This window comes from Oryzias latipes, chromosome 24, assembly GCF_002234675.1.
Source record: "Oryzias latipes chromosome 24, ASM223467v1".
NCBI classification, from domain to species: domain Eukaryota; kingdom Metazoa; phylum Chordata; class Actinopteri; order Beloniformes; family Adrianichthyidae; genus Oryzias; species Oryzias latipes.
In genome coordinates this window covers 5393590-5537768 of record NC_019882.2, presented here as the reverse complement: position 1 = coordinate 5537768, position 144179 = coordinate 5393590, and the positions used below count along the sequence as shown (strand labels likewise).

The following is a 144179-nucleotide window of genomic DNA, read 5'->3' as shown; positions in this document are numbered from 1 at the left end:
AGGATAAGATGGTTCTGCTGTGTAATAGAGGCCGACATTTTTCCAGTAATCCTACAGGTCACAGGATTCCCTGTGAAATTCCCATGGGATACGGCTGTGGTGCAGCGGTAGGGCAGTCGACCCCTGATCGTAAGATTGCAGGTTTAATTCCCGCCTTGCACGCCCATGTGTCGAAGTGGGCAAGACATCGAACCCCACCTGGAAGGTTGGGGCCAGTGGTCGGCAGCGGAGCCGCCACCAGTGTGTGAATGTGCATGGGTGAATGGGACTGTGACTGTAAAGCACTTTAGGCCTTCAAAAGAGGGTAGAAAAATCTATACAAGTCTACAACATTTACACCATGTGAGCTATCCACTGTCGAGAGCAGACGGAAGCAGGAATCAACCTATAGAAAAATCAACATAAAGAGTAAAGACGGAGCCATTTTGTAGTTTTTTGATAATACGCCAATAAAGTAACACAATAAAAAAGAGCTCGATTACCCAGAAGACCCCAGTGCTTCAATGAATGTTTTCGCTCATCAGAAGTGTAGCGATGCAGGAAGCTGCCATCCACGGCCAGATGGATGCAGGGAAAATCTACAACCAGGAAGAAGACACGTCTGTTCTAAGAGTTTGTGGGAAAGTAGGTGGTATTAAAGAAGTTCATGAGAGTTTAGTGGGACGGTGATGCCACATCATGTCCAGCTTGTAAAACCTGTCTTATCATAGTGAAGAGCCACACTTGCAGGACAAAACCGGGAAAGTCAACGATTTGGTCATCAAGGAGAACTGTCAGATGGATTTAAGATCTCGTCGGGGCGACAAACAATTTTCTTTGTTCCTACACAGCGACACGTAAACTTATTATGGACTCATTTAGCTTCAAACACAATGGGTGTTTATACAAACATCTATCTTGTATGTCCAAAACTCCAAAACTCCCTAGAGTCTCCCTAAAATCTGTCCATCACAACAGGGCCTCTGCTCTGTTTGTTGAGTTGCTTCTACTAACATTTATGACTGTGCCAAAACACAATTAACATGAATTTCCATGTTTTTATCAAGTAGTATTTCGTTTATCCCTATTCTGTATCCAAAAAAATATTTTAGAATTTTTTTACTGTTGCTGCAATTAGGAAGCTATGTTGCTTTTAGAAAGGCTGTGCTTTTGATGGAAAAAAAGACAAAACAATATCAAATGTGAGGTAAAATTTACAATAAATGAAGGATTAAACTTCCTAAGGAGGCAAATTGCAACATGGGACTTTCCAAGTGAAGCTGGAGGAAAGGTGAGATTGTGTAGAACATTGTACTTTTACACAAACAAAACCCCTGACATTTCTCATGTCCACTCAGAAGCACACTCCCACACATGCAGCTTTTTTTCTGGAGACAATGATGAGAGAAAATATAAATATGTGTTCATCTCAGGTCTGGATAATTCATTGAACAGTTTCACTTAGGTGCCGGCCTTCCCCAAAGCATCAGAAATGCAGGAGCGAGAGCTCATAAATATAAGAGACGGTTTCTTCATTTTCTCGGCCGGTACCCTCTCCAGTCAAATAGGCCCATGGTTATCAAATTTAAAAAAGTCAGTGGTGTGTAAATGTCAACCTGACTTCAGACCTGCATCGGGGATGAAACCATACATCTTTGCTGCCTGCCACTCAGTGTGCGGCCCTGACATCTTTAGTGCTTCTAACCACAACAGAAAATATGAAATCATGACAAATGTTCCACATTAAGGTGCTGGTTACTAGAGTTTTACTGGGAACCTTTCATCCTTTAGTTAACACTAATGGCTTCATTGATCTGTTGAAGTAATGTCATTCAGTCATTTAGATATTGATCCCTTTTATGCTATTATTCCTCACAGCTCCATTCAGTCGTGGATCAAACATTAAATATAAAACACAAAAACGTTTTTCAAACAGAGTGACAGCTTTAAAAACTAAAGGTTCACAGCATGTTCTCATAAATAATCTGACAATTTTATAATTAATCTGCATGAGATTTTTAAATTAGGAATTCTGGTTGTTCTACAGGGTCATACTGTTAGAAATACTACGCATAAGAAATTTAAGTGTTGGGTTGTCTTTGGTTGTCAGAAAAGCTGGCATGCTCTTTTTAAACAAGAACTGACCCTCAGGGATTTTTAGCAATTCTTTATTGTCTGCATATTAATATCAACCTTCATTTGGAGCAGCGTTTTCATTCCAACCCCAAACTACAGACATTTAAAGGATCCAATAAAGGTACAAATGAAAAAGTACGTGTTTAGCCTTAATGTCAAACAGTTATAACATACAGAAGACCTGTTATAATGTATTAATTAAGATATAGTGATTCAAGATAGATAGGTTTGAATGAGCTGTTTTGACGAAAAAGAAAAAGAATAACAGCAATTTAGAAAAGGCAGAAAAAAAGACACTTTGAAACCAATAAATAAATAGAAGAAGATGAAAATATTTAAATATTTTCTTTACTTAAAAGCCTTTAGTTTAATTTGAAATGTAAATAGACTAAATTTGAGATCCTCAATCTTTTTTAGGCAATGGATCGGTTTAATGTCTGACAAAAAATAAATAAAAAATACCAACTCGCCTGTAAGAGGTTGAAGATGCCATCCAACTGTTTTGTAGCTTCTGCTTTACCTTAATGTTTGAAGGAAAGGTTAAGGGAGAATCTATTTTTTTTTACATTAGAAAGGTCCTAAATGAATTTAGTTATAGCTTGAAAATGTCTGTAGACATTTTTTAGAGGATGAGTATTCAATAAAATGAAGTTTTTCATTTGTAAAATGTTTATGCATCAACAAAATAGATTTGTATGTAAAGAAAAAAGAATATTTTAGATTTGCAGATATTGAAAGGGTTTGAATGAGTTCTTGGTTCAGTGCTAAAGAAATGTTCACTTAAAAAAATGAAGGTCAGCTCCCTCCCTATGTCCCAAACTAATTGTAGGACAGCTGAGAAAAAGGATTCCTGCATGGGTTCTGTTTAAGAGAACATCCCGATCTCCTTGATTTGGAAGAGCTGGAAACTTGACTTTTGACTCAACATAACCGCAGATCCTACATCTGTGAACAAACACCCTGCCATTTCCATTGTTCCATCTTTTTTTGCCCTCTAAAGAAAAAATAATACAAAAAAAGTTGTGCAGCTCTGGGACTTAAAGGAGAGTTGGCAGCTGTGTCTGTTACGTTTCCAGTTTTTTTTTTTTTTTTGCAGTATTGCTACTGAAATTGGGATGTTTTGTGTTATTTTTGCCTTCCAACCATTCAAGCTTTTTTTGTCTCTGGAGGATTTTTGGAAGTAGGATCTTCAGTCCCAGTGCTGCAGCAGGTCACATCTGCATCCAGCCTCTGGAGTTACATCCGTCCTGTTTCCCTGCCATAGTACAAGCACACATAAGAACTGGGATTTTTAGCAACAATGTGCTGTTTTAAATTAAATACACTTCATAAAAATCTTCATAAAATAAAATAAGTAAATTTGTTTGTTACTTGCAAGAATAAGTCAATTTCTTATTTGAAAAATGGAAATTTGTGATTCTCCATTTTATAGCACCATTGTCTTTGATGCATTAACCAGAAATTTTAAGGCTTTAACTAAACAAACCAAAGGAAATCTTTTTTTTTCTTTTTTGCCACTAAAACGGTAGACTCAGATTTATTTTTGATTAAAAAAAAGTAGATCTTGCATAATTATCCAAGCCTGTTTAAGAGACTTTGGAGAAAGTGGACTCATTTGTTGAGTATTCTCAAACCACGCTTGTTTGATTTGATCTTGTAAACATTTTAAGCCCTAAAACTTTCATTTGGTTTGATATAATGGTAGTGTACATGACTCAATGCAAATGGGAGGAGCTTGGAGTAGCCAAATGCTGTCATCCAGAGGTTAACCTTTAACACCAGAGCAGTTGCCACTCACACCTTAATAATACACGCTCTTTTACACACTGTTCGACCTGACAGAGTTGAACCATTTTAATAACATGAAATGCAAGTGAACTATTTAATAATCTTTTTATTGCAATGACATACTTCTCCTTTCTTTATATATTCACACTGTTCACTCCCAGTTAGTGTGTCATAGTTATTGTGTCTTGTCTGAAAAACCATTTTCTGCCTAATAGGTCACAAACTCATGGTATATTAGGCAGACAAAGTGTTTTTCTAAATTTCACTGATCAACATTTGCCAATTTCAACTGGTCCTGGCACCGATAGCCTTCAATGTTAACTTAACACTTTGACAGTTTAGAAATGATGTCAAAGGAAGTGCTGCCACAAATTTACAAACGCAGAATAGCCAACCACAGTCAAGAAATCATACATACAATTTTTAGAAAATGCTGTAGGGTTGGATAATATCGATTTTATGAAAGGAGTCTGCAGGCTGGTGAAAAATCTAACGCAGGCTGCATTTCGCCCATGGGCTGGACTTTGGACATGCCTAGTTTACACAATCAACGTGAATCAGCTGATTCTAACCCAGAGAAAAGCCGCTCCTTATATCAGCTTTACTAACGTAAAGTGTTGTTTGTCAGGGCAAGCTGCTTCTCTATGCTTCGGGATCCGCTGGAAGTTTGCTGCGTTGCATAAATGTTAAAGATTTACAGCAGTCGAAAGAATGTAAACACCGGAGCTAAAACCTCGTTGTTAGGGTTAAGGAGATTTTGACGTCTTGCTAAAGTTTTACATTAATGTCTTCTGTAAAAACGATGTGTCCAACCAGGAAGTGGCCCCACAGCATAGCAGTAATAATCACTACTTTACAAATGTTCTCCTCTGGGATTAATATGGTATTTTGAAATAAATTGAAAGGCCCTGTGTGCAGCTACAAAAGTAGGAAGTGTTGAACGGGGAGGAAGATACCTGCTGAGACTGCAACCCCAGTGACTCAAAGCCAGCAGACAATCGTTGAATGATTTCACATTCCACTTCTGAGTCAAAGAATGGACAAAAGACTGGTGAGGACCACCTCATTTGCAAATAATGCCAGGATCCAACCCTTTAGCTGTGCTTCGACAGGCAGCCCTCATTTTCTCTCTACCTTTCAACTTGGAAGAAGAACTGCTGCTGCAGTCCACGTCAGTAAATCAAACTGGGATATTAGACGTGGTAGACAGAACACGGTGAAAGCCAAAGCAATGTTGAAGTCATCACCGCCATGCTTACACGCCATCTTTAACCTCTGGGTGCTGAATCTCCGGCTGACTCATCTATCAGCCGTCCCTTTTTCATTCTTTTGACCCCCTCCCAGAGGGATGATTTCACAAATATCAATAGCCACACATCAAATCAACTTCACATCCTTTTGCCATTGGATATATCTATGTCCTGTTTCGGTGTCACCATGGAATAAACAACCCCCCCCCCCATCCCCAAAAAGGCAGAGAACTTTTTATAAATATTCATCAAAGATGTGGCCAACAGCCAGAGGGCATAGTGTTTCTGTGGATGACAGGAATTTGCCCATTCATCTTCAAGAACTAAATGTATTTTTATTTAAGGCTATAGCTGATTACTTCTTCTCCTTACCTGACCCTGATGCTCATGATGAAGCATCACTTAGTTATTTTTTTTTTTTTTCATGTTTACTGTCAGGCAGAGCGTTTGTTTGTTGTGAATTTAGTATGTGCATTAATTTTTCATATTTTTTCCCCAAGGCCGTGGTGCTGAATTCCTGATCTGCATTCTTTCCTGCATTCCTTAGATGAACAAACACGAGCGCACTCAAATATGTATGGAAACTGAGTGAGCACAGCGCTACTTCAAACACTTCTTTATAGTGTGGCCACTCTTTTTTAAACATATACTACTTTTATCTACACAGAAACAGTTGCTTTTAGAAATGTAACCTCAAGTGAGAACAAAAGGGCAACATTTGTTGAAGTGAAGGTCACCAAGGAGTAGGGATGGGTACCGAACCCCGGTATTGAATGAGCCCCGGGGCGACATTCTTCAGGGCCGCAGTATCGGTAAGATCTGACCTCAACGGTTCTGCTATCGGTTCTGGAGAAGTCGCTTTTTTTGTGTCCCACAAGATAAAAAACGTTATCTGCAATATTTAACCAAGTCGGTCAATTTTCCATTAATTATTCTTTCTCTTTCGGCTTTTCCCATCAGGGGTCGCCACAGCGAATCATCCTTTTCCACCTCACTCTATCGTGAACATCTTCTACCCTAACATTAGCCAACTTCATGTCCTCTGTCAAGACATCCATGTATCTCCTCTTTGGCCGTCCTCTTGCCCTCCTGCCAGGCAGCTCCATCTCCAACATCCTTCTACCAATATATCCACTATCCCTCCTCTGAACATGTCCAAACCATCTCAGTCTGGCTTCTCTGACTTTGTCGCTAACACAGGCAACATGAGCCGTCCCTCTGATGTACTCGTTCCTTATCCTGTCTAACCTGGTCACTCCTAAGGAGAACCTCAACATCTTCATCTCCGCTACCTCCATCTCAGCCTCTTGTCTCTGTCTCACTGCTACCGTCTCTAACCCATAGAGCAGAGCTGGTCTCACCACTGTCTTGTACACCTTTCCTTTGAGTCTTGCTGACACTCTTCTGTCACACAACACTCCTGACACTTTCCTCCACCCGCTCCAACCTGCCTGCACTCGCCTCTTCACCTCTTTTCCACACTCCCCATCACACTGAACTGTTGACCCCAAGTACTTAAACTCCTGCACCTTCTTCACCTCAGCCCCCTGTAACCTAACGCTTCTACCTTGATCCCTCTCGTTCAGACACATGTATTCTGTCTTACTACGACTGACCTTCATGCCTCTTCTTTCCAGAGCAAACCTCCACCTCTCTAGCTGTTCCTCCACCTGCTCTCTACTCTCACTGCAAATTACGATGTCATCCGCAAACATCATTGTCCAGGGAGATTCCTGTCTTACCTCGTCTGTCAGCCTGTCCATCAGCATAGCAAACAAAAAAGGACTCAAAGCTGATCCTTGGTGTAGTCCCACCTCCACCTTGAACTCATCTGTCTGACCTACAGCACATCTCACCACCGTCATACTTCTCTCATACATGTCCTGAACTACTCTGACATACTTCTCTGCCACTCCAGACGACCTCATACAGTACCACAGCTCCTCCCTCGGCACCCTGTCATACGCCTTCTCTAAATCTACGAACACACAATGCAGCTCCTTCTGACCTTCTCTGTACTTTTCCATCAACATTCTCAAAGCAAAAATGGCATCAGTGGTGCTCTTACGGGGCATGAAACCATACTGCTGCTCACAAATCTCCACCTCTTTCCTAAGCCTGGCTTCCACTACTCTTTCCCACAGCTTCATTGTGTGGCTCATCAACTTTATTCCTCTATAGTTGCTGCAGTTCTGCGTGTCACCCTTGTTCTTAAAGATCGGAACCAGAACGCTTCTCCTCCATTCCTCAGGCATCTTCTCACTCTCTAGAATCCTATTGAAAAAACTCGTTAGAAATTCCACTGCTGTCTCTCCTAAGCACTTCCATACCTCCACAGGTACGTCATCAGGACCAACGGCCTTTCCGCTCTTCATCCTTTTCAGAGCCTTCCTAACCTCATCCTTTCCAATCTCTGCTACTTCCTGCTCCACAACAACCACATCTTCCTCCCTTCTTTCCCTGTCATTTTCCTCGTTCATCAGCTCCTCAAAATACTCCTTCCATCTTTTCTGTACACTCTCCTGGGTTGTTAGCACCTTTCCGTCTCTGTCCTTAATCACCCTTATCTGTTGCACGTCCTTCCCATCTCTGTCTCTCTGTCTGGCTAGCCTGTACAAGTCCTTCTCTCCTTCCTTTGTGTCTAACCTGTCATATAGCTCATCGTAAGCTTTCTGTTTGGCCTTTGCCACCTCTCTCTTCACTCTACGCTGCGCTTCCTTGTACTCCTGTCTACCTTCCTCAGTCCTTTCTACATCCCACTTCCTTTTAGCCAACCTCTTCCTCTGGACGCATTCCTGTACTTCCTCATTCCACCACCAAGTCTCTTTACCGTCTTTCCTCTTTCCAGATGACACACCTAGCACCTTCCTACCTGTTTCCCTGATAATCTCTGCTGTAGTTTCCCAGTCCTCTGGAAGCTCATCCTGACCACCCAGGACCTGCCTCAACTTCTGCCTAAATTCCTCACAAGTTTCTTCATTCTGTAGCTTCCACCACTTGGTCTTCTTTTCTGTTTTCCCTCTCTTCTTCTTCCTGACCTCCAGAGTCATCTTACACACCACCATGCGGTGCTGTTTGGCTACACTCTCTCCTACCACCACTTTGCAGTCATTAACCTCTCTCAAATGACCTCGTCTACATAGGATGTAGTCCACCTGAGTACTCCTACCTCCACTTCTGTATGTCACTCTATGTTCCTCTCTCTTCTGGAAGTAAGTGTTGACTACAGCCATTTCCATCCTCTTCGCAAAGTCCACCACCATCTGTCCCTCCAGATTCCTTTCCTTCACACCAAACCTGCCCATCACCTCCTCATCACCTCTGTTGCCCTCACCAACATGCCCATTAAAGTCTGCTCCAATAACAACTCTCTCTCCTCTGGGGATACCCTCTATGACCTCATCCAACTCACTCCAGAATCTCTCCTTCACTTCTAACTCACAGCCAACCTGTGGCGCATACCCACTGACTACATTCACCATCACCCCTTCAATTTCTAACTTTAGACTCATCATCCTGTCTGAGACTCTTTTCACCTCTAGAACACTGTTTACAAACTCCCCCTTCAGAATCACACCTACCCCGTTTCTCTTCCTATCAACACCATGATAGAACAGTTTGTATCCTCCTCCAATACTACGTGCCTTGCTGCCCTTCCACCTTGTCTCCTGCACACACAGTACATCTACCTTCCTTCTCTCCATCATGTCTGCCAGCTCTCTGCCTTTCCCTGTCATTGTGCCAACGTTAAGAGTCCCTATTCTCAAACCTATGTTCCTGCCTTTTCCCTTCTCTCTCTGGCCACGGACCCTTCTGCCTCCCCTCTTTCTTCGACCAACAGTAGTCAAATTTCCACCGACACCCTGTAGGTTAACAGCATCGGTGGCGGTCGTTGTTAACCCGGGCCTCGACCGATCCGGTATGTCAAAAGTGTTGTGGATGATTCGCATGGTTATTTTGGCAATTTTTACGCCGGATGCCCTTCCTGACGCAACCCTCTCTATTTATCCGGGCTTGGGACCGGCACAGAGGCAACTGGCTTGCAACCCCTGTGGCTAGATTTTTCCATTAATTATTAATGATATTAATTTCGCCATTCTCGCTGTAGAGGAGAGGTCTGTCTGGCTATTTGTGTGCATGGGGGGCGGGGCTGTTGTTCAGACAGTACGTGGCGCGCACACACAAGACAAGGAAGCGCACACATGAACGCCACCAAAGATATACGATGGCAGAAAGAGCTAAACGGACCAAAAGTGTTTTTGTAAAATAACTATCATGTTCTAAGATTGTTGTGTTGCCTTTAACACCGTCAGGTAAAGCGAGCAGGCAGGAGGAAGAGAGCAGCGTGAGCATGCGGAGGAGGCGTGTCTACAGCTGTGAACGCCTTATTATCCTGTCACCTTGCTGCTACGATGACCGTATGTTGGGCTGTCTGTGTAGAACACGCTGGAGGGGGGGGGGGGGGGGGGGTTGCACGCGGGGGAAAACAACGAACAGGTAGAGCGGGGGGCGGGGCTTAGACTCACCACTTATGATTCCAGACAAACTAACAGCTGCATACTAATAAAAAATAGTTGTCACCCATAAAATTATTACAATTTATTGGGTTTACTGGATTTGAAGAAAAAGAAAAAACAGAAAGGAGTCTGCATCAAGGTGAATTGGTTTCCATCATCTCATTCATCTTATCTCTGGGTGTTTGACAGACAGAAAAGTCTATTCAAGGCTGTGGAAAATAGACAAAAGATCAATGGAAACATCACGCTCATAAAGAATAAAAATAATTAGATTAAACAATTAAATAAAAATATCGTGACCGCATTTTGAATCAACACAAGTATTGCCAAATGAACTTTCGCGATATATTGGTAAAAACATTTTTTCTGACACTCCTAGTGTTGCGGCTCCCTGTGCTTTCCTCTGAGGGGGAAACTGATCCAAATGGCTCTTTGAGAGGTTCAGGTTGCAGACCCCTGGTCTAACACATCCACGTGCATTCCAGGTTTGTATTGGAACATTATAATGTATAAAGTAAAGTATTTTGTTAAAAAAACAATGTTGTTTCATAATGAGGAAATAAAACACTTTATGTTCTTAATTTGTTATTTATTTATTTTCCGTCCTCAAAAAGTATGGATAAGAGTATCGTTAAAATACCGGATCAATAAGCAGTATCAATAATAGTAGTAGTACCGTTAAATCTTAACGATAGCCAGCCGTACCAAGGAGGCAACCCAGCTTGACCTCCACTCTTCTCCTCGTTACTAAAACTGGACATAACACAACAACATGTTTAAAGTATCAAACAGGAAGCTAAATCAGAATCAACACATCAATTTACCGTACTTTTGTAATTTTCAAATAAAAATGTAAACAATAAATTTAGGACTGAAGGAAGAAGAGCCCTCCTTTGGGGGAAAAGAAGCTTCTTGTCAGCGCTTGTCGTGTTCATGAAAAGTCCAGAATGAAGCTCTATCAGGCAGTTATTTGTACAGCACATTACATGTACAAAATCAATTCAGAGTGCCTTACATAAACATTTAAAAGAAACATTTAAGAACAGGTGGGTCTTTAACCTGGATTTAAATAAACATTGCTGCTCTAAGACTTTCTGGACTTTGGAATCAACTGTTTTGGCGCAGTGGCCCCAGTGGTCTTTTAATAATCATTTCAGCCAATAAACCTGTGTTTCAGCTCATCCACACTTCCCATCATCTATGTGTTTACACTCTCTCTTGGTGGGCAACATTGGAGCAAACCAGTCCCACAGTGTTGAGTCGGATGCCAGGTCGGATGAGGAAAACAAAGACGTACGTGGATCTGTTTGTCTACAAGTGGAGGCAGATCAGGGAGCTTGTGGCCAACATCCTAACTATAAACTTTTTCAAACATTATTTTTCCCATCTGCTCCTGATTAACAACAATTTGAATGAAGAAATCGAAATTGAATTTTAACACCATTAAAAACCGTTAAAAACACCAAAAACATGATTTTCTCTCAGAATGAGTCTGTAAAGTCTATCCTCTTGCAGACAGTGTAAAGACCTCAGAACTGGACTGACGTGGTCCATTTTTTGGTCCTTGTCAAAATCCAAGCTGCAGAGTTCTAAATAAGCTGCATTTTCCTGATTGTTTTTTTTTTTTTTTTTAGTCATACTGTAAGAAAAACCGTTGATAGTAACAGTAGTCAAGCCAACTAAATATGACTGCATGAATTTGATTGTCCAGGTTCTACTTAGACATCAGACCTTTTTATCCTTGAAATATGTTTAAGATAATTGGCTGATTTTATGACTGCCTTTATGAGTTTATTAAAATTAAGTCTGGGTGCATCAGTACACCCAAGATTCACGTCTGGTTAGGTCATTGTTAGATGTAGAGATTGAAGCTCTGTCGTGACCAAACCAAGGCTAGAAACCAAAAAAGGAAACAAAACATTTTAGTATAAAAAATGTACAATAGCTGATGGCTCCAATTTAGGAGCATACAGCTACTTGACTCTCAGATGCGTGTCTTTGTTTAGCAGTACTGGACTCTTCATCTGTTTCTAAGGATGTACTCTGGATCAGTCAACACTTTGCCAAAATCTTCATCACATACACTAGCAGAGAGATTTGGGTGTATTTAAATATTTAAAGATGTGTTGCGATGCTGAAATCATGCCAGAAAGACATTACTGCCTGATCGCCACGGCATGCCCAACACTCAAAGCGCGCCACAGGACCTCTTATACATTGAAACTGGATGACCCAATCGGGTTGGGTATGAACACAGCAATGAAGTCTGTTAAACGAAAGATAATTTTTCTCAGCAAGACAACATATGCTTTTATTTTGTAGTTCTACTTCGATACGGTGGCATCAGTTCAAAGACAGAAAAAGATAAGGCTGTGAAGCTCCTCGGCTCAGGGAAATACTGATGACAACGTACCAATTACACCGCTCAGAGAATCTATGCTAACAATGGCAGTTCCTGTGCAATCCTTCCACCAAGAATCGTTACCTCAGTGCCGTTAATCCAGTCACAACCCTGATATTAATGAGCGGAGCACTAATTGTGGGCCCATCATGGGATTCTCTTGAGTGTGGAATGAAACCAATAATCATTCCCTATGCTATACAAATCTCCACTTTTGTGATATAATATTCACTGTTTCAGCAGCCCTGTTCTTGTTGTTGTAATGCTTAGCAACCACATCTTTTTAGCTTGGTTCTCCCTCCCCTGTTCTTGCCCCTTTTATTCTCTGTTTCTTGCTTCCTCCCCACAACTCTTGTCTTTCTTCCGCATTCCCCATCTCACCGAAAACTGGATGAAAGGCAATTAAGTGAGTTGTCGGTGGGCTCGCTGACAGCAATTACAAGGTGTGTAGGAATTCATGTGGAGACAAGCATGCTTCACTTTTTTCAGCTCAAGACATGCCTCTCATTTTCTTTTATCCTGCGTTCAGAATAACTTCAAAAGGGGGAGGGAAGGAAAGACAGGGAAAAGATTCAGGAAAGACTAAAGAAGACAAAAGAGGAAAACACCAGAGAAGAAAAAAAAGGAGTTGAACGTAGAGACAGAAAGATCAAGAGAGAAGCTGGAGAGAACTCCATGAACGTAAACAGAGAATGGCAGCAGAGGAGCGTGATCAAACCCTGATCAGGGTAGGACTTCAGGCCAGACTGAAGAGATATCCTCTTAAGGATGCTTAATTTTTATAGACAATGCAAGCATGAAGTGACTTTTAAATATCTGTTTTTAGTTTAAAGATAAAAGAAAGAAACTTCAAAACCATTTTCACTCATTAAAAGATTATACATCATCCTATATAAATACAATATAGCAAAATTTGATTTTTTAATGCCATATTAAAACAAAAAAAATAACTCAACATCAATGGAAAGTTTCATCTTATCTTAAATCCATGACTGGAAATGAAATCTTACACATGGATTTAAAAAAAGAGCTAAAAATCTGAAAAAATAATGTTTTATAAGCTATAGTGATAATAACAATGCAAAGATAGACGCAATTGAAATTAGTAAAACATTCCTAAAATTTGAAAGATTTTCTTTACATAAACCAAAAAACTTTCTTATCAAGATTTATTTTTTAATAGTTGAAATGTTTTCTGATGTTTATTTTGCCATTAAGACACTTTGAAAGGAACTAGATGTCATGGTTTGGGTTTCTTTTGTCTTGGTTTTTGATTTATTTCTTGTTCTGTCATGTTTGGTTCTGTTTCCTGTTTTATTTTGAAAGGTGTTCTGTTTGGTCATGTTCCTGAGTTTTACTTCCTGGTCCCTATCTGTCCTGATCTTGTTCACCTGTGTCTTGTCTGCCCTGCCTGTATTTAAGTCTCGTCTCTCCCTTCCTCTTGTGCTGGTCCATTAACGTCTGTAACGTCTCTTAACGTCTTCATGCCTCGTCGTCCCTTCATGCCTTGTTCCATGTTTCATGCCACGCCACAGTGAGTTTTGTTTTGTGATCCTGCTCTGCAGCGCCTTTTGTTACGTTAATAAATCCCTTGCCCTGGAACCGTTTGCCTCCTGCCTCTGCGTCTGGGTCCTACCTGCTCTCGAGCCCCCTCACACGACACTAGAACTTTTTTTGTGACTTTTCACTTTCCTAAGATTCATTTTTGCAGCATAAATCTCACAAAAACAGTTTTGAAATTACAGTATAAGATCAAACCTTCTCATGGAATGTGATAATTAACCTGGATTCTTGTGTTATGCGGGTTGACAGCACGATGCATCAATTAATGATTAAAGATGCAGCAAACTGAATATTTTTTTGTAGGTTTATATATCTTAAATGACATTATCAAGTATTTATGTGTTGGATGAAGTTTTTCAGTCTTCTTAGAGAAAACAGCAGCTTTATCAGGCTCTCAACGATCAATGACACATACATTTTTCAAAACTTTTTCTTGTTTGTTTTATTCATTTTATTATTAAATCATTTTCATGCGGATCAAATTTGCTAAAATTTTAAAGTTGCACTGAGCCCAAAACCATTTGATTCATCAACAAAACCTTTTGGCTTTTATTTCTTCTACAGAAAAATGTATCTTTACTTTAAACATATTTTTCTTTGTTTTAACATTTTTATAGTTTGCAAATTAAAGCAGACATTTGATAATTGTTTATATTTATCTGGAGCTGCCTTCAACCTCTAACCCACAATTTGCATCGTATAAACAATTTGGTAACAGACGATGCTCTCATTATATACCAGAACAAACTTAATTGTTAAAAATAAACATTTTTTTTACATGCTATTAACTTTCTAGTTTTTGTAAATTTGGTCAAATCTGTAGCAGCTCATTAAAACAGTGTGAGCAAATTATTTATGAAAATTAAGAGCATTATGTAGTTTACAGATTTTTGATAAAACAAATGCGTGTGAAGCTAGCAGTAGAGGAATGCCTTATAAAAGCAAGGCTGGCAGAGAAATTTAAAGATAGAGATGGATAGATAAATAAAATCTGGTATAAGATTAGAAAAATGAGAGGGAAGAAGGTATAGAGGATAATTGGTTTGGCAAAGATAGAGTTTGCCCTTGAAGGAAAAAAAAATGAGAGCTGAAAGAGCTGGATGGATGTCTGCAGGAAGGAGTTTCTGGCACGTATGCTTGCATGAGTTCAGGGACGACTGTAGGAAGAGGGTGAGCAAGAGGGTGGCAGGCAGTGTGTGGCCGCTGTCTGTCGCTACAGGGTGTAGTTCCGGGCGGCGGTCCAGCTGCAGGGAGGAAAAACCAATCCAATCATCTGTATTGGAGTCATAGGCCATTGTTCATTCCTAAAAAATAGCAGTGGCCACATGCCTGAGCCAGAGGCACTAAGATAGAAAGCGCACACACAAACACACACAGATATTATTCACAATATGTTCTGATAACGAGGGTGCACACACCAGTGTTTTTGTGCGTCGCTCTAAAGCATAAAGACAGAAATGTGCTCCAAACTGGCCCACTGGTGCACACACTTGAATTGTTGATATGTGCAGACTAAAAGAAACAAAAATTCAATTTGCAATTCCATTTTTCTAAGCACATTGTGGTTTAGGGCAAAAGACAAAGTTCCCTTCCTTCCTTTCCTTCATTCTGACTCTGAAGTCATCATGGTCTGCACTGTGTTTGTTTTGTTGGAGCTTTTTTTCTTTTCTTTGCAGTATTGAGAATGTATTTACTGCCTTCCGCTTTTATTTTGAAGGGCTGCACAACTTCTTTTTTTCTTCTGATTTTTTAAATTATTTTTTATCAGACACGGTTTGTTTTTGTCAAGGCGTACCTTACATGTTTCGGCGGAAAACCATCCGCCTTCATCAGAGTCGTCATCAGGTGTTGGTGTGTGACGTCTTAAAAAACAGATGGTTGTGACTGAGGCGGAGTCACCTGTCAGACCTTGATGTCCGTTTTTTTCTGGAGGATGTTGCTCCAGGTATGAGAGAGCAGGAAGGCCCCCTCATACCTGGTTCATGGAAGTGTGGGCTCGCTTTTGTATCTCCACCGCCTCACTGACCTTTCTGCGGTGTCTGTTGTCTTCAGTGCGAAGGACTTTTCTTCCTTTTTTCTTCATTAAGCCTATCTGCAGTCTGTGCTCACCTGGCTCTTTGCCAAACATGTTTTTAATTGACAAACACTTTGTTCACTTTGGCTTAAACTGATGTCTGCAGCTCTTATTCTTCCCTCCTTGTGTTTGATCCTCATCCTGTTTCCATCTTAGTTCAGTTAGTTTGTCTAGCATGTCCTTGCTAATCCAATTTTTTTTTCATGATTTTTTTTTCTGTAGTGCAAGTTATTTAAGTTATATACTGACCAATCAGATGCCTCAATAAAAGTAGGCAGTCTCATGTTTGAAAGATTTTGTGTGGCCTATGTACTTCCAACAAGGTCACTCCTGGTTGGCGAGAGTGGTTGTCATAGAAACGCTGACTCAATCGTTGAGCAATCACTGCTTACTGTTGTTGTCTAGTTCCAACGTGGCAAAGTCCATATTACAAAAAACTGAATAGACTTCATAGGAGCCAGAAATACTGTAGCACTGTGAGTACAAGTCACAGTTTTTTTTGCATAGTTTGACCAGTCATTTAAAATAAAATGGGTTGTCATTTGTACATGTAGGAAACGGGTTTCCCTGTACAAACGAGACTCTTACTTTGCTGTTTGCTCTGAATCCCATAAGGTTAAAGCTAAAAAAAAAGGTTTGAGGTTAAACAAAAAGATAGGGCAGAATATTTACATCAAAACTGAAACATTCCTACAAAATAAACCTATGCACCAGTAAATGACTAAACCTACATTCAAATCAGCTGTTGTGCAAATTCAGCTGAGAATAACTGTGCAAACAGGGCTACAGAAACACGGGAGTACCGCCGGAAGTGCCGTCATTTGGACACTGGCTCCTGCAGTAAAAGGTAAAAAGATCACCAGAAAAAAAAAATATCTCATGACCCTAGACATGGAAACTTGCTCACCAATTCCTTAGTAGAGCTCATCAAAATATATAAACTTCATCTTTCCTCTTCTTTGTAAATGAGATATACAGTCAATATTTCCGAGGATACGATGAGGCTAAAAACTTCACAGTAGCTCCTCTGACAACTGCTATGAACATTTAAACGTTTGTGAACACCTGTTTGGACAAGCACTGTGCAGCGAATTTGACATGCGTCAAAAGAAGCAGTGGATGCGAATTTCACGCATGACTCACATTTGGTGTGAAACCAGAATTATGCTGAGCTTGGGGGATTTGTTTAGAAGGCATGCATTAGTCTCCTAAAAGTGCAACTTATACTCTGGAGTGGTGACTTATATATGTGGTTTTCCTCTTTATTCTAAACCTTGTGGCTCCTTCCACTTATACTGCGGTGCAACTCAAACTCCAAAAGATATGGGTGACATCACTCTCACTTAGTCCAGTTATGATGTCAGTTGATTACTCCTATGATCTCTGTACTTTACTATAATTAAAGTAGAGATTTTTTTTTTCAAAACTGTTCTTAACGGTAAATCATCCATGAATTAATTTTGGCCCTTTTTTTAGTTTTTGAACTTTTTGCAAGGCTAAAGACAATACTGAATAAAATGGTAACTGCACTTGTAACATTTTAAATGACATCTTTAGGATGAGTCTGAACAAGCAATAGCAGTGGGAAAAAATGCACCTCCTTCACTCTTTTTATACAGACTTGATGCATATCGGTCACAGAAAATGGCAGCATCAAGACTCGGGAGAAGTAATTTGGACAACCTGTAACTGACTTTCTACTAATTCACCTTCTATTCACAGATTGCAGTGCAGGATTCCATCATATTAATGCTTCTACACCCAACAGGGTGAAGACTGACTGCAGTGACGCTCTTTCATAGAAATGACTTAAGCCCTGTTTCTTGTTATCTTTTCAATAACGTAGTATTGAAAAAAAAACAGTGGAGATGCATAAATACCTGATTAACCAACCAGTTTATGCACACATTAAATGTGGCTGTAGCAATCATTTCAAACCTAAATCTGTGGTTCTGAATGCACCATAGGAGCAATCAAAAATATAAAGCAGATCATTTCTCGTTAGGGAAAAGTCTTTATCTTTATCATTAATAATAATCAATGATCAAACACTTTGCAATTTAATTGGCCCAAACCTGAGAGAACACCTGAAAAAGTGTTAAAATACATAAATAATGAATTGATCAAAGTTTCTGTGCCACCCTCAAGCCAAGTTTGACTAATAACTGTGTATTTTTTATTAAAATTAGTTGCTCTCCTAAAGGCTGTCTTCAAGTTTTAATTATTTACTTTGGGTTTCTTTGAATGCAGCTTTGATGCACTTTTAATTGAATCAATATCATATGTTAAGGGCAATGCATACTTAAAAAATGATATGTAGTGTTGAAGTGTTTGGTTTTTTAACTAGGTAGAAGTAGTCTTTTCTGCTACAAACGCTGACATTTTTTTTAACTGTCAAATCATACTGCACTTCAAAATAAAAGCTTTGGAGACAAAAAGCTCACCAGACAGAACACTATGGTTGAATACACACAGAAAATGGGAACAAATAGTTTATTTTTAAATGTGTTTAAAAGGAAAGTTTGTGATTTTAAAAAATACACTAAATAAAAATATTCAAATGTGTCTAATTGGAAGCTGTTTTTCACGCTTTTGTTTTGATTAAATCTGTTTAAATCTTTTCTATTATTTTGGTTTACAGTCACACAGTTGTTTTGAAATTAAAGATTTGCTATAGTGATGCTAGCAAAAGTTACAAAAAGTATATATTTTTTTTAGTTTCTGTAACATTTTGGCCATTTAAATCTTTTTTTGGGGTTTTACAAAAAAAACTTATTGGTGGTTAGTGCTGAAAGAAAAAAAAAACCTGTTCCTTTCTTTGTAAGAAGAATTAACAAGCCGCTCTAGCCTCCTTCAAGTTCAAAGTCTTGACATGTGTGATTCATTTGGAGTATTTTTTCAAACCCATGGTGCTAAAACCATCAATAACTGTGCTTTTATTATAATATTCCATTGTAATTTTTACAACTGTGAGGAGTTTCATTCTAGGCATGAACAAAGTGTTTTTTTATTTTAAAATGAAATATGTTAAATATGTCTACATCACATTCCTATGACTATAAGTAAGTGGAGAAATCATATGTGTTGCATGGAGAGGCTTTTCGGAATGAGATGCGTTATGACTGCTATTCCTTCCTTCAAGCAGAACTGAACAGCCAGTTCATTCTGCACAGATCGTTTCCGGCTGAGCTGCAGCCTCCGGTTCATTTCCGAATGATCACAGAGCAGCACCTCAGCCTGGAGGCATCAGGAGGGCCGCGGCAGCGCTGCTCTCATCCACTTTACCTCTCAGGCTCCAAGTGACGCGTGTTATCTCTGCTAATTATCTGGGAAGACCTTACCCTTTTTGCTACTGCTCAGTTTTCAGGTCTAAAATTCAGTCGTTATTACTTTTAAACAAGCTTTTAAGGAGAGGAGCAACAAGGACGTTTTTAAATTTAAATTAAACGGGAGAAAAGAGCTTTTGTTTTCTCTAAAGAGGCTTCTGCTGTGATTTTGACATATCCATTAAAGGGCAAAGATGGCCAAACTCTAATGTCGCCATACAAGGAATAAATCTCACCTTCAACTCTTAAATTAAAGAAAAAAGAAAAAAAAATGAAATCTGGTTAGCAGTCCAACTTTAACCCCTTTTCACCGACTGGAGGAGCAGCTCAGTTCAGCTCAGTGTACTTAAGTGAAAGAGGCAGCCAGAAGCCCAGTGAGATGCACTCGGGATAAAAATCAATACCGCACTATTACAGCCAAGGAGCTGGAGTGAGGCGAGCAGAATAGAAAGGTGTGAGGGACATAGTCAAATCAACACAACAGGCAATGAGGTGGACAAAAATCACAAAGAGAAAGCGGGGACATCAGGGTACATGATGAGCAAATCTCTGATGCTGGAATGTCCTGAATCTGCTCCAAAACAGAGCTATGGAGGATAATTTAGGGCATCTGAGGGAGGATAGCTTCGTTATGAGGCAAAGCCCATCAACGATAATATTGATTTTACAAGCTCCCTACCTTTAATATGAACTATAGGAGTATCTGAGTGACTATATAAGAGGTAACCCAAAGACATGAGCTGCCTCTGAAATACAGAGAAAGGAAGCATTCAGGTGCTTTGAGATCATCAATAAATGTTCGCGGCAGGGTGTGAATTATTAACCGCAGTGTTATGTTCATGGGTCATGTGCATCATTGTCTGTTTTTTGTTTTACCATTTTTTCAGTTCTTTAGGACTGTTCCAGGTTTGGGCGTATACAGGTGCAGCGCATGTCCTAATTGTCACCAAGTCAAGGGGGATTGGACCAGCAACCTAGTTAAACACCTGCTCCCTCCTGTTCCACCTTTCCCTTCCCTCCCCCAACATCAGTCCAGAGGTTGTTTCCTTGTGGGTTTTACACAAAAAAATGGGTTCTTTTTTTTTGCGATGAAAAAGCAATAGAAGTAAGAGTGAGTAGTCTGTTGTGAAATCCTGGGTTTTTGAGTGTAGGTTCAGGATTGTAGACTTTATCTTTCTTCTTTTTTTGGTAGGTGAGGTCAGAGGACCTCAGAGGTTAATGTTTGTTGTTTTGACCTTTCTCACACAGAAACACTAAATTGTATTTTTCTGTTGCTGTTTTCTGGACTTGCTTGGGCTTGGATAAGAAGGAAAAATCTGGCATGAGACATCCAGGGTTCCCCTTACCTGGACATAACAAGAAATGCACCCCGCTCTGAAGCCAGATTCTTCATGAAAGAATTGTTTATTGTTCAAGCCATTTCACAAGGAAACATACATTTGCCCTCCTTCAGGCTTGAATAATTGGAACATAACGAAGAAAATTATAATATAATCTGTACCATTTACATAAGCACAAAGGATACATTAACATTATTCAAACATTTGTGCATTTGTGCACGTCCTAGTTACTGCAACTGTGTTTGTAGCATTTTTTTTCTTGAATAAAATAAAAAGTAAGGGACCTAGAACAGATCCTTGTGAAACTCTGGTAGTTTCCCTTTTGGTAGTTTGACCCCCCCCCATTTATTTTTTGATAGTGCCGTCAACAGTTAGTTTTTTGGCAATTTTCGCATCAAGTCCATCACTATCAGTAGATGTTTTACTGTCACTTTTCTGTACCATAGCTAATATTTTCCTCTCAATAACATCTTCAAGATCATAGATTGTAGGATTTTGGCCACATTGCCCTTCTCATGATTACTGGGTTTATCCATTGAATTAGCTGTTGTCACCCCAATATTAACAAAAAATGTATTAATTTGATTTGCAATTTGCATTAAGAGATTGTTATCTACAAAATAATCTTTGGTTGTTTGAATGAATTGCGTTATTTATAAAATTCCATGTTGCTTTTCTGCTACTACAGTTATTTTTTTAATAACATATTTTGGCGTTTCGTAAAATAGTTGTACGTTTGTTTTTATAAGCCATTTATTTCATTTCATTGTTGACTGTCTGGTTTCTCATCAAATCTTTATACAATTTATTTTTCTTTCTGCATGCATTAGTTAGTCCTCTTGTCATCCAGTGAGTTTGGAAGTTTCCTTGGATAACCTTAACGGGCAGCATGTTTTGTAAAGAGAAGTACGAATGCTCAAAAAACGTTCATATGCAACATTCACATCGGTCACATGAACTCTTAACCAATCCTGCTGTAATCTGCTCCATTCTGATGCATCCACTTGTAGTATATTAGATTATTATTGATGGGCTGTTAGAGAGCGGGAAAATGTGCAAACAGAAAAATCTCAACCGGCAGGCGTAGGGGGCGGAGTTTCTCCATAACAGTAGTCCCACCTACAACTCATGAGGTAATCCCTAATGCCCTCCTGCTGCTCTGCATAAAATGTGTCCCAGAAAACTACTCCTTTTTAAATTTTAGCTAAAAGCGGCATAATCATAATTAAATGACCACTGGGAACGCTTTTAAAATAAATCAAAATACGATTGGAGTCGGACTTAAATGCAAACAATCTTTTGCAGAGCTAAATCTTTTTGAGCATTGGCTGTCCTAGAAAGTTTCTAATACTTGTAAACACAACCAAAGAATGGTACGTCCACCCAGGAGTCTCCAGAAAGATCACAAAAAGAAAAAAGAAAAGTGCTTAAGAAAAAACTTCAAATCCAGAAGATCCAAAAGAAAAAGAAAGAAAAAAGATACATCCGTGTCGCCACAAGATGTAACAATAGCTCAGGGAATGGGCAGAGATTGGTGGTCAAACTACGACTGGATCAGAATGTAAAACACGCTAAGAGCATAAAAGAAAACCTGCATGAGTCTTACATGAAGAACAGACCCTCTTGCAAAGAACTGCTGGCAGAACTTGTTATTTAAGGGAAGTAGCAGAGGTGGAGAGCACGGAGCAGATCACCTGACAGGTGCCGCAGGCTGCAAGAGGGGTGGGATTTTGACAGCAATGACCTTTGTCAAAGCCGATGTTTTGGTAGTTTAGCAAAATACTGGAGTTGGACGTTGTCAGCAGTGATCGTTATGGAGATGTTGAATCAGTCTGGAAAAGTTTAAAATGTACTATAAATGTTTTCCTGGATTTTTAGCTTAATTTATTCTGTTTCTTTTTACATGTTTTACTTGACAATTTATTTTTCTGCAAGGACCTTTGCTGCAAAATGAACGTGGAACAGTGGAAAGCCTCTTCTCCCCCAAAACAACCACACAGACACCATTGTGTACTTTAGAAGAACATCCCAGGATGTTTCTGCTCTCACTGCGAGTTTGCTTAAGAATTTATAAATTAGCAATACTTTTGACTTGGAGTAGCAATTGAAAGAAGTGGCACAAATGTCAAATGTTCTTGGAGTGATTTGGTTTCCTGGTGTTTATACACATACGCACGCACACACACAAACATACACACATACACACAAGAACAGATCTCCACTTTCCAACAGTCAACAAGAGATCATTTTAATCTGTTGCCAATGTCCTGATTAACATTTAGTGCACACAATTCACATGAAGGATGACTTCAGACAAGAGTAATAAGCCGCCATCGACTCTGTGGTTAAAGAGCCTTCCTTGGTAAAACTTTAAGAATTAGATTGGGAGGTCCTGCCAATTTTTGATCCATTCGCGCATCTCTGAGTATTTTTGTGGGCGAAACGCAGACACAATACTGAGGCGAGGTCTAGGTTGACGTCATGATATGGGCGGCACTGTCTTACTTCAAGGGTAGGAAAACTTGCAAAAATAACTAACATTTCATTTAAAAATTGTTCTTTAGTGTGCCTAAGGTAATATATGATCATGTATATGTATATAGTTTAGTCTGTAAGGCTTAAGAAAAAGCATGATACAAGCCCTTTGATTCAAATGAAACATTTCTGATCTCACAAATTAGTCTAAAAAGTTCATTATGCTGAGTCTGCCCTTTAAACATGGGGCAATAATTTGCATTGTTAAGCAGCAGGAACTAAAAAAAAAATAAAACACATTCTTATTGAATTTTATTTGGGCTGATTGTATTTTTAAGTCATTTGATTTTTATGTGCCTTTTTTCTTTAGGTGATCAACAGTTTTACGCCTTCCCATGGCTGCAATAAATAAGTAGGACTTTCTGAATTTGCTTTGAGAATACCATTGGTATTTTTACTTTTTGGTGTAGTAAATTTGTTTTTTGTGGTGTGGCATTGCTTCCAGAGACTGTCAGAACTACAAAAAAAAAAAAAGGTTTCTGAAAGTGTTTAATCTAAAACTGCTGTGTTTTTGGCACTTTGAAAGAATGGAATGAAAAAGCTGTGAGTATTTTGTTTTAAACTAGGCCGAGATTTTGTCAACTTTGTGATTGCTATTTTTCTGAAATTGCTCGATTTAGAGTGCTCACAAAGTCTCTCTCTTTGTACCGCAGCCTGTGTGAGTGTGTCGTGTGTGTGTGTGTCTGCAGTCAGTGTGTGCTTTGAGCAGGTTAACAAGGCACTGTGATGGTTTCAGAGAGGGAGCCTTCCCTGGAGCAGATGATTCACAAAACACAGATGTGACAAAAAGGTCAGCTCCTTCAGGAGGGCCGCCTGCTCCCGCTGCTGTCTGCAGCATCTCAGCCACAGCTGGGTCTCAGTTAACGCAGCCCCACAGGTCACACCAAGGCTTAGATATGAATCTGTGCATAGCCACACGTGTCTCTTCTGTATTTGTGGCACCCTTGAGGCCAAATCACCTGCGTGAAGTGTCTAAATGTTTACAATAGAGCCTCTGGGGGAGAGCTTTTGCTTGTGCTGCAACTCTGATGTTGGGCTATTTTCATTGAATCCATTAGCATTCTGTCCTCCCCCCCTGTACATTCTGGCCACGGCTATATGCAGCTGACATTTCTGGCAACCACACATCTGAATACGAAGTCCACCCCATCGCTTCTCCAAAGGGGTGAAAGTCACACAATATTGTTTTTCATTTGACACAGCAGAGGCGGTTGTAGGGCAACAATATCTGGGCATAACCTCAGCTATGTCTGGCAATAACATTCACACATTCTAAATAAAGTGTTGTTATGACAACATAAATTATGTACAGTGACATTTAGAGAAACACGGATGTGGTTTTGGTGTTTTTAACATGTTTTTGTGGCATTTTTCTGAAGATGGAGGACATATTTAAAATTAAACTAAAATTTCAATTTTTTAATTTGTCTCTATTTAAATCATTTTGAATCAGGAACAGAGAAAGAAAATGTCATTTGCGCGGTCCACGAGCTCCCTGCTCCGCTCCATTCCGATGCACGCAACTAGATCCATGTGTGTCTTTGTTTTCCTCGTCTGAGCCGCAATCTGGTTTATAACTGTACAGCTCTGCCCTTTTGTTGCACTAGTGATGTGTTAGGGGTTATAAGCTAGCTGGAAAACGTGTAAATGGAGATCTGCCAATAATGGGGAGAGGAAGTGGGGGGGGTGGGTTTGCTCCAAGGGCCCCGCCCACAACTCAGAGGCAAATCTCTAATAGACACCTGCCGTTCTACAGAAACTATGTCCTACAACACCACACCAGGTGATTTTTTTATTTTGGCTAAATCCAAATTAAAAGACTTCCGGGAACGCTCGTGGGTCCTTAAAGCCGTTCCACTTTCACTAGCCTCTTCATTCTCATTGAGAAGTGTTGGTAGACCAGCAGCTTGGCTTTTGTACCGTTGCCCAGACCATCGACACTCTATTTTCCATCAGTAATGATCAGCCGCACGAAGCTCATCAGGAAAACGGGGGGGAGGTGTGCTCATTATTTCGCTCAGCATTGTTTCATTTTGGTCTTCATCCTCATTTGTCTCAAATTTTCGATGCTCCCTCTGGGTGTCTAAAACTAAACAGACAGGCTGATTGCTTTTTAAGCAAGATGATATAGGGGGAGTAAAGTATTTAACCAGTTCATTCGTCATGACTCCACCTCATCTCCTTTTATGTCTTCTAACAGCCAGACAAAGATGTGATTGAGAATTGTTTGTGTTAACCTCAGCTGGAGAAAGGTTAACAAAACATGGTAAGTGTGTTTTTATATTTCACTGCACCCGTTTTTTCTTTCACTTTTCCCATCTCTTGATTCCTGTCTTCTGCTCCATCACCAAGCTATTAAAATCATCTCCCTTAATTTCTGTTCATGGGAGCTCCCCTTTCACTGCAGGTGTGGAGAGCTGAATGGGAAAGTTAGTGGGAGCCAGGCGAAATGGAACCGTCTCTTCAGATTAAGATGCATGCTGTTATGGAATGTGCAGCGAATGGGAAGATGTTTTAAAGGTAAATTGTCCGGGGCAGTTGGGCTGCGAGCGAGGGCGCGCCTGCTGATGGATTAAAGGCGACGCGGGGAAAACGTCACGCTCGTTGGTGCGTTTGAGCCTGAGCCCCGTCTGTTTACCTTGACGTTCAGAAGGGCAAAATGTCGCAAAGTAGAAGTGAAAAGCACATCACTTTAAATGACATTTTAAAGTGGAATATTGGGGGGGAAAATGTGGTCGCAGCGCTATAAAGGAGCAAAAACATTAAAAAAAGACAGATAAATGCTTGAAGATAAAGAGCTGAGGTCACAGACAGGTCAGTTAGCAACCATAGAACCAAAAACGAACTTGTTCTCTAGTTTTTTTTTAACAAATTTAACATATTTTCTCATCTGAATTTTACAAAACGTGGCTGCCGTCTTTTATATTGTTCCTCCTCAGAGTCCATGCTGTTTACTCTTGTAAGAAAGGCTTTACAGCCCATGTGCTCAGGTTTCTCCCTTTAGTGTCATGAGAGGGAAACCACAACGTCCCATGAAAAAGCTAAATTGAAAGTGCCACTTGCTTAATGAGTGAAAACAAGATGTATGATTCATGGCAGCTGGATATAGGCTATCAGTCTTTCCATTTCTGCGGTGCTTTGGGGCTCCAGAGCGGACGGACTGATGGATTTGGTGGCACCTTGTAGCAAAATAACAAAATTCTGCAGTAAATTGTTTGCTAATGAATATGGACAATGTGCCATGGGAATTTATGATATCTGCGCCCTCATTTGTTAGCACTGGGTGATATTGTAGATGACATTAAATATGTGCTGCAGCAGACATTAATCATACTCTGCCATGCCAAATGATAAAAAAAGAGGCTTGTTTTATCATTCTCCTTTTTAATCTTAGGTCAGTCAAGATCCTAAAAGCAGAAAAAGGTGCTCATCTGGATGATTTTGCTCTTTATGTACTAATTTCCTCTTGTTTTACTCTGATGAGCGTCAGGTTGTTGTGACACAAACAGCTCGGCGGGTTGAAGCCTCGACAGAGAAGCAGGGAAGGTGATGATCCCGAGCAGCACTTTGCCACAGCTCATTGGCAGGGTGACTTTATCGCTGCACAGTAAATTTCACAGCTGTTTTTCAGGTGTCATAAACATAATCCTTAAATGCCAAATAGGAGATGACAAACAGGGGCACTAATAAACTTCTAACTATCTGAAAGACCTTTGGTGGCAGGCAAGGACATTTGAGAAAAAAGTGACTCCTGCACCGGGCAGTTTGTATTGATTTTCCATTTTAAGACGCTTTTAATGTTTTTTTCTATCGTTGAGGTAGAACTGTGAGGTAATTGCAAAAATCTTTAGAAATACAATCTTAATCACCAAGATTGAGGAATTAAACTGCATTCAGAGTACTTTCCAAACTCAGTTTTATGTTCTTTATATTCTGTCTGACTCGCCAAACAGGCTTAAATGTGTAAAGGAAAATTTGTCATATTAAATAATACCAAGTAAAGGAGTGTCTCTTCAATTAATAGAGATCCTGAATACGTAACTATGCGAACAATCATTGCTTTTAAGTGAGCGACCTTTGGAGAAATTTTTGGCAGGCAACTCAGGCAGGTGTTTACTTTCGTTACTCCCCTAGGGGGGTTCAGTTAATCAACTCACCTGTTCAGCGTCCTATTTAAGTCCAGGTGTGAAGCGCTGCGTTGAACGCCCCAACCCTCCTCCCCGGCTTCCACCTGTGAGCTCCGTTAGGGGGTAATTATTACCCAAAAGTTTATGGACATTTGTCTCATGGAACTGCACGGAGTCTTATGCCAAACTAAAAGAATGTGAAATGCCAAATAGAGGAATGTGAAATGCAAAGTTAAAGGAATCTGAATGCAAACAAAGAATCTGAAAGCAAAACAAAGATGTGAAAATAAATAATATTATTACTGCATGAGTTGTCTGACTGAAATTTCTCTCAGATATTTTATACAAACAAAAATGCATCAATTGGTATCCTTCGTCTGCAATTTTATAAAAAGATTCAAACAAAAAATAAAAGAAGAAAAAGAAACAGTTGAAAGTAGTCTCAACACAAATAAAAGATATCCTTCACCTGAACCCAAGCTCTGCTTTTCAGGTGTCAATGCTTTGAAGGCAACTTAAAAAAAAAAATAGAATCCTTTTTTCATTATTATTGCACTTCTAAATAATTTTACAGAGAAAGAAAGGCACACATTAAAAATGAGATTTAACCTGTCTCCCCTACACTTACCTGAATCTATAAACAACCAACTAAAAGCACACATTGTTGAAGTACATGATGAGTGCAGTTATCCGACTACACACAAAGCCTGAGAATGTCACACTTTGGCTTCTGTCACCTGCTGTGTAGCAGAAGCAAAAATGCTGGTCATGGAATCAGCAGGAACCACTTGATATAAATATGTTTCTCTTGTTTTTCACAAATTCAGTCATTCAAACATCAAAAATGACAAAGCGTCAAGCTGCCGTGGCACCCTTCTCGCATGTCACCAGGTTGACTCAGCTGCAGCTCTGACAGACTTGTGGCATAATTAAAAACAGCATGTTTGTCAAATGGGGCTGTGAAGTTGTGACTTTTTTTTCCCCCCAGAAGTCTGTGTGCCAGCAAAAAGCAGCAGCCCACCCTCTCCCCTCGCCTTCCCCTGCTGTTCCCAGAGTGATATACGTTCATGCATATCAGGTCTTTGAGCCATTCAAAGAAAACGAAGAGTTTGGAAAACTTCTTCTTTTTGAGGCCTCAGGTGACGTTACTGCGCGATCCGGAGCCTCTCCTGTTCTGTTGTATTTTCCTTTACTTATTAATCCATCTGTGCCTCCCTGTGACTGTGATGCTGCTGATGGTGGAGCTGTCCTGATTCTGTCACTGAAGATGTTCTAAAGGTGGGGTACCGCTTTTCTGATAGGGGGAGTGCTGTCTCACATCGCGTGCGGAATTAGAGGTCATTAAAGATCTACATGGAAAACTTGCTCACAATTTGTCACGTAATGTGGTTTATTTGTTTGTTTGTTTGTCATCCATCATCCTCAGTTAGAAAGCTACAACTCTCTGTCAGTTTTCCTTCTTGGTAAATTATGCTTTTTTTTTATTGGAATTTATGAGAAAAAAACTAAAAATGGAGGAATGCCAATATAGAAGAAACTTTGAAGAGCCACAGAAATACAATAAGAACGGGTGATATTTTGTTCAGTTCAAGTCACTGTCAAAGGTATTGTCTCCAAATAACTTAGATAAGTCTCCAATAAACACAGTGTTCCTGCACAAAGACAAAGTGATCTAAAACTTTACTCCTCAATGACTATATTTTTTTGGAACTGTTGCTAATAGCGTTCTAAAAAAAAAGCCCTCATCATCAGTGGTCTCCTCAAATCGTCTGAAGATCCATGTGATCTTTTAGTCTGTAACAACTAATTTTTTCTTCCCTAGTTAAGCTGCAAATGCAACACTTTGCAAAATGAACAATTTTTATCAAGTAGAGCCAAACTTGATCAATTTATGTAATAGTTACTGTCATGCTCGTTTTCCGGGTAAGCTTGCCCCACCCACCCTCTGTTGACCACCTCACAATCTGATAATGTAATAATTAATCCCTCTCAATAGTAAATATGACACTCCATTTGCCTTTGTAACACAAAGTCTGCTGTAATTGGGAGTGCAAACATTTGGGATGTGGGAGAGGCCAACTCACCCTCTACAGAATACACCGCTTGTTGAATTGAAATCAAAACAGTAACTGCTTCACATGAGAGTCTCCATTATTCTCCAATAACACAAGGTAAATGTTTACAAATATATTTATGAGAGAATAGAAGTTACTGTATTTTCCACACTAAAGGGCGCAACAGATTCTAAGGTGCATGACAATGATAATTATATATATAAGGCGTGCTGAACTATAAAGGTACTCTAAGAGACAAAGACTCACAAATATATCTGTCCATCAGTCAGACTTTATTAACCCCATTCACAGTAATTCTTGAACTTCTTTGTAACACGCTACAAGTTATCCATGTTAGTGTACTCTCCCAACCATGTTTGCAACTCGTAAAAAGACCAGATGCAGCTAAAACGAGCGTTACTGTTCTACGCTAGCTTCCAACCTTATTAGAATAGAAAGGCTGGTTGATCACCCAAACTTCTTTGCAACTCATCCAATAACAGACTCTATTTGACAGAGCGCTGTGCACCGACATCGCTTTAACATCAGTACGCACAACCATAATTAATCCACAATTTGCTTTTTTTCTCCGCGTCAGAATCAGCCGATTCACATTGATCGCATAATTGGTCAGAGAGTTTTAGTATGTCGAAAAGCGTGTTATTTAGGTGTCGCCAACGACATATCTTGTGTTAAAGGGCTAGCCTGTATGAACTTGAAAGAAAAAGAAGGAAGATGAACTGGGGAACAGCAACTTGATACAACTTTACAGATTAGTTTGGCATCAGAGGGGGAGATGAAGGAGAGGGACTCAGCTAGAATGTAAAATAACTTCTAAGATCACAAGTATTTTGATAAACCTAACACTACGTTTATGCAACATACTCCAGCTTTTAACTTTTCAACTTTTTAAAAATATTTTAATCACATAATTACTCTTCATGTATGAATTCCTCTGACTATTTACAAATACATTACATAATGAATCTGATGTTCCATTCTTCATGAGGCCTAACAGGCATCAAAAATGACTCATTCTGACATTGTAAACAAAGAGTTTTACACTCTGGACGAATGAATCTGATGAGTGATTCATGTTTGTCTTTATTTATCATGACAGCTGTAAAGGAATACAACAGACCAGGTGATTTGGAAAGTATGAAGAAGTTCTGCAGTGGATTTTTCCGAAATTCTTGAGGTGAATGTGACAGCAGCAGGATGGCGGCTTTGTCCTCAGATCTTTTTTCCCCCCTGAGATGCCGTCTGTAATTCATCCAAGTTCCGCTATCACCATCAAAGCCATGTCTCCTGCAGCCGCCATCAAGGCATTTCTGTTAACAGCTTTAGCTTCGTACCTGTTCTTACTGATCCCATGACACCGCTGCTCCTCTGTCCCTGCCTGAACAGCCGGGGGGATGACTGCACAGCTGCCCATTTCTGACACCGCTTCTCTCTTTGCCATTACACCACGGGTCATGACACCATTCATGACACCCAAGTGCCCTCCTCTGCCTGTAATCTCTGTCTGCTGCCGGCCACATGGCAGACTCTGGCTCCAATTCATCTGGATGCTTTGATGCCAGCTGCAGTGACGCAGCCAAAAGCACAGAATCAGACAGCATCAATCCAACCAGTCAGTCACTCAGACAGTCAGTCAGCATCCTCGTTGTTTTCCTGGACGGAGAAGCCAGGCAGGCAGAAGATGTGACAAACTAGATTTGAAATCCAACAGCAGAGACATTTCTAGTTGAAAATGTTCCAGCTCCTTTTTTGGCAAACACAAGCCATATGTTTGATTTATAGTTTACCTGGTGCTCATTAAGACACATTTTAGTATCAAAGATATTTATCTTACTTATCTTTTTTTAGTTTTGATGTTGTAGACCACTAGTGGCAGAAGATGTTTGACCAAGAATTCAAAAATAGAATTGTAGCTCTTTATCTGCGGCCAGACTATAAAAATGTGTTTCAGTGGGCAGTCCACATTTGTGATTTTGTCATGTGATGACCAGAATGTTACATCCACATCATTATTTCCACAACATGCTGGGCTTGCTGCTTCTCAGAGGTGGGGACAGCAGAAGTGACACCAGATTCAGAGCCACGTCACATGCAGCAGGTGAGTTAGTCAAAGTGGAGAAAATATCTGATCTCTGACACGTTTGAACCAAAGCGTCTTTTAAAAAAGACGAAGAAAAAAAGACGACGACTTTGCCAATTTAAAATACAAAAAGAATTTTAAATGAAAAGTATTTGGTGTCAGAGTTTGTATTACATTACTAAACAAAAATGTGTTAATAACTAGGTAATGTTTTGCTCATTAGCAAAAGGAAAACATCACTTTTGTGTTGAAAATTCATTTGTTATTTGCTTCTCTATTTATTTAACATTAGCAATCACGTCCCTCTGGTTTTTCATGCTACATTTTTTTGTAAACTTGTTTTTGTAAATTGATTTTGAAAGTACAGACATTTTTTTCCCTCATGATCTTCAATGAAAAAAAAAAATCAATTCAAATGTTATGCAGAAATTTTTTTTTTCTTAACTTCCATTCGTCTTAATTTTTTTTAAAATACTTGCTTCAATTTCCCTTACATACATTTGTTTTCAAAGATTTTTGGTAAATTATTGTCGTGTCCATAGTCTGAAATTCTATAAATGTTTGGCATGTTAAGGGCTAGGATTAAATAAAATGTAATAATTAAAATTGAAGTTTTTCAAAGCTTTTTTGTTTGTGAGTTAATAGTGGTTGAATTATTTTCTTTTATATAGCTCTCAATGCAGTTATTTGCAAACAAATACAACATTTGGTTTCTTTCAATTTTTGAATCTTAATAGTCTTTCTTCAGACATTATTCATTATTTTTAGCACAAAGACTTGCTTTATGACTATTAGTTAAATAACAGAGTTGATTAAAATATATGAAGATGAATCAGAGCAGAACAATACAATCCATGAATGAAAAATAAAGATCAATGGGGGTATTTTTTATAATCCTGCAGGCTTTAAAATCCATCCATCAAAACATAGAAGCACAACATATGAGCTTTTCTAAGTCATTCTGTTATCAGAAATGAAATCATACCGACAATACTATGGCAACACTACTGCCATAACTTATATGTTCCAAAACCTTTTCTCACCATTGCATTTGTACATGTAAAGCAAGAAAATGCGTTAATATTCTAACGCCTTCTCCATCTGAGATTCCCAAATGTCTATTCCCTCAAAGGTCAGCTCTCCCATGATTGCTTCATCCTGCGGAGCAGCACAAATTTGCAGTTTAACGGTGAGAAAATCTACTGGTCACAGCAGCTCCTCTCCCACTGTTGCTCTCCCAACTGCTATACTGTTGATGTTCAGATCAGGAGGCATTCAGGGAACTTTAAGTCTCTTACTTGTTCTTAAAATCTGTTTTACAATTGAAGCCAAAAATAAAGATCTTTTTAGTTTTCTTGTCAAGAAAATTCCTTTGTTGTCTACAAATGGAATTTCTCTCTCTGTGGTACTTGTGGTATTTTTTGTTCTTTTTCTGCTGCTTCGGATTTCAGTAAAACTGACAAGAAGATGTTAAATCAGTCATTCTTCGTTCCCACAGAGAAGTATTGAAGCGCATCCCTCTGTCAGCTCCAGACTCACATTTAAAAAACATTTAGTTCAGGAGTTGTGAAAGTAACTTTGGCAGAAAGCCGATTCAGAATATCAGACGCTTGATGATGCTGGAAAATCTTTATCCGTGACACCAAACCACAACTGGGAATAAGATTCTGACAGTTAAGTGAAGAATGGAAATCAGTCATGAACTATGAAGCATAATGTTGAGTAGGCTTTTATGTCTGTCAGCATGAGCATCGCAGGTGTGGACAGTTTCTGTCTTTAATCAAACCGCAAAAGACAAAAAAATACAATTTAGTGGCATTTCTTCCTGTTTATGTTGACTCACTTGTTTTGATAGTGAAATTGGGTTTGCACAAAAAGTTTAGCTTGTGTAGTAACTTTTGGTTTGCAGCTTTTTTATTCTTTGAAGGAAGCAAATTCTACCAGAATATACAAAAATGAATAGTTAAAAATCTTTTTTAACCCTTTTAACCTACTAATAGGTTAGATCCAATCAGACAAACCAACACAAACAATATATCTACTCAGCGACTAATATTCCAGCGCTGCTCTTGCTGGAGGAAATTGCTCTGATGAATGTGAACAAGTCAACACTTTCACCGGGAATTAAACAACATTTAATTAAGCCTCATCTTTCCATGAGTCTTAAAATCTTATCAGATCTCAAGAAATGTTTCTAAAACTAAACTTTTACCATCAGTTACTGTTTTACAGAATTTTTGCTAACTGAACATATTTATGTTGTTTAGTTTAGTTTCTATGTCCCAAACAATTTTCCCCTGAACTTTCCAGCTATGGACAAACGTGGCATGTAACCCATGTTCTAGTGTTCTAAATGCGCATTTAGCCAATGAAGTTCACACTGGACAAGCAAGGAGGGGCTTCTTTTTCTTTTTCTGCTGTTCACTAGTGAACGTCCACCATTTGAAAGAGGCTTGGTGAGAAATGTCGAAGTGGTGCAAATCTTGCTTTAGACCTTTCTCTTTCACAGGTCTACTCCGATATGAAACAGTTGGTGTCATAATTCCAGCCGTCACAGACCACAATTTTTAATTTCTCCCTCATGATCTATTTTTTTATTTCGGTTGGCACCTCCGTGAATGAAAAGGGACGCCATCCTATAATTACTAACAAATCCAAGTCTCTATTGGTCAAAGTTCATCCTTGTTAAACTTTCAGTGACCACGCGTTTTGTTTGTAAAGTCGTGGAAACTTGGATAATGGTTGCAAGAGTTTTGAATGTAAGAAGCTGAAACATGCATTTACTGTAGATAGACTTTTCATTGAAAGTGGGTGCTTGAAAACAAAAAGTGTTTTAAGTGTAGCTTTTGACTTTGAAGTCCGATTTATTGTATGTTTGCAGCCCCAGTTGAGTTTTTTTTTATACGTTATGGTTATTTTTATTGTTACAGTCTTGCAGCACTTGTGCATCATTTGAGTTTGCAGTGTGTGTAGCTGGTTGCAGCTCTGTTGTCCTGTAAAGTTGAAGGTTTCTGTGTGTTTTTACTGTTTGCAAAACACTTGCGTTCTCTGTCTTTGCTTTAAGTTAACCTTAAATTTGAAAAAGGATTATGGTCCCGAATGGAATGAACAAAGACAACAAGCTCACACTTTGGTTGGATTTGGTTTGAATTCATTTTAATTTGCGCTTCTCGTGGTCTGCGTTTCTGAGTCTCCACAGTTTTAGAGGTAAAATAAATCTGCCAGAGGTTACAAAATAGCAGCAGGTTACTCATTGGGTCATATGTGTCAGGGATCTCAGTGTGAGAGATCACATGGTGTTCCTCGTTAACATATTGATACCTCATGATGCCATGCGTGGGCGAACCTCCTCACTCAGGGGTTGGCATTAAACAACTGGAGCATGTAAACAATGGAAAATCTTTGCTGCATTGTTTGGTATTTTCTAATCAAAGTGTGATAACTAATAAGATGCAATAGGTTAACTTGAAGAGGGATTTCAAAGGTTTTTGAAGTCTAACAGTACGGATGCACATGACTGAGGGCCATGTCACACAACCACTATGTGCATTTCGCGCATTTTCCATGTGTGATATTTTTGTCTTTTGAGATGTACGTAACTCATAAGTGTTTCTTGTGTTAGTCGATGTGCCCAGATGTCTGTCGAGGGTTTCGACCAATGGTTCTTTACATTAATTTGGTTTTGAGCTGTTCAACATTTTTGATCGGTTGGGAATTAGGCAGTTTACACTTGATTTACATAGTTTATGCGCAACTAGTAAGTAAATCCTACGCAATTGATTTTTGCGAGGTGGATACGCATATTTGTGGCTTTCCATGACCATTCCACGTTTGTCCATGAATTTCCAGATTCCAGTTGGCTCATCTGTGCTCCTCTCTTTGGCTGTGGACATCGGCTCTGGCTCGTCCCGCGCCCCCAGCCGTCCTCCAGTTCCATCCGGATGAAGCCCATCAGCTACACTATTCAACTTTCTTGAGGTTTGTATTTTTTTCTTCTTCTTGGAATTGCACATTTTTTTTAGGAGTTTTTCCTTACCAAGGAGGGTCTAAGAGCAGGAATACCCAGTTTAGCTTAGTCTGATAAGTTTAGTTTAGCAACCAGCTATTGTATTCAATAACTGATTTTATGTTTTGTACAAGTAGTGAAGCCTGTTGAGACAACTGTGTTGTAATACTGGACAATGTAATGCATGAATTGAATTGAATGTTGAACAAACTTTTCACGCATGTATCACTGATATACAATTTCGAGATTGCCTATGTGGAGCACATATCACGTCGTATTATGAATTTGAGGCACAACTCATTCACTTTCTATGTTGATTTACGTGTTCTTTGCGTGGTTAATTCGAACTTCTGTGGTTTTAACATAGTTCATTTGTGATTTATCGGTGAAAATTTCACAGTATGATCACAACTTTTCTCACTTTTTCCACATCTATTCACTTATGACCAATTTCATCCGTGTAATGTGCGCAAAATGTACGAAGTGGCTGTGTGATATGGCCTTAAGGCTTAAGCTGAAGTTTATTGATCCTCAACAAACGCCACATTCTGCATCACATCCGGCTGAAGTCAAAAGACGAAAAGAAGCACAAAATGATGCAGATGATTAACCAAGAAGCAAATATGAGAAGATTTCAAATGTAAAATTAAGAACAGCACATCATCAAACAGCAATGAGCATGTTTAGTTCACCAGTGGACAGACTGCCTTAGGGTGTGATTAAAGTTTTTAACAATCAGAGCTTTCTAACTTGAGCTCTTTTGTCAAGAATCTAATCTCCTGTTCAAACATTTCAATCCCTCATTACATTTTATACAGTATGCAGTGATTCCAGCTATTTTTAAATCTAAACCCAGTCGGTATGGAGACTTAGTGAGTCACTGTGGTTTTAAATACCACAGAAGATAAAGACAGCATAGAAGCAGATGGGGATAAAATCCATACTTGAAGACGCACAGATTTATGGTATTTATATTCATTTATATATTATTTATGAAATACAGAAGTGCAAACTAAGTATCATCAACACTTTTTAAATGTTTTTAGGATAAAGATCCTCAATGTCCCAAATTCACTGAAGACATGTTTCTTCTATCAGCTTCTAGTGTCTAATAAGTTGTATATTTATCAGACTAGAGTAATGAAGAAAACACTTCTGAAGAAGTACAAGAACCTCTTAATAAAAGAGGAACTCTCAAACTCCCCAAACAAACCACATGGTTCGTGCCTGAGGAGGAAAAAGAACCAGTAGCAGCAGCAGCAGCAGGATAATGAACAGGATGTTCCCCATTTAACCATCCCAAATGTGATGCAGGCGCTGAAAAGAAAAATCCTGGATATAGATCTTCAGGAAGATGCACCTGGAAACATTAATGAGTGACTGGAACAGTTTCCAGAAAGAGTGCTTGAAGGTGAGAAACCCTAGAGTACGAAGTGTGAAAGAAATTCATGGTGATAACAGTCCTGAGTTTTGGGGAGTCCAAAAGGGACGGATGAATATCCAGGTATTGCTTTATACATGAATCGTGAAAAGCATATTGCAGTTGGGTTGTAAATTGGTCTTTTTATTGATCTCTAAGCCACAGTTGGATCTTTGATCCAACATCTTCTCGAAACAAGTTTAAGAGTTTTAAAGTCAAAGTCCAATTGCAAAGCGTTTCCAGAGGTCTTTTAATTGTGATTAAACAGACAATCATAAAACCTCGTTTTCTAGGATATAGTTCCTGCAGAACAGCGCCAAGTAAGTCCGCCCCAATTCTCACTGAGCTATCTGTTAACATGCCTTCATGCAAAAAACGTTGAGCAAAAAAAGACGTGAATGGTCTAATTGTCTTTAAGTGGATGCATCAGAGAGGAGGCATATTTGCTTGACAATTGTAGTTTTTACCTAATAAATGCAACTTTTTTCAAAATCAAAATTTTTGTCTGCTCCTGATTTAAAATGATTTGAATGAAGAAATACTCAGAGATGCAATTGTATTTCTCTTTATGCCCCCACCATGAGGAAAAAGCTTGAAACTGTGTTAAAAACACAGTTTTCATTAGGGTGGATCTTAAGTGTTTAAAAAAAATGTAAGATGTAAGGTGTATTTCCCTCCTATCATTATTCAAGCAGGTTATTTGCCTTTAATTTAACTTGAAATCACATTTAAACAGAGATGCATATGAGTGCCAATGGACTTTTCGTGTTTCACCATCCAATGTTAAAGCATAATAAGGTTAGACAATTAAAAACATGTAGGAAACTGACAAAATAAATGAAGACTTGTACATTTAACAAACAAATCCATGTTATGATTCTACGAAAGAAAAAAGTTGGTGGGCGGGAAACTAATTCTGGGGAAAGATGTTGTGAATTTCAGCCAGCACACATCATTTTAGAGGAGCAGAGTTGCCAATGAAGTCTGCAGTCTTTTTCCTTCTCATCTTCACGTTTCCTGCTTGTTCACCAGGCTGCATCTGCCCGTCTCCCTGCAGTTTGTAGCCGTCAATCAGAAGCCTCTTTATGCATCGTCTGTCTCTTCCTGTAAACATCTGTCTTCCCAGTGAGGCAATCGCTGGTTTGAAACCTTACAAAAAATGGTGCCAACACATCCATGATCCACATTTGACACGCTTAGGCAATTATCCTTTTGTGACGATGGGTGCCATTTTTTTCAAGTGCTCTTTCCTGACCCATAACAGACTTATCAAATGAAATTTATTTTGAAAAATAAATAAGTTAAATAAGGAAAAATAGCTTTCTTCGGGTCTGAACCAGGTGATGGTAATCAGATAATAACCAAAGACTGGGGGCCAAAAACAATTGTGTTGGATGCACAGCAGCTCTTTGAAACGGGTACAGTGAAGTAGAGATGCGGTCCTTGACCCGGTTAATTAAAACACTGGTGGAAGCGTAACACAATAAGCTCTTTGAAGTTAAACAACACTCCTATTCATGTTCCTAAATTAGCATTCCTTTCTCATCATGTTTCTTTGAATTTACCAAGGACTCTGGGATAACACTGCCTCTCCAGCATGCTGGCACCACACCAAATGAAGCGTCTGAAGGGACGAGCCAGAACAAGTACACATGTAATTAATGCCACAGTACTGCTTCATGGAAAAAGGGAAATAGGCTATTTTAATAATAGAACTCACGATAGAGTCTGGCTGAATGTGAAGTACGTAAAGATTTAGACAAAAAATATCAAACATGAGGGATTGAAACTGAAAACAACCCAGATCATGTCAAATGTTTTTACATCAAACAAAAGAATCCAATTAATTGCCTTGTCTCTTTGCTCTATAGCATATTTGCACATCCTGAAAGGATAGTCCACCTCACTGAAATCAGACAGACAACCCTGCTCGTTCAGTGCTTGTTAAGACTCACTTTTCTATTTGGCATGTTTGACTGCTAAATGGACACAGGCCACCCTTCATGATGGTATTTAGACGGTTTGAAATGTAAAATTTCTATTGTTTTCTGTCATAATGAGTCCAAGAGGGCAACTTCCTTTTTGTTCAATTAAACAAACGTTATTTTTTTTCTGTAAATAAGATGAATGGCCTTCTTTAATAACAACCATGGAACCTGGGGTGTCCCAAAGCTTAAGAAAATACAAACTATTTACATTAAGCTCAAAAATTAACAGGTTTTCTTTTTTTAGTGGTTTATTGGAACTAAAGACTATCCAGTTTTACTGGAGCAGAACTGCTGATGCAGCGGTCTGCCTAGCAACAACTGGATACCCTCATTTTCAGGTCCTCTAACTGATTTACAGAGACCTTACTGAAGTTTTTGGCAGGGCCGTTTACAGCTATAGGAGAACTAGGGGGAATGCCTAGGGCCCCTTGAACCAAAGAGGGGGCAGCGTCTTCAGCCTCTTTTAAGAAGTATAAAATATCAATTTTTACTATAGCTATCTCGTGTTTATTAAATCCCTTTTTTAATTACAAATAAATGTTTGCAATAAATAAAATAAACTGCAACAATAAGCTGTGGCTGATTTTTATTTTATTTAATTTTTTGCATTATCAGGTCTTTTAAAAAAAAAATCAGTTTAAACGTGCCTAACTTGTTTAATTTAAGATTAGGCTGTTTTGTGCAATATATTGGTACATCTTAGACCAATGGGGTTAGAAATCTCTCCATTAAGTTGTACAAAATGAGGGCCCCCAAACAGCATCTTGCCTATGGCCACTACAAAAGCTAGAAACGGCCTTGGAGCTAGGACTTGTTTCCTCTTATATGTACTTCTAATTTCTGACTATTACTTTTTTTTTTTTTTTTTTTTTTGAAATGGTTTATTTCAAGCAATCAAATAGAAATAATACACAAAAGCAATACAATCATCAGTTATACATTCATACAGTAACTAATCAAACTTAGGATAAATAGGCATATTAATAAATATTACTTCAAATTAAGCATAGTAGTAATGTCAGCAAGAATGTGAGTGGTTTTCTTCTTAAAGACCTCAGTGAGAGCCTCTAGCCCAGGGGTCGGGAACCTATGGCTCGCGAGCCATATATGGCTCTTTTGATGGTCACATGTGGCTCGCAGACAAATCCTTAATTATACTTTTTTTTTTTTCATTAGACCAGTCCTTCTCGGGCGCGATGCGATGCCAGAGGCGCGCAGTAGTAGCGGTGCTTGGAGAAAAAACTATCAGTTTACTGTTATCTATTTTTTCACAGAGTTTTTACCACCCGGAAACCTTTGAATTGCCTCCCTGAGGAAGAGCGCGCAGTTTTGGGGACGGGATGTGTGAGGAAGAAAGCAGAGGGGGTGGGGGGGGGGGGGGGGACAGGCAGCAGGTGAATCGCGCAGAGATGGTAAAAACGTAAACCTGCTGCCCGTCACTCCTGCTGCCCGTCACTCCTGCAGCGTGGGTGTGTGTGTTTGGTTCCATGTCTGTCTCACATATAAAGAACATTCAGACCTAAGATCCCGTTTAAAGTCTAAACGCCTGCATGAAGCAGAAACTCACCACGTATCAACCAGACTAGACAATCAGCAAAACTACCACCAGAAATACTCATCATTTATTAGCAACAGTATAACAATGTTATTAAAAAGAATCCACAGACTTATTGTACTTTAAAAATGTTGAAATTACATCAAATGCACACATTCATTTGTATATTTAGTTTTAAACATATTGTCGCGGACTGAGTTTAACTTGGCTGTTGGGCCGCGTTAAAAGTTCTGGAGTTCATGGAACGCATCGTTCAAGCAGAGATCTGATTGGCCCTCAGTTCTGTCGCTCAGCCTGTTGTTAGGGAGTTTGGACCAATGGGGTTCAGCCATGGGCCGAATAAGGAAATGGGAGGGCTGGAGCAGGACGGGGGAATATAAAGCTGGGAGAAGCGCTCTCGTCTCGGCGGGAGAGATTCAGGAGTTGCTGAATTGATTGTACGGCGTTTGTTGCGGTCTACAGTAACCAGAATAAAGAACCCTAAAAGAGGTTAAGTCTCCGTGCCTTAGTGTGGGAAAGGGACACTACATTATTGTATGGCTCTTTCGAAATTACATTTAAAAATATGTGGCGTTTATGGCTCTCTTGGCCAAAAAGGTTCCCGACCCCTGCTCTAGCCAAAATGACTTAAAGTCAGCTAAACTGAAAAGAAATAAAATAAATTATAAGATTATATTCAATGAGCTGACATCAAAAAGGTATAAACTTTATTATTTCAGATAAGCTCAAATAATGGGTAGAAATTTGTTTTACAAATCTCAATCATTGAAAAATCGAATTTTGCAGTAATTAGTAATTAATTGCACTGAAAAATTGAAACATTTGTTGATTAACCCTCAAGCGACCAAGCTATTTTACTGACTGTAATAACAAGTGGGGTCATTTATGACCCCATTGTGCTCTGTACAGGAAGCTTTATTATGAATGGCTGGTTGGGGGGTTTATCATACCGAAACTACTCCCTGTGTTTAATACAGGTTTTTCTTATAATAATTTGATGTAATATGTGTTTGCTAAAAATACTTTAATTGCAAGAAATAACCAAAACACAGACTTTAAGAACAACATTACATTTACTTAGACAGTCCTTGTTCCAATTTGCAAAAGTGTAATTTTTTTTGTCAACCTAAATGAAAGTATACATTATAAAAAAAGAGGAGTTTGAGTAGAAATATTTTAACTTATGTTGAGCTAGCATACTGCTAACATCAACAACAATAATTAGCTGACTTGCTGACTAGGGAATACGCTAAAATTGGTAAGAAAGTCATCTTGCTCAGAACACATTTGTTTAACCTATGTTACTACCATGCCTGTGTTTAAAACAAAAACCACACAAACATCTTGTTTGTAAATGTGTAATATGATATCAAAAAATAACTGAAAATTGTAACTGTTAAAAGCAGATCCCCAAAGCTATTAAAATAAAATTCAGCGATGTACTACATTTCAAGCACAATCTTCACAAACCACTTGTGACCTTTTCTCTACATGTGGCTTCACTAGTTCATACCCAAGCTCTCTGAGAAGGGTTACCCTGACCCTTCTCATCATTCATTTGAACTTGAAGTATTAGTCTCAATGCTTCAGCAGCTGTAAATCTTGCTAGCCTAGGTCTGTTGGCCATGGTTCACCGCAATACAATATAAAGTACTGATTAGAAATGGAAAATTTAATAAAATTGAAAAACCAATGTTTAAAAACCAGTGCTTCTCTTCGGGGTCATAAATGACCCGACAAGAGTTTGTGATGTCTACGCCATACAAATTGCCTGATCCCCGCAAAAAACTATGAAACTGTGCAGGATTAGTAGACTGACAAACTCATGATAGGAAAAAAAATTTGGATAAAAAATAAAGATCTGGCACATTAAATAATATGACTGGGGTCATAAATGACCCCACTCGGTCGCTTGAGGGTTAAACCCTAAAGTGAACAAGATTTTTTTTGATAACCCAATGGTGCCATCATTACAACTCTTCATTGCTGATTTATTTTAATTATAATTAAAAATATTAACTGATTTCTCTGAAAGTTTTATGTTTGTGATCCTTTTCTTACAGTACAGTACATTATTGTGAAAAACACAACTTACATTTTAAGTTACAAACCCAGCCGGTCTCGATCCGCAAATGTCAGCACTCCTTACATGTTTACCTCATCTGCATTTATATAAAAGAGTAGTAATTTACACTTTAACTAATGTTACTGTGTGTGGTTGTTTGTCTCAGTGTGGCTATGCGATAGACTAACCTGTTCTGTCAGTGCTTGGTATAGGCTCCAGCAACCCCCTGACGCTGACCGGGACTATAACGGGTTTATCAAATGGAAGGATGGATAATTTTTTACAACTCAAAGGAAGGCTGATCTTGTTCCACATGGAACACCAACAATCACCTACAACCATTATCTGAAATAAAACCTTCCTGCAAATCTTTTGTCCTTTGTCTTTGTTTGCTCCCCTTCATCCCCATCAGGATTTAAAAGAAAGGAGATGTGTGTTCCACTGTCCTCAATAGATTTCTGAATGGATTTAACTACCAACAGTTTAGCTTCACCAAGTTGCCTTTTAATGTCCACTAAAAAGTCACGTTAGTTTTAGCATCCTGTCTCAGTGTTGCTTGTTTGACTTTTCTTTCCTGAAGTCAAAGCCGTTGAGCCTAAAAAGCTCTATGGAACTGACAACATAATAAGTCTCAGTCAGAAACTCTCCACTGAAGCTGACAGGAACCGTTCCAGTTTTCAAACAACTAAAATTGCTAAGGGAGAACGAGAAAAGCAAAATGTCCACTGCTGTGTCCAAAACATCATATTTATCTCCTGAAAAGTGGAAGTGAGCTCCGCTGCCGTCATCATTTTCTAATGTATTAGAAAAATCATCATGATCAGTTTGGTAATTGTTGCACCGTGTCAGGGGTGGGGTGGAATAAAAAGCCACTCTCCAAAGTGCGAGAAAAATAACCTGGGTGAACATTGAAGCCAGATAACAAGGCTGACTTTTATTTGAGATGGATTTTCTTCTTACATACAGACGCCGGCCTCCACCTCTCTCTTCACAGATAAATAATAGGACTCAACAACAAGAAAAGACAGCCAGAGGGGATTGAGGATGCTCAAAGAGCGATGCCGTTTATCAGTGACACCACAGACAACTCACATTATTGAGACGCACAGCAAAACACACACAGTGTGCACGCAAATATGATGACTTTGGCCAACAGGAAAGGACATACACAGTTATTGATTTGGGCTTTAAGCGATTTTCAACTGAAAAAAACCCCACAAAGACCAAAATGTTTTAAACTGATTTCCAGTTTTTCTGTCTTTTCTCAACTCATCCATGACTGGCACCGAGCGGAGCTCGGAAAATCCTCTGGCAATAGTTAGAAGAAAAGAAAATTCAAAAGAGCAGCTGAGGTTGCAAAGTGAAACAACTTTTACTTTGAAAGTTGGACTTTATAGGTGTTTATTCTATGTACAACATAGGGAATTGATTACATTAAATACTAGTATATAAATTTTCCATAAATCAAGCCCATACCAAAGTGGACATAGACTCCTACCTACCAAATCTGTCATAGTTGTCATTAAATATGGTGGAAAGTTTGATCTCTAGGGATTTTAGCACGGAGCAGTGTGATTAGAATCAATACCAATTAGGTGTCGAAAAAGATCATTTCCCAAACTGGTACAAAAAACTACAAAAAGACAAAAAAATTATAATAATTTAGCTTTAATTTTTTGCCATTTCACATTAGTTTTGATTTGTGATGCTTTTAAAACTTGCTGTGTTTAAGTGTAGTTTAAGTTTATTAAACAAATATACATATATAAAACTTTTTATGGACTCAGTGTTACAAGTCTGAATTAAACCAAAATGCTCACAGATGTGCAAAGCTTTACACTTACATTCAATGAAATTATTGGTTAAATGCCATAAACTTTTCAACCCATTGTTTTCCTGTTTCTCTATATTTTTATCTTTTGCCATTTATGGTGCTAAATTCCTACAATTTTTCAGCTATTTTAGCTATTCAACTATTAAAATGTTCAGCTCTTTCAGCTTTTTCCAGCTATGACCTTTGGTCCTTCAAATCCTTGAAATTTTTAAGATATTCCAGGAATTTTGCCTCCATTGAAATATGTGGGGAATCCTTGAAAAACTTTGCTTCTTTCTGTGGTGCAGAAGCACTGTTGTTGTCACAAAACATGTTTTTGTTAGTATTCTGTTTTCCCTTTATTTATGATCAACTTTGATCATTTCTTTCTTTCTTTCTTTTTTGTGCCAATTATTACCCTTTAAGTTTCATTTTCATTTGGCAACATAGCATTGACCCTGTTTTTTCTTTTGGAAATGCAGCACCCTTTAGTTTTTATAGAATTACTTTAAAGACATCATTAATTCTGCCCATGTAAAAAAGACAAAGACAAATAAAGCTTGGAAAAAAAAGGAAATTTACTGAGATGGAGAGCAGAAATGATGATGTGAAAATCTGGCATTGAACCGCTGAAAGTCTAAGTTCAAGACCCAGTAAATGACAGGTGTGAGCAGTTAACACTGTGAATCACTAGACACAAGAGGAAATTGAAAATCCACCCTGAGTAACTCAGCTGAACTATCACAAAAACACTGATGTAATAAGTCAGCCTGCAAACAAAAACAAATCCTGATGCAATCATTGGTTCTGGCTTATGAGCTCTGAAACTTTAAACATGCTCAAACACAAATGATCCATCATCACACAGCGGGTTACTTTTCCTTTCACCACAGTCAAGCATTCAGGAAACTAGCTCATCTCCTAAAGGATTATGGATGTTAACTTAATTGTTTAGTATTTGTATTTTGGGATAATATCGGGGCTGCATTCTCACCTTACAGTGAGAAAGTCCTGATTTAAACCCCAGCTAGGACTTTAATGCATTTTCCCTCATGCATGCATGTGTTTTCTCCCAAGTTCAAAAACATACTTTATAGGTTAATTGGAGTCTAAATTGTCCCACGAGTATGAACGTGAGTGTATGGCCCAGCCTTGTTCAGGGGTGCACCCTGCTTTTGCCCAACAGTAGCTGGGTTGGATGGATGGATGGATGGATGGATGGATGGATGGATGGATGGATGGATGAATGGATGGATGGATGGATGGATGGATGAATGGATGGATGAATGGATGGATGGATGATTGTCCTTCAGCAGTAAGAAAACAATCTAGAATTTTGGCACAGCAGGTGCTTCTTTTCATATTCTGATTTTGCAGATCTAAATATTTAAACTAATGCATCTGAATTCATTAAACATAAATGGAATAGTACAGCTCATGTCTCTTTTTTCTGGGTCTTTCTTTTTGGCTTATGTTGTGGGTTATACATAAATAAATTGTAATGGGTTATTTTATGTATCATTAAACAAAATCAAACAGACAGGAGGATCTTAAAAAAAAATAAAAACCCCTGCATAGTTGTGTAGAGAGATGTGTTTGGACCACAATATTCATTCATAGGGATTAAAAGAGAAAACCTTTTTTTTGTCTCACTGGTTGTGCGACCTTTTGTTAATGATGGACATCTCACCCCAGTCGATACCTCCATTCCTGTAGCAGCACAGTTTTATCTTCGTATCTTTACAGCTACTTCACAATCCTAAACACAAGTTGTTGACTGTTACTGAAAAGCCAAAAAATCAAAAATCAAAGACGGCCTCTATCAAAGTAGAGCAGCCATCACTTTTTCTTTTTTTCCTGACACCCAAAGTATAGGTAGGAGGATGAAGCTCCACCTGGCTTAACATCTTTATAGTTCTTCTTTCAAAAGAATAAAAAATGAAGAAATTTGATTTCCAAGGCTTACTGATACTTGAGACTGTACAGAAGTTATAGTTTTAGTTCAGCTCAGAGCTAAAAGACGGGTAGACTTGCAAAAATGTAACCATCTTTGTTTTGAGCTGAAATCTCCAAAACCCAGCAAGGAAAAATCTAATGTGTAAAGTTAGCTTAAATAATAAAAAAATGCCCTCTTTGTATATCTTTATTCTGGGAATAATTAGGCAAAAGTTGAAAAAGAGCAGTTTCCTGAATATACATTTAATTTGAGGGAATATCTCTGGATAGTTTGGATTAATCCACTAAGAATATTTATGGCACTTATAAAAAGAAAATAAGTTAGTACAAAGGTTTTGTGTACATTCACTGAAATGAAAAGACGTGTGTGCTGGAGGTCAGCCTGGTTGTTGTTTCTGCACCGCTCTGGAGTGAAAATAACTTGGGTGAATCAAAGAGGAACAAGGTTCCCCCGCCAGCAGTACCAGCATGGAGTGACTTTGATTGACCAACAAGGTAGAATAGAGGCTCAGTGACATGCCTGTGAGAAACTACGGCGGTCCAGACGAGCGTTGTATCCATTCCAAACACTAAATGGGTTTGCTGGGGGGTTGATTGCTGCTTAGCAGGAGGCAGAGTGGTTTAGACATACTGCTGGAAGGACAGTGGAGTGTCACAGTCACTCACAATCTGATTTTGGGCTCCCAGTTCAGGTATAGATTCAATTGGGAATCACTTATGAGGTGTCTAGTTGGAACTGGAGATGGTGGGGTTTTGTCTGATGCTCACAGATTCAAGCTGGAGGTGCCAGACCACATGAACCAAAGGATTTGTGCCAAGAGGAAAGTCCCTGACAGATTGCCTAAGATCAAATAGTCACTTAAACAATGCACAGATGCAAAAACCAGGAATAACAATAATCTTTTTGTTTTTATATTGTATAACCAGGAGATGTTGCCGGGGACACCTAAATAACACGCCCTTTTTGACAAAATAATTCTGAATTTTTGCCAAAATATCTGAGCAACAAGTGCTGGAAATTGTCCCTAACCAGACTGCAGCTGAGGAGAAGCTCTAAGACATGATTTTCCTCACATCCGTCACACACTTGTCGTTCTACTCACATGCATCAGTTCTTCACAGCTGTCAGGAAAGCTGCGTTTGATCGACGCCTGCCTTCTTGGCTGACCTGAATTTGCTACTTGCGGTCTTCATGATGGGCAAGACAAAAAGAAAGCATGGTATGTGACCGAAATGCTGATTCTTGACTGAGGTGAGAGATGTAAAAGAGGGAAAGACGTGTGCGTGTTAGAAAATCCCTGCATCACAGCTTAAAGTCCTTCGGAGCAAAAGAAAATTTCAGAAATCAACGCGAAGGAGACAGACGGGCAGAGGACAGTCACAGATAAGAAAATGTGTGCACTGCATGAACTTGAAAACTAAAAGAAAAACTCAAACTTGCTTTTCTAGAGTTGTTTAGTCAGCTTTTGCTTAGATGGGAAGGAAAACTGCCTCGGAAGAAGAGCTCTGAAGAATGAACGGGTTCTTCTTCACAGACTGAACTCTGCATGTTTTCTTCTGCCAGAACTTCACATGCAAGTTCACACCATCTCTGAAACAAACAAATGAACTGGAAGACTTGTAGTCTTGTTAAACCTCGCAAAGCGCCTCTAACGCTCGCCTCAGTGTCACCGGAGATGAGATTTTCCCGTCAGACTGACGTACAGCGCAGCACTTCTGAAGTGACTGTCCGTTGTCCCATTTGGGAACACTTAGGACTCTCCCTCGACTAATTACGTTGCTCTAATTAGCTTGCAGGTGAAATCCAGTAAAAGCCTAATTGTCTATTGACATTCGGGAATGAGCTGCAACATAGCCCTCCATCTCTGCTGCTGTTTCGCCTCAACAGCAAAACTATAGGCTGCTGAAAACGCCAGCACCCTATGGTGTTTTATGTGCGCACACAAACCGGGAGTAGAATGAGAATCCACACTTCTTTCACTATACTCTGACTTTTCAAAATCACAAAAGATGTGAGGGACTGAAGTCTGTCAGGAATAGTGCCTCAGTCTTTTTTTCTTCTGCGATCCTCGTTTTTGATCATCATACATCTATTTGAAACTAGAAAGAAAAAAAAACCCGAACATTTACGAAAGCTCACCATTCCATCCCTCTGCAGCGGGCCTTTCTGTAGAGATAAACCCCAGGGTTTTTAAAGGGTGTTGTAGGGCAACAATTTGAAAATGTATCTACACTTTTGTGGCCTCTGAATGCTTTAAAAAGCATTTTATGCATTCAATAAATGGAACACCACCTCCCAATGGATGTTATTTACGCTTTCATCCAGACCTGCTGCTGCAGGTGAAACATTTGAGGCTTGTCTTGTCAAAGTGAAAACAGCAAATATAGACTTTTTTTGCTTGTTTGATGTTGTGAACAAACAAAGGACTTCAGAGAAGGATCACCGCACTTTCATGTAGGATTTTCTGACTGTTTGATGATGTATTTATGAAAACAACATTTGATGTCTTGTAGTGCTTTTATGAAAGATGGGATTGTTTCAGGCTGATTTGTGAGTTTTGTGTCCATGAGATTACAAAAAAGATGTCAGGACATTAAATAAAAGTAGATGTTTATCAAGTCCTGAAATTATACAGTTTTACTAATTCAGTAAAAACACAGATGAACTGCAGAAAAAGAGTAAAAATCCACCATCAGCCCATAATCAAAGACACTATAAAGCCACTTCTTGCAAGAAAAGCTTAAAGGATTTGGGTGCTATTAGTTTCATTTGTTTTCCACTGGGTTTAAATTGAGTTTCACTGGACAACTCCTTACCCCAGGGATTCTGCATACCAAACAAACTCTAAAAGTCTAAGGTCTGCTTCTTGATTTTCTTTTTTTCTTTTGTCAGGATCAAACCTGAAACTGTTTGGCCATTCTTACATCAGAATAAAAGAAAACTTTGTTTAATATTTTAGAGTAAGACCCCTTATTAATTTAAAAATGGCCTCTTTATTGTTCAGTTGTTAGTTTACACGTTCCCCAAGTTGCTTCCATCACTGTCATTTGTGTTCTTTAAATCGTGTTGTTGAAGAAAACCTAAATAAGTACACTTTTGGCATTTAATGAACTCTGTGTGTTAAAGAAAGGAACTCAAGTGGAAGTAGTTTTCTTCAGCAAAATATATGAATTAACATCGTAAACGTAAAACTAAAAACTAAAAATTGTTTTCATTTTACAACTAACTTGGTATATATTTATACATTATATTTACCTTGAAATATATGTTTGGATTACACTGACATGCCCTAGCCTTTGTCCAACAGTGGCTAGGATATGCTAGGCAACCCCTTGAGCCCAAAAGAAGATACAGATAAGTGTGTTTAGAATCCGGATGGATGGATGGATGGATGGATGGATGGATGGATGGATGGATGGATGGATGGATGGATGGATGGATGGATGGATGGATGGATGGAAGGATGGATGGTTGCTAGACCTTCAAATCTATAATAAAAGATAAACTTGTGCAGAAAGAAATCTAAATTAAATAAATCAAATCATTTCAAGGATTGAAAATTTCTATGATTCTTTTTTTCAAGTGTTTTAAAAAAAAGATAAAGCCAAAGGACTCTCTGAATGAGAAAATATAACATTGACTGCAGGCTGAAGTCCTTGATTATGAAATATCGCTCTATTAATTGAGCATATCCATAACTATATTCTCTAATGGAGTAGTACTGTCTGTATAATCGCTTTGGTAGTCACAGCAATTGTAATTGGCCTTGATAAAAAGATCAGAACATCATGTTCTGTCAAAAACTCTGGACTTTGAGAGCAGCTGCAGCAAAACAAAATTAAAGTTGTAGACGTTCTACAATTAAAATCACATTTTGTTACAGAAAGTAGAATAAAAACTTCTTATTTATGCGAACATTCAAACCTGTAGTACTTTCATATTCTGTTCTCATTCTGCCTAATAAGAAAGTCTACTTGTGCTGAGCACAAAAAAATGTTTTCTACTTTGAATTCATTTAGCTCTCAGCACAGTCCTGGCACCCAGATTATTCAAAATGAAATGAAATTTAGATAAGAATATTACCTGCAGAACAAAACAGTTTACAAAAAAGAAATCCAATTGAAGAGACCTAGTTGAGAGGATAAAAGGATTTTTTTTGCATTGTTCCACATGATTATTTGTGCCCCAAACCCTGTCACAAAAAAATAAAATAAAAATAAGCAGAAAAAGTTTTAGTAAGAGTAGAGCTAAATCTAGATAATCCTAAGTGCCTTCACTGTATAAAAACTGAAAAGATTCCTTTTCCTCTTTTGTCCTTCTTAGCTGGCGTTTGGATGAGCAGGTTCAATCTTTTCAGTTTATATGTGTGTTATAGCATTCCTTGAGGGTAGAACAACACTTTCACTAAAATAGGACCACAACAATTGTGTACAGACACCAAAAAGAGAAACACATTGCTGCAGGTGTTGTCAAAGGTGTTGAGGGGCTGGTGAGAGCACTTTTGTGTCTTGCAGGTCTGCAGGATCATGCAAATTACGGAAAACAGAAAACTCTGCAAGAACAATGTTACAGCAACACTTTCGTGAATAGAATCAGTTCTAATTTGATTAAAGGAAATTTGTACAGCAATGTGATGATTTAAAAAGAGAATAGGGACCCTAAAGAAATCTGTTATGCACCTCTTGTCTAGGGGGTCAAGGCAAAACATAAAAAAGAAAGAAAAATCCACATCATTCAGTCTTCAACCACAATAAGTTGACAAGTAAATTCAAGGTACTTAATTTGTACTTAACTCTGTCCTTACATGTGTTATGGGCACCCAACAGATAAATACCTAATAAATCTCATGTAAAAATCCAGTGGGTACAACATAAGTATGAACCAAATAGTACCATATAAATTAAAAGGAAGAACCACATAAATACCCAGCAAGTACAAAAGATAAGTACATGTATTCACCACTTAAACACCTGTAAGTACTGGACTGTAAAAGGAAGAATCTTGTCTTCAGTGGTCAAAGTGTTGCATCAACAAAAATGTACCGAATAGCCAGTTAGAGGAAGTATTTAGAAAGACATTGTCAATAAATTTGATCATTAAATCACAAAAAGTAAGAAAATGTCTCATTGGCTGTTGTTGAGTAGCAAAACGTCACTTATGGTATAAAAACTTTGCACTGGCACTAAAAGCACTGTTTTTAATAGGAGCTGAATGTTCTTTTCTTTTTTTTTTCACATTCAGTCACCTTTACGGTTAATTAATCCAAACATGGTTGTCACTGTGAGACATTTTGATCTCCTCTCAAACGGTCATTGTGAAAGCAAAACAATCAACACACATGTATGAATTATTTTTGGGTCAGCCATGTTGTCCTGGTCTGAATTTGCTCTTCATTTTTCCCACATGTAGCAATTATGCTGCCACCTGAGGGGCTGTCATTTCCTTTTGTGTGTGGTATAATGAAAATAGCAACACAGTGATCCTCAAAGAAAGAAAAACACTGCTTTAAAAAAAATAAAAGAAAGCAGGCACTCCACGGCCTCACACAAACACTGCACCTTACACTGAGTCAGACGGAGAAACTGCAGGCGTTTTGTCACGCCGCCTCAGGCAGTAACCAGCGGTCATTCAGCAGAACTCTAACCTGACAGCTTATTTTTCTTTACAGGTACACTAGACCTCATTTCATACGAAACAATTTGCAGAATAATATGTTCTAATAGGTTGAGTGATCTGCCCTGAAGCCTCACGCTTATACTTTTCCAAAAAAAAGAAATAAAAACAGTGAATAATCTACAATCATGTGAACAAAAAGGGGTTTGTAGGTTAAAGCATGACCATAATGTTAATATACATGCATGTACTTTTATACAGTAAATACCATGTAATTATGTTTGTATATTTTAAATTGAATGCATTTTCAGGCAACTGCACATAATAAATGGCTCACTTAGCTCCAATATTGGCAGAAGGTATGGCAGCTGCATGTCAAAAGGGTTGCCGTGGTAACCGGCCACAATCTGTTCAGCCAATCCTTGCTTTTCTTTTTGTCTCATTCATACACCCTTATTTTCTCATTTGTCTCATACTTGTGCGTGCTAAGCTCGTGCACTGCTGATAAGAACTCTGCACCTTAACACGGTCAGAGCTTTTATTGTATCACCAAAGCAATATTGTTTTGCAACGGGGGAAAAATAAAAAACGAAAGCTCAAACCAGATGACACATTTCCAGGCAGTGGCATCTTGCATTAATTTCCTGATGTCCTTTTTTCTCATCAGAGCAGCTTAATTAAGAGAGAAAAAAACAAGGACTGAGCGTGTCTGAAGCAGATAATCACATCCAGACAAGAGAAATAATCATGTTCAGTTCCAGAACATTTCTTGTACTCAAATGTCACAATGATACCTTCTTACTTTGCATGATGAGGTCATCACGTGTTGGCATGTGAAACAATGTCTTTGACTCTGCAAACACTTATACAGACCACCTGAATCCAGCTGGAATCTGCATCTGTTCTTTGGACCACTTCTCCATCTCCGTTGATAGAAAGCCTGTTCGTACTTCATTGCATTCACTGCCTGGTCAATAAGGCGGTTAACCATGATTTTTAAACCGCTCATTAACATAGTTGATTGTGTGTGAGGAGGTGGAACTTGATGGCTGCAGAGTATAACAGTCTCATATTTAAAGATCTTTGAAGATCTGAGCTTTTTCTAAAAATGACTAAGAAGTGAGTCAGTGGCGTCTTTGCCTTTCAAGCTGCAGAAGCTCAGTAACACAAATGTGCTAAATCCAAGCCCAACTACGTTAAATTTACAGAAAAACAAAGTCAGACAAAAGGCCTCCTGTGTTAAAGGCTGAAACCCATAAAAAGCATCATGTAATGACAACTCAAACACACTGGGGTTGCAGCATAAGAATGAATTATGGACGGTGAACCTCTTTGGTTTCCTTTGTTTTTTCCCACAGAGAATCTCTGCATCTTGAAAGAGCTGGGTTTTGTCTTTTGCAAATGAGGCTGGGGCTTTTAGAAGACAGGAGGGCACAAAAAGACCGTTTTTCTTTCGAACAGGAAGTGTACTACACAGAAGTTGCTTCTCTTTGCAATTTTGGAACTTCAGACCATATCTAAAAGCAAGATGTTGCTATTACAAATTAAAAGGTTCTTTGAGAACTGTGCTTTGTTCATACATGGCTCAATGATGTAGAGACACAAAATAACAAAACCAAGGGACAAGCAAAAAATAACAAGATTATTTACAAATGATATCAAATGTAAGGGAAAGAAAAAAAATAAAACTTCAGGAAAAACCAAGACCCAAAAGTATCCCTGATCCATCCACTTTCAATACCTGCTTCATCCTGGTCAGGGTCACAGGGTTGTTGGAGCCTATCCAGCTACTGGTCTATATCATTGACTGTAGATGAGAACTGGACTGAGTGAGTGTGACATCATCTATAGAAAATGGCTTATTTCCAGCTCCAACAATGTGAAGTCAATTCAGTTGCCCTGCTGGAGTAAATAGGCAGTGATTAGTAGGAGTCAGTCAGAGTTAACATTGCTGGAAGTCCACACACTTGAAAAAAGGGTTTGGTAGAATCTGTCAAACATACTCTAAAGACCATATGCTTTTACTGAGGTATCTGACAGGCCAGTTTATGACTTGACTAACTTGCACTGCAGAAAAAATAACGTGAAAAAAATTAGGATTATCAAGAAGATATCAAAAATCAGGTAGAAAAGCGAGAATGGTTATTCTGACAAATAAAATGACAGAGTCTTTCTCTTTCGGCTTTTCCCATCAGGGGTCGCCACAGCGAATCATCGTTTTCCACCTCACTCTATCATGGACATCTTCTACCCTAACATTAACCAACTTCATGTCCTCTGTTAAGACATCCATATATCTCCTCTTTGGCCGTCCTCTTGCCCTCCTGCCAGGCAGCTCCATCTCCAACATCCTTCTACCAATATATCCACTGTCCCTCCTCTGAACATGTCCAAACCATCTCAGTCTGGCTTCTCTGACTTTGTCGCTAACACAGGCAACATGAGCCGTCCCTCTGATGTACTCGTTCCTTATCCTGTCTAACCTGGTCACTCCTAAGGAGAACCTCAACATCTTCATCTCCGCTACCTCCATCTCAGCCTCTTGTCTCTGTCTCACTGCTACCGTCTCTAACCCATAGAGCAGAGCTGGTCTCACCACTGTCTTGTACACCTTTCCTTTGAGTCTTGCTGACACTCTTCTGTCACACAACACTCCTGACACTTTCCTCCACCCGCTCCAACCTGCCTGCACTCGCCTCTTCACCTCTTTTCCACACTCCCCATCACACTGAACTGTTGACCCCAAGTACTTAAACTCCTGCACCTTCTCCACCTCAGCCCCCTGTAACCTAACGCTTCTACCTTGATCCCTCTCGTTCAGACACATGTATTCTGTCTTACTACGACTGACCTTCATGCCTCTTCTTTCCAGAGCAAACCTCCACCTCTCTAGCTGTTCCTCCACCTGCTCTCTACTCTCACTGCAAATTACAATGTCATCCGCAAACATCATTGTCCAGGGAGATTCCTGTCTTACCTCGTCTGTCAGCCTGTCCATCAGCATAGCAAACAAAAAAGGACTCAAAGCTGATCCTTGGTGAAGTCCCACCTCCACCTTGAACTCCTCTGTCTGACCTACAGCACATCTCACCACCGTCATACTTCTCTCATACATGTCCTGAACTACTCTGACATACTTCTCTGCCACTCCAGACGACCTCATACATTACCACAGCTCTTCCCTCGGCACCCTGTCATACGCCTTCTCTAAATCTACGAACACACAATGCAGCTCCTTCTGACCTTCTCTGTACTTTTCCATCAACATTCTCAAAGCAAAAATGGCATCAGTGGTGCTCTTACGGGGCATGAAACCATACTGCTGCTCACAAATCTCCACCTTCTTCCTAAGCCTGGCTTCCACTACTCTTTCCCACAGCTTCATTGTGTGGCTCATCAACTTTATTCCTCTATAGTTGCTGCAGTTCTGCGTGTCACCCTTGTTCTTAAAGATCGGAACCAGAACGCTTCTCCTCCATTCCTCAGGCATCTTCTCACTCTCTACAATCCTATTGAACAACCTTGTTAGAAATTCCACTGCTGTCTCTCCTAAGCACTTCCATACCTCCACAGGTAGGTCATCAGGACCAACGGCCTTTCCGCTCTTCATCCTTTTCAGAGCCTTCCTAACCTCATCCTTTCCAATCTCTGCTACGTCCTGCTCCTCAACAACCACATCTTCCTCCCTTCTTTCCCTGTCATTTTCCACGTTCATCAGCTCCTCAAAATACTCCTTCCATCTTTTCTGTACACTCTCCTGGGTTGTTAGCACCTTTCCGTCTCTTTCCTTAATCACCCTTATCTGTTGCACGTCCTTCCCATCTCTGTCTCTCTGTCTGGCTAGCCTGTACAAGTCCTTCTCTCCTTCCTTTGTGTCTAACCTGTCATATAGCTCATCATAAGCTTTCTGTTTGGCCTTTGCCACCTCTCTCTTCACTCTACGCTGCGCTTCCTTGTACTCCTGTCTACCTTCCTCAGTCCTTTCTACATCCCACTTCCTTTTAGCCAACCTCTTCCTCTGGACGCAGTCCTGTACTTCCTCATTCCACCACCAAGTGTCTTTACCGTCTTTCCTCTTTCCAGATGACACACCTAGCACCTTCCTACCTGTTTCCCTGATAATCTCTGCTGTAGTTTCCCAGTCATCTGGAAGCTCATCCTGACCACCCAGGACCTTTCTCAACTTCTGCCTAAATTCCTCACAAGTTAAACTAAATTCCTCACAAATAAAATGACAGAGTAAAAGCTGTTTATTCCACAATAGAAGTCCATGGGATTTTGGTTTCTTGGAGCCAGCTGGTAATTCCTGTTTTGAACATGAGGGGTGAGGGGTCTCACAGTCCTGGTCGTTTGTTGGTCTATCCACCACATTCACATTCACACCTCAGGAACCACTCTGAGTCACCAATAAACCTATACAGCTTGCTTCTGGACTGTAATGGGTAGCCAGAGTACCTGGAAAAAAAAACATGCATGCACGAGGGGAACATGCAAACTCCACAAAGAAAGGACCCAGCTGGGATTTAAACCAGGGCCTTTCTCACTGCGAAAGTAACTGCAGCACCACTATACAGCCTGTGTGTCTCTGATCAGGAGGGAAAATCATCATTGCCTTCAAAAATTACTGACTGTTGTAACAAAAACCAGGAAAACATTATTACAAATAAATGTCAGATGTCCCTTAAAGGCTAAGAGCTGAAACACAAAGGACACCCTAGAGCTTAGACTGTGTCCCAACAACTAAAGAGACCAGGGGCAGTTACGCAGGTCATGGTCCACTTGATATGGTGTTAATTAGGCCAAAATCGCCCTCACCTGGTTGACAGTGCTTGAAACAACACTTCTAAGGAACATATTTTAATATTTTCTGTCATAGTCCATTAGTAACAATCTGTCATCAGTCCATGGCCTCAGAGTTCACGGAAATAAAGCAATTTATACAAGGAGACTATCTCCCAAGGACTTCATACTCTTATCTCTACTGGATTAGTGGTGTTGCTGTAAATTGAGACACCCTTTAGCTTTTTTTTTAAATACATAATTTCTTGAGGTCTTAATGAAATGTCATTTTTTGATCAAAGTGCCAAAGAGATACAGAAAAGAGGACTTTGAGACACACTCCAAGAAAAACATTCGTTTTTTCTAATTAATCAGACGGATTTGTGGAGGATTTTCATTTGTATGTTTTTAACTTGTCCTGTCCATAAGGCTGAGGAAACATATTAAAGCTGAAGGCCTCTTGTGTTGTAAATTATATATGGTGAACATTCAACAGACTCATTGTGGCTTTTCAATGGTTTTCTTATCTTTCTTTCAGGAATGTAAAAATCAAAATCATGTTTAATCATTGCTAAAAGCATTGAGTCTAAAACCAAAAAAATTGTCATAAATTCAATGTTAGACGTCATCTAACATTACCAAGAAAAATGTATAGTTTAAAGGTAAAAATGGACAAAGGTTTGCTGAAATTAGTAACAAAGGAAAAACCAACATATAGTGTGATGAGCCTATTCTCTAGTATTAACGGGATAACACAGGTGGGATAGTTGCTTGAAAGATTTAAAACTTATAAAATATGGCTCTGTGTTTAAAAATAAAGTCAAACTAAAGTTGTATTGGATGCAGTAAAACCTTTAACAGAGAAAACAATCCCTGTTTAATGGTGAGGGACGAGGGATGAATGTGAAGACTACTAAATCATTTCTTATTAAAAAAAAAAGTGAGCATTTTTAGATTCACACAAGTCCATCATTTCTCCTTAAATTGAATGGCATGGAAAAAAACAAAATAAATAACAGCAACTCAGGAAGAAGTTTGTTTTTTCACCTAAATCCGTAATACAATTTCTTAAACATGATCCTGCGAGTATATAATTCTACTCCCGTCTTTAGCTGGTTATTCCAGTAAAACCTTCCCATTACAACCACAGCATCAGCTTTCTTTAACGGCACAAAGAATCTTTCAACACTCAAATATAAGTTTAGTGAAGCCTTGTGGCTCAAAGTTTAATAGAGGAAAAATAATCATTACTCATGAGAATCACAGCAAGACCGGTTCTTAAATTGCTGGTTCCTAAAATGACCTGGATCTGGGACTTTGAAAATTCCGAAAAAGATTTTTTGCAATTAAAACACCCACCCAACACACACACACACACTCACACGCACACACACACTCACACGCACACACACACACACACACACACACACACACACACACACACACACACACACACACACACACACACACACACACACACACACACACACACCCACCCCCACCCACCCACCCACCCACCCACCCACCCACCCAACACACACGCGCACGCACACGCGCACACACACACACACACACACACACACACACACACACCCCCACCCACCCACCCACCCACCCACCCACACACACACACACACACACACACCCACCCACACACACACCCACACACACACACACACACACACACACACACACCCACCCACCCCCACCCACCCACCCACCCACCCACCCACCCACCCACACGCGCACACACACACACACACACCCACCCACCCACCCACCCACCCACCCACCCACCCACCCACCCACCCACACACACACACACACACACACACACACACACACACACACACACACACACACACACACACACACACACACACACACACACACACACACACACACACACACACACACACACACACACACACACACACACACACACACACACACGGATTTAATTTGATTTGAAGAAAAAGACTGTTGGTTGCACAAAAACAAATTTTAAAAAACAGATTTGGAGGTTGAGCTTTTTAAATGTTTGTTTTTAAAATTTGTTTTTCTTTTTAGCAGTACAGCCATTAATTAGTTATGTGATTCTAAAAGAGATATACAAATTTTTTTTTATTTATTTGTTTGTTTGCTTTTTTATTCGTTATTTATTAATTTTTTACTTTGATATAATCTCATTTTAACCGCTTAAAATACTTGTTATGAAACAAATACTATCAGAAAATTACATTTTCCAAGTAAAAATGCATGATAGAGACATATCAACATTTGGTATCTTAGAAAAAGTACGGAATGATCATTTTCCCTCTTTTTAATCCCCTATTTTTATAATATAAAAGTGGTAGCCTGTAATCTGTAATCAAACAGCCTCAAAAAGTATTGTCTCATACAACTACGAGGCAAACATGGAGATGAACTCAGAATAACAAATGAAGGAATAATATGTCACAGGAAATGAAACAAAGTAGAATACCTGTAATTTCTGGATTATAAACCGCTACTTTTGTCACACGCTTTCAACCCTGTGACTTATTCAATGATGTGACTAATTTATGCATTTTTTTCTTTTTTTAATGCATTTTTTTCAAATGGCCGCTAGGGGCGCTCGAGCAGAAAGGGAAGGCAAAACTTTAATGCAAATTCCTGCTTTGTGAATGAATATCACGAACAGACCCTCATCGTGGAAAATGCAAGTAGAAATGCATATGATGCAGCTTTCAAGTAAAAAGCAATCATTAAAAGCAGTGTGAAAAAAATCCACCATCACCAAAGGGTTTGGAAAAGCCGGTCTGCTGCGTGACGGAGAGGACAGCGCAAGCTCAGGAGTGAATTTGCCTCAGAGTGACACCGATGACAACGAAGGGGACACTGAGAGTGTGTGACGAAGAATATCTGACGCTATTCCAATCCGACACTGAGGAGGAAGACTTCCATGGTTTCAGTGCACAGCGCCTATAAGTTACTGTTGCTCTCAGTGACTTTTACCAGTATCTTTTTTTAACCAGCCCTGTTACTACCATATTGCTGCCCTGTTACTGCCGCGTCACAGGCACTGTTTGGAATAGAGCTTTGACGGTGTGGGATTTTTGATCATCGCTGTGATGAAGCAGCAGGAGTTGCAGTGTCGCGGTCCCCCTCCCCCCCAATACAAATGAAGTATTCGTTATAAACAAATAACAGTAACAACTAACTATCTAACAAATAAACTAACTGTTTAGGTGTTGTAGAATGAGTATGTGTGTCAGCCAGCTGTGTCTGTAAGAGGAAGAGGCGGAGCAGAGCAAGAGTGAGTAAGAGCGCTCCCCTTTGCTGCACGTGCCCTCCCCTCCCTCCGCTGAACCTGCTCCCTCCTCCTTCTTACACACGCAGCGCAAGGTTTCAGCACATCCACATTCCACAGCACATACTTCAATTTGGGCACATGGGGCCTATAGACAGGTGCAGCTTTTGTATTTACAAAATGTTTTATTCTTTAAAAATGTATTGGTTGCGGCTTATAATCAGGTGCGCTCTATAGTCCGGAAATTATGGTACTTTGAAGTAAACAAAAGGAGAATTATGATTTAAATGTAGGCCTATATCCTCAGCATTTTCCTCGCTCACGCTATCCACCCTTATGTTTTTTTTTTAAAAAGACCACAGCTGTTTCACATATTTAGATTTGGAATTGGTTTATTTCAAGCAATCAAACAAATTACAAAAATAGAGAAAATATATAGATATATACTAGAGTAAATAATGATTTGATTGAAACATAAAAAAGACTCAAAAATAAAATCACAAAGAAAATGCCCTTTTATACATACAAACCCATATAAATGATGCCATTATAAAGACTCAATCCAAAATAGACATTTGCATTTATAAAGTGCACTCTGAATCCAATAAATGTAAAGTGTCTGTCAAAAAATCTGTTTAGCACTGTAAAAAAAATGTATTATTGTATTTAAAATGTGTTACTACAAAAAGTAAACGAGGAGAAAAACAGATTTTTTGTTTAGTCTTTTGCATCACTTTATTTTATAAACTCTTAATACCTGCCAAGTCAGTAGGTTTTCAAACATACCCTAAAAGAAATAAAAGGGTAATTTGGTGTCGGGCAATTGATTTATGATCTCTGAATGTGGCATGCATTCAGATTATGCCCTATGAATGTGCAATATAGGCAACATTCTTTTGTTAATATTATTTACAAAAATTGCCTTTTGGATGGATCCAATAACTTTAAATTCCATCTAAAAGGGAAAGATTCTTGAAGCAACAGCAGGTAAAAGCAACTTCCATGTTTGCCTAGCGACTGTATGGAGATCCTTCGTGCAAGTAAAGTAGAGAATATGGAAAAGTGTAGAACACCAAAAAAAGGGTGTATTTTGCATCAAATTCAGCTTCAAAGACTCCATTTGTGAAACAATTTATGGAAGTAATTTACAAGGAGGTAACCAGGTTCTCACCTCAAGCTCACTCCTTTTCATGCACAGCAGGACATGTTTTTAAGACTCATCCAGCACACCTGCTTGGAAAGACGCCATGCTGGGCAAACATCAAGCAGAATGTCCTATCTTGTTGCTCTCAACATCAGAGAAGGAATCACATTTACTCAACCTGGGTTGTGCTTCTTCTTTCATCTCTTTGCCATTTGGCCACAGCTCACTCAACTCTGAATCGTTTGCACATTATTTGCAGTGTGTTTAAATTGGTCAGAACTTCACCATTAGACTTCACCACATCCCTCCTGAGTTCTAGCTCCTGTGCACCGATCCTGCCTTGGTTCAAAGCTGGTTTTGATTGTCAGATGGGCTGATAACCTTCTGCCTTCCTTCTCAGCACCTGTCAATCACTGTAGGCCTGAAAGCCACAAGAAACATAGGACTCCGCATGCCAAAATGGAAGGCTGTGTCACAAAAAGAATTACAGAAAAAGCAAGACACCCACACATGCTGAGAAAGAGTTATAGACCTCTGCAAGCATTACAGAGTTAGCAAGAGGCTGAACACGGTTTAGGCCTGTTTCAGCATTTCTAATCATTAGACTAATGACCAGAATTAAGGATGGAACTCTTGCCTCGTTGTCTCCGTTATTCTATTAGTGTTTATTGACGGGTCTTGTTTCTAGCTTGCAGATAATCATGTTTCCACAACATAGCTCATTTACCTCCTTCCCTGATTTGACAGAGTTGTGTTTTGCAAGGAAAGACAAACATCCACTGAAGGCTGTCGGTTCACGCTCAGCTGGAACCAGACCTGCTTCGTCCTCACATCAGACTCCTAAAGCCTCAGAATGTCTACTGAGGTCAGCCCCAACTGCTAAGCAGTCATTTCCTTTTTAAAAAACCTTATTTAATGTCATTAAATTACAATAATTCTGTTTTTATCAGTTACATTTAACTAATGTTATATAAAATCTCTGTGATTAACTGTTTTTGAATTTTTAGTTTCCTGCTCAAAAATAAAAAAAAATAAAAAAATCAATAAACTTGAGTTAACGCCCAAAGTAGCCAAGATCCAAGGTACTTTTGTAACATAATTTTTTTCTGCAACTGCACATTTTTGGACTTTTTTGTGAAATAACTTTTTTCTTATATTTTTGTAATATTACTTGTACTTTGTTCAACTTTTTCATTAAAAACACGGTTATATGTTCCTACACCGAAGTAGACAAAATAATCATCATAAAACACCAACAGAAGATTTAAAGCTCCACTCCAATCATCTTCAGAGGTATTTTCAAATACTTCCCAGTGGTCTTTTAATTATGATTATGCCATTTTTTTTTTCCAAAATCAAAAAACCTGACGTTTTCTAGGACAGTTTCTGCAGAGAAGCAGTATTTCCTCCTAATTTGCCTCTGAGTTGTGGGCAGGATTGTTGTCATGGCACAACCCTTCCCTGCCTGTTGCTGAGAGCTCTCTGTTTGAGCGCAGCAGAGAGCTTGTGGGCCACCCCGCATTTTTTTCCGTCACAAATAAACTCTTTCTTAAAAAGCATTTCCAACATGCTTCTGATTCATAACGATTTGAATAAAGAAATACTCAAAAAGGCGATTTTAAGCTTAATGCTACTTATACATGCCCTCCATCATCAGAAAAATGCAACAAGAACACAATAAAAACACTAAAAACACAGTTTACATGGATTTTAAGTCACTAAACTAATTGTTTTGCCTCTGTTTTTCTTTCCTGGCTTTGCATTAAGCAAAGACCATCAGGAAGAAGTGTAAAAGTTAGCAACATAAAGGTTTTTTATAGAGTTTTTTAAGTATTGACAAATTATGAAGTCCTAAATATGAATAGAGAGCGGTTTCTGGTGAGCGGTTTTCAGAGTGAAAACTTATTTCGAATTATCAGGGGAAACAAACTGGTTCGCTTTAAGTGGATCAAATGTGTCCAGAATTTAATGGCAAAACACACCTGATCAGGTAACCAGCAGCAGAAAAGGGATTACTGAAAAACCAGCGGGATGTCGGCTTTTAAATCTGACACACCTGGTCTCTGGTATGCACTCTAATGCAGTAATCTATCAAACCTCTTTTCAGACATGTAATTGCTGTATTTGTCCAAAGTTTCCTTTTGTTTCTGGATTTCATGTCTTTAATGACTTTTTGCTAATTAAGGCTACTGGTCCTCTTTTTTGGACACATTTTTGTGGATGATAAAAGTGAAATTTAAATTATAGAATAGGATTACATGATGCAAAAATCTGCACATCACAGTTTTTGAAGTTATACATATTTTATGTGCAGCCTCCAAATGAATCTGTGAGCTTCTGCTGTGAATGTGCAGCATTTCTTGCTGAGGCAAACAGAGATCATACTGTAAACTTTCTGGAGTGAGACTGCATTGGGCCAGCAGGAACCACAGGCTCATCATCACACAGGGCAGCCTGTCTAAGATTTCTTTAAAGTTGAGATGCTTGAGGGGCAGAAATGTTCTTTAGAACTTCAGAGGCAACCAGAGTGCACAAGGTCTATTTTTGCTCAACAGTTTAATATGTAGAGGTTAAAAACATCTTGGTGGCTATTAATCTAAATATTTTTTTTGAAAGAAATTAAGTCAGGAAGTAGACTTTTACCATAATTAAATGGTCTCACCAAGCTTTCATTATTTTTGCATCCTCTTGATGTACACCCTCAGCAGTCAGTGTCTATTTTGGGCAGGTATTTTTCTTCTCAGCAGCAGCAGCAGCATAAGAGTAAATAATAGTCCTCCACTGCCTCTGTGACGCCTCCCCTGTTATCAAGCTTCAGTGACGAGGTTAAAAACATGAAACGGGATTATACAAACCAGACGTGGAGGTGTGATGACTTGTCAGACTAGAGAGGAAAATTTGTGAACATGTGTCAAGTGCCCACCAGTGATGAAGCTCCAGCCCTGTATTTAATATGACAGGAATTAAACTCATGCACATGTTCACTTTAGCAGTTATTGCTGTGCATGGATGCATTTAAAGGCATTCAGGAACATGAGGGGATCTGTATATCAGAGTTTGCAAGAGAGAGACAGAAAGTAATGAATGTAGTTAGATGGAGGTGGCAGAGGAGAGTGATGGATCGCCTGTGAGCTGCAGGCTGGGTCCCCGGGGAGGGACGCTGCTGCATCCTACCATAGAAGGACAACTTAGAGTAATTGGGTCACTGGCACTGGGAGGGGAGTCTCCACCAAGCTATTCTTTAAGGGAGAAAGACACAGAAGGTAAGGAGAGAGATGAAAGTAAGCGTATGCAGCAAGGTAAGACGAGTGATAAACAAAGAAAATGTGACATTGGCAAGAAAAAAGGGAGCAGAACTGAATCTGGAAAGGAAAGCAGGGAATGACGCACAATTAAAAAAAGTAGCTATATCCCTCCGGATATTTCCTTGATAAATAGATCTGATCTAAGGTCGATGATGAAACTATTATTAAGTGTAAGGGGGTAAAGTTTCATTCTGCTTGACCCTTTGTAGGAAAAACTGTTAACTCAAATGTACCTCTCTTCTTCACGTCTCATCCAGGGGGATCTCAGTGGTTAAATCACATCAACATCGATCTTTAATGAACACAAAGAGGTGCAAATGGCCCACAAGGGAGCATTTGAGCTACTTATGAATTCTGAAGCAAATACTCTGAAGGATTGGAACAAAGAAAGAGACTTAAGGACAGAGAAACGTGGGCGTCCCTTGCTTTTATGGGATGAATGAAAGGTCAGGGACCGAGAAGTGTTATCATTACGTCAGGGGTCTGAAGCCTCACAGATGGAGACCTGCCTGCTTACTTAAAGAGTTCATATTTTCCGAGATTTATGAAGACTTTTAGCACAAGAAAAGCAGATTTTGAATATTTTGACCTGAAACTTTCTATCTAGACGTGTAGAAAATGAGCTACATTTACCCCAGAAGGGGTTACACCAGAAAAAGATCCTTCAACAAGGCGGCATCTCTAATTACGTTGTTTTTTCTGCAGACAGATGTCCAAAATATAGTCATATAAATACAAAATTATCAAACCACAATTTCAAATTAAAACAATTGTCTAAAGGGTTGAGATGCCAACATATGCTGAAGCAGGTAGGTCACCTAACTGGACAGGTGCTTTGATATTTAAAAACAAATTTGATTTAAAAAAAAAAGTAAAGTAAAAAGTGACAGCATTTTTGGGTCTGGTATAAAATTTGAACTCCATAGATTTGGTTTGGATGTGTTTCTTTTCTTGTGGAATTTTTCTGATGATGGAGGACATGTTATAAAGAAAACTAAGCTTAAAACTGCATCTCTGAGTATTTTTCCATTTGTAAATCAGTTAAAAAAAATGGAGCAGACAAAAAAATTCTGTTTAAAAAACATTGTATAATGACTCAGAAAATAGGTTGGGCAGGCTTCCTGCTCTGCTCCGTTGTTGCAGACAACTAGATGGATGTTCGTATTCATTGTCCTCGTCCAAGCTTGTTTGTTGCACCGGTAGTGTTAGGTGGGGTTTTTGAGGGGGCCGTAAGCTAGTGGGAGAGCATCGTAAACAACGGATGATGAGAAGGGAGTGGGCCTACTCTGCGCCGACAATCTCACCCACAACTCAGATGAAAGTTTCTAATGAACTCCTGCTGCTCTGCAGAAACTATGTCTTATAAAAAATTAGAATTGTTTTTTAGGGTTTTTTTTGGATAAAAACCTCATAGTCATGATTAAAAGACCCCTGGGAATGCTTTGAAAATAGATCAATGGATGACCTTAGGGGACTTTAAAGTTTGGATCAAGAAAGGAAAAAAAGAATCACTATTAAATGTTCTGATTAGTGAAAATAATTGGCATTGTTCTAAATAATAAATTATTGGCTCACAATGTTTCACCAGCTTTATTTCAGCAAGCATTATATTATGGGGATATTTTGTATTCTTACTAATTGTCCATTCTTTGTTCAATTAAGTGAGTAAATTAAATAAAGTATGGCTGCAGCTGATTACAATTTTTGTTTCTTTTGACATATAAGTAAAACGGTCTTGGTGCTCTGTCCTCCCTTGCCTAATTCACTTTAGGGAGTGCTCATGTGTTTTCTGCCTCTTATCTTTTTCATGCACACTCTCATTGCTGCTTCCTCGCTGCCTCTTCACCATCTATCATCTGCTCAACCACGCTTGAATCTCCCTCCCTCCTTTTGGTAGAATCACAGTCTGCCGACTTCGCTTCACCGAAACACATTTCTAAATCTGATGTGGCTGTTAAATTTACATAATAAGGGAAAAGTCTTGGGAAGCAAAAGCATTTTGCTCTCAATTGTTCTTGTGGTTTTTTTGAAAAATTATTTTCTACCATAAATTAAATTGTGAACAAAAGAAGAAAATGAAAACCTCTCTACAGTAATTGGACAAAACCACATTTTTAAACTCATGTGGTTTTAAAAAGAGTTTTAAAAAAATGGAAAAATATAATGAATCAAAAGAAACATAATCTTCGAGAGATTTGCTAACAAAAGAATAATTCAATTGAATTTCTTTCTATGAAAAGTACTTAAACATTACATGCTTCTTTAGAATGTTGAAAATAAATTACACCAAAAAACATTTATTATGTTAAAATATTTAAAAATTAGACTCTCAGGGTTTGGATCCTTGAAAACAGTCAGACATGACTGTTTGAAGTCAGACATGTAAGCAGATAAACTCTGGTGTCTCAATTTTTGTGTAATTTCCACTGAAATTATTTTTTCGGTAAAATCTACTAATTAAAATTTTTAATGACATTAAAGGTTGCAGACATTATTTACTTTTAAAAAATTAATAATGTCTTGAAAAAGGATTTCATAAAACGTATCCAAAAAAAAGGAAATTGTTCCATCCTCTTTGTGTTAATCATTTAATTTTCACTAAAAATGAATGTTTAGGATCATCTGATCTTCTGCTTTCTAATTATTCTCCTTTTGATAACTTTTCAGACATCTGACTTTTTACCAGGATGAAATCCCTTTTCTTTTGAACCATTTGCTTTCTGCTGTTCAGAGGAAACTAACGGCTCTTTAATAGACTCTGGAAAATGACGGTCATGATGATTTACGAACTCTAGCTGTGAAATGGAGCAGAGATGCTTTGTTTCCTCAGTATTGTAAACGTAATGTTGTTATGTAGCACCAACAGACTGCAGGTCAAAGTTAGATGTGCAGAGTCCTCCGCCTTGTGGTCATCAATAATGTTGGAAGCTTTAAGATGAGGGTGAGCTGCAGTTTCAGTGGACAACGAAAGACCACTTTTGGGTCAAATAAGTTTTTTTTAGGTATCAAATAAAGGTGTTATTAGTATTTTTGTAAAAAGATTTTTGGTCCAAATATTTGGTTAAAAACTCCAGGACTCATTGAAATTTCTAGCTCTGATCCAACTCCATCTTAACTGGCTTTTATTTGCTTTTTTCCTACCAGCCTGTGCAAACTTGACAGAATAGGACTGATATCTGTTTTTCTGGCCTTAGTGGCTCAATCGTTGGTTTCTGCAGCCAGACGTAATGTGCAATCGATCGAAGCAACAGAGAATCCTTACATGTAACGCACATCTGTTGGATAAGTTATTAGAGACCTGCAGCATCTCTGGGAATAATTTACTGCTTCGAATTCCATTATATTGGTCAGATGTGATGACAGTTGAACAAATGTTCTTTTGATTTATTGGTCAACGGGTGTTTGCCCTTTAGGTCATGGTCATGAGCTGTAGTATCACGAAACAACAAGAACATGGACACAGCTGATGAAAGGAGATTCCCTTTCAGGGTGCCTCAATGCTGTTTAACAAAGCGGGTGGAAAAACTCAATAATCTATTTTTCTTTTGTGGAGCCCCTGCTCAGGTCACGCTGACTCCTGAAAGTCTTTCTTTTCATTTGCTTCAGGAAAGTTCAGTTGAAAGGAAGCCCAATGAAGGACACACCACAGACCTTACATGCTGGATAAGAGCAAAGCTTGGAGAGAGACGACTGGTCATCTCTGATGTGGATTTTATGAAACTGAGCTGTGAAGACTAACAAAAAAGTCTGAGCACCTTTTGAATTGTGGGACAAAAATGTCTTTGCAACACCGTCTCTGATTCAAGAGTAGCTTGAAGATGAGGAATCTCCATGATGGGGATCGACTGAAGCAACGACTGGATCGCTGAGGGAGGTCAGATATTTCCAAATAAACTTTATGAATGTTGTCAGAAAATTCTGGCCTACATTTTATAATTCATCATCTATTTAATTATCAGACAGGTACTCACTAAAAATGTACTTCTTGCTGTAACACACGACATTACAACTTTTTTTTTTGTAATATTTTTCTCATAACATGTTTAGTAACTCTTGTATTACAATAGACTGGCACAAATGTAATGAATAAAACTGTCACCAACAAAATCGATATTCTCCTTATGGTCACGTTGAATTTTTTTTTGACTAAATTATTGAGCCAAATTTACCGTTTGATTGACCTTCACACTTTAATATGTTAAAAATGGTAAACGGCGTATACTTTCATAGCGCTACCTTTTTAGAAGGTGCATTCACCAGTGCACATAAACACATAAATATTCACCGAAGCTGCCGATCACTAGTGACTACCTATAACCCAGGAGCAGTGTGGGGATTAGTGTCTTGCCCAAGGACACTTCAACACATTGGCGAGCAGGATGACGACTGAACCTGCAATCTTCCGATCATCTCAATCGATCTACCTCTGCATTACGGCCGCCCCACATCCCTAATATGTATGATTCTTTTTTCTTTTTTACATAAACATGTTTTCCTGTTGTTGCTGGTAAATGGCATTTTGAAGAAACAATACAGAAACAGAAACAAACAGCTCTTAATTTGTTTACACAATCATCCAGTCTAGTAAAAATGCTTTAACATATATTTGCAAATGAGTCAACGTACATTTTCTACATTTTAAACAGTCTTAGATTATGAAAAAAAACAAACCAAAAGATTACTATAAAATTAAACTATGTATGCATAATGTTGACAGTAACAAATAGCAATTTAAAAGATATTTATGAGACAGTTATAACAGAGTCATGGATTACATTTGAATACCAGTAAAACATAACCTGTAATGTGTTGTAACTTGGAAATAAATTGCATAACATTGATTTCAGAGAACACATGTAAATATAGACATATATTTCACATTGTATAACATTTGGTTTAATTCAGATTTCTAATTATCTCAAAAGTAAACTTTTATTTATCGATGTATTTAATTTATTTCCCACAAAAAACAAAAAACAAAACTAGAACTACAACAGAACAACGCAAAACAAACTGGAGACTTATTATTTTGTGTGTGACATTGACAGGGGAACAGAGACTCCTCCTGAGAACCAGCACATTCATTCATGCATCTATGACCTCTGTGGACTCTGTGGATTACTTAGTTTAAAATACACAATACAACTATAAAATATAGACAAAAACTATTTCTTATTCACATTTTTAAGATTGTTATTGAATTAAGGACGTGAAAATTTCCTGTGTACATGCACACTGAGATTCTGATCATTCAAGGAATCTAACATCAGATATTTGCTGTGCTGTGGAAACTTCATAGTGCCTCTGCTCCCTTAATCCAGACCCCAGAACTTTGTGTTTCAGAAGAAATACTTTAATCTACAAAGAATCTCACCCAGATCCTTAAATGGACTTTGTCACAAAATCCTTTCAAGACAGCTGTAATCTCTGTTTCTTGAGCTTTTTCATCATCATTTTTCTTCCATTTAATATTCCATTAGTATGGATACAGCTCTCTGAGAACTGCCAGCTATTTTTTTTTTTTTAAAGAAATTATCTTTCGTGTCTCTTGTGGAAGAAATGAGTTTCTAGACAACATTTTAGTCAACTGTCATCCACATGATTGTGTTGCCTAAAAACTGAAGCTGTGTAAGCCTTCAAAGTCACTGCAGATGTTTTAAATTAGTTTGTTTTTCAGATACTTCGTTTAGTTTTTATCAGCTGTGATGAAAAAAACACTTGAGTCTGTGACTATATATAATAATAGGATTTCTTTATAAAATACAAAAATAAGACATTTAATTCACTTAGATGCTCCGGTTTATCTCTGTATTCTAAATTGGCCTTTAGGTTGCTGCAGTTGCTGCTTAAAGCTACTTTGTTTTAAATGAAAGAACTTTTTCCATCAGTCTATAGGTAAAAGGAATCTGAAGAACAGCTGTCCATTTTAATGAACCTACCAAAAGCCATTTAAACACAAATGTCTTTGGTCTTCTGGTTCACCTGTAGTTCAGTGGTAACAACTTGAGGTTCAGCACTATTCTCAAGAACCCTTCAGATTTACAGCAGAGGCCACTTTAATCACAAGCAGTCATTAATAAGCCTCTCTACCTCCAGGCGAACCTACTGCTCGAGAATGTCAATCGAAAGAAACCACATCAATCCAAGTGAAATAAAAACTTGGCGCGAATGCTAATTAGTGTCAGCGATAGATCTAGAGCTTTGTCTTACCTCAGATTTCATCACTGCGCAGATATCACAGCCTTTAGACAGGGACAACCACGTCAGGCCACTGCCTACACTCTGCTGAGTTATCGCCTCACTAAAGCTCATCAGCCGGGTGGCCTTGAAAACTCCTACTTTGCTGTTTTCTCATGCAAAATTGCCGGATTGCTATTATTTATTCTCAAGTGTTTTGTCCTAAAGGAGAATTATTGAACATATAAAAAGTTAGCAGAGGCTCATGATTTGCATGAAATCATCCATAAAGCCTTAATGCAGATAGATCTTACATGTAATGCTTGACAACTCTTCTAAAAAGTTCCATGAAGGTTTAGATCAGAGTATCTGTTAGAATGTTCAACAAGCACAAAATGGGCTGATCTTCACAAGCACAAAGATTAAGCATAAAACTCACTTTTCAACACTTTAATTAAGATTAATGTATCACATCCACATGAAAAAAGGATAGGAGCAGCTCTCAGGATCATGAGCTTCCCTATGGATCTGAGACCTCAGACCTTAATTAGCTTGTTAGGGCTATGGCTGGATCATTAGGAAAGGTCAGGAGATGCAAATTTCAAAGCCTCATAAAGACTCTGACTCCTGAAACCTTGTCTCGGTAATCAGTTCTCAAAGCAGCTGCCTAGCATTTTGAAAATGAATGGATTGGACAAAGTGTTGCACACTAAGCAGGAGGCCGTGACAACAGTTTTACTTTTCATCTCTTTGGTTCATGTTTTTATTCATAAGTTTAGTGCACAGGATATGGAGAAAACTATAAAACTCAAATTCTGTTGTTCTCCTTTTCTAATAAAAAGCAAAGGGTGAAAATAAAATGTAGCAGTCATCAAAATATCAAGGGGTTGCATCACCTTCATTTTTATGTTAAAGTTTTTCATCATTCTAATGTATGCTCCTTTTCTATGCTTTATATTTGTATATCTGGCCTTGAGTGTGAATGATGCATGTGCAGCATTTGAAGCTGTTTCGCATCAAACTGCTGAAAGGGGCAAAAACTTCACTTGTTAACCTTGAATTGGAGTTAATGATACGTGGCTGCAAATGTGAAAAACTGTTTGGAGATCAGAACCAGCATAATGAATGTCAGAAGATGTGGCTTTTATGTAAATAGTGGTTTGAATCCTATAGGTACCAGCATGTCAATGGACAGTCCTTTCATTGTACTAGTTAGCCACGGAGTTCCACAGTGATCAGTTCTAGGACCCATCCTGTTTATGTTTTGCATGCTACCCTTAGGAAACATAATCAGGAAAGACAGCATTTTCACTGTTATGCAGATGATACGCAGTTGTATCCATCTATTAAACCTGACCAGAATGACCATATATAAAAACGTAATGCATGCACCAGAGATATCAAGATCTAAATGACAATGAATTACCTCCTCCTAAACCCAGAGAAAACTGAGGTGATTATACTAAGTACTATAAACCTAAGAAATGCTCTGTCTGATCAATTAATCTAACTGGATGGTGTAAATATAGCATCCATTTCCACAGTTAGAAACCTTGGGGTTTTATTTGACCAGGATTTATCATTTAAGGCTCACTTATCACAGGCTTGTAAAACTGCATTTTTTTCACCTGCGCAATATAGTTAAGATCAGAAATATATGATCTAAAAGTGATGCTGAAAAACTCTTCCATGCATTTGTTATTTCTAGGCTTGATTACTGTAACTCTTTGTTTGCAGCATGTCCTAAAAGTTCCTTAAGAAGTCTTCACATTGTTCAGAATACAGCAGCTTAAGGCCTTACATGGTATGACCTATATTAAAGATCTCAAAGTGCCTTACCAACCAAACAGGACTCTTCGCTCACAAAATACAGCACTGCTTGTGGTTCCCAGAATTTGTAAAAGTACAGTTGGAGGTAGAGCCTTTAGCCACCTGGCCCCTGTTTTATGGAATAAGCTCCCAGCTCATGTAAGACAGGCCGACACAGTTTCGTCATTCAAAGTTAGGCTTAAAACATTCCTCCTTGGACAGGCTCATTGTCAGACTAGCTAGAAATCAGAGAATATTTAACCTATTACTCCCCCTATATTACCCATTGTAATGAAGTTTGGGGAAATAATTACAGTTTTCATTACATCTATTATACGTATTTCTTCATGGATCTAATCAGAGAGAAGATGGTTTCATAAACCGGGCCTGGGTGACCCATTCCCCCTGTTTAGATTATTAATATATTGTATTAATATTGTAATCATAAAAATGTAGATTTTCTATTATTAATATTACCATCCGCTATAAGTACCATACTGCATGCTACCTACTATTAACATGCTTGAATTAAATAACAATAAGAATAACAATTAGTGCTTAGTAGGCTGCTAGAAGTTGGAAGCTGGGGAGAGTATGGTGCAATGGGCTTCTGTCCTCTATTCTCATTTACTTCTCCTCTATTCTTGATCATTTATTTATCATTAAGTTCTCCATGCCTCTGTTTAGTGCAGTGCGATTCATGTGTTGCCCCTCTTTCCAACTCCCCTCCAGGGGAGCAGACTGAATCTGAATTGCTTTCCTACCCCTACGGCTTCTCCCTATCCCAACATTTATCCCTCCAAGCAGAGTGACATGGAAAAAATAGTGTCTTCATATTCAAACACTACTATAATTTGAAGACGTTATCAGTCGACACCAGTCATCTACATAAGTGCAGAGCTGCAAACACTCAGAAAATACATAATATCGATTTTATCACTTTAAAAAAAGTCATGCAAACACAAAAACTGAATTCTTACATTAACATATAAAAGTTTGTTCTTTAGACCACATCTACGTGAAGAATTGAGTTTTTCCTCCATGCTACAAGCGTGACACAGATCACCCTATCAGCGGAGCGATACACAGCCTTATGGTTTCTCCTTAAAAAAAAACAATTACGGACACCACTACAGCTTCAAATGCTCCAACAATCTGAGCAGGAGGAGCCATAGGAGTAGGGAAGCAATTCTGATTCAGCCTTGGTGTCATAAAATAGTATTTCCTTTGTTATGCTCAGTTGGCAGTTCTGGGATCTATCCAGAACAAATCCAAATCCTTCATTGGTCAAAGTTCGATTTGGTTTGACTTAAAATGTGTTTTCAATGGCCACACGTTTTATATGTAGAGCCTGAAAATAGTCATAGAAACGTGCGTAGCTACACGTGAATCCAAGAGTTTTGAATGGTGAAGCCAGAAAAACCCATTTACATGACTTTTCATCGGAAGAGGCCACTTGAACGCATGTCACAGAAGGCCGTGTGAACGTTGCTTTAGATTGAAAATCCTGCAACTGTCTAAATCTGACCATGAGATCCTGAGTTTTTGGAAGCAGTTTGAGAGTTCGCCGATACTAAACGAGGTCTGGAGTCACAAAAGAACAAAGCATCACCATGGTGACGGAGCACCGAAGGTGAAAAGTCTCCGGTTTTCCAACACCGTGTCCTCCCGATTAACTTGAGGCCAGTCTGTTACAGAGCTTTGGTCTGCAAGCTTTGGCTCAGCTCATGGCTTACCTGGCAAAGCAATATGCTTTCTCTTTCACTCTCTCCTCTGCTAATCCCTTTCTCATTCCCACAGCATTCACTTGTTCTTATCTCAGTCTCTCACAACTCCCTTTTTGTCACCGTCATCCTACAAAACTATTCAATTTAACTCGAAATTCAATTTCATTTGCTATATTAGCACAGGCCTACAAATGCTTATCATTGCAAAACATGTATATAAGAAATAAATAGCAAAGCATAAAACAAAAGGCTATAAATATGAAAAAGGATTAAACTTGGTATGCCGTCAAATTTAACACAACCAAAGTCGCTTTAGCAGAGGGAATCATAAAGGCACAGAAATGCCACATAGTGGTCCCTTGGCAGCAATAAACAATGTATACTCTGCTCTATCGAAGACACAATCAATATGCAAATGATATTTAGCGAGTTAATTCTGCCAGAAAGTCAACATGCTGATCTTAGTCTTGTTTTATCAAGGAACAGGCGGCCTGTCTCTCCTCTGAGACTGCCAGCCACACTTTAAATGCACCTCAGCTGGCAACAGACACACATATGCGCACACGCACGCACACAAACGCATGCAATATGCTTCTAAAACCCCTCGCTGGCTGATAAATGCCAAACGCCTGTCTAATAAATACAAACACAAATGCAGTAGTGCACACATAATGACAGGCAGGCTCTCCGATGCATATTTTACTAAAATTCTTCCATGTTTTACACACTCATTTACTAAAAGCATGCCAGGAATACAAGAGCCAGATTTTGCATTTGCCCAAATTTGCCAAAGTCTCAAAGCTCTGAATATGTTTAGTGCGTTGCTTTACTCAAGGCAGATGTAGGAGTTTCCTGATGTCCACTGCAGCCAAAGCTACATGGCACCACCTGTGTCCTTAAATGGGGCCCAACTGTGTCTGCGGCGTTTTGGTGGCCTTGTCCCTCCCAGCATGGCAGATGGGAAGGAGCGCAGAGGACAGGTTGCAACTTTGAGCTTTGAAATGGAAAGAAGATCTGTTTATAGTGCAGCTCAGATGAAAGTGATGTGAGAAGTTGGTTGAGCTTATATGAATTTGTGGTTCACACACAAATAATACTAAATATGTAGTTTGTGTTTAAATGCTGCTCTGTAGATTTTAAAACACACCTAATCTCAGGTTAAGTTAGGCTTTTTAGCCACTTATCACCATTAAGTAATACAGTTTTCCCATTTTAGTCAAACAGAAACTAGAACTTCTTGTAAGAGCCGTTAGAGTGGTGACACATTCAACACACCAGCAATTGAGAGATTTTGACAAATAATGACATGCATGAGTAAAACAATGAAATTTAAGCTTTTTATTTAGCGTTTTTTTATTATTAAGTTGAAAAGAATAATTAGATTCATTAAATAGAGGAATACTAAAAAAAAAGTCAAACAGTTCATAAAATTGCTTTTTGTTAAAGTCACAAGAGCCCTGAAATATGTGACCACTCATAGTGCTGTTCTACCTTAATCAAGGCCTGAAGTGTTTTACAGTCACAACCCCCCATTCACTCACTGATGGGAGGCTTTTGCTAATATAAGGCAGGCACCAACCTGTAACCAACTGGAACAATGTGGGGTTCAGTCTCTTGCCCAAAGAGACTTTAAACTACCAAAACTCTTTGACCATTTAGACAGTTAACATGATTCCAACTGATTCTGAAGTAGAGAAAAACAGCTTTGTGACGATATACACCATATATCTTCGGCTAAGATGTTGACTGCTCTACCTCTGCACCACAGCTGCCCTGAAGCACTTTCAATGAGGAAACTATAAAGGTTTCCTTTAATTTCATAACTTCTCTTCATTAGGAAGCACAAAAAAAACCTTAAAATCTCTTTTTATCGCTTTTTAGTAAAAATAAACTGCATCCAGTGCTGTTCGGTATCTATGTCCATTAAAAATAGGAAAGTAAGTCTTATACAGCAAAAACATACTATAAACAACCAAACAGACCCACTTTGGTCTTTATACCCCCCCCATCATGCTCAACTTATCAAAGTTGTGTACTCCCTAATATAAGGGGATCAAATTAAGCTGTTTTCATGGATTAGTCTTTGAGTGAGAGTCAAACTAGTTTGTATTTTTTTAAGCAGTACACGTCCTTCTCAAACCAAAAAGGCTTTCTTTTATCCTCCTCTGCAGGCATTTCTCTACAATTATGAACTTTAAAATACCAGCATGTACTTGCACATTTTTGCCCATTTCTCTGAGTGTTGAACGGTTTGATCTCAGGGTGACCTTGCTCGGACACCCACTCCTCAGATGGATCGGTTTGTCTTGAGTGCTTCAGCCTTGGGGATAGTTGTAAACAGTCCGCCTCTGTGCAGAATGATGGACTCCAAATTGTCCGTGAATGACCAGATAGTGGATAACAACTGCTTTTTATAAGGTCCATGTGGAAGTTGTGTTTTTTTTTTTACATTGAGACCAGACGTCCAAGCAGTTGATGCTTTTGTGTCAAAATAAAAACACCATTAAAAGAATCGCTGAAGCACAACAAAAGTATTAAAAAAAAAAAAAAAAACATCAGACAATATGTATATAATGAATAAAGTAAAGGCATAGATGGCTCAAACTAAAAATCAAGAAAAATTCAGCTTTAAAAGAGAATTTCTGATGATGTGTTAATCAAGTGGAGTTGATTTGGAGAGGGCGGCTAACACTTAACCTTTCGAATTTCGTGGTAAATCATTGGAGGAGCACCACAATACTTTTTATGGAGTGCTCATTCGATTGCATTGAATTTTTCTCTCAAAAAGGAAAATACAAAGAAATTTAAAGTAATAATTTTGCATGTCAATGTACCATCAACAATTAAGTCTTTAACTTGATGCTAACCACGTATGTATTGTTGGAGGCTCATCCCTTGATGCTGGGTGTGTATAATGAGCCAAAAACATATCAAGGAAATCCCAAAGCTTTTTTATTTATCCCCAGTCGTTTGGTATACAGGAATATTTCAAAAGGTCTCCGTGTTGAACTGAATTTAAACTCCACGAGAGTGTTAAAAAACTTGTTCCAGACAGCTGGGTTGGGCCAGCAGGCTGACATCAAAGCACAGCTCAGAGACAACACAGAAGGGAAGCTGGGTGGAAATAATAACTTAACACGAGGAAAAGCTTGAAAGTAAGAAAAAGTCAGATGTGTGAGGAGAAAACATGAATAATAAATAGCAAGAAGATGAGAGCAAATAGAATCCTGTTAAGGGTGGCGGTAAAGCAGACAATAGCATGTAACATTACCGAACAAGAGCTTCTGTTTTTATCAGCTGTGGCTTGCACACACACACACATTAGTGTGAAGCGTAGAGCAACCGCGTCATGATGTGTTGGACTGTAATGAGGCAGAGGCAGAGTGTCGGATTTGAGAAGGGGAGCCTGCAAGCAACAGACAGGGAAGCAGAGCATGTCAAATCAGCCTGATGTGGGACAAAGTCATTATGTCACCAGTGTCTAATCTGGCGGGTGCAAAATGCACTTGGTCTTTTGGCATAACAGGGGTCAGTAGCAGATGGGTAGAGCCTGGAACAGTGGAATTAGCTACTGGCCACACAGACACTGTGACTAAAAACCCTCATTTATTCCAGTTCCTGGTCAGTCCTTCAGGCTCAACCTGGGTTCTCAAACCAAGCAAAATTCAGGACGAGGCAGGAGAAATGACCCTCAGTGCACCTGATCACAGGAGGGTTGGCTTGGAGGTATTGCACGAGTGTCACATGCACATTTGCTGCAAAGCATGGGTTTAAAATAACAGTGCAACTGGAAAAACAACACGGCCTACAGCCCCTTCACACTATTTTAAGTGGAAACAAAGACGCAGGGAGAGAAAACAACCCAAGGGAAGAGAAACATGAGGAAGGCTGTTCAATTTTGTTCCCATTTCAGTGTCATTGTCACCATTCAATTTGGTTTCTGTGCTTTCTTTCAGACTTTTTGAGTGAAAATTGCACTTTGAAGAGTAGGAATATTTCATCTAACGACCCAAAATTAAAGTAAGATTCAGGAAAGACTAACATTAGAACAACTGACACACATTTTCTGATTTATTTTTCCAGTCTAAACATATATTCATTGTTGCAAAATTTAAACAAATTTAGCTAGTATTTTTCATTAAAAAGAGATTTTCAGCTTAAATTATATTTTAAAGAAATGTTTCCTCAATTTCTGCTGCTTTTTCTAAGCAGCTTTCTGATGAATTTGCATCTGTAACTGGATCCAGAGGAAAATGAGGCGTGAAAAGGTGAGTCACGGGCAAAAACCTCCCGCACCACTGACCTGCATTAACCAGGGCTGTAATGAAAACTTAAGTCATCTCTGTGCATCCGCCCAAGTAAGCGCACACTGCCACGCGAGACACACCGTGAATCCAGATGAGGATTCATTACAGCATCAAAGCAAAGCATGATGCTTTAATGGACAAACCATTACTAAAAAATCCACACGCAGGCTGCTGTGGAGATGAGAAATCACCTACAGAGGAGCTCTCTTTTATTACAGAACTCATTTGATTGGTAAGGAAAAGGAAAACAGCATTGCGAGTTAACTCAGCATTGCAATGCATTTCGTGTCACGCTCAAACCACAATTCTGCTTCAATAATGTAAAGGACAGCTGTTTTTCCTTCTTGTGCTGTAGGCAAAAGCTGTTTTTTTCCTCTTTGACGATGTGTACATGCAAATGAAACTTGTGGCAAGATTTATTTACCTTTTGCGGTTAACTTGAAACAGATTTGCAGATATTTTAAAGTCAATTTTTCAGTTAATTGTCCAACAAAAATGACAGTTTATCTTTGTGAAAAGTTCTCAAAGCTTCAGCTTTGACACAAAAAAAAAATGGAAAAAGATATAGATTATTCACATCATAATTATGCAATTTTCTCATTAAACTTTAACTCTGGTACCAAAATAGCAGGTTTAGGTTAATGAGCAACTTTTGACTGCTCTGAAGGATTTTAATTAGGACTTCTTCCACCGCTCTTTAGTTTAGAGGTTATCTGTTGTCTTCTGCTCCTTTCAGTTGCATTAATTAAAATAATTATCAACTATGGTTCCTTTGTGAAGTTCCCACTGAGTGGCTAATCACTGGCCAACAAGCACTGATAAGTGTAGGGATGGAAAACCATTGCTGTCAACATTTATTATTCAAAATATCACAGTTGTTTTTAAATTCACAGCAGATACCAGCCTGTTTTCTAATCATTTGTTTTGGCACATTGGGTTCTTCTGACCTTTTTTTTTTTTTTTTTTTTTTAGAATCATTTCCAGAAAGTAATTTTAAAATCTGTTTAAGGCACAATATTTTTTATGTCCAAAATTTTTTTTTTTTTACAAATTTGTTGAAAAACTGCAGAATCAATACATAAAATTTTAACAAATTACACGTTTTCAATCATTAAATACAAATAATTTTGGAAAAAAAGATTTAATTTAAATGGCAATTACTTATATAACACCTTCTTACCCTCATATTCCTTATTTGAGATAGAAAGATATATTAGAAATATGTGCAATAAGTATTTTAAAATTTAGGAAACCAAAATTTAAACCTAAATCTCTAGACATTAAAAAAAAAGAATATGTTTTTAGGATAAATATTGCAGCAAAAACAATTTTTGGAAGTCTTAAAATAAACCATCTGCTACTATCGACTTGTGTGCAGATGTTCTTCTCTGGGGAACTCCAAAACCTGCTGAAGTTCCTCAGATCGCTTCGTTGAGCTCTAGTGCCACACCCCTGCGTGATGAAAGCAAAACAGTCAGCTTTCCCTCCTCTGCTCTGAGAAAGTATGATTCCACACACCCCAAAAACATGAGAGAGATTGTTACATAATGCCAAACACAGAGCCGCAGATCTAACAGCAGGGGAGGAGACGTTCTCTCAATCCCTCTCATTCTGAATTCACTTTAGAATTAAAAAAAAAGAAAACATTGAGAAACAACTTTCTCATCTTCTCCATCAAAGCTCACTCAGTCAGTCACCTCTCATCTCCCTCCATGCCCGACTCTAATCGCTCTTGATTGGCTAATCACTGAAAATGACTTTTAGTGTGATCCTGGTATGTGGCCGTTGCAAATACCTTGGAAATGACGAGCAGCAGTCGAGGGCCTTTCTGTGCCTCCTTGATTTGAAGTGGCTGCACCCAGTTACTCACATGGTTGAGATTTTGAAAGCTAATGAGACCAGACAGTTTTTTTCAATCCAAAAAAGAAAAAAAAATGTAACCTTTGACATGAACATCAAGAATCACAAAATGAGCATGTCTGTGTGTTTTACAACATGCCGCATTTCTCACCTTTACCTCCATTGAGTGTTTAGTTAGTGACCTTATCCTTTTAAATTTTAATCATTTTTTCTATTTTGCACTACAACATATATCTAATATAACCAACATACCCCCAATTTAGCTTGTGACCTTATCGCATTGCATAATACTCCATGTTGCACTCACATAAAGCCTTTACACGTTTTCCTTTTCTCTGGCATTTAGCATTGAATTTTTCTGACTTCTGATTCGGTTGGTTGGTCTTCCAATGTCTTCAGTTAACGGTAAATTGGAAAGAGAAACTTTTAAAGGGATTAAACATTTAGAAGATAAATCCTTGTGGCTTTAATGAAACTCAACAAAGGGACAGAAGGCTCTGCAGGAACAGTTTCCAGGAGCCAAACAAACACAGATCCAATGGGAAGCATCAGAGCAGAAACAAACGATGAGGAAAACAGACAGAAAATGACACAGTATTTGGCAAAGATGTGGACACATTTACATAGTCAAATACTTGCTCTCAAATGAACCTGCTTTTGCTCTGTTTTTGCTCTATATATATATATATATATATATATATATATATATATATATATATATATATATATATATTTCTTTTTAGTGATTCTTGACTCAAATGTGAAAACAATAGAAAGGTTGGGAAAAGATCATTTGAAGAATTATAGTCAAAGACCCACCCCGATCATCGTTTGATATATTTGAAGGTGTTCCCTTTTTATTATGATGCCATTTTTAGCTAAAATTTAATTTGTTTACATAGTTTCTGCAATAGTTCATTCCCACTTGATTTTTATCTTCAAAGTAGATATACAAGCAGAGTTTATGATACTAATAATAATTATTATTATTATAAATGTGCCTTTGAGTTCTGGGTGGGATCATTGGTGTGGAGCAAGCCCGTCCCTCTTCCCATCACTAAGAGCTGAGAGCAGGAAACTTGCGGCCCACCCATCTTACTTTTTATGTCACAAATTTGCTATTTCTTTAAGCAGCATTTTCTTATCTGCTTCTGATTCACAACGATTTGTACATAGAAATACTCAGAAATTGAATTTTAAGCCTAATGTTCCTACTAAGTGTCCTCCATCATCAGAAAAATACCATAAGAGCAAGCTTAAAAAAAAACTGACTTCGTCATCAAAGAAAAGTAAAAAAAGTAAAATAAAAGGACCGTTCCGAAATAAAGATTTTGAAATGAAGCTAAAATAGTACTATTTTGATTAGTTTAGTTTAATTATGTGATTTTTTATGTGTGGTAATAAAATAACTTGGTGTGATGGAGAAGAGCAAGTAAAAAAAAAGTACATTTAAAGACCCACATTTGATTAGCTACAAAAACATAAAGTGCATCAAATCAATTTAACTAAAAAAAAAAAATGAACATTTCTGTCTGAGCGTCAAAAAGTTTTTTTTCTTCTGAGATCCAGATTTGTTGCTGATTTGTGTTTGTCCTCCCGGCTGTTTTGGCATCGAGGTGAAGAGGCTGACCTTGTGGCTTATGCTCCTATTTCTGAACTTCACCAATCTGCCAGGAAACAGTGGAGGAAATATGACATGCTTTCCTTCTTTGGCCTCACGATGATCTGAATTTTTGTCTTCCTGACAAACATAAATATTTATTGATGTTTGTCAGGCAGACAAAAATCAAAAATTGTAAAAAAAAATTAGCTTTTAGTTTAAATATTTAAAAAGGAAAATGCCCTAGTAAGTGATCGTCTCCCCCTTCTGGCAGGGAATATAATGCACGGCCACGGCAACACCTGAGTCAAGGGAAACCCACAGCAGGGGCAATCTTTACCCAAGAAAGTTTGCATGCCTGGAGCATTCAGCAGCTGCCAAGTGATTGCAAGTGCTATACATCCTTGAGAGGTCATCAGCCCGCCGCAGTGCTGACATTAAAACAGACAAGCTTGAATGCTTGAACCTGCAGAAACAGTCGAAAGCGTCTCTTTGGATGACTGAAGGAAACCTTAAAGATCCCTGCTTTATCTGCAATCCAAACCTTTGACTTCTTTGAAAGGACTGCTAAATTTATTTTCTGCAGATATATTTCACAATGCACTAATTTTTAGATGCATTAGTTAAAAGGCTGTCAAATAATCAAACTCATTTTGAGTCAGTTTGTGTCTCTGTATTCTTATTTTGAGAATGGGTATTAATCCTTTTCATCACACGTTTTCTAAATGCTGCCAGCCTGGTCCTGTTGTGATACATGAATGGCATTCTGCCAAATTAATTATCTGATTCATTTAGTTGAATCCCATCTCCAGACTGTCATGATATGTAAGAGGAATATTCTGCGGGAAAACTCCAACGCAGCAGTAAAAGCCCAAATGCAAACACTAAAGGTGACAGGAGCAGCAGCAAACAGATGGTCTTTTCTTCAGAATGAGAAAAAATACAGTAAATTTCGGTTTACATCATTTGTTTAAACGGAAAATGCATTGGAATAAGTCCAGCTGACCATTTATGTATGACTGAAATGCTGACTTGACATTGTTCTTGTCTAATAATTTGCAGTAATTTGTTTTAGTCTGTTGCAGAATGCAAGGCGACCTGTTTTCCATTTCATTCTAACATATTTGGAAGAATGATTGATGGAGGGAGAGAGTGGTGGAGAGACAGAGGGGGGGGGGGGTTAAGCCCATCCGGAGGAAGAAGCCAAGAAGCTTCGGCAATTACACTTGCCAAAGCGGTTCCGTTTACCCAACAGGCTTGGCTTTTCCAACATTTAGGACTCTGACTTTGACCGTCTTGCGCGCTTTCGGAGCTACGACGGCTCCGCGTCCCCCTCCGTCCGCGCGCTGTCGGCCAGGCGCCTGGAGATCCGGGATTCTTCTGAACTTAACCGGCAGTAGCGGCAGTTGTTTGGACCGGTTCTTTTTCATAGCAGCGGATTTACAAAACCTGCACCCCCTCTACCCCTCCTCCTCCTCCCGATCGTTTTCACGGAACCGCAATGAAATTCAGCACCCTGGACAGCGACTGATCCTTTCGGAACCCTGGACAGAGACTTAACGAGGTAAGATGGTAGAGTTTAGCAGCTTTTCCGCCCTTATGTGTTGGGAAAAAAAAGGATCGTGTGAAACAAAATCACTCTGCCCTATATGAGGAATGCACTGGGACTTATCTTAGCGCCACTTTACGCAGAATCCAACCATTTGAACATCTGTGCATAGTTTGATCTTTTCCACTGAGTTATATTTGTCAAGCTGTCAGTTTACTGCTTTTACCAGTCATGCCAGATCATTCTGGAATATGTGGAAGGCTGAAAATCGAAAAGTAGGTCGATAAACCTTGACTTATTTATTTTGTATTTTTTTTCTAAAAAACTTAAGTTTAATTTAAAGCACAAAAAAAAATTAGACGCAACCAGCAGCTCGTGCCTTTAGTGTGCGCGAGAAATCAGCCCAACCACACCACCCCCACCACTGCCGCGCGCACCCTCGTGTGCACGCGGCGACACACAATCACGGCACATGGTCGTCTGTAATCCTCACGTCACCTCATCATATTTCAGAGTGACTCTTTGGTAATGAGCAGCGCTCCTCCCTTTTAGACTGCTCATTTAATTTTGGCTATTAATTTATAAGGTGTTAGCAGTCAGGTTCACCTCCTTATGGGTTTTTCCTGCTCCTGTCACCTTTTAAACCAAGTTAATCTAAAGGTTAATATGAAGGAATAACAGTTGCAAGCCCTGTGGAGCAGCCTTCTGCCTGACATGACTTCTATTTAAGGATTTTTGTCCACAAAAAAAATGACTTACTCTTCTGTCTTTAGAAATGTTCTATAACATACGTTTTCTCCTTCAAATATCCAAAATCCTAACATAAAATCCATAAATTAACAAAGAAAACGATTGTTTTAGTAATATATATGATCATTATGCAATGTAATATTTAGTCTATGTATGGAATGTGAAGAACAGACACATTTGTTTATATTCTGTTATCTCTAGCTGTTGCTCAGAATAAGTGTCCAACCCCAAGCCTGGTCCCCTTGCCTTCTCTTTGCTCAGCTGTCACACTCAAAATGTTTCTGAAGAATTAATTCCCCCAATCCAAAGGTCAAAAAATGCCTCAGTTGGGCTTGTTCTGAATAAGAAGTGTCCCTCTGGGATATATCTTTATTTTATGCTGTTGAGCAGCTTCAAAAATAATTCAACACAGATCTAAACACGTGTGAATCCAGACTGATTTTACTGAAGTTCATTAGGATTTTGATTATGTTTAATATTTGAAAGCTCTTGGCCTTGCATTAAGTGTGTCTGATATGTTGGCTTAGACTCTGAGTGACAAGAATTAAGTGGGAGCAAGAACTGTGAATCATAGTAGAGATTTTGCTACAGGGCTCTAATCCCTTGTCCTTGAACCAAAGAAAGCGCATATTGATATGCCAGTTCTGCCTCTGGGCTATTAAGCTCTGGGCGCTACTGTATAGAAACTGCCGCTCTATATCACTGGGATGATGAACTAAATGCAAATTAATCTTTCATGCTCAATTTATCATCCAATAAACAGGACGTGGATTTGAATATGAATGGTGGCCTGACAAAGGCCAGGCCCTCCATCAGCTTTTGATACCTTTCTTTAACTGTCATTCCATTGATAGAAATGGAGATGTCAGGGTTGGATGGGTAGGATACAGGATGCTTGACTTGGAGTATTTGTTGTATCTTCAGGCGTCTTTGTAGGCATAACAGTTTAACGGTTGTTTGCCACCCAGGGGGTTTGCTGGTGTTCTGTCTGAAACTGAAACTGGAACTGCAATTCACTAACAAATAAGGCACGGTATTTGGCCTTAGGGGAAGTGCTTGTAAGCCTGTGTTGGTATCCTGGACCAAGCAGACTGCTGGGCTTCAGAGTTTTGCATTACACAGATTGCAGATCCAGTAGCTTTTCATGAGTGTGCACTTTCCATGCTCTTTGCTCAGTGGATTATGTCCCAGCATGACTAGAATTCCATTTGAGGCTCTCTTTAAATTCCGTCCCATGCTGGAAACGCAATTAAATTCAATAATGCTATAAATACATGACGGGCCAGTCTGAAAATCAAGCAGGCAGAGGTGCTGAACACCCACTCGGCATCCTCTCCCCACATTCCCCTTTTCAATCATCCCAGGCCAGCAAAAGCCCCACCCCCACTCGCCCTGCTGCACAGTGAATTGTGGTCAATTTGAATGATCAACGGAAGACAGCCTGGGAGGCTATGGCTGTCAGAGGGAATATTAGGCCACAATGAGCCGCCCCAATAAAAATCTGCATGTCTGTAACGGCTGTGTCATTATTCTCGTCCCTGTGCGTGTTTCCATAGCTCCCTTTGGCACAGCGAGGAACTAGAGAAATGAGAGTGTGCTGTCTTGCTGTGCTAGGCTCTACTGGCCAAGGCTGTAGCATACTATCCTAAGCTGCGTGTTTGTGTGCTGCGCTTTGCTCTGCCGTCATTAGCTGAAACACAGCTGCGGTTGTATCTGATGCAGCAAGCACTCTGCTCATCACATTGGTTTTCAGTCACCGGTTTTCCTCTTCAGAACCCCAGTGCTTCAGAAGGGTTACAATATCACTGACATAATAGCATCTACTCAGATCAATAGCCAAATGGGGCAGTGAATCAATAGCAACTATCCTGTACAAAAATGTGGTCATGGGAGTGGCAGAGGGACAGCAGTCGGCAGCCATCTCATGTTTAACCTTGGAAATTCTTTGTTCTTTAATTATGGATGGAAAATTTGGAACTTATTTACAAGCCGTGCATTATAGATTGCTGCATCATCAATGCTAATTTGAGTTTGGCATTTTAAAAGATGGCAACACTTTTTCCCGGGTGCTGCCTCACCCTCTGATCACAAAAACAGCACCACCGTGAAATGAAAGCTGAAAGTCCATCAGTAAACACATATTAGTAGTTTGGATGTCTCTGGACTTTCCAACAACCGCTTTATGGCCCGTTTTTTTCACTAACCAGTGGTTTCTGAAATCAAGTAAGCTGTAGTGCTCACACATTCAATTAATGGTTTGTTTTCCCGGAGGAGCTCAAGAATTCATTGGCTTTTTAAGTGTTAAATGTGCTTTTATCTGAGCCAAGCCTAAAGAGCTTTCGCGATCAAACTGGGATTTTACATGCAACAAGTCAGCGGCAAAAAATATTTATGCTCTTTTATCTAAGATGAAACAACTCTTGCAATGATAGAGAAAAAAAAACTGTTGAATTATCCAACTGAAATGTGTTGTATTCTGCATCCAAAGGAAAACTTGCAGGCAAAAAAAGTAACTAGGTGAGGGTCTCAAGCGAAGCTGGGTAACTGCTGTTTTTCCTGCAGAGAGGAAAATTGCTCTGAAAAAAAAATGAGGTGTTTATCTTCCTGTCTATACATCGCTTTAGCACCACAAGACTCAATCTATGATTAGATCATGCAAAAAATGGCTCCATAAATGGCCGCTTCCCTGTTGGAGACCAATTTGTTCAGCTTGTCATGAAACACCCATGTTGGACGTTAGGAATTCAAAGACTTAACACACGAGATTTGACTGAAAGACTAAAATCTGCAACAGTTTTAGAATACGTTACTGTAAATATTAAGCAGTTCATATTTTTAGCTCAGTCAGAGTGTGTCAGATGAAAAAAAAAACATATGCAGGAGGAGCAGAAAGCCGTTCTTGTCTAAAAAACAGCAGAATTGTCACAGATGTCACAACATGCAGCATCTATAGCTGCTGCTGGCGCTCTTCCAAAGACACACCAGCACAGCCTACATCCTTTACAGCCACCCACGTTCTTCACTCACACACACCTGCACACTCCAAATCTGTGCCCCAAACAAAGTGGTCAAAAACCACACACTTTGAAATATTGGAGCCTCTGCAGCCCTCCAGGCATGTAGTTATTGGGGATGCAGAAGTGATGGGAAATCAATCAGCTCAAGTGGAGCGCCTTGGCTGAAGAGCTGAAGAGAGTCTTGTCTCTTCTAGATGCATGCTCAAACATGTGTGGTCCACTGGTGCAAACAGATTTCTTGACCAATCAGAGATCAGTGCATGCACGTACATATTTATCTGTCAGTTAATTTATGGTTAAATAAAAAATCTATACGACTGATGCAAGTAAAGGTGGCTCAAAGTGGTAAAGTGAAGGCAAATGTGATAAATAATCAGTACCTTCTCTCAGAGGTGAAACTGGTGGGAGTCGCATAGTGTGCAGCCGCATAATTTCAGAAAATCAGGATGATTATGCCGCTGGTTAAGCTGAAACTACAGTTTGCAGTCCTTTTCCACTTGTCAGTTAGCAGTAATATGTTTTGCAATTACTGACCTAACAGAACAATCTCTGTTAAAAGTTATTTCATCAGGATGTTGCAGTCTTTGTTTGAAATTTTTGTAATGAAGTACAGTATTTTCTCATTTCTGCTGAAATTCCATGCATAAAACAATCAAAAACTAGGTTTTGGGTTAACCTGCAGTCTGATTCAACACTATTCCTTCTGGCAGGCTTTTACTTTTGGCCACCAGCCTGTGCTTTCATTCCTACCTGCGTTGTTGCACAGCTTGAGAGCAGCGGTGCAGTGTGAAAGGAAACAGATCTGTTACATCTCTGTGTCAACCTCATATTTAATTCATGCACTTTATTGTTGCTCTGCAGCTGTGTATATGCTTTCCCAGGCACCCTGGCGAAAGTTGAGTCACATACAAAGATGAACAGAACAAGGTAATGTTCTGTAGCCGCAGGCTCTGGAGGATTTGAGGGTTCATAAACATTAATATGCCATATTACCCTCATAGAGGCTGTTTTCTTTTGTAATGATTTTAAGTCTGAGGCTAAACCCATTCTAGCCATTTCAAGAAGCCGTTCTAATGGCTTCGTCTTGACAGGAGGTAGGGACCGTCTCCTTTGACTCCTTGGAAGCTCCTGCAGGAAGCAGCTTAAACGTCTGGACCGTCAGCATAACAAGCATCCGCTTTAATCTTTCACTGAGCGAGTTTGCCTGCTGCTAATGCAGTTTTGTTCATATGAGCTCCCATGCATGGAGAGATGTCACACTTGTGCTGCTTTTTCAGGTATCCTGACAGGAAATTAATGCCACTGCGTGCTGTGGTGCTTGCGGTATCAGCGCACCTATATTTCCCTGCTTCTATATCAGAAGTACCCAGACAACACTACATGCTAAATGTTGGAAGTGTCATATTCAGTATGGGAGATAATTCAAATAAGCGTCTGTTAAACAGAGGGTGAGTAAGCTCATGGTGGTTTGGGGCTTTAATGTGTGTGTCACACTTTTGCACTGCGACAGCAACTGTTTGTGCATCGTTGAGCGAGTTGGAAGCTCCCTACCAGATTTCAGCTTGTCAACTAACCGCTTCTGATTTGGAGAACCATAAATCACTTCTTGCAATGTTTAATTTCACACCTCTAAAGGCAATGCAAATCTCTAGAGTGTTTAACAGTAAAAGGCATTATGTCTTTCAAGTATTTTTCAGAGTACTCTGAAGTTATGCTGGCTGGAACTCTATAGAAACAGAAAACATATGCAAACAAATAGGTTGAAAATTAAAGTGTAGTATTAAAACTAAAAATAATGCATCGTTCAGTGAGTCTGGTGATGGAGGCTTCGATGAGAAAAAGTGTATAATTCTAGTATATTTTTCCACGCCTGCAGAAGTGATCAAAAGTGTGTTTTCAGTCATGGGAGCGTAGCTCAGCTGGCAGTGATCTGCTGGGTCTTTGCTCTAAGCCTTGTTGCTCGACTATTCATCTGAATGCCGTCTTCACCTGCTGTCACAAAGCTCTATCGTCACCACTCATCTATCTGCACAGCAGTGGATCTCATCCTGTTTTCCATAAAGTCCCCCCATCTTGCTTGTGCATAAAGGCTGTGGCCCATTCCGGCATTCACGTGTCTAGAGTCTGCTATCAAGCATTATGCAACACACCCTTTTTTTACCCCAATAAAGATCTGCTGCTTTGTAACACTATATCTATTTTAAAAAAAGCGCCTATCAAAAGCTGATGTGTCTCATGTTTTTTGGGATTTTTTTGTGACTAGAAGTATTTTACAAGTCTTTTACAAGACTTGTTGAATTCGGTGAAGGCAGCTGCAGAGACATAGAACTGTTCAAAAATAAGGTTTTACAAAAGTTAAATGAGCAGATGCCTTATCAATACCCTGCTTTGGTTTAACATTTTCTGGGTCAATCATTGGGTTCAGCACGGCTATACCGCCTACAGTGATCTCTTTTGCTATTCTGCACCAGGATGCTTGTGATCGTAGCTATTTTTTCTTCAAGGGTTCACAAAGTTAGACAGAAAGGATGTCATACAGATGCTGGCAGGAGCTGTGTGACAGCTCAGTTCAGGCTAGCAGGGAACCTCGACCTTTTGTCTGACCTGCTGGTTCAGAAGCAAGAGAATGTTAAAAAAAAACAGCTTATCTGAAAATTAGCCAGATGTATTGGGCAGTGTGTGCACACCCTTTTGTGCCACAAATTTTGTTGCCATCAGGTTGGAACCCGTGTGTCTGAATGGCACCAAAAACTAGTCTTGATTTGTTTGTGAAGCAAGATGTTGCTCACTATTTCTGCTGTGATCCAAGACGTATCATTAGGTAAAGGTAAGTGATTGCCTGCAGCTGAACATAGGAAAAACGTGTCTACCATTATTATATAACTCTGTCAGGATAATCCCAAACTATGGAATTGGCTTAAGGTGAAGATGTTTCCCCATCCCTGTAGCAATGGACTATTCTTTCAACAGCAAGTTGGTAACTGACAAGCAAATATGCAGCTGATGCAGCGAGAGGCTCCAAGAAATATAACAAAAACAACAGTAAGATGAAGTGTCGTTATCTAAGCGGCGGTGAAGACTATCATTATCATTATATTGTTGATTCAATAAAAGAAAAAAAAAAGCATCTCACAAAGAAATTCTAACAATATAAGTAAACAAAAACAAAACTGTTGTGCAGGAGGGAAGACAAAACAGGAAAAAGAACAGAATTAAAGGAATTCAAAATTAAGAAAGTCAGGAAGGAGAAAACGGACAGAAAAGGAAAGAGAGGAGGAGAAAATGGTGATTTTAAGATTATTTCACATGTTTTTACTAGTAAGTCAGTGGGTAACACATTAGCACATTCAATACATTCAATGTTCTATAGAAAATCATTGTGAGTTTCCTATGATTTGGGTCCGTTATAGACATTTGTTCTAAACTTTGCTGGTATAAACAAGTGTGGGTTGAAAAGCTTGTTTTGTAGAATGGTAGAGAATTTGATGATTCAAAGTTTTTTTTGTTTGTTTTTTTGTGGAGGCCAACTGGTATAAAATGTCCTAAATACAAATGAATAGAGCATTCATTGTAACGGTTTCGGTTTCTTTGTGTTTTGTTTCCTTGGTTTCCTGTTTTATTTTGTAGTAGTTCCTGTTTGGTTGTTGTTTCGTGTTTTACCTTTCCCCATCAGTCCGGAGTGTTTCCACCTGTGTCTCGTTTGTCTGCATGTATTTAGGTCTTGTCTTTCCCTTCCTCCTGTGCTGCTCCATAGGTTAATGTTTCCCTGTCTAGTGTATTTCGAGTTTCGAGTGTTTCTGGCCTGCTCTGCAGTGGTTTTTGGTTGGTTTAGTTTTGTTATTAAAGTTCCTGTTCCCCTGCAACCTCCTGCCTCCTCTCCTCTCTGCGCCTGGGTACGTCCCCCCTATTCCCCCCGTAACATTCTTATCCTGTATGTTAACGCCCACAGTGTGTTCCATTAGGAGAAATATAAATTTATAAGTAAGGTAAACTCACTGTCCACCTTATTCACCTAAATTCTAATCAGCCAATCACATGACAAAAACTCAATCCATTTAGGCCTGTAGACATGGTCAAGATGATCTGCTGCAGTTCAAACTGAGCTTCAGAATGAGGAATAAAAGGTGACTGAAGTGACTTTGAACGTAGCATGGTTGTTGGTGCCAGACAGGCTGGTCTGGGAGTTTCAGAAACTGCTGATCTCCTGGGATTTTCACCCATAACCATCTCTAGGGTTTACACAGACTGGTCAGAAAAAGAGAAACTATCCAGTGAGTGGCAGTTCTGTGGGCAGAAATGCCTTGTTGATGCCAGAGGTCAGAGTCGAATGACCAGACTGGTTCTGACTGATAGAAAAACAACAATAGCTCAAAAAGCTACTGGTTACAAACAAGGTCTGCAGAAGAGCAACTCTGAACAGATAACACGTCCAAACTTGAGGCAGACGGGCTACAGCAGCAGAAGACCACACCAAGTGCCACTCCTGTCAGAAGAACAGGAGAAACTGAGGCTGCAATTCACACAGGATCACCAAAACTGGACAATAGTATACTGTATAGGGAAAACGTTGTCTGGTCTGATGAGTCTCCAGTTCTGCTGCAACATTCAGATGGTAGGATCCACCCTGCCTTGTATCAATGGTTCAGGCTGGTGGTGGTGGTACAATGGTGTGGGGGATATTTTCTTGGCACACTTCGGGCCCCTTAGTACTAATTGAGCATGGTTATAACACCACAGCCTACCTGAGTATTGTTGCTGACCATGTCCATCCCTTTATAACCACAGTGTACCATCGTCTGATGGCTACTTCCAGAAAGATAAGGCACCATGTCATAAAGCTGGAATCATCTCAGACTGGTTTCTTGAACATGACCATAAGTTCACTGGACTCAAATGCCGTCCACAGTCACCAGATCTCAACCCAATATAGACCCTTTGGGATGTGGTGGAGTGGGAGATTGGCATCAGGCATGTAAAGTTAACAAATCCGTTGCTATTGTGTGACGCTAGCATGTCAGTATGGACCACACTCTGAGGCATGTTCCCACTGCCCCGTCGCATCTATGCCACTTAGGATAAAGGCAGTTCTAAAAAAAAAAAAGGGTTCCAACCAGGTAAGAGCAAGGATAAAGAGGTCAGTGAGTGTATATGAAGTTTTGCTTTGAAGTTGGAGTACGTAGAAAGGCAACAAAAATTGTCTTTTTATTATTATTTTCTAAATTAAAATAAAAGTTCTATTTGCTAAAATATTGTCCTTTCCAACTGTCCCAATAATAAAAGAGTGTCACTTGATAATCCACTGTGAGGTCTTATTAGAGACATTGAAAACCTGTTCCTGCAGAAAATGCTGTTTGGACAACTGCTGTCAGAGCTGCTGGTGCTGTGCAGGTGTGATTGTGCATAATTACAGTTTATGTGCTTTCTTGTAATTAAGTCAGGCCTCGTGGAATCAGTATTCATGCTTTGCTGGGCTGCATGTGCAGCGCTCCAAACAGAGACTCGTGATTTAATTACGGCACAAACAGACACATATGCACACACAGACGACACAGAGCCACATGTCTAACTCTCATGTGTGCGTCTGTCACATGCTGCTCTTTGCCAACCCTCCTGGAAGAGGCTACCCGGCCCTTCTGTAGAGGGATCGCCCCGACAATCGTGCACATCATCAACGATACAGATCAGCTCTGACAAGGAGAAAAGTCAAACTGTCTGAGTGAGGTTGAAACTGGACTGATAAGTCCACAGCGGCTCAGAGTGTTTGTTGCTGGGGGGATAAACTCTGCTCCAAATCACTGTGACTGCTGCTCAGAATGGAAGAGCAGCTGCTGTGTCACTGGCCCTTGGCTGTGTATGGAGACGTTGGAGATAGGAAGTTCATCTTCTCCTCCTCTCCTTCTGCCAACATTCTCCAACCTTCTGCTGTTCCTCCTTTCTTTATCTCCCCTCACCCTCCGTCTGTCTTCATTCTTTGTCTTTCTCACCAGCACTTAAACACTTCAGCCAACAGGCAGCAGATAAACCAAGGACACACACATTCGCCGCCTTCTTTACTCTCTGTGAGGGCTCAATCATGAAAAATTGGCCCACCTTATCTTCTGTTGTTTCATGGCCCCAGTTTTGCTAAAATATGCACGAGCATGTGTGCAACTAAATACTTTGAGGCAAAAGAGGATTTAAGAAAAAAAAAACAATTTGAGTAGAAACTTTTTTTAATGATTGAGTTTAAATTTGTTTTTTTTAAACAGACTTCTATTCTAGCTCAGTGGGGTTCTCATAGGAATTCTGATCGCAGTTCCAAAGGACAAACAATGATAAACAAAGATTAAAAAAAAAAATGTGGTTTCGTCCGTCACAAAGCCCTCAGTAGAGCGTTTCAGGAGACGCTGTCCCTTTGAAACAATACTAAAGAAAAAAACAAAACAGCGATGAAACAAAAATTAAAAGCTAATATAGACCTTTAATGTGGGTGTTGTTACTGGAACTGCAGTTGAGACATTTGTGGGTGTTTCATCTCCGACCACATGCCACTCTGGCAGTGTGCACCAGGGGCGTCTGTCCATGGTTTCATGTCAGAGCCAGAGGCAGGGACTACAGCCACCACACTGGCTGCACAGCTCCATTATCCAGCAAACTCGCTCATCCATCTCAAGCTGGCCTCACAGTAAAAGAGCTAGCTTGAGGGATTTGATTGAAAAAAAGCATGAAATTCTTTCTTTTTCTCTCCTTTTTATCTTTCATATCTCCCACAGCTAGATTGCTCTCATTTTAGATCTGGTTTAAAAATTGCTATAGTTCATAAAACCATTCTGGCTGCTTCTTGAGGCCTGTAGATCTGACATCAGCTGTGTCCCCCATCTGTTTTTAACTGTTTAAACTAATTATTTTGTGTTATTCACAGTTTTTTCCAATCTACAACTCTCTGGATTGCTGTAAAGACACTGTCAGCATCAGGGCTCCAGCAAGCTATTCTTTCGGCCACTGCAAAGCTCTTAGACTCCTCCCAATTACTGAAGCGTGCAATAATGAAATGCTCACATTCCATTCGCAGTGATGTAACTCATTGAAAATCCCAAAGAGCAGGATGGAAATTGGACGCAGAGTGGAGCAAAAACTGCAGATTGTATTGGTCTAGCCAGCATTCTGCTGCCACTGAGTTTACATCAAAGCCGGTTTGCGGGAGTCAAGAAGGTGAAGTGGAGGCTGACCAGTTCTCCGCATCAATGAACTTTGGGAGTTTTACAACGTCTCTGTCAATACCTGTGACAAGCTACAAGTCACATTTCTACCCTGCTGCACCCATGCGTCTGTATTCTGCAGCTCAAATGATGACTGGAATAAAATAACAGAAATGTAGAAAGTAGACAAAAGCAGAAGAAATAAGATAAATAAATAAGATAAAAAAGATGATAAAGCTGCTGACAACATTTCCTAGTAACATATTTTAATTGAATGTTTATGTTTTATTTGTCTTTTCAAAATAAAACTACGGAAAGAACTTTATGGAGCACAAGTCATCACATTATTGTAGCTATTTATGCATATAAACAACATAAATTCAGACAAATATACAAGTATGATTTTTATTTATATAGCACTTTTCACAAAATTAAATTACGAAGTACTTTACAAAAATAAAAAAGCAGCGTAAACCAAAGCCCGAATGCAGACGGTAAAACATCCAACACTGACCTCCTAAAAATGAAGATAAAAGTTAAAATTACTATTAGCTTAAGATTAATTAAAAGCTTTTATAAACAATGTCCTGACCTGGATTTTAAAAATACTCAACTGAGTTGATTTGATGTAGCGATAAAAGAAGGGAAATTCAAAGTCATGCAATGACAGATGGCAAGATCTCTTTTGGAGATTATAGTTTTGAAAGCTCAAAGATCAGGGCGAAAAGTAGAGACTTAAAAGGTCAGTAATAAATCTCAAAGTTTGTCCGTTGTCCGTTGGACAAACTTTGAGTTTGTCCAAAAACTTTGAGTTTGGTAATGTTCTGAACTTTGAGTTTGTCCGTTGGGGTTGTGGGGCTGCTGGAGCATATCCCAGCTGCTGATGGGCAAAGGTAGGGTACACCCAGAACAGGTCGTCGGTCTGTAGCAGGAGCACACACATACACTCACATGCTCACCTAGGGGCAATTAGAGACACCTATGAAGCATGTTTTTGGACTGCAGGAGGATTGCCATGAGAAAACCGATGCACACATGAAGAGAAGATGCAAACTCCACACAGAAAGGTCCCTGCCGGGATTTGAACCAGGGTTTTCTCGCTGTGAGGTAAAAGAGTTTACCAGCAATGCAAGGAAACACTTTGTCAGACAATTTAACAGGAAAGTTTTATGCAAGCTAAACATGCAGAAAATTGACAAAAGATGACTTAATTTTACAAAATATTCAACATTTGTTTGTGATGGCTCCACAAGATCAGTTATAAAGTAATGTTTGAGTCAAAAAAGCAACATCTCATTGTCATCAGTTTGACTTAACAGTAAAAGTTTGTAAATTAGTAGCATTGTTACTCAATAGTTAAACTGCAATCCCACACAAGAAGACTGAGTGCTCAGAGGTCTAAAGGCAACATGGTCACTGAAGTGAATAACTTGGGTTTTGTCCAAATTCATTCACTGTTATGGAGTGCAACATTTATTGTGTACAATTCTGAGTGTGTAAATGTCACTCTGAGGCTATCATGGGTAGTTAATAATATATATCCAGAGAAGCTCTTACTTTATGTGGATAACAGGTTGATGTCAGATTTTAAGGAAAACATCCGATGTTTTAGAAATATATTGATAAAGAAATATAACTTGTCAAATCTTTAAGTCCAACTTCGATTATCTTTTGATCTATTTTCAAAGTGGTTCTTTTAACTAATTCAACTCAATTCAATTTTAGTTATATAGCCTAATATTACGACAATAGTCGTCTCAATGGACTTCGTACTGGTAATTGTATTATGAATATGAAATGATAAAGAACATGAAATCATAGAATTCAACAGCTAACAGCTAAACTAAACAAAACAGACCATGGATAAACTGGGCATTACTGCCCTTAGACCCTCCTTCTCTTTTTGATTATGTCGTTTTTTGCCAAATTCAAAAAAACTGCAGAGCGCCAGTCGTTTATTAGAAATTTGCCTCTGAGTGTTGGTGTGGAGTAAGCCTATCTCCATTTCCCATCATCCATCTGTTTACACACTCTCCGGCGAGCTTACAGCCCCTTTCATCCCCAACCTAACATTAGCAGTGCATCAAATATGCCGAGCAATATTGGAGCAATTCAGCCATACAGTTTAGTTCAGAGCCAGACAAGGAATACGTACATAGATATAGTCATCAACAAGTGAATGCATCGGATTGTGTGGAGCAGGAAGTTTTTCACAAAGATTTGAAGAAACAAATACTCAGAAATGCAATTTTAAGATTACTGTTTTTTTTATATACATGTCCTCCATCATCAGAAAAAAGCCACAAGAATTTGTTATAAAAACCAAAAACACAATTTTCATCAAAGTGGATCTTTAAGCCATCCATTTGTTGGGAGAAAATGTACTTTTTACATCTTGTTGCTCTGGGGCTTTTCTGGTTTGTTTGAAAATTGGTTTGAGAGTTGGCCATCAAGATGTTTGCGTTTCATGATTGTTGAGCAACAACAGCCTCAGCCCCCTTTCTGCTCTTGTGTACAGCTGTAGCCTCTGCCTGATCAATGTCTGTTCAAAGCAGCTCTATCCTGTCCTAATGAAGACCATTTCACCGTCTTCTCCTGTAGGTCAAGAGGCATTTTTCCACATTAGATATTCAGGTTGTAGCAGCAGAGTTAATATCTGTGTTTCTGAGCGACAAAACCGATGACATTTGGGGTTTTGGGTAAGTGTACAATGTCGGCCAGGGCCTGGTTTGACCCGCTCCGACTCCATCATGTTCACTTACAGGCCTAATCACTGCATGTTTCATCAGAGCTTTCAGATGGGACAAATGATAGCTGTAAAACACAGGGAAACAAATTAACCACCGGTGTCAAGATTTTAAACGCTCCTAATTAGTCAGCACTTTGGGGAATACAGATTATTAAGAATAACCGGTGCCCCGTTTAATCAGTTTGTGGCAGTCAAAACAAATACGTCCAGCGGTTGTTTTGCATTTGTCCTACTGGCACAAAAACTCTAGTTACTGTTGATAAAATGCAGCGCGCAGAATCGGAGAACTGCTTTCTGCCAGGCCCGCATCAGCAACCTCTCCACATGCCAAATAAAACAAAGCTTTTTCTGTTTTCTGACTGAATATTTATTGAAGCAAATCAAGAAACACTGAGCTTGAGACAAATAGGAAAAGCATTCGCCTAAGTGTTGCTCATTAATGAGTCAGCCCGGTGAAACCAAGCCAAGTAAAAAGCAAATGTTTCACCTAAATTTGTTTTTTGACATTTGATTTCTTGTAGCTTTTTGTCAGAAATGAAAGCTGGGTTTGTATAGAAGTCAACATTAGCTCCTGACTGATTGCATACTTAAGAAAATGATTCTTTTGGCTGCGTTTCTCTAAACATACTTCGATTCTTCACTGAGAGGGCAACCAATCAGCTTCTCTTTGGAGACTTTCAAGATGCTGTGGGAAGAAGCCAGAACAACAATCGTATTTTTCACTTTGAACATTAAATATTACATGAAATTGACCCTCAAACTGACTTGAAAGTGACTAAAGTATAGTCGTAGCTGTAAACTAAAGAGTCAAAAGAACACAAGATCAACAGAAATGTAAATAAATATGAAAATGTGATCCAATTTTGAAGTAGAAATTCACTTTTAGCTGCAATTAACATTATATTTTAAAATAAATCTTTGTGTTTTAGCCTCATAATGGATCATGGTAACCTTTTTAAGACATTCATTCCTCCCTGATAATGCAATGACAAATTTAGGTAAAAGATTTTAAAAAAAATCTTTCCACAAAATATTACTCTCACCATCTTTTACACAAAAAACATGTTTGCGTAATAAAACAGAAATAAAAACTAAGTGCTTGATTCATTGGAAAAGATAAGAAAAGGACGCTTCTCACTTTAATGGACGCAGAAACTTTGACGAAAATGGAAATCTGTTGGTGATCTGTGACAATGACTCGATCAACAGATATGATAATGTACAACTTTTAAAGAGTAAAAATCAGTAATGGAAAAAACAAAACATAAAAAACTTATGAAAGTGATTGGGCTTTCAACATTTGAAAGCCAACAAAAAGGAATTAAAGCTGCTAACAATTTGGAAGAGCTAAACAAAATAACTAGTTGACCAGAGATCATTTCCTTATTCTGTAAAAAACAAAAAAGTTTTACACCAAGTCAAAAAACATGCAACAAAACATGTCAACATTTTCTCAAGTGTTTGTCTCCAGCTGTGGGATGTGTTACTATCAGGGCTTACAAAATGTATTAATTTTTTTATTTTATTTTTATTTTATTTAATATAGGGGACAGCGCATATTAATAAACATTTCTGTCAATATGCCAGAGTTAGCCAAAGGGCTATTTTTCATCTGCAGTCCCTGGGAAGATGTTAAAATCACCCTAATAGATCAAAGTAAAATTACATATTTACATAATATTACATACATATATTAAACAATGCATTCAATAAAATTAGCAGTTAACTTAACAAACAAGACAAATGTAAGAACATACGCGCACATAAAAGACATGACAGTAGCGAGGATCAGCGAGAGGAAATGTACTCAGTGTTGACAGCTCTGATTGTCAATTCTACAGTGATGGCCTCATGCAAAACCCTCCCAACACTTCTAGAGGGATAAGGTCTATTCTGAAGCCACTGACACCTTAAACGTCAAGTAAATCTTTAATATCCCCTCAAAAACAGTTTTTGCATTCTAAAATGACTTCTTCAGAGGGTTCATTAAAGTTTTAGGAGGAGTTAAATCCATTGGCAATTGTAATTAATTGTAATACCATGTACACAATTATGATTAAATTAAATATACACTAAAGTAATTAGATTAAATTAACTTTTGTACAAGAATTTGACAAAAATCCAACTGGATTTGCAGTTCAGTTTACTCTGCAATTACTTTTGGTATGGGCCCCACAAGTCAGAGCAAATTACTGAATTCAAGGATGTTTTTACGTTAGTGAATTTAGAAGACCATCTTTATTACTCATCATATATCTGCAAAAGGCCCAGGACTCATTGCAGAGCCTCCACTGATGAAGACAGGGAGGGATTTGTGGAAAATCTAAGAGTCTGTGCAATAATTATTCTGACATTTTAACACAATAAGGTTTTATGCAGTCAAAATGATTTAGGAAAAGAAGAAAACCTGGCTTATGATCCTCTCACCATAAATTGGCCCTTCTGTCTCTTTCTCCTCCACCCCATCCTGTGCTCCAAAGCCCAGGTCTGCAGGGCAGCTGAATGCTTCACCTGATCGTGTTGATGGGCACAGAGGGATCACAGAAGGAGAGGAGTTGCCGTCTGCTTACTGGCAGATCGAATGCAGGTTTACTGAACAAGTTGACTCATGGCGTTTGAATACAAGTGAGAAACGTGTCAGATTCCTGTCAGTGCAGAGATGGAAGGGGGACACTTTGAAACCTCCTCTGCAAGTGAAGATGCGCAACTGTATGTGAATGACAGAACACTTGTGTTGCTCATCTTCTTCCCGCTCACGGCTGCAGTTAATTATTCACCCAGGGTTGTGCAGCACAGATGAACTTGGGGGCTCGGGGATAAAGGCACTGGAGGGGGAAGATGAAATTATAAAATCCTAATGACGGAACTCTGGCGGAATGGTAATTTCTTAAATTGATTTTGAAGAGGTGCCCAGAAACAAGCGGAGGACACACTGAGAATGCCGGAAGGAGGGGATTGATACTGAACTCTTTGTTTTATTTCTTTTTCTTTCCCAGGACAGGTTGAAAGCCTCCCCGGCTCTCTTTTTTTCTATCAACCATGTACATCTACATCTAACCTTCATCAGATGACCTTCTGTAGTTTAGTTTCAAACTTTACCACAATCACATCGCACTTGTCGTGCTTGCATTGATCTGAAGAAAGTTTACTTATGGGAAAAGAAACTTTCTGAGATCTTATCTCACATAGATTAGAATGTATTTATAACATAAGTATGAACAATGAAATAGCAGGAAAGATTAATGTTAAGTTTTTTGTTTTTTTGTATCTGTAGAATAAAATTAGTAAGAACCAAAAAGAACACTAAAGATCCATGTCATGATTGACCAACATCTTAATACTTTTAAGACTTTTTGGCTAATTTATGGAGGACTAATGAGACAAGAGTTGAGGTTTTAGTGATCCATTGTTCATTGCAGGAGTTAGGTTCTCAAAATAATGCAAGATGGACAAAATCCGCAAAGTAGTCAGCTTCATTTTTTACAATATTTATAGGGTTTAAGGCTGTAAAAGTCCTCAATGCACACTTAATACGCTTTTCCTCAAACAGACATGAACATTTTTTTCACTTTTTGCTATTGTCAAAGTTAAAACCTTCACAGAAAAATAAGTCCAGTTTTATAGAGTGAACTGTACACAATCAAAGATTTATGTTGGTTTGGTGAACTAACATTAATTGACAAGTGTCAACAGCCAATCAGGATGCAAAACACAATGCACTAGTAAAAAACGTAACCGCATGAGGTGAACCACGTTGTAGCGAGGGACCACACTCAAGAATTTCATGTTGTATTAGGGAATCTAGGACAAATCTTTCTCATCAGTAGTGAGTATGACACACCAATGAGTCACAGTGAATCCAGCACACTAAGAATATAAATCTTGAACAGATGTTCTGGAAACACCAAAAATATCCTTAATGGGGATGAAAATAAAGCAGTTCCGAAAAGAAAATTAAAACATCTCTTTACTGCCAAGTCATTGCAAAATATATAACATGTGAACTGTTACTTTGATTGAAAATACTTTATTCCAGTGGTTAGGAATGGTCCAAATATTAGGGATTTAAAAAATGTATTTGCTACAGCACTACATGTGTAAAATCAAGTCTGCCATACTCCTATCATAACCATATGTTACAGAAGAAACTACTGTAATGGATGGAATTGTGATTTTGGTAAAGCTATTTCAAGTGGAGATCCAATCCTCTTCGTGTCGTGGTGTCTCTTCAACGCCACTGACTCTCATCCCTTCACGCACAAACACTTTATCGCGTCACGACTGATTACCTTCTATCATCTTCCAGAAGCTGTCAGCCATACTGTTGTCAGTCCACGTTTGTCCTCTTCAGGTCAAGAGACGAGCTTCACCGCTGCCATGTGCTCTTAAAAAAGCCAAACGATCTAAATTTAAAAAAAAAGAAAGATAGAGAGACCATTTTTGATTAAACTCAAAAATAATTTCTATTGAAGAAACATTTTCCTAACATCTAAAACAACACATCAGTCAAGGGATCAAGTTTTACCATAATGCCTATTAATGCATAAACAAATAAAGAACTATCTAAAAATACCATTAAAGTCCCAATTTGATCATCTTTTGATCCCAGTGGTCTTTAATTATGATCATGCAGTTTTTTTGGCAAAACAAAAAGGTCCTTTTCTGGAACATAGTTTCTGCAGAACAGCAGCTCATTAGAAATTCCCTTTTCAGTTGTGGGTGGGACCGTTAGCGTGGAGCAACCCTGTCCCCCCCTTCTCTTTCCTGTTGCTGAGAGCTCTCTGTTAACATGCTCTCCTGCTAGCTTACAACCCCTTACACACCCGAGCAGTATTGAAGCTATCCAGCCGTACAGTTCTGAGCCAGATGGCAGCTCAGACGAGGAAAACAAAGACGTACACAGATCCATTTGTCTACGAGTGGATGGATCAAAATGGAGTGCAGCGGTGAGCTTTTCTACATCACAAACTCTTTTTCCAACTGCATTTTATTGTCTGGTACCGATTTACAACTATTTGAATAAAACACAATAATCCTGAAAAATGGAATTAAGCTTAATTTTCTTTATACATGTCCTCCATTATCAGAAAAATGCCAAAAAAAGCATCTTAAAAACACCATTTTCCCCATAGTGGGTACCTAAAGAAAGAGAAGGCAAACATTTTCTTTTTTTCTCTATCTAATCTTTATCTCTGCACATGCTCTATAATTGTAAATGTAATGTATCACGCCAGATATCTAACAATCATCCTCAGACTAGCTCAGTCAGGCAGTGTTTTGTGCAGCAGCTTTGCCACTTATTGCACCGGCAGCATTGCAGAAAACCTGGCATTACAGTGGAATCTGTTTTTTTAATGGGGTGCACATCTGTTTTCATATTTCTCATATTACAATCAAGCACTTTCAGGAAAATTACACATGTACTTGAGAGCTGTAGCTAAATCTCAAACTACATTTGATTTTTTCATTTGTGCATCCAAACTAGTTTTTGTGGCCAAGTATTGTTTGATGTTTTATTTTGTGAAATTCTCAGCTCAAGGCAAAGTGAGGTGGAGCCCTAAAGAAAGTTTTTCCTCAGGCCTCCTGTTGTCAAGAGTCAGCCTGGATGGCATGTGATAAAGCACCAAAGCTGGCACATTCACCCAGGTGGAAGACGCCCCTGTCTTCTGAGAATTTTTAATTTTTAATGAATCACGCCTCAGTTCTAAACCTGAATAAAATCTGTTATTGAACAGTCTGGCTGGCAGATAACATTTTGCTCTTTCATTCTGGATAAAATTCTACTTTGCAGGCTGAGACCTGAGCCGCTTAATTCAATTTCATTACAGCTTGATGGGCTTTTGTTCCTCGTGGAGCTAGAAAACTGAAAACCTGACAACTATTCACAAATTCTACAAAACTTTGATGATTTGTTTGTTATAATATTCTGAGAGGACTTCAGAATTTAAGTCAGATGTAGAGAACATAATATATACATGTTCACTGACCCAGATGCTTCACATGCTCATGTGCAGCAATGCATACAGATTTCCCATTTTCTCTTCTCCTGGAGGTCTTTCAACCTTTTCTTCACTAAAGAATTGATCATATTTTTATTTTATTAGTTACAGTGAAAGCAGCTTAAAAATTCCTTGTTGTTGGAGCAAAAGTCTGTATACATTTCTTCTTTTAGTGCACTTTAAAGGGTTCCAGGACAAACACAGAGCTCTGAGATCCATCATCTTTTCTGTCCCCATTTTTTTCCCCGTTTTTCTATTTTTCCTCTTCCCCCGAGACACAACGCCACGATGGCCTGGCCTGCTACCCTGTTATCCATGCAGCGGGCTGCAGAGGACAGCAAAAGGCACGGTGATTGACAGAGATAAAGGCTCTAATTAAGGCAGTGATTGGAGGAGGAAGGGGGGGGGGGGTCTGGTGGGGGTTTAGCTTCCTGGCAAGCAGACACAGAAGAGACAGAGACGTTTACAGGAGCCCGGCCCCTTTGCAGTTAGACACACACCCGCTATCAGCGATCGGCTCACTGTCCCCGGAATGGGGGAGATGTTCTGCAGCAAGTTGCCTGTCAATGTCATTCTTTGTCCTTTTACACTTCACTTGTATGAGCCATTTCCACCCCACCTGATCAGTTGGTGAGATACTGACAGTGCTAAGCAGACGCAAACACTTGAGGGCACGAGAACAGGAGCGAGCTGAAAGTCGAACTCCTGCAGCTTCCCTTCATCCTTCCCTCACAGAGAAATCATGCTTGAAACACGCAGAGTTCAAGTGGTTAGATGTGATAAGTTCCTAAAATCGTGTTCTTTTAATTCCCAAACAGTGCAAACACACAAAAAAGTGAGAAACCTGGAATATGTGAAGCCTCATTAGCATGCAGGAAGCAATCTCACTACTACTGCTGCAGGCTTTGAATTTACAGTTTTACAGGCAAAAGTTCTATCAGCCCGCTAAGATTTTACAGCCGGGAGGTAAATGTCATCATCCCAGCACAGAGTTTTATGACTCTAATCTGAGTTGCTAATGCACGCGCAAACCCCACAAACATGTCTAAAATGGAATAATAGCACACCAGAACATACATCACGGGGCCTCTTTGCTGCTGGGGTTTGTGAGCATATAATTTATGAACAGATATGTCTACAGCCTAATTCCAAATATGTGCGAGATGTCATTTGAATAATCTACACCACGATGGCAGAGGGCTAAGGGATGTTTAACATGAAGAATACCACCATGTCTTATCTGCTGGAGTCTTAAACGAAGGGGAGGCTAAAGGGGTGAGGTTGAAGAAAAAACGAGTTCATGTTTTTGGAGACAAAAATGACAAAAAGGCAGGATATTATGGGAGCAAGAAAAGTCTCTGGGTACATGTATCCATGTATCCATTGAAGGAAAAAGGTTTTCAACAGAGACATCCACTGAAAAGGCAAATTAGATGGAGAACAGGCATAATTATCGTTAGTAAATCTGACCAAGAGTTTTTCAGCAGGAAACCAGGTCCTCATTAGAACTGGGATTTTCCCTTTTTTTAATTATTATTTTAAAAAAAGAAAAAAGAAAGAAAAAAAAGAACTGTGATTTTCATAATCCTGGGGCTACAGCCCTGATTCTTCTTAACAAAATCTGTCTTGGAATTTTTTTATTTTTTTTTTTCAAAGAAACAACTTAATTTTGGGGGTTGTTTGTCTCCGTCTTTGTGGACTGCACAAATACATCACTGAATGGAAGAAATGGAGCGAGGTGCAGCACGTGCTCAGCGCACAAAAGAGAAGGAGAAGATTGTTAGCTCCATGAGGGCGAGCAGGGCAGTTGAAGCCCCTCAGCGTAGGTCAAACAGGCTGTGTGAAATAAGAAAGAAATCAGGGCAGCGTGGATGGGGAAGCAGAGTGTAAAGTGGGAAGGAGAGAAGAGGAATCTATAAGCTCGCTCATGGAGAGAAATGAGAGAGCTGCAGCATTTTCCCTGGTGGATGCGATACATTTTTGACCAGGCTGAGAAACAGAAAGAAGAAATAAAAGAGCATGCATTCTTAATGCACGAGATTGTCACTGACATTGATTTTCTCTGCTTTTTTTTTTTTACAGTGAGAATTGTTTTCTTTGCTTCTCAGGCAAAGCCTTTTCTTCTGCTCTCTTCAGATGTATGAATCATCATACAGGCGATGTACAGTGGAGGCTGCGTACATAATAACTGGAAAAGTACAATGCAAGTAGCTGAGCACTGCCATTTAAAATTGTTTTGTGCACAAGAAAGATTAAACCACGAGTGTTTTGACAGGAAGGAATCTATTTATTCTGTTCTTAGCAGAAAAACAAAACAATAAACTGACATATAGAAATCCCCACCGGGTCAAGATCATTAAAAGAAGAACCACAAATTGACTATTGTTGGTTTTGTAAGTATGCAGTATTTCAGTTTCTTCTTAGACTTTCATTGAATACGTTTTGTCGTTTTAGTCTGACATCATGTACACAGGATAGAAAGAACTTTGGTTGTGAATACTGACAGGTAATTTAAAAGCTTAAAGAAAGCTGTTTTATCTTTCTAATCCATCTCTGGTGCTTCAAACATCTATGTCAAAGTTTCAGCTGCCAAGTTTCAAATTTTTGCAAAAGAGGTTGTTTTTACGCCGTTATTGTTGGGAATTCTGCTTGTCAGACTCTATTATAAAGTACCAATTCTCACAGCTTCTCCAGCTCAAATGTTTTTAAGATCTCTTAGACCATAACATCCTTTTGTCAGTGGAACTTTTTTTCTTTTTTTACTTTTACCAAATAGATCAACAAACCCGTTTCTTCATGTGTTCAAACCACAAATTTGATCCAAGCTCCAAAGGATGGATTGTTGATCACTTTCTTTTTATAGTTAAGAAAAATAGTCTTACAACCTCAAACTGATCCTCCAGAGCCTCCAGTCAAGTGCAGAGCAGCATGCAAAAAGAATTCCTCACAGAATAAATTAAGTCACAAAGAATTGCTAAAATAAGAGACTTTGGTTTGAGTTATTTAAGACTTTTCCATCCAGCTAATAGATAAGTGTTCGGACATGTGCTGAAATCATCCACTATTAACTCAATCTTGCTTTAAGGTCCTAAGACTTATTGTGTTAGTCCAACAATTACTGATGTTTTATTTGGCATAAAAACTACTGTCAACTCAAGCTGTCTTTGAGAGACGCTGGTCTGTCTGTCTTAAATTGAGGCAGCAGACAGGTCTCTGTCTCTGTAAAACACAAAGCAGATCTATAATTCCTAAAAATATGCTGACAAGACCCCTAAAGCAGGGGTGCCCAAATTCAGGCATCGAGGGCCAGTGTCCTACATGTTTTTTTTTTAACCAAGATCAATATTGGGTGAACCCACCGGATCCAGATAACCAGCAGCAGATGAGACAGGATTTCTGGAAAACCAACAGGAAGCCGGCCCTGGAGGCCTGGATTTGGCCTTTAGAGCTCTAAAGGCTCTAAATTTGTTAGAGGTTTGGTTATTTCTTCAAGAAACATTAAACCTCTGCGGTTGTGATGCATCCGGTTGTGGATGCTATGCGTTGTCTAGTGTGTTCATTTCCTTTAAGGAAGACATTGGCGTTGTAAAGATTTTTATAAAGCCTGATTTTACCATAATTTCTGTTTTTGTGAAGGTCAAGTTCATCCCAAGGACAAAACTACTTTTTAAAGTACTAACTCTGCTTATTGAAGATAAAAATAAAAAATGCTGCTAGTTTATCTTTTATTTAAACTCTTGGGGAGCGGTGATAGAAAAAAACAAAAACAAAAAAAAACGAATACTTTTGTGACTTAATATCCGACTCTTGTTTGCCAGTGAATCACAGGAGGGCTTTGGGTCATTAGTAAAACCTAGATAGGCATTTAACCATGAAGGATAGACATCAAGGTTTTTATTGTTTTATATATTCATGCTAATTATCTGTGCGGATCAATGTAGAGAAAACTTTTATTCATATTTTTCAGTCAGAATGCCCCCCAGACCTCTTTTATTTTTTTATACGTTTTTTTTTTGGTGTAATTTTAAATTCGGGGACTTTTTTAGGATCCTTTAAGGGGTAAAATTACAGTTTTACTATATTATTTCTTTGTTGAATAGAAGAAAGTCATAGCCCCTTTAAACCATTCAGGACTGCAACACAGTTAAAATCAATTCTGCACAGAAAAGGGCATACAGGGAAGACCTTTGAGGCTGTATGTGCTTCAGCATGTCTTTGTGTTTGTAAAGGGTGGCCACTTGAATCACACATACATAGTCTGACATTTGCACATTTAGAAACAAAGTACTTAAATAAAACATTTTTTTAAAAAGTGAAAAGGTTCCATAAATTTTGAATTTTACATTTTCAAATGATAGCCTGCAGATATGGTGAACCATGCATGAATTATGCATGTCTATGCCGGCCAAAAGCATGCAACATACAGAATAAACGCATTATACATTCACGACAATAATATTTTACATGAACTTCTCCATCGGCAACAGTAACTCTGTGACACATTCACTGCAGAGTATCTGTCCTTCATAAAGGCAGCACAACAGTCGCAAAAAAAGCCTTCCTCCAGCTTTCAGACTGAAAAAAAAAAGCTGGCCTCTGAATGTCCTTATTACAGTCAGGCAGCTGTTGGACCGTCTGCTGATAGCAGACTACTTTTGCGGATCCTTCCTCTGGATTTTGACATTCCTCTCTTGTCAGGATCAGCTTCATTTTTACAGCTTTTGTTTTTCACAGCAGTTAGTTTTGTCACATATCTGGAGTCTCACAGAATGTGTTATTGTGTAACAGATGCACGGATGGTTTTTCCATGAATGGCCTGTTGAAGCGGGCGGAAAACGAACCCCTGGCTTTTTTCCTGCCCTTATTTTTCTTTCTCTGTTCTTCTCTGACCCAGAGTCAGTGTGCTGCCTCCCAATTGTATGTGACATTCAGCCTCAGTGTGAAAAATCAGCAGATGGGTGGCTTTGTGGCTCTACTATTTGTGTGGGTGTATGTGTCTGTCTGTGCATGGAGGAAAAGCGTGGGTGAAAGCGAGCTAAGGAGCCTCAAATCATTTATGACTAGTGTGCTCTATAATTAGCTGAAACTAAATTGTGTGTCAGGGTTGAAGACAGTTAAATGAGGCTCAGCTTGTGTCAGAGGAAATTTAAAACCTCAAGAAGATCCTGGGTCATGAGGGATGTCCCCCTAAATAACTTCAGAAAAAAAAAACCATCTAAACTTAAAGACTATGAAGGACTTTAAAACCCAGTTTGACAAAACAAATTGTCCATGACTTATCTTTTGAATGAGTCCTTAATTGTCATTATTGTCAACAAACCAAAAATCAATTGCTGTCCTTTGAACTTTTTTTTTTTTTTTTTTTTTTATATCTGCTCTAGTTCAGTTTGAGTTTGTGTTGGCATGTTAGAAAAACCTTTCCACAGTTTTAAAGACTTCAAACCATTGGCCTTGATTTGGCCAAAATCAGTCGATTGCCAGGGGACAATCAAACCTAGTAAAACCCAATACTTTTTTGCAGGGTTGACCTGGCCAAGAAATCAGCAGCATTCGTCACATAAACATAAAACAGAATAAAAACCTTAAAGTTATTACAATTAAAATTTAAGTTATGGTGTAGTAAAGTAACTTTGCGTTGTAAAATGCACTAAATGCAAACAGTCAGACTACAAATTAGGAGATGGAAGGAGCATTAGTTATAAAACTACAAATTAAAAGCTATAAAATATTTTTTCCTACTAAGTGCCCAAAAAAGCAAATTGCAACATAACTGAGGCTGAATAAGAAAATGAACAGCCAAGATAAAAAAATATTTACAAAATTCTGTCAGAAATTAATGTAACTGTGGATTCAAATGAAAGAGACTGAAATATGTGGTTGGTGCAAATGGTAGAATTGTAACAAATAAACTAAAACATGACTAGGAAGGAAAAATCTTTACTTTTGAGGGGGAAAAAGAAGATAAAGGTGATGGTTTTAAAGAAACTGAGAAAAGCTGAAACAGCTGGTGTGGCTGTTAACTCACCTGAAATGATTGGAAAAACTGGAAAACGCAGAAGCTGAAAGTAAAACTACTGAACAAGAACACCAAATCAAAAACTCAATTATGAAGAAAATAAAGATGGCTCCTATCTGAGGACATAAAGCAAATACAGAATAATATTAAAGCAGGAGGTTAAACAGGTGTGACAAACTGTAGGCATACAGAGGCACAATGAAGACCAGGTGTGAACAATTAACAGGATTTGACAAAAGACAAAATCCAAAAACCTATGAAGCTAATTAGCAAATTAACAAGTACACATTAAAACAAAAGCAAAAAAAAAATTGTATATATAGTTACACTAAAGATACATCAAAATGTAACATTTGAGTTATGTAGTCATTTTAAAACAATTGAAACAGTTAATTATTTTTTTGTTTGTTCCTTTCTGTAGCTGACCTTACAAGACAAAAATTCAATTTGTTAAACACAACAGCTTCATATCTCAGTCTACTTCCATAATACTGATAATGATGAAAAGGAACAGACTTTGACCTAATATGGAGCCAGTTTTTAAGGTCAAGTCTGCTGAAATTTCATTCTGTCAGGACCCTTTAAAATCAGTATCATTTAGCACTGGAAAACGTGACAAAACCATCCAGCAATTTCCTAAACTCGCCTTTTCCCTTTCGAGGCCATGGGTTGTTGGAGCCTATCCCAACCAACTGTCGGGTGTAGGTGGGATACACCCCGGATGGTTCTTCTAGAATCACCTAATCAACCCACAATGTGTGTTTTTAAACTGTGGGAGGAACCCATCCTTGCACGGGGAAAGCATGCAAACCCCACACAGCTGGGATTTGAACCTGGGCTTTTTCCTCGTGAGGCAAGAGTGCTCATCACTGTGCAGACCACACGTTAAAGAGGAGGTTGGCATTTATCAACTACAGTAGGACTTTTCCTCATCCACAAATAATTGTGTTTTTATGCTACATTAAGTCTGTCTTCAAGACTCAGAAGCTTTTTGCTGCCAGGATCCCACAACAACAGTTTTTTCATCATTAGCCAAACCTGAAAGCAAACTCCTTTTTGATGACTCTGACAGTTTCATTTGCAACACTAACCACATTTCAAATGTGCAAATTAGAAGGGGAATCGGTGAAGCGTTTGTGAAAACATCCAACAGAACCTCTTTTGTTTTTAAGTTAATGCTTATATGTGGATTTTTCTGAGAACCATCTTCAGACAGTTCTGTGTTGGGTCAACTATCGTTCAAAGGAAGAGGGAAACTGTGTGTGCGGTAATTTTTATAGTCGATTTGTGTTTTATTTACAATGATCCTCAGATCGTGCGTGGCCAATAATCACAAAAAAAAGAAGTTTTCACTTCAATTCACTTCAATATCAATCAATGCCCTCTTCCTTCACTCTCAGGCTGGCAGAGCAGCATCTGATCTGCAGATCTTTATCTCATCCACCCGGGTGACTTTGAGCTGTAGATCCACTGCTTTGTGTTTTATTTGTGCACAGTCAGTTTGGCGTTTTTTTTTGTTTTTTTTTTGAATCCTTTGACATTCATGACTTTTTATTTCTCTTTCTCCTCTGGACAAAAGAGGCTAAATGAATGTAATAAAAAAAAAATTGCATTTGCCTCACTTTGTGCAGAGAAGTTGCATTAAGGACTGACAACAGTGAGCCTGAGTTCAGCAAAAATGCCAGCAGTAATTATGAACAAGTGACACCTTCTTTTAAGGTTCCACTCCCATCATTTTTATATCTATTTTAAAAGCATTCTCAGTGGTCTTTTAATCATGATTATGCTTTTTTTATAGCCAAAATCAGAAAACCTGTGTTGTTTTCAAGGACATAGTCAGGACAATTGCTGCAGTGCAACCCTAACCCCCCTTCCCCTACCATCTCTCTTTTGTACAAATGCAAAACATTTTTACAGACACACTAATCTCTTATTACAAGTATGAAACCTTTTTTTATGGACAGACGCTAGTTTTACAAGAAGTCTAACTTCATACTTGCAGCCTGCCCATTATATTTTCTATGTCTTTTTCAAACAGCATCTTTTTATTTGCTCCATGATCACAACATGTTGAATAAGAAAGTACACAGAAATGCAATTTTGAGCTAAATTTTCTTCATATTTGTCCTACATCATCAGAAAATTGCCACACAAACATGTTTAAAACACCATTTTCATTGGTGTGGATCTGTAAGCTGTACTTTTCATATCAGTCTCTCAGACAAAATATGTAAAAAAAAAGAACTTAATATTAAAAACATCATTGAACTACAGTTGAAACATCAGCTGAGGTTTACATTCTTTTACCACTTTATTTTCTTAGTAAAATGCACTCAAACTGTGAAGAAAATCGCAGAACAGTCATTGATAATAGTCTTATTGCTGCAACTATACTTTTCTCAGGCCTACTTTTGCTTCTATTTCTTCTTCTTTGAGGCCATAAATGTAATGTTTCTGTGAATCTGATTTAATTATTGAGCTGCATTGTTTGGCATATCTGAAGTTTATTGATATGATGTTCGCTTGTTTCTGAGCGGCTTTTACCTTTAACACATCATAAAAGGAAGAACTGCAACACAATAAGAAGACCAGGAGTGCCTACTGTACTTAATACAAAATGTTCCGTTTCTGTATCTGCAAACGCTGACAGGTTTTTCTATTCACTCCGTGTTATAGAACCTTGTCTCACCTGCACTTTAGCCTGTAGATATAAGCAGATAACCCCATGGTGAAGGATAACAAGTGAGATTTCAGATGCTTTGCAATCTTGATTTTGCTGGAAGGTTTAGCATGATAGACAGCAACATGGAGCGGTGGTTAGCGCCAAAGCCTCACAGCAGTTTCTCAGTTTCTTGTATTGACTTTGTTCTCTCTCTGTTTGTGTGGGTTTTCTCTGGATACTTTGACTTTTTACCTCTGAGAAGAAAATATGAATGGCAGATGATTTTATATTGAAGACAGTCCTTCTTTGTTGTCTCAGGTGTTACAATATGTTGCAGGTACATCAAAAGTTAAAAATTACTGGTTTGATTCGCTGCATGAACCTGTTTTCTCACCTCAGCTTTCATTCTCAGAAGTAAAAACCTGCTGAAAAAGCTTTTTCCTACCGACTTGTGCTGTTGTGGATAGTCAAGTTCGTCTCCATACAAAAACAATGTTTTATTCTGTGTGATTTCCTTTCTAGTGTTAATGTTGTGCTCTTTTAGAGGTGTAAAACTTGAGAACTGCCGGATTCTAGTTCAACCGTGAGTTCAAGGATGGAGCTTTGATGTGAGGAGGTTCACTGGAGGCGTTTTGCTTTTGAAACATGTTATCCATGAGCAGAAGCTGAAGGTGCATCAAAGGTTTAGCCACACAGCGGAAATGTGTGTCCAATTGATATATCCCTTACTTAGCTGAGGCAGTCAGAGAAAGACCAGCATTGAAAAATCATGTGTCATGGATTACGGTGCCATTTAATTTCAATCGACATGTTTTTGCAATCCCAGGGCAGTTTGTATTTAAGTTATTGCATTTTGTTAAAATAGTTTTACTAAAAGGAGGAAAGTCAGGGGTAGGGAGGAACTCAATGAAAGCCTGGACATCGGTTCAATGATTTTTCTTAAAAAAACAGCCACCACTAAGTGTGGGAAAACACCAAAATCTCAAAGCAACAAACAACAAGTAAATGTCCAAGGGGAATCGGTAAACTGGAAACAGAAAACATCCAGACTAAACAACACTGAAGACTCACCCCGAAATTACACTGGTCCGTCTGGAGTGGATCTCCGTTGCGTTGCGTGGGGAGTTCGTCTCATGGTCGTCAGTTGTTTTACATTGTACCTGTTGCATCTCCGGTCCGCCCACTTCCCCCCTGGCTCCCCCCGGGGGGGGTCCTGCCAATCCATTGTTGAGTAGGTTGTCCCGCTCACTTCGTTCATCCAAAACTTAAACAGGCAGGCCTCATGCCCTCTCTTTCATGGGAGAGTCCTTGTAAGATGCGCGTTTTAAGTCATAAATGTTGTTGTGTTTCAGTATTTCTGAAATTAAACTTGTCGCCCAGTGTTATCTGCAGTGCTAATGGGCACCTCATATTTTGAAAGTGCAATGAAGTCTTTATTTTGAAACCCGGACCTGTTTCCCGTCTCTTTTTTGCTGTAACACGGACGAGTAAAGGTACTAGAAATAGAACTCTGAACTGCGAAATAGAACTGCGTAAAGCTTGCGTTGCGTTCCAGAGAGACATACGTGAGATGCAAACATGATGGAGGTGATATAAACAATCCGATTTATTAATAATTGTCCTATTTTTCTGTAAATGCAATGCAACTGAGACACACCGCAGACCAGTGGAAATCACCCCCTGGTTAATGCACAATAAAGGGCGTTCACCATTTTGTAGGGGCGTCTGTGTGTTCTCTGCGAAAAACCAGTGTGCATTGGCGCTCACTCGATAGGTGAATATGGATCGCATACTTTGAACTATTTGTCATTTGAAAATATGTATGTAGATTTATTTTATATAAATTCGCTGTGGCGACCCCTGATGGGAAAAGCCGAAAGAGAAAGAAGAAATAATGCAAGATATAGGGTAGAAAAAGGTTTCTATAGCACCCACCGTCGCAACAATCAGGAGTGAGCTTGTTGGAAGTCCACATCCTGCTCAACTGAGATTGGGCTTGGGAGAATCTGTCAATCAAACATATTGAACGTTCGAGGTGGGGCCAGTAGGCACCACATACTTTTATCAAGGCATCTGATTGGTCAGTTTATAACGTCAATAACTTCAATAACAAAAAATAACAAATATTGTGAAAAAATTGGATTAACAAGAACAAGTTAAAAAAAAAAACAGGTATATGGGCAAGAATGGTAATTCTGACCAATAGAATGAATGAGTAAAAGCTGTTTAATTCTCTATAGAAGCCAGTGGGATTTTTGCTTTTTGGAACCAGTGGGTACTTCCTGTTTGAAAAAAGAAGAGGGAAGGGCCACTCAGTTGAAGTCTCACATACAGTAATTGGTAGAGCCACAAAAACTGAAATGAAGAATCCAAAAACCTTTTATTAAACTAATATTTTATTAGAACTAAGTCATGTAACTTTGTAGTTTCTTCCATTTGTCTTTTTTTTTCTAATTCCTGTCCCTGACACCTAAAGTGTTTTCTGTTTGTTTCTGTTCATTTGATAAAAATAGACAAAGCTCCTTTGACCCCTGCATTGACTGTTAAGTGCAGTAGAAATGGGAAAGGTGGTTGGGGCAAAAACTCTGTAAACACTTAACTTAGAAGAAAACAAAGCCACATTTGTTAAAATTTCAACTGCAGAACAACATTAGCAACTGTCTAATAAAAGATTAAATTGCCAAAAACACTCAGTGATAGCAGCTTCCATTACCTCGTACTTGAGTGACATGCACAACATTTTAATTTATCATTATACAAAGCAGAGTTTATCAAATATTCTGTCTCAGTAAAACATTCAAGGTTTTCTATTGTTTTCAGATTCTGGTTTAACTTCATATTTCACATGAAATTTGCTGACATCTATCGTTTTTTCCACACAAAAACTTCCAGTTTGGTTCAACAGTTTTGGATTCCTTTTTTGAAAACCCATAATTCCTATTGAACATTTTTCCGCATCACCATCAAAATTTTTGCTTTTGCCTTGAAGAAAATAAATATATTTTAGACCAACTGTAATATTAAATGACTTTTTAAACTGATATTTTCACTTCTTTTGCATATTTTTCCACATTCGTATATCTCTGGCTGCTAATATTCAAATCTGTTTCCTCTGCAAAGCTATCCGATTTAACCCTCAGCTCATTAGCAACTCTTCAAATCCTGCATGAATCACATTTCTTCAGCTTTTTATTCAGTTACACAGAACAGCCTTGCCCTTGTCTCACTCTCTTTCCCTCTTATCATCCTCTCATCGTCCTTTTCCTCCCGTTACTTCCCTCTCTTGGGATGGAGCATGAAGGGGACTGGTTCTTGGACTTTTATCTACTAGTGCACATCTGTTTTATGCAAAGTAGTGGCAACAGGGGAATAAAAGACTGTTTAATTAAAGTAGATAACAAAGTGAACTTTAGAGCACTCCTTAGGTTCTCTAAATTTGATTAATCCCTAAATACAAAAAAAATGCTAAATACTATTTTGAAATCATGAGTTTTTACTGTCTTTGGAAAGTCATTCGACCTACAAATGGAGTGAAAGTCAACAAAAAATGGAATGTATAGATTATAGCTCAGATCAGGTATGGAATTTTCTCTGTGATGACAGAAGCAGGAAGTGAAAAGAGTTGCCATGAGTGAGCGTGTTAGAGGTTAGAGCTCTGTGTCCCCATCTGGTCAATGACGGGAACCATCTCCAGAGTTCTGAATACACTTCATTTCCCAGCAACCCCAGCGCACAGTGTCTGGGTGCTTGCCTGCCGCCTGCCCTGACTCTCGTCTGTATCCTGACTATTCTTGTTGTTTCTCTGATGCTCCCATGCTCGTTATTGACCCCTGCCTGCCTGACCCTGATTTAGCTTTGTGGACTTTTAGCTGAGCTAATAAAACCTACTGCAATTGGAACCAGCCGTCTGCCTGTTTTGTGACAGAGAGAAACGGGGAGCAGGAGTTGTTTTTTTGGCACAAAGATTAAATGGATTTCCCTTTAAACCTGCAGGAAGAAAATCACTTTTTTTCATGGTTGATCACACCCGAATTACTATTAGCAGAGTGAATATGACAGCTGGTATCACATGGGTCTCGCAAAACAATTTTAAACTCTTGCATCAGCGCTAAGGAAGGCTCAGAGCTACAGCAATGTGTAACCGTGTGCAACAGAATGCTAGTGAGGCACACAAGACACTTGTGTGTTTCTGCGAGAATTTTTCTGCTTGGAATTGAATATTAAAAGTAATTGCTGCTAGATTTTAAAACACAAAGGGTGGAGTCACCTTGAGCAATAGTTACAACTGGTCTTACAGATGTTAAACATTGGGCAAACGTGTGGGGTGCAAAATATTACGATTGTTGAACGTTTCAATGTTCGTGCACATTTTTTTTTTCTAAAGGTATGCAGCGAGGGACATGTCTTAATCAACACTAACACATTTGACTGTTCTTCATCCATTACATACCCCTGCCCAAACCAGGCCTCGTGATAACCTGATCAACTCTATGCAAAGGAGATTTGTTGCATGGCATCGGGAACTGGTGTTGACACCAGATACTAACCAGTTTAAGTGCCCAGACCCACCCAAAAAAAAAAAAAAGGCACGATTCAGAACTTTATTGTGGTCAATCTATGGCACACCTGGACAATAATCGTGCTGCCTAATCAGGATCCTGATATGTCGCACCTGTGAGATGGGAGGGATCTCATCAAAGGAGAAGTCACAGATTTTTAAACATTATTTCAGAGAAATTTTTATTTTGTGTTTGTTGAAAATATGTCAGATCTTTGAGTTCATCTAGTGTCAAATGTGACCCCAAAAAAAACCTGTTGCGTTTATATTTTTGTTAAGTGTATTTTCATGACATCCCTTGAAGTGGCAGCAAATGCCTCAAGAGAAATGCAAGACACACCTTCCCCCCTCTTAAGATGCGGCCACTCCTCTCTAAAACCCTCCACGGCCCCGGAGAACCCGAAAACCTGCAGCACCTTAAGCCCCCAAGGCTTAAAGCAAAAATCTGACTCTCATTGAGATTTTTGCTGGAATAGGTTTGTCACAATTATTTTTTGAAATGTTGTTATAAGCGAAGTTGGCTCCGTTTGGTTCAATGAAATCCCTTGAAATAAAGCAAAATAACTGCACAAAAACGTGACATAATTAAATCTGTGCTAAACCATCAACATTCTAACTATTTTTTTTATTTCTTTAAAGAAATTCCTTATGACGTCTTTTAAATGAAGTCCAGTGCTTTAATGGTCAACTTTAACCTGACAAACTCTCTGGGAGCTAGCTGTGCCTTTGCCAAAGTTTGGTATGAGTTTCTTTGTTAGAGCATGGCAGTCCTTTCTAACTTTATCTACAATGTTATTGACTTCCAGGCTGCAGTGAAACTTTCAAAACCCATAGTTAGTCTAAGTTTTTTGCAGTGCCTGACTGCTGGAACTTAAAAAACCCTCTTGCTATTTTCTAAACCCACTTTATCCAGGCTACAGTAGCAAGGCATGCTAACCAAGGTTGCCAATTTGACGTTTTTCAGTAAACCAAACTTCCGACGAGGATTTAATCATTTTGATGCCAGCGATGAAGTTTAGAGTATTCTTCTACTTATCTTTGATTTTTTTACTTTTTATTTTATAACTAGATTTTTATTTTTTATTTTGCACAACATCCATTATTGATACTCCTGACCTGCTTCTTCATTTTAAACTCTTGGATAAATAATCTTTTTCTGAGACTCCACTAAGTAATTATGGTCATAAAAATGGCTGAGGGCATGAAAACATGGCTGAAAATTAAATTCAAACATTTTTGAATATAATCTTTGAGTGATCCAGCATCCCATTTTATTCATAAAATGAACGCATTTCCAATTGAATTTCTCGCTTACCGCCAGATTTTTCCACACTTTTTTTCCCAGATGGCCAGGTTGCACCCTTTTAGCTTTTCTAATTCATTATTTGTCTTTATTTATTATGTTTTTTGGTGAAAGAAAAAAAACTTTTCTAGAAGAGGCCAAATACCAAATTCATATTTTTCAAGAATTGATATTAAAAAACACCCAAAGAAAACATCCTTTCATCTTTAGAGTCCTATGTGGTCATTGGCTGAATATTGTGCGCTAAGGAGTTCTGGTGCCAGTGCTGGAATATTTCTCTAACCTGTTGCGTAGAAGAAAATGACACCCAAACTAGTATTACAGATGATAAACCAGAAAAATAGTCGTCAAATTTTATTAATTTATCTAATTTTCAAATTTCCAACCTGTTTTTTCATTAACTTTAAGCTGATTCTGATTTGACCCCATAGCATGGGGCCCCATAGCATGGGCAAGAATCATCTTAAATTGCTTAAAAAAAACGGTGGTAAATTTGTCAATTTGAGAAAAATAAAATGTTTTCCACACATTGGACAGTAACGATGGCTTGATCATTTTTTGCTGCCTTCACATCTGTGTTGTCTGCTGTGATGGTCATTTTTATGTAAATAGTAAAATAAAACCTACTTTGCCTCAATCCAAATGCTATTTTTGAAATTGGTTGTAATAGCTTCATTTGTTTCATTTGAAACGATGGTGGTATAGGTCGATTGGATTAACATCTTGCCTCAGAGAGATTGATCTGGTTTTAACGTAGGAAGTAGAAATCGATTTATCGATGAAATCAATTAACAGTTACACCCCTATACGGTAGCCAATGGGCTCAAAGCCCCACCCCCTGAAACTGTAAATTGGGGGTTGAAAGAGAATACAAAACAGCAGCTGTTATAAATAAACATTTTTTTCAAATTTACAATTTTTCTTTTATCAATTTTTTATATTTCCTTCAAGTTTACAATGTGCATTTTTGTGTTTAAAACTGCATTTTCATTTTTCAAATTTTCAATCAGGTTTTTTATTCACTTATCTTGATTCAATCCTATACTGAATTTGTATTAAAGAAGAAAACATAAATTGACCACAAATGTTTCTGAGTTTTGCTCAAATATCACCCTCATAGTAAATCACCTGTGGTTTTTATAGACAACACACAGCCTCTGCTTTACATCTCCACACTCAAACCTCCAATCACAACTTGCCATCAAGGGTTTTCACCTCCTGAGGATTTGTTTCACAATTTTCGCATAGATACTTTGAGAGCATCTTAAATGGGACACCTGTAACTATACTGTGACAAATTTGTGAGATTAATTGTGCACGTTCAAAAAAAGTTCTGACGTCGAGCAACTTGAGAAACTCCTTGGAGAATGCCTCAACCAATTTGCCGCCAGCAGCTACAGCCCAGTGAGGTAGGAGTCATTGTTAAACCTGACTGTGCACACACATGAGCACTTGCTCTTAGAAGGAAGCAGGTAAAAAACAAAATGAGTGTCATCAATCACACCATACAAAGGTCCATCTTTCTTTATCTATCTGGAAAAGGTATGCACTGGTCTGTAAAGACCTATTATTTTCTGGTAGCTAATTCCCATTTGTCTGCTCCAAACTTAGCACTAAAACTTGATCTTGGGAATCAATTTAAAAGTGGGTTTGGTATCACGACTCTATTTGCTTTGCTGTTATCTGACCTTCTCATAGCTAAGCCTGTCTGGTGCTCAATATTGGTCGTATTGTTCTTGTGTTTCCTCTTGCTCACAGATTAGTTTGTCCTTTCAACAGACAGGATTTACTTTATTTTATCCCTTTTAATTATGTGCTGGTTGGTGTTCCATATTAGATTTTGTAAATTTGTACCTTTTTAGTGTCTCAGAATGTTGATCATTTTGTCATGTTTGTTAGTTATTAATATTCCTGTTCTGCTTTATGAGACTGATCGCATGCAACCGATTGGATCCTTGTTGGAAGGAGGCATTTTCTCCTTTAAAATATCATAACTTTTCCTAATAGAAGAGGAGGCACATGGGAAAATACTCTAACATTAACTGTCTAAGTGCTTGCTTATATGTGACAGATTGTGCTAAACTATGTGCTTGGACAGAAACCCTGAAAGCATCATTATCTGTCAGAATAACTACATTATTCCACCTACATAAATGGTACTGAAAACTGTCTAGAGTTGTTGCTCTTACTCCAATAATGGATTAACCTGGTCTGTTCTCTGGCATAACAAATGACTATTTGAAGCTCACAGCAGCTCTTATTTACACTTTTCAAAATTTCGGATGTGGCAGAAATATTTAATTCACACAAAACCTACGAGCAAAAGGCCACAGATGAGGCTAACAATATTTTTCTCTTACAGTTTCTATGAGTTAGTTCCCACAAATATAAGAGATGTCAGTAATGTTGGTCATAGATACAGCAGAAAGTAAAAAAGAAACCAGGAAGTCCCATTGTAAGATTTTTAGAGAATTTAATTATACAGATTTAGCTCCAACAAGCAAGCATAAATACTGTCCATCACAGATCTTTTTTCTTCTTCTTTAAGAAGCTCTTCTATTCTCCAATTGGTACCTGTGTTGATTTCACCTGTTTGAAATGGTTATCTGTATGAAAAACGTCTATCCACACCCTTAAACAGTCAGACTGCAACCTCTCCACCATGACCAAGACCAAAGAGCTGTCAAAGGACACCAAGGACAAAATTGTAAACCTGAACAAGACTAGGATGAACCAATCTATAGTAAACAAGCAGCTTTGAGAGAGGCTATCAACTGTTAAATACAAATACAAAATGGAAAAAAATACAAGCTCACTTACAATCCTCCTCCACCTGGGGCTTCATGGAGGATCTCACCTGGTGGGATACAAAATCTAGAGAACAGTGAGAAAACAGCCCAGATTTTTAAAGAGGTAACTGGTCAATGACCTGAAGAGAGTTGGGATCACAGTAACTGCCTTACTATACTATACTTTTTAAACCTGGTGAAGACCTAGGTATAGAACACATATGACCTCCGTCATTGACAACAAGGGTTACTTCACTAAGTATTGAGGTGAATTTTTATTATTGACCAAATTCTTCTTCTCTGTACCAGCATAAAGTTAAATTTGAATTAAATCATAAAAAACGGATGGATGGATGGATGGATGGATGGATGGATGGATGGATGGATGGATGGATGGATATAATGTGATAAATGGATAGATTTAAATATCTACATTAACAAATGTAGAAAGAAAGAAAGAAAGAAAGCAGTTGTGTTGGATGTTGCAATACCAAATGATGACAATATCAAGAAGAAGGAATATGATTAACAATAGAAATACCAGGGACTTAATGGAAGGGCTGGAGAAGACTTGGGAGGTGACAGCGACAGGATTGCCAGTGGTCATCAAAGAAATTGGGTCCCAAACTGGAAGTGGCTACAGCAGATTCCTGGAAACATCTCAGTCTGGAAAAGTGCAGTGCCAGGAACAGTAAAGATGTCCATTACTCTCGAGTGTCCAAACACCTGTAGGGAACCCAAGTTTGGGTCAGAAACCACCTGCGGAGGGTGAGAAGACAACTTTGCATCTCGTTTTTAAATTTACACTTGTGTTAATAGTTCATTTACTTTGAAAAAAATATAATTTTTCAACTGAGAATCCCTCATTTCTCAAATTGCCTTGACTCTTCAAATTTTCCTAAAAAGACACTTTCAAAACTGAAACAATGTTAAAATAAATGCCCAGCATTGTTAACCAAAAGAGTAAAGGAAATGACCAACCTGTTTAGCACTACAACACAACTGTGCATTTTTCTTTCTGTATTGTTTGCATTTTGAGTTTACTGCATGTAACTAAGGTGTTATACAAATAAAACTGCCTTGTCTTGCTTAACGGACTGAAAACAGAAAGAAATCCACTTTGTAATTTACTTTTGAAAAACAGAAAATCTTGGACCATTCCTGTCAAGTAATTAAATTATTTTCTTACCTGTTTATCTTAACAATCAAACAGGTAAAACTTTTATAGGTTGTCGAAGAAAATGTTTCTAGGCTGCAATGTCTTGTCTCGAGTGAATACTTTGGGCGAGTAGTCATCTCCGCCCTCTGTGTCAGTGACTAAATGCTGGGTCTGATGCCAGAAGGCTGCTCTTCACTTTGATGATGACTCGCTATGGCAGGGAGCCTTTGATCCTCTACCCAGCTTTGTGAATAAAGAATACACTTTGATTGATGTTGTGCACATTATGGCCATTTGAGAGTTGGCAGAGGAGAAAAAGACATGCCTGTCATGTTGAAAAGCCCCTTGTCTCTGCTGCTGAAGGCCAAATTGCAGGAAAGTCCTTTTGTGATGCTTTCAACATCTAAACCTATACAATGACTATTATGGGAGGCTAAACTTCCCAGCAGCTTGCTTTCTTTGCTTTGTCCTTTTTTTTTATTTGAGTTGCATTTGATCAACACACATGGCTTTTTAGTGCACAGTCTGCCTAAATACAGACTCACATGGATTGTTAGTCTTGACACATACACACTCACCAAAAATGACAAATATGGGGTGGGTTGCTGTTCAAGCACAATCAGACAGAAGTGCACTGCTGCCCATATTTAAGAAAATAGGGAAGTATGCAGAGTTGGGGGAAACTATATGGAAGAAAAAGCGAATGAGTCACACCATGAAGTTATGGGAAAAAGTAGTGGAAGCTCGGTTGGGATCAAAAATAAGCATTTTTAAGCAACAGTATGATTTCATGCCAAGAAAGAGAACCATAAATGTTATATATTTGCTTTGAGGAACCTTCTGAAGAAGTACAGTGAAGGTCAGAGGGAGCTGTAATGTGTCTTTGTTGATCTAGAGCACATGTGTCAAACTCAAGGCCCGGGGGCCACATGCGGCCCGCCATGTCATTTCATGTGGCCTGTGAGAGCATAAACGTTTTTAATTTCTTAAAATAAAATGTTTCTTTAGTTGATAACATATTATTTATGTGTAGCTCCTGTTGCAATTATTCAATGTTTGCAGGTCTTATATGTGTATGCAGACAAATTGTTGTCATCAAACCATCAGTTGGATGCAAGGCTGTGTGCAGCCTTTCTTTTATAATATGTTACACGTGTAATACATGTTCTTTCTAGATCAGTTTTATGTTATTTTTCTTTATTAAGTTTGATCCTTCATTAATGGAGTTATGTGGGTTTTAATAAGTGGACAAAAGCAAACAACAACAACAACAAACAACAAACAAGCAAACATGTTTTCTATGCAACTGTAATTGACACTTTAAAACGTTTTAATAAATAAGTAATGATTTTTTTAACATTAAGGAGTAGTTACGTTTATTTTTCATTACATTCAGTTTCATGTATAAGTTATATCTGGCCCTTTGAGGTCAGACTATATGCTGATGTGGCCCTCGGTGAAAATGAGTTTGACACCCCTGATCTAGAGAAAATCCATGGCAAACTAAAAAGAGAAGAGCCGTGATTTGAGTGGGGATTTCTGAAGTGACAGAGAAGCACATTTGAGTTGTGCAGGACATGAGCTGTAAGACAGTGAGATGTGCTGTAGGTGTGACAGAGGAGTTTAAGATGGAGGTGGGACTGCATCAAGGATCAGCTTTGAGCTCCTGTGCTTGCTTGCTGCAGTGATGGACAGATTGACAAATGAGGTTAGACTGGAATCTGTGAATCATGCCATTTGCAGATGATGCTGTGATCTGTAATGAAAGCATGGAGGAGGTGGAGGATCATCTAGAGAGGTGGAGGTTTGCTCTGAAAAGAAAAATAGTCAACTTTTGTCAACTCAAGACAGAGTATCTGTGTGTAAATGAGACAGACTGGAAATTGAACAGGGAGGTTTCAGGTAGCAGACGTGAAGAAGGTGGAAAACCGTAGGTCCTTAGGGACAATATTTCAGAGTGTGGGAATGATTAGGTGTATGTGAACAGGTTGGAAAGGGTGGATAAACGGTGTGAGGTTTGACAAAAGTTTGTTAGAAAGAATGAAGGGGAAATGTGGAGAAGACTGTGGGGAAAGCTTCCATGTGTTGGTATAGAGACTCTGAGATAGGGACAGGAGACAGAGCAGGAGGTAACAGGGACGACGACATTAAGGTTCTCTTTGGTAGTGATGAGAATGATAGGATCTGGAGGAACAGCTCATGTTAGATGTTTTAGAGATGAATGCAGGGAAGCAGATTGAAATGGTTTGGACACGTTGAGTGGAGGAACAGTGATGATAAAAGGATGTTGAGGTTGGAGCTCCCAGAAAAGGAGTCTCTAGAGGAAGACCAAAGAGGAGGTTCATGTATCTAGCTAAAGAACATGAAGCTGGTTGGTGTGAGTGCTGAGATACAGAGGGTAAGATTCAATTTACAGTAGGTGAGTGATTCACTGCAGCAATCCCCAAAGGGAGGAGCCAAAAGGTAAAGAAGACTTTTTAATTTTAAAAATATTATACATTCATACCAAGGAGCTTCAGAACCACAGCAGCTAGACCATCACAGGTATAGATATGGGACTTTCTCAATGGCACCACAAGAAGTTGAGGAAAATATTGCTAGGCTTCTGTCTGACCTGATTTTAAATCTCCACCCTGAGAAAAGGAGACCGTGAGTTCAAGTCCACAGATGGTTCATACCAAAACTCCATGTATGACACTCAGAATTAAGGGACAAATCGGATGGGTAAACCATCAAAATAGCTAAGCTTACCAGATAGGCAAAGTCCAAAATAAAAATTTCAAACTCTTGGGTATGATTTGTGAAATTTTGACAATAACCTTTATATTAACCAATATAATCTCTGATTTGATGATATATTCAGTTTTAAACTGTGGGGAGAGACCAACACATCCTTTGACGAGTCATTATATCTAACCTATTTCTGATATTATCTTGTAGTTCCCAACTGAAATAAGTTTTCAGAAAATCTTCACTTCCTTGGTGAACTTCTTTCATCAATTCTTACCTTCTAAGAGGAACAGTGTTGGACCATAATTTCAAAAAAATTTAAAGTTTTGGAAAAAAGTTTCATGAATGGAGGCTGCAAATGGTTCTAAATGCAGGAGAATTAAGACCATACCCAAACAACAACTGACAACAAAAAAAAGTTTAGGCCAGGACCAAGAAAACTTCTTCTTCTTACTGCCTTTTACGCCTTGAGACGCTTAGGGCAGCAACGAAATCTTTCCACTTCTGACGGTCGCGGGCCAGGAACAAGAAAACTGACAAGGGACAAACACATGACTAAGTCTGGTAATGAACTGAACTAAGGACAAAAAGGGAAAAATATCCACCATGTTGATGGCTTACTAATCAATTGGTAAATGCAATTTTGAACAATATAATTCCAGACTGAACATTTTTTAAGCATCAAAAATGCTTATTTGGTTGAAAAGCTGACAAGAGAAAATAGCCATTTTATCCATTTTCTCTTAAAACCTTTGGGTATTTCAAACTTTAAACTCTGACCAGTTTCATATATTAATGGACGTCCTCTTCTGTGTAAAGCATACAGAACTTTGCTTCTCAATCAGCGGCTTAAATAACACTTGTTAGGTTCACCAGAGACCTTTAAGATCAGATTTAAATGTAAATTGATTGCTCAGGTTTTGCTTTAAGCAAATGATTCACAAGGGAAATAAATCCTTTAAATCATTTTCATAAAATTAAAACATAAAGCATTACGCTTATTTTATGTTCCTGAGTGAACCAAATAGAGGTCTTCACAATGAGGAATGCTTTAATATGTAAAACCTTTATGAATAACCCAATCATGGCCCAGTAATTTAGGAAAATATTCCATTCTACCTTGGAGGCTAATAATTTTGACCTTAATTGTAGATGTGCTTAGATGTCCAACTTATCACTATAGTAATCTGTTGCGTGCTGCAGATATACCCTTTGAAAAATGTATGGCAGACAAAGCTAAGTGGTGTGCAGGAAGCTGAGTCTGGTGGTTTTCATATGCTGTGAAAATGTGCTGATCCCCCGAGAGACGCCACATAACTGTTGGACTGTTACGGCGATCAGTCCCAGTAAAGAACGCCAGGAAGACTTCAACATGCGTTCAGGGATCAGGGGATATGATACATTAGCGACCTTTTGTCAAAACCGGACACATCAGCATGTGACACTGCTGTTAAATATAGGAAGTGTAGGGGGGGGGACTGAGGATTGCAATACCATCAGAAATCTCTCAAGCATGATGAGCTAAAGTTTCCAAAAGCCGACACACATTTGCAGAGTGTGTGTGTGTTCAGGTTTGTGTGAGTGTGCAGCATTTGTTCAGGTGAGCTGAGCTGATCGGTACTCTGTGTTCTGAGGAAACTCTTAGCAATCTGCCACCACCACCGAAATCCACCAAGCACTGACTCTACGATAACACAAAGGACAGTGCGAAACACCTGCTGAGATGATGAAGATGGCTGGCAGCCAAGACAACATACGGTATCCATTCTGGCACTAATGAAGACAGCCCGACATAAATATCGGACAAAACGGCCCACTCTGGAGACCTGTACTGTCCCACTGCAGTGCTGACATTGATGTAAGCTTTTTATTGATGGAAGATTTTTTTTTTGTGGAGAAAAAACAACTCTGGAATGTGAAAAATTACATATAATTCTTTAAACTAGGGCTTTCTACAGGCGTAAACATCTCCCTGCCTTTGAAGCCTTCAGGTGACAGAGCATACAGTCCTCAGCAGCAGGATGAAATAAATTCCTGCTGTAAACAAATGCAAGCTTACAACCCACCTCAAGCTGTATGTTCTATCAGGATAATTCAAACAACTTGTGGTGCTGGAAAAATTGGTCTTTTGGGCCTTGAAAGATTGTCTGTGTCAAAATGCACAAACATCAGTTGACTGGAAACTCAGTTAATTAAGTTGAGCCAGTGATTGAAGGGAAAATCTTTTTATGTTCATGCTCAAAAGCAGCACCTGGAAGCAGCTTCATTTCGATAATGTTTGACGTTGCTTTGAGCTTCTTCCAAAATTCCCTGCGCCAGCCAACGGTACCTCCAGATCTGCTGCTGACTGTCTCGGGAAATTACTCAAACTGGGCTCCATACATCCCCTGTTTATGTAAGAAGTCACAAAAGAAAGATAGAAGTGGAGCGGCGACACAATTTGCTGGCCACACTTTGACCTCAGTTTGATACATGTGGGGGCCTGCAGCCAGTCGGGAGGCCAACTGTTAAAATAACTCCCTGACAAGGAAGCTCTGGCTTTTTAGAGAGATAATAGCCTGGACCGTAGACACAATAATAGCCTCCCTCCGTGAAGAAATGTTGTTCTGCCAGTTCATAGCCCTCTGTGTTGCCTATTTTTACTGTGCCATAATTAATACTCTGTAATTGAAGTCTGTCAGAAGAGTAAGCTCATATGCAGCACTGTACTCAAAGGCCCTATGCACTTATCAAAGGGAAAATTTTAAATGTCAACAGTGATGGTTGTCCATTTGGAATGCAGTGTACATTTCTTTCCACATTTTTTTTAATTGGGTGTTAACTGAGGCTCCATGCATACAGCAAAACAAAACATGCTACTGTTACAGAAAGACACATCCTGTTAATAATAAGCCAATCTGGGGTTTAATCTTTCATCAAAATTCATCAGCTTCCTGCTGTGAAATTCACACCACCAGTGGCATCTCGGGATCCATGTTTCCAAGTTTGAAGGAAAAAAAAAAACAACAGGGGCTCAAAACATCCAATTTAGCACGCCCATATTAGCACTCCAGCTGTAATCCATTCATTAGGGAAACAATCTCCGTCTTTTTTGATAATTAATGCCATTTTGGGTGGTGATGTAATGTGTTGCATGTGGGAAAGTAGGCCTCCGTACAGTATGCTAATGATCCACAGCATTCTACTAATCAGTCAATTAATCACCATTTTATGAATTTAATCTCTACTTCAGCGCTGTTCTACATAATGGGTTTTAAATACTGAAATCCATGGTTGGATTACAACTCCATCATTTGGGATTTCCACTGACAGTCTCCTCATTTAAGGGCTATTAAGAATTTTTCTTCTTTATCGAACACATATGTTGAAATGCTCGGATGTCTGGTATTTTATCCTGTGAATCATGGGCTGCTGTAAAAAATAATAATGTTAAATTGTTTATGTTTTTTAAAAGGAAAACTAGCTGTACTAAAAACTGGATAACCTTTCAATACCAATTCCATTTTCACGTCCAAAGGTTTGAAAACAACCTCATGTTTATTTATTGGAAACTTATTTCTCTCACATCTTGAGCTCAGGTTGTTCTAAACGAAGAGAAATAGAATCCCTCTAGTAATAAAACAATTTATAGAGGTGGCTCATTTGGGTTACATGTTTGGACTGATTTGAGCGAACAGCACTATGAAGCCAATCAATGCGACTAAAAGGGTTCCAATTGTTCGACTCAACTATTCTGAAAGTGGTAAAAAAAAAAGAAGAATTAAGCTCTGACCTTCAGTTGTTTTGCAGCATCGACGATGAATTCAAGCTTGTGAAATTTGTTCCTTCTGTTTTTGTTGCGCACAACATGTCAGGATTTGAAAACCTGCAGTTAGAGAATTAAAATAAAAGGAAAAATATATATATACCATTAACCAGGGAGGTTTTAATTGTAGTCTGTGTTTCTTATTGAAGAAAAATGGCAAATTGGGATGAAAAATGTTTCATTTAAACTCTTCTAAGCTTGTCTATCAGTGGTGCAGATGGGTATGTTTGCCATCCATTTTGTTTTCAGAAGGTTTACAAAACTATGTCCCAACAATCTGGAAATTTTCTCTGACCTCAGAAAGATTTATCATGAGTGGAATGCATTCATAGCAGCTGACAATCTCTTCTCAGAGAGGATGTCCCAGAAAGCTCATTCCAAGGTCAAACATTCCCAAACTCAAAGAAAATTAAGAAAAATGTTAAAGTGCGTGTTTTGTTAAAGAGTTGTCAGGAAAAGAACAAATGGTGATATATACCTGGCTATTCCTTTCACTTTCGGCTTCTCCCATCAGGGGTCGCCTCAGTGAAACAACCCTCCCTCGAAGACGAGTCGCATGGGTAACTTGGCAATGTTTTTACGCCTGATACCCTTCCTGACACAACCTTCTCAATCCAACCGGGCTTGGGACCGGCACAGCAGCGGAGAAGGGAACAGGGAGCAGCCCGGATTTGAACCCTGGTTTCACGGACGGAAGGCGCTGCAAACATATGACAGAGTTTTAGGGCCAGTTTACAACTTTAGAGCCAGTTTATAACAAACTTTTTTTTTAATTATGACTTTTAAGTTGTCCATTTACAAGAAAAAAAGTCATAACTATTAAATTACGAGATTTTAAGACTTAAAATCTCATAGGTTTCAAAAACAAAGAGATTCTGAACCTTTTGCCGACTCAAAATCAGATTATTGTCAGTGGAGCCGTCTTCCCGGGGGTTCGGTGTCGGTAAAACTGAGTTTTATACGGAAAATAAGGAGCTCAGAGACACGTTTGGGTGTAGAGGACCGCTGCAGCCTTTATTCTCCTTTTCATTCACAAACCCTGAAGTTCATTTGTCACCTTACGTCATGAACCTGTCATCCGAACACCAATGTGGATGTAAACAGTTACATACGCCCCCTCCTCCAAATGAAATGTCCCGTTTTAACACAAAACAATAAAGAGGAATGAAAATAGTCTGTTATATTAGCATTAGAACATTGAAAATGCCAAAAAAATGCTGCTCCTCCTCCTTAGACGGAAGCGTCACACAAATGTAGAGATCTCGTCTTTGGTGGAGGAAGAAAGGATTCAGGTGAACAGCTGCAGGGACACCGACGGCTTCATCAAATTGGGCTGCAGATATCCTGCAAACCAACCATCAATAAATAAATCATTAATAAATCGTAAATCAAGCAACTGAGCTTCCAAACATTTGGAACAATATCAATAAACATTCAACTCACCTGTTCAATTGAGTTTAGTCGGTCTGCTCTGCTGCTGTGTGGCGTTTAATTCCTGCTGCACTGTATGCTCACTTCAACTTTAATCTTGTAAAGATTAAAAATTGTAAATTTAGTAAAGTAAAGTTTTTTTCTCATAAATTTACGAGATTTTTTCTCGAAAATGTACAACTTAAAATCTTGTAATTTTTTTTTTTAGTGGCCCTAAAACTCTGTCATAGAAACATGTAGCAAAGACTTAGAAAAAAAAAAATTGTCATTAAATAAGGACTTCATCATGCTGGGTATGGTGGTGGAAGGGTAATGATTTGGACCTGTTTAGCAGGCAGAAGATATTAGCATCATGTAGCTTTGAGCCAGATAGGAAATCTTGTCAAAACAGAAAATATTCTTCTTCTTAAAAAATAGGACCTCAACCACAACCATTTCTCCAGTTGAAGCCCATCCAGGCCTCCACTGTCCCTCCTTTCTCTGTTAAACTGGTAAACATAATCCCAAATGATTTTCAAAATATCATGAACAACCAGCCGGAATAAGACTTCAGGATTATTGCAGTTTATAAAAAACAAACAGAAATCTTGTTAAACCCCATGACAACTCATTTGGATTACAAACTCAAAAACAAAGCAGAGCAACAGTTTTGACCAGCAATCGTGTTTATGTCATCAAAAGTCTTTTTGTTTCCACGGTGAAAATGTCAAAATGTCATCCTGAAATAAAGAAATACTCAGTCATGCTATTTTAAGTCAGATCTTCTTTATATATGTCCTCCATCATCAGAAAAATGCTACAAAAACAACTTAAAAACACCAAAAATATTATTTTAAAGCTCTGTCCAAAACTGGATCTTGCAAGACAAAAATGAACCAAACAGCTAAAATAAGATTCTAACAGTCTTTGACCAGACAGACTGTAGAGTTTTACAGAGAAAATTACTTGTTGTATTCAATTCTGATCAAAACGTCTATTGAATTACCCAAATTACTTTCTTCGATGTCTAAATTACAAAGTGACTTGCTTTAGCCAGACGTTTGTTTTTAGGCCTGCTGCCAGGGCTTTTTATGTTGCAGCTCATGTCTTGATTTGAAAGGTACCTGAGCTGACAGAAACACAAATGGGATTAAAACGTGTTCAGCCTGAAGGATCGAGTGACAGCAGGAGCGAACGGAGCAGAAGAGAGACGCAGGAAAGAATCTGCTTTCCCACAAATTTAACTGGAGAGAAGAAACTTCTGCTCCTTGAATACATTTAACCTTTTCTCACCAACCCTCCCCTTTTTATTTATGCTAATATTTAAACATGCTGTTTTAATTATTTACAAGGCCTGTGCAAAAGGTGGGCTCCTGCTGGGCATTTGACCATCTGGCAAAAGTCCACTTATTCATTTATGAATTTTGATTTTTTTAAATTCCCTTCAGTGTCCTTAAAGACCCACTCCAGTTAAAATTGTGTCCTTTTGGTATTCTTAATGTGTAGAATTTTTCTAACGATAGAGGGCATAAAGAATATTAAGCTTAAACTTGCAATTCTGACTATTTCTTTTTTAAATTGTTGATGCCATTGGAAAAAGCTTGTAGGTGGGACATACAATGGCAAGCCACAAGTTCCCTGCTCCACTCCATTCTGATGCACCCACTTGCACACAAATAGATCTTCATTTTCTTCAGACGAACTGGCCTCTGGCTCAAAACTACGGCTGGATAGCTCCAATACTGCTCGCTATTTTGTTGCACCGCTAATGTTAAATGAGTGCAAATAAAGGGATGATGGGAAATGAGGACTGGCTTACTCCGTTCCAACTGTGCCGCCCACAATTCAGAGGAAAATTTTGGATGAACTGCTTCCACTTTGCAGAAACTATGCCCTAGAAAACGAAAGTTTAAGTGATTTCAACTAAAAATGGCATAATCATAATGAAAAGACCACTAAAAACTCTTTAAAATAGATCAAAAGAAGACAGAAAATTATCCTATTATTAATAAAAAATGGATAAAAAAGGTTTTTTTTAAGAAAATTAATAGGGATTGTTTAATGAATAATAACAATATTTTACTTTAAGTCTTATTTTTTTTGCAATCCTAATTTCTCGCTTTTATTTTAAAACTTTCTCCCGACTGACTCAGAATCTGTTCAGGAAATTGACACTTTTTGTTTCATTTCCTCTTCAGCTTAGGGGGAGATAGGCTGCAGCACTTCTTCTACTCTCGGATTCTTTGAAACTGAGTCCTGCAAGTTTTTGTAATAAATCGTCTATTACTTTAAGAGCCAAATTCAAACTGCAGTGCATTAAGCTGAGTACATTAAGTTTGCCGCGGGAGCGTTTTGAGCCACGCATTGAGATATCACATGATGGTCCACAGCGATGGAGATGTAATGACATCCTGAGGTAGTCGTACTCGTGCCGTATGCTCTGTCCCATCAAAAGAGGAGCAGGCCACATTTGAGCCAAGCTGACGCAAAAACTTGGCTCCTTATATGTGGAGAGCTATTGGCAATGAAACTGTGTTATATGGCCCAGTAGTGCTGACAGGTTTCTTTCTTTTTTCTCCCCCCTCCATCCCTTTTCCTCTTTATTTATCCCTCCTCAGGCTGTGGAGAGGCTGGCATGTGGCAGGAGGAGGTGGAAGGGATGGATCCTCAGTCCAGAGTAAGAGCCTCCCCCCGAGGAAGCCACCATCAGACGCAAGGCCTCACAGGCCGTTGACCCGCTGTCTCTGTGATTTATGGCGGCAAGGGGCCCCTGGCCACTGCAGACTCCTCTCCCTTCTCTCCTCTGTTTCTCGACACACACGCTGCAGGACTGTGAGGAGACGCACACACTGCGCCATCGTCAATGGGAGCATCCTGAGAGGGATTCCGCGCGTATGCTGAACTGCAGTCCCGGCATCTCCACATTCTACTCTGACTCATCCAAAAATAAACGTCTCCATAAACGTTCCCACACTCCCACACCCTGTCCCACCACCCCATCACAAGTGCATTAAAGCAAGCTTGCTTTTAGAGCATTCTCCATTTGACTGTGTGGATTACAATCAGTCATGGTGTGTCGAGTGTAGAGCTCTCGTGTAGCTGCTGCTGAGAGGCAGAGCTCGATCAATGGAAGTGTGCTAAGTGATGAGATGATGCTCCTTTTTTCACGTGGCCTGAAAGAAATCAGCAGCCAGCATCTGCACGCACATGGCTTTGCCTCTACAACACGTTAGTCCTCCTCTCTGAGCGATAAGGCCTCTGACTACAGATGTTATTTTGATTTTGGATGGACAGTCGCACCCTTAAAAACTCTCAAACAACTTTTTCTTGTACCTGGAAATTTTGAAATACATAATTTCTACTCGGTTTTTGGTGTTGTTTCAAGCTGTGACCTAAGAGTGAGAGCCTGGAGGTTCCCTCGCCATGGTGTTGCCACCCCCAGACAAACGCCACGTGTGCCTGACCACCATTGTCATCATGACCAGCATGGCCTTCATGGATGCCTACCTGGTGGAGCAAAACCAGGGTCCGAGGAAGATCGGTGTGTGTATCATCGTGCTTGTGGGGGACGTTTGTTTCCTCATCGTGCTGCGGTACGTGGCAGTGTGGGTGGGAGCGGAGGTGCGCACAGCTCGGAGAGGATACGCCATGATCCTATGGTTTTTGTACATCTTTGTCTTGGAGATCAAGCTGTACTTCGTCTTCCAGAATTGCAAAGCTGACAGGAAAAGTCTGGAGACCGTGGCACGAAAAGCTCTGACATTGTTACTATCGGTGTGCGTACCGGGGTTGTACTTAGTTTTAGTAGCGCTGGATAGTATGGAGTACGTAAGAACTTTTAGGAAGAAGGAAGACATGAGAAGTCGTTTGTTCTGGGTGGCCCTGGACCTGCTGGACTTACTGGACATCCAAGCCAACCTGTGGGAACCCCAACGAACGGGCCTGCCCATTTGGGCAGAGGGCCTGATGTTCTTTTACTGCTACATCCTGCTGCTCATCCTGCCCTGTGTTTCCCTCAGTGAAATCAGCATGCAGGGGGAGCACATGTCCCCTCAGAAGATGATGCTGTACCCGGTCCTTAGCCTGGTCACCATAAACGTGGTCACCATTCTCATCCGTGGAGTGAACATGGTGTTGTTTCAGGACAGCCGCGTATCCACCATCTTTGTCGGCAAGAACGTGGTTGCAATCGCGACCAAGGCGTCCACCTTTTTAGAGTACCGCAAGCAGGTGAAGGAGTTCCCCCATCCGCAGAACGCGATGGCCCTAGAGCTGCAGCAGAACTCTGTCAGCCACACTCAGCCACTGCCCAACGCCACCAGTTTGCCACATGAACCCTCGCCTGCGCAGGACGTTATTGACACATGACCGTGACACGTAGGAGGATAAGGAAAAGCCCAGTCAGCTGCATGACAGGAGGACATTCTGTTCTGGAAAGGTTTATGTGAACTTCTGTGAAACCACAGAAGACATTTTTAGCATCACCTGCCTGTCAGAAAACGCTGTAAACCTGCAGCTGACTCTGAGGCTCAAAAGTCCAATCCAAGATTTTTAACTTTGCCGTTTTAATTGTTTCAGCTGTTTTAAAGGTTCAGACTTTACAAAGAGACAATCCTGAAACTGTGAAGCCCAGTGACATTTTGTTGTGTAAAATGAAAAGTTGGTTCCCCTTCAGTGAGTAACTTGTATTTTTTAAAGGTCACTTTTTTGACAGTGCTCCTGTGGCATTTCCTTTGAATTCCAGCGCCAAAAGACATACCAGTCAGCGTGAAGCAATGATGAAGGGGCACTGCAGGGATCCCCGCTCAGATGCCTGACTCTTGTCACTCTCTAGTGACAAGATCAGTCATTATGTCTGCTCTCCGCACTGGGCAGCATCCGTTTGTAGCTTCTAGGTTTTTGTTCTGCTGAGAAAGGAGCTCTGCTGAAAGCTGCTGCCTCGGTCACCGCGAGGCTTTACAATCAAAGATCTGATGAAAGCAGCAGTGCACAGCACTATGCCGTCCACTGCCGGCATCTGGGCGAGTGTTTTACTGTTTGCTGGTGTGCGGGCTCCTGCTTCTACTGAAGCGTGTGTGCTTCAATTCATCGGTCCTTTCCAGTTGTTTTGGAGCAAATGCACCTGAAGGGTGTTGAGATCTGCAAAGGAGGGAAGAAATATGTAGATGTCAAAAACAAACCAAGACAATGTGATGAAGATGCTTTCTGTTTTTGTTTTCTGTACTGTACATTCCTCTAAACTAAAAAAGGAGAGATCAGATGATGACTCATGGAAGAAATAACAAAATAACATATATTAAAACATGGAAAAGCTTATTATTATTATTATTATTATTATTATTATTATTATGTACAGTCTTTACATGTCAAAGCAGACGTTTTAATAAAACTATGAATAAAAATAATTACTTATTCTCTTCTTTTCCATTTAGTTGACATCAAATAAAAAAATGCACTTATTGTTATTTTAAGGAATATTTGCCACATTTGTACAAACTAACACCAACAACACTGCAAAAACCTCTGTACCATGTCTCCTGTAGAATGCGTTCAGATTGCATAAATCTTCAATCAATGATCTTTGTTTTCATTCTATAACACTAGACTTACTTTTCTGCAAAGATTTGAACTTTGAGAGCTTAAAAAAGATAAAAGTGTGAAATTGTTCATGTCTGTTTGATAAAAGTGTGCAAAGTGTGCAGTAAAATGCATGTTTAGCATGTGGCGTTCCCACTGGACTGTTGCTTCCAGATACTAGTTTATGTCGGCCACCTACAGTAAGAAGAGGCTTGGTGCGAAATTTCAGTATCTTGCAGAGCTCCATTTTTGATATATGAAAGATTTACTGTCATGTCATTCCGGCCGGACACAAACCGCAGTTACAAATTTCTTTTCCATCATTAATTTTCAAACGGTTGGCACTTCTATGAATTAAAAGGGACACTATCCATTTGCTACTACCAAATCCAATTCGACCTGATTTAACTTTCAACGCACGTTTAATTGCTCCTCCTTGTGTACATAGAGCCCGACAATGGTCCTAAAAATGTGCATAGCTACACGTAAATGTGAGATTTAGAAAGTGGAAGCTAGGAATGGGCATTCACGCGCGTTTCCACAGACTTTTCATCGAAATTGGTCGCTTGAACGCACTTCACGTTGGTGTGAACTTAGCTCTAGCCCCCACAATAAATGAGAGAACACTGTATTTGGTGGGCTGCACGGTGGAGTAGTTGTTATCGCTTTTGCCTCACAACGAGAAGCCCCTGCTTTGAAACTCTGCCTTTCTGTGTAGAGTTTGCATGTTATCGTGCATGGGTGGGTTTTCTCCAGGGAGTCCAGTTTTCTACCACAGCCAAAATATATTCTTCATAAGTAAATTGGTATCTCTAAATTGTCCATAGGTGCATGTGAGTGGTAAGGATGTACCCCGCCTTTGCCCAACAGCAGCTGGGTTGGTTCCAGTGACCCTGTGACCCCAAAAGGGATACAGTGGGTTCTGAAATTATATAGATAGCTAATACAATTGGTTTCCTTTTGGGCTAAACAGCCCTTTTGATAAGTAAGCAATGGTCAAAACTCGCAATTTAAAGAGAAAGGAAAAACTAGACTCTGAAATTTAAAGTGCACTCCTCTTGACAGTTCTTTGTTTATTTGTAAAGCAAAAACTGGTCTAGAGACCCCTAAAAAATATTTGCTGTAAATTTTTAAGCTTTTATTTTTTTTGGTTCTTTGTTTTTAGCAGCTGTTCTTCCCTGATCCAGATTCATTCCTGACTCCCCAGATTAAGAGAGCGTGGTCACTGTTTGCTGCAGGTAAGGCACTCATGATTCATAAGTGCTTCTCACAACCCTCCTTCAAAAAAAAAAAAAAAAAAGAAGAAACAAGCAGAAATTCTCCTGCCGTTTTCCTGCAGCTCTCCATTCTGTCATTGAGGTCGCCACATTTGGAAAAAACAAAACCAAGCACGAAGTCATGTTTAAATATAGATATAAATGTATGAAGATTTTCTCAGTCTTTTATTTTTTCCCCCAATTCTCATTATCACCTGACTGTTTGCTGTGTTTGGCCATTAACATTAATCTTCTGAGAAGTGACTCCATATCAAATGTTATGCATAATAAAGCACCCACAGCTACATTGAGGATTTTGCCGTCAGAACTGAAAATTGAGAGGGGAACAAGAGAGGTCTGCAAGACAAAAAGGCACTTTTATGTCAGAGTATCTCAACTGATTTGAGCTTAAAAAAATACTTTTTTTTTTATCTCTAGTGACCTAAAAGCTATCAGTTAAAAAGAGCTAATTGCATACATATTAATAAATCAAGATTTGTTTTCAATGACTAATTCTAAAATCTTGAATTGGGATTATAGTTTCCATGATTTAGTGGTAAATCTGACTTTTTTAGGAGCAAAAATTATCAGATGCAGCTCAGGCGGACACAATGGTGGAGTCAGGGAGTGGCAGAATCAGAGTCTTTAATATAAGTTCAGGAGGCCATCCAAAAGAGGACTGAATCAGGAACAAATTGCTCTATGAACTCTGGAGAGATTAAGGCTGGATTGCTCACAGGGAAAGAAAGACAATCTGGCACTGGCTTGAGAAAAGAGCACTGCTTATATAGGGAAGACAATGAGGCACAGGTGGAGCACATTAGGGAGGAAGCAGATCACACAGCAGGAACTGGAAATGAAGACAGAAAAGACAGCCTTCAAAATAAAACAGGAAGTGACAGCCAGAGGGCTAACTAATCCTGACAGTACCCCCCCTCCCATGGCCGACCCCGTGCGGCCCAGACCCGTGAGAGGCGTGGAAATCCCGGATGAGCCGGGGGTCCATGATATGGCGGGAGGGAACCCAGGACCGTTCCTCAGGCCCATAGCCCTCCCAGTCCACCAAGTACTGGCAACCTCGGCCCCGACGCCGTACCGCCAGCAGGCGGCGGACAGTATATACAGGGCCTCCATCAAGTATCCTGGGGGGCGGAGGTGGTGCAGAGGGTGGAACCAGGGGGCTTTCCTTTACCGGTTTGATGTGGCTAACATGGAAGGTGGGATGAATCCGAGAAGACCTGGGTAAGCGGAGTCTGACAGCAGAGCGATTAATTATTTTCGATACTGGAAATGGTCCAATAAATCTCGGAGCCAGCTTACGACACTGCACTTTCAGCGGGAGGTCCCGGGATGAAAGCCACACCTTCTGCCCAGGCGAGTAAACCGGAGCCGGACGACGGCGGCGGTCTGTAGACTTTTTGTATGAGTGTGATGATTTCAACAGGGCTGCCCTCGCTCTGATCCACATGCCTTTACAACGACGCACCATAGCTGCCGCTGAAGGAACCGCAACTTCCTTTTCCAAGCTCTGAAACAGAGGAGGTTGGTAACCAAAAACCACCTGAAAGGGCGTCAGGCCAGTGGAGGCAGAGGGTAACGTGTTGTGGGCGTATTCCACCCAGGGAAGAGATCTGGACCAGGACGAGGGATTCTGCCCAGACAAGCATCGCAGTCCCGTTTCCAGATCCTGATTCACTCGCTCTGTCTGGCCATTGCTTTGGGGGTGGTAACCTGAGGTCAGGTTCGGCTCAGCACCTATCAGGACACAAAACGCCCTCCAGAATTGGGCAACAAATTGTGGGCCCCGGTCAGACAGAATGCTCTGAGGAAATCCAAAGTCTTTAAACAGATGGGTGGTGAGGAGTTCAGCAGTCTGTTTGGCAGTTGGAAGCTTGGGCAGGGCAAAAAATTTGGTCATTTTGGAGAATCTGTCAACCACTGTAAGAACCACAGTGTTACCTTGAGATTCAGGTAATCCGGTGACAAAATCCACAGAGATCTCTGACCAGGGACGCTGAGGAATAGGCAGGGGTTGAAGGAGTCCAGCTGGAGGGGCATTTGAGGATTTCTGTTGGGCACAGACAGAACATGCAGACACAAACTCGGACACATCTTTTTTCATATCTGGCCACCAGAACCTCTCTGTTACACGAAACAAGGTCCGTTTCACCCCTGGGTGACACGATAACAGGGAGGAGTGCCCCCACTGTAGTACTTCACTTCTCAACTCCGGAGGAACAAACAGCCGATTAGGGGGCAATGCTGCAGGACTGGCGATGGATCTGTTGGCAGACCTTACTTTGGATTCAATGCTCCATGTGAATGCTCCCAGAACTCTTTCAGGAGCCAAGATGACGGACTCATCCACAGGCAGGTCAGCAGAGGAATACATCCGCGACAGAGAATCCGGTTTTATGTTTTTGGATCCAGGTCTGTATGAAAGTATATAGTTGAATCTGGAGAAAAAGAAAGCCCACCTTGCTTGCCGGGGATTCAGACGTTTAGCTGTCCTTATGAATTCCAAATTCTTGTGATCGGTCCAGATAAGAACGGGATGGACTGCGCCCTCTAGCCAGTGCCTCCATTCTTCCAGTGCGACTTTGACTGCCAAGAGTTCGCGGTCCCCCACAGCATAGTTCCTTTCTGCAGAAGACAGCTTGCGAGAAAGGAAAGCACAAGGGTGAATTTTTCCGTCCTCACCCGACCTCTGGGAGAGGACAGCTCCTACACCAATATCGGAGGCATCCACTTCCACGATGAACTGTTTAGCTGGGTCCGGCAAGGTGAGGACGGGAGCTGTAGTGAAGGATGACTTTAAACGTTGGAAGGCGGCGTCAGCCGATGCAGACCACTGGAAAGTAGTTTTAGAAGAGGTTAGCGCATGAAGGGGAGCAGCCACCGAGCTAAAACCCTTGATGAACTTCCTATAGAAGTTTGCAAAGCCCAAGAATCGTTGGAGATCTTTCCTGGTGGTAGGGGTGGGCCACTTCAGCACACTATCCACCTTGGATGGGTCCATGGTCAGAGACCCCTGAGAAATGATGTAACCCAAGAAACTGACCTGGTCCTTATGGAACTCACACTTCTCCGCCTTCACATAGAGGTTGTTGTCAAGTAGTCGTGTGAGGACTTCTCTTACTGTGGAGACGTGTTCGTCCAGGCTGGGGGAAAAAACCAAGATATCGTCCAGATACACAAAAACCTTTTTATTTAACAGATCCCGGAGAACATCATTCACTAGAGATTGAAATACGGCGGGGGCATTTGTGAGGCCAAACGGCATGACCAGGTACTCATAATGTCCGATGGGGGTGTTGAAGGCCGTCTTCCACTCATCCCCCTTCCGTATTCTGATCAGGTGATAGGCATTCCGCAGGTCAAGTTTTGTGAATATTTTAGCACCCTGCAGAATGTCAAAGGCAGAGGAGACAAGGGGAAGAGGGTACCTGTTTTTGATGGTTATGTCATTTAGTTGAGTGTAATCTATACAAGGTCTCAGGGTCTTGTCCTTTTTCTCAACAAAAAAGAATCCTGCACCAGCAGGGGAAGAGGACGGCCGGATCAGCCCCGCCCGTAGCGAGGTCTTGATGTATTCTTCCATGGCAAGACGCTCAGAGATTGACAGGGAGAACAGCCGGCCTTTAGGAATGGGTGCCCCTGGGAGGAGGTCAATGGCGCAATCACCGTCTCTGTGGGGAGGTAAAGAGGTGGCATAACATTTATTAAACACATCCTTTAAGTCATGGTAGCACCGAGGAACGCCTTCCAGGTCTGGAGTGTCGTCAGGATTTAGGTTAGGGGACACAGGAAAACAGTCATTAAAGCAGCTTTTCCCCCAGGACTTCACAGTTCCCATGGACCAGTCTATGTGAGGGTTGTGCCTGAGAAGCCACGGGAACCCTAATATCAGAGGATGAGCTGTTGAGCGAAACAGGTGAAAGGTTATCAGTTCTGAATGTCCGTCAGGAAATGACAGAGTCACGGGAGGGGTCTTGTGCGTGATGTAGCAAAGCAATCTGCCGTCCAGTGCAGTGGCTGTGAGAGGTACTGACATCTCAACTTCCTTTATGTGTAGTTTGGAAGCTAGCTCATAGCTCATCAAGTTGGTGTCTGCTCCGGAATCTAGCAGCGCACCCTGAGCGGATGTGGAGGTGTCAGTGGTGAGCGTGACCTGCGTTAATTGTCTGGGTACAGAGATCCTGGACTGGGTTGCACTCACCATGACGGAGGAGGTGTTGGTGGAAACAGCTCCCCTGATAGGGCAGTTGGCGATCAGGTGTCCCAGCTGAGCACAGTAGAGGCAGCGACCCTCGCTGAAACGCCGTTGGCGTTCTGCTGGAGTTAGGCGGGTGTAACCCACTTGCATGGGTTCAACAGCATCAGGAGGTGGAACAGCCCCTGAGCATGATGGTTGAAGTTCAGGGGCGTAGGGCAAACTTGGAGGTCTGGAGAGAGGGGCAGATAATCTCCCACGTTGACGCTCTTGTAAACGTTGATCTATTCTGGACGCCAGCGAAACCAGAGCATCCAGCTCTGGGGGGAGGTCGAGAGGAGCGAGATGGTCCTTTAAACGCTCCGACAATCCGGTGTAGAAGGCATCCACTAGCGCCGGCTGGTTCCATCCACTATCAGCAGATAGGGTTCTGAACTCAATGGCATAATCCATTACTGATCTACCTTGTTTTATGTTCACAAGAGCTTTGGCAGCCTCTCTTCCAGGGACAGCTGAATGGAAAATCTGTCTGAAGGTCTCTAGGAATAAAGGCAGCGAGTTGCACACAGCGCTGCGCCGGCTCCATTCCGATGTGGCCCACGCCTTGGCTCGTCCGGACAGGTAGGATACGATGTAGGCGATTTTGTCTCTGTCTGAAGGAAAAGCGTGGGATTGGAACTCAAAATGAAGCTCACACTGCGTGAGAAAAGAGCGACAGTCTCCTGAGTCCCCGGAAAAGCGCTCTGGACTGGATAGTCTGACACGGCGGGGCTCGGAAGGTCCAGGGGGCGTAGTAGCTGTCTCAGAGGGAGCAGAGGGAGTCACAGAGGAAGAACACTCCGAAACGGTCCGATTCTGGAGCGCCGTGGTTACGTCAGAGAGCTGCGTTGAGAGTGATGACATGGCGGTGGCAAAATCATGGCGAAGCTGTGCGAGCTGTTGGTCCTGCTGGGTTATTCTCTGACCTTGTGTTCCAAGCGCTGCAAGGAGACGTTCTGACTCCGATGTATCCATGTTTTGGCCAGATTGTACTATCAGATGCAGCTCAGGCGGACACAATGGTGGAGTCAGGGAGTGGCAGAATCAGAGTCTTTAATATAAGTTCAGGAGGCCATCCAAAAGAGGACTGAATCAGGAACAAATTGCTCTATGAACTCTGGAGAGATTAAGGCTGGATTGCTCACAGGGAAAGAAAGACAATCTGGCACTGGCTTGAGAAAAGAGCACTGCTTATATAGGGAAGACAATGAGGCACAGGTGGAGCACATTAGGGAGGAAGCAGATCACACAGCAGGAACTGGAAATGAAGACAGAAAAGACAGCCTTCAAAATAAAACAGGAAGTGACAGCCAGAGGGCTAACTAATCCTGACAAAAATGTGGAAACTGTTTAGGTTTTTGAAAAACTTGGAGGAGATGGACGGCAGGTTGGTTAAAACTGGAACTAAACTGAAGACTATATACGTAAAACTAACCAGTTAATTTGACAGAAAACAGATTAAATCAAGGCATCAAATTTGTACCTGTGTGGGAGCTGCTGTTGTAAACCTCTGAAACCAGGTGTGAACAGTAAAAAACCAATTAGAGACCGAAGACAAGCACATCTTCTGAGAATTTAGCACTAAGCTGGCATGACAGAAATGAATAGTAAGCAGCAAAACTATTTCTAATATACATGCATAATATTTGTTATTACAGAAATATTTAAAATAATCTGGAATTATTGTGAATCACTTGGAACCAGTTATTTCTTATCTTGTACAATACTTGAGCAATGAAGTACTTATTGCATTAGCGGAACATTCAAAAATGCCAATAAACGTACAGGATTATTTCAGTAAAATATATCTTCCCAGAATGCAATGTAAAATGACGTCTTACAGAAAGCTCTTCATAACTGATGTCTACTCAGAACATCTCTTAACTCTAATGATAATGCGTGGTCATTTTCAAAGTGGTTAAGTGTAGCTGCTGTCCTTAAATGCAGTGATGGATAATCAGACCAAATGAAAACATTCTAAAAAATGAAGGTCATATGCTCTGAATAGTTATCCTTATGCTAGAGCTGCCTGTCCTTTTTAAAAAGAGTTCCCTTTTGAGTGAGAGTTCTGTATGTCAGGGATAAATCTGAATTGAACACAAACTGCAAATACACCAGTTGGAGTGCAGAATTTCCCAAATGAATCCAAAGCAGTGATTCCATCAAGTTATGAATATTTTTGTTAATATCCAGAAAAAGTAGGCTTATTTTGCTTTTTTTTTTTTTTTTAAGATGGCTCATTTACTAAAAGTTCTTTTGTTTTGTTTTTGCAAAACCAACAATTCGAAAGGGACTTTTTATTCTACTCCATTGAGCAAATTTGTTGTAGCATCTGTATAAAACCTCAGCATCTTCTACTGAAAACCAAACTTCAATTGTTCCAATTGGTGGTACAACAAATACTCTCCAAAATGATTTTATAATTAGACAGAAAGGTAAGTTTAATTGTATAGCACAATTTCTGTACAAAGGCAAATCAAATTTTAAAATAAACATTTGAAAAGAATATTAAAGTAGTGACCATCTACTGCAGGAGCTGCGTTTGATTGCCCGCCGCTTCCAGCAGGACTTCCATCTCTCTTTGACCCAATGTGAAGACTTGCTGTCCCGCATCAGTCAGAAGAGAGAAAAATAAAAATAGAGGAACTTTTGTCTCAACAGAAAATAGAAAACTATAAAGATCACAAGGAGAAAGATTGGATTTAAATTATTCCCAAAGTTCAGATATTTGAACTGCCCAAAACCCGCTGCAGCCAGACCGCCACGCCTGACGCTCAAAGTGCACCACAGGACCTCTATATGACTCTGTACATTGACTTAATATTGAAATTGGACACCCTGACGCGTGAATCATGTTCAGTGTAAATGCAGCTTTACAGAGGCCCTGCTCAGAGATCAAATCCTTAATCCTTGAAACATTTTTAACCCTTGTGCTATCCTAGGCACTTTAACATTGGGAGTTGGGTCATCTAGACCCACTAGACAGTGCACTGAACCTTTTTTCTTCAACCTCACTGGTGTCCATGGATAACGTGAAATCTTTCCACCTTTATCCACCTTTGTCATGGTAGGAATAACACGTCAAAGTAAGGGTGGGGTCATCTAAGATAGCACAAGGGTTAAGATGATAGTCAACCCAGTCTCATCCCAAAACATGTAGCAGTTTTACAAAAACTGGGTTATGATAGCAAGCTGTCCCAATGTGTCACCAACTTAATCTATATTCTATATGTTGATTCATGCATCTTTTCAGGTAAAAAAATAAAATAAAATGACCCCTGAATCTTAAAGCCCAAATCTCACAACACAAACAGAAGTGGTCGGGCAGTTAATGAGGTCGTGGACTAACCTCAGCACAGCTACACTTAAGAGAAACCTTTAACTCCATGAGTGAAAGTCTGTGCAGAGCAATTATCTCCGGTGGACAGCCTGTGACAGCCCCACACGCTTTGTTCAGTAAGAGATCAACCGAACTTGGATTCCAAGGGTGCTCACCTTTAATGCTTTGGTGAAAACAACATCAGTTTCACTTTGGAGCATGACAGAGAAACAGTAACTTTTAAACACTTTAAAAATGCATCAGTACAGAGACTTTGAACTCTGACACATCATGCTGGTTTAAGGCATTTTGTAAAATATAATTTTTAATTTGGCTTAAAACACATTATATACAATGAAACACAAGTAAGGGTTTGCATTAATGGAACAATTCTTTATGAGCAGTTTAGTCGTCTTTTACAAATATACAGATGCCAGGGGGTGAATCAGTTTGAAGGTTTTATAAGTAATTATAATTAAACCAGCAAAAGCAG

General features: G+C 39.3%; 1 protein-coding gene across 1 annotated transcript; it reads left to right on the top strand.

The window, feature by feature from the left end:
• The first annotated feature begins 82586 nt into the window (after positions 1-82586).
• Positions 82587-134681, top strand: tmem121 (transmembrane protein 121). Its single transcript, XM_004083426.4, has 2 exons — positions 82587-83172; positions 131901-134681. Exon 2 carries the CDS (start codon positions 132706-132708, stop codon positions 133648-133650), a length of 945 nt encoding a protein of 314 aa, XP_004083474.1. The 5' UTR covers positions 82587-83172; positions 131901-132705; the 3' UTR covers positions 133651-134681.
• The last annotated feature ends 9498 nt before the right edge of the window (positions 134682-144179 follow it).

What these genes read in the sequence shown, in the direction of transcription:
- tmem121 (XM_004083426.4), top strand. Translation starts at nt 132,706, where the DNA reads ATGGTGTTGCCACCCCCAGACAAACGCCACGTGTGCCTGACCACCATT.